The sequence below is a fragment of the Perca fluviatilis genome, chromosome 3, assembly GCF_010015445.1.
Source record: "Perca fluviatilis chromosome 3, GENO_Pfluv_1.0, whole genome shotgun sequence".
Classification (NCBI taxonomy): domain Eukaryota; kingdom Metazoa; phylum Chordata; class Actinopteri; order Perciformes; family Percidae; genus Perca; species Perca fluviatilis.
Genome location: NC_053114.1, coordinates 30414900 through 30548078, shown reverse-complemented (window position 1 = coordinate 30548078; position 133179 = coordinate 30414900). Strand labels below are relative to the sequence as shown.

The 133179-nt window shown below is 40.0% G+C and overlaps 8 protein-coding genes across 13 annotated transcripts in view; 4 read left to right on the top strand and 4 right to left on the bottom strand.

Annotated features, from left to right (window-relative positions):
- Positions 1–8021, bottom strand: part of dld (deltaD) — an 8769-nt gene extending 748 nt beyond the window's left edge. Inside the window, exons 1-12 of the mRNA XM_039794017.1 lie at positions 7477–8021; positions 6988–7293; positions 6151–6211; positions 4961–5218; positions 3382–3442; positions 3138–3268; positions 2851–3020; positions 2535–2751; positions 2250–2423; positions 1423–2146; positions 1016–1271; positions 1–905 (exon numbers count right to left, since the gene is read on the bottom strand). The exon at positions 1–905 is cut by the window's left edge and continues 748 nt beyond it. Of these exons, the coding sequence (XP_039649951.1) occupies positions 900–905; positions 1016–1271; positions 1423–2146; positions 2250–2423; positions 2535–2751; positions 2851–3020; positions 3138–3268; positions 3382–3442; positions 4961–5218; positions 6151–6211; positions 6988–7293; positions 7477–7530 (2418 nt within the window). The 5' untranslated portion in view covers positions 7531–8021 and the 3' untranslated portion in view covers positions 1–899. The remainder of the gene's footprint in view (positions 906–1015; positions 1272–1422; positions 2147–2249; positions 2424–2534; positions 2752–2850; positions 3021–3137; positions 3269–3381; positions 3443–4960; positions 5219–6150; positions 6212–6987; positions 7294–7476) is intronic.
- Positions 8022–15936: 7915 nt separating this feature from the next.
- Positions 15937–32824, top strand: fam120b (family with sequence similarity 120B). The gene is made up of 16 exons (XM_039795670.1): positions 15937–16029; positions 16386–16523; positions 17219–17366; positions 17413–17431; positions 17662–17795; positions 18004–18126; positions 18403–18594; positions 18851–19115; positions 19206–19332; positions 19592–19693; positions 21163–21335; positions 23499–23591; positions 26822–27028; positions 27296–27416; positions 31905–32178; positions 32270–32824. Exons 2-16 carry the CDS (start codon positions 16388–16390, stop codon positions 32298–32300), a joined length of 2145 nt encoding a protein of 714 aa, XP_039651604.1. The 5' UTR covers positions 15937–16029; positions 16386–16387; the 3' UTR covers positions 32301–32824.
- A 23780-nt stretch (positions 32825–56604) lies between these two features.
- On the top strand, positions 56605–58756 carry LOC120556254. Its single transcript, XM_039795715.1, has 2 exons — positions 56605–57038; positions 58258–58756. Exons 1-2 carry the CDS (start codon positions 56697–56699, stop codon positions 58585–58587), a joined length of 672 nt encoding a protein of 223 aa, XP_039651649.1. The 5' UTR covers positions 56605–56696; the 3' UTR covers positions 58588–58756.
- Positions 58757–60094: 1338 nt separating this feature from the next.
- Positions 60095–90839, top strand: rufy2 (RUN and FYVE domain containing 2). Of its 4 annotated transcripts, none has more exons than XM_039795707.1 (20): positions 60095–60607; positions 62676–62989; positions 71980–72153; positions 72271–72388; positions 73328–73429; positions 73886–74009; positions 75834–75898; positions 76003–76068; positions 76875–76944; positions 77203–77304; positions 77503–77619; positions 77717–77809; positions 79314–79388; positions 79487–79584; positions 84809–84928; positions 85274–85403; positions 85548–85642; positions 86104–86152; positions 87070–87150; positions 88538–90839. In XM_039795707.1, the coding sequence occupies exons 2-20, from the start codon at positions 62914–62916 to the stop codon at positions 88679–88681; spliced, it is 1899 nt and encodes a 632-aa protein (XP_039651641.1). In that variant the 5' UTR covers positions 60095–60607; positions 62676–62913; the 3' UTR covers positions 88682–90839. The 4 variants fall into 4 exon arrangements, with proteins under 4 accessions (XP_039651641.1, XP_039651642.1, XP_039651640.1 ...); XM_039795708.1 differs by lacking the exon at positions 60095–60607 and adding an exon at positions 61436–62045; XM_039795706.1 differs by lacking the exons at positions 60095–60607; positions 62676–62989 and adding an exon at positions 67246–68024.
- A 195-nt stretch (positions 90840–91034) lies between these two features.
- Positions 91035–101046, bottom strand: hnrnph3 (heterogeneous nuclear ribonucleoprotein H3 (2H9)). 3 transcript variants are annotated; one of them, XM_039795710.1, is made up of 11 exons: positions 100660–101046; positions 99719–99811; positions 99029–99184; positions 98556–98699; positions 96189–96327; positions 95178–95377; positions 94750–94845; positions 94153–94268; positions 93389–93524; positions 92959–93015; positions 91035–92105 (listed from the first exon to the last, which is right to left on the bottom strand). In XM_039795710.1, exons 2-11 carry the CDS (start codon positions 99804–99806, stop codon positions 92026–92028), a joined length of 1212 nt encoding a protein of 403 aa, XP_039651644.1. In that variant the 5' UTR covers positions 99807–99811; positions 100660–101046; the 3' UTR covers positions 91035–92025. The 3 variants fall into 3 exon arrangements, with proteins under 3 accessions (XP_039651644.1, XP_039651645.1, XP_039651646.1); XM_039795711.1 differs by having other exon boundaries at positions 100850–101046; XM_039795712.1 differs by having other exon boundaries at positions 100970–101042.
- Positions 101047–101418: 372 nt separating this feature from the next.
- Positions 101419–105832, top strand: LOC120556252 (phenazine biosynthesis-like domain-containing protein 1). The gene is made up of 10 exons (XM_039795713.1): positions 101419–101886; positions 102124–102223; positions 103400–103498; positions 103782–103891; positions 104170–104199; positions 104351–104439; positions 104593–104684; positions 104991–105074; positions 105328–105390; positions 105587–105832. The coding sequence occupies exons 1-10, from the start codon at positions 101803–101805 to the stop codon at positions 105697–105699; spliced, it is 864 nt and encodes a 287-aa protein (XP_039651647.1). The 5' UTR covers positions 101419–101802; the 3' UTR covers positions 105700–105832.
- Positions 105833–105918: 86 nt separating this feature from the next.
- Positions 105919–121992, bottom strand: dna2 (DNA replication helicase/nuclease 2). The gene is made up of 24 exons (XM_039796143.1): positions 121554–121992; positions 120597–120653; positions 118065–118989; positions 116730–116841; positions 116344–116527; positions 116017–116165; positions 115659–115781; positions 115156–115396; positions 114910–115024; positions 114427–114583; positions 113785–113976; positions 113403–113645; positions 113131–113244; positions 112881–112990; positions 111650–111759; positions 111340–111468; positions 110860–110952; positions 110508–110701; positions 109957–110046; positions 109435–109648; positions 108529–108618; positions 108148–108333; positions 107870–108016; positions 105919–107615 (listed from the first exon to the last, which is right to left on the bottom strand). The coding sequence occupies exons 1-24, from the start codon at positions 121581–121583 to the stop codon at positions 107562–107564; spliced, it is 4059 nt and encodes a 1352-aa protein (XP_039652077.1). The 5' UTR covers positions 121584–121992; the 3' UTR covers positions 105919–107561.
- A 1763-nt stretch (positions 121993–123755) lies between these two features.
- LOC120556579 (histone-lysine N-methyltransferase PRDM9-like) lies at positions 123756–126320 on the bottom strand. Its single transcript, XM_039796268.1, has 2 exons — positions 126071–126320; positions 123756–124894 (listed from the first exon to the last, which is right to left on the bottom strand). Exons 1-2 carry the CDS (start codon positions 126234–126236, stop codon positions 123984–123986), a joined length of 1077 nt encoding a protein of 358 aa, XP_039652202.1. The 5' UTR covers positions 126237–126320; the 3' UTR covers positions 123756–123983.
- Positions 126321–133179: the final 6859 nt, after the last annotated feature.

The following is a 133179-nucleotide window of genomic DNA, read 5'->3' as shown; positions in this document are numbered from 1 at the left end:
TCAACCTTCAGGGGTCAGGGGGCCAGTATGGCCCAACAGGATCCATGTTGGATCGATCTGCAGTCACTACTGGAGTCTTCAGTTCTCTATTTTCTGCTGAGAACCAGCTCAGCCAACACCGTCTCTGTCAGTGCTGCAGGGTTAAAGATGTACAGCTGCTGTAGAAGTCCCACTGTTTTTAATTTAGTTTTGTCAGGAAAGCTACAATTGTGATTTGAATGAATTTTTCAACATCATTTTTTAACCAACTGTAAATACAGTACAGCAGTACTAAAAATGAAGTACAGGGACTACTACTATTACTTCATCCTTTACTCTGCAGCACTGCACAGAACATGAACTGTCCAATATCCACGACAGCTTTTACACTGCATTGTAAAACCACAGCACATAACAGTACTACAACTGTACTTAAAAAGTTCTCAGTACTCCGAAGGTACTACACTGTTCATTTAACCAGTACTCTATGGTACTACAATATCATCGGTCAATATTAAAGTCAATACTCCATTGTTCCTCCTGGTACAAGCAGTAAATCTTCCACAGCTGCATGAGTACTCATTCAGCACTGTTTCTGTACAAAGTTCGTACGAGTGCTAGCACTGTCTTCTGGTACTTCATCCATAGCACTGAGTCAGCATTAGACCTAACATCAATCGCAGGTCAAAAAAGTATTCACCACTAGTACTACTGTAGTACTAAGTCCTTGCCAAGTCGGTACTGACTCCGCGCTGGCTCAGCAGCACCTTGGCTCAAAGTCCTCCGGTTAATCCCAGGGAACAGCAGCAAACAGCAGGAGTAAAACCTCCTGGAGACAAGCTGAGCTCTACTGCTCAGGGCTGGTGTGTGTGGACCGCCATCAACCACAGGAAACTGGTCTAATCTGGTCTGGACTGGTATCATACCTGGAATACAAAAAGTCAGTGTTTAGTGTGTTTTTACATGTGTGCTGGGGGAAAAGTTACAATTATTTGGTATATTTGCCGGGCAAATTATTCTATTTTTGTGTACTCACCTCTGTAGCGATGATACATTCATCTTTTTGGTCCGACATGACGTAGACGGACTGGTATTTGGTGTCGTTGGTACACTGGTACCTGCTGTCACTGGGACTGTGGTATTCAACATCACTGGTTGACTGGTATTTGACGTCACTGGTTGAGTGGCATTTAAGATCGCTTGCTGCGTGATAGTTCAACTCGCTTGATGACTGATATTTTACTTCGGTGCAGCCTGGTGACTCTTCTTCTTGTTTCGTTTCTGATGCATCACTGTGGGACGAACAAAACAAACAGATTCAGAAATGCCTTCTTTCACACAACACATGCTCTCATTGCATTTAGGCTGACACGTGTACATTTTTATAATGTACAATACCAAATTTTCAAGCAGTCTACCTGCCCAAGTATTTTTTTTATGTACCTGCTTTGTCTCTTCCTGTATCTTTCCTCCGAGTCGGACTCATCCTGCATTTCACAATTAACCACTGGCTCATCACGCTCCTCTTCTTTACACAGCGGCAGCTCCTCAGGCCGGAGCTCATGGACCAGGTTGTACTCCACACTGGGGTAGCGAGTCTTAAAGCCGTTCTTCTCTGATCCGTTGAGACCGCTGATTCCACTCAGACCACCCAGTGATCCAGAGAGGTCCGAATGGTAATCCACCTTCTTGTTGGTGTTTTTTATGGACGTTGTCATCACAGTTCCCAGTTCCTTGTCACTGCGGAGACAATTGTTGGTGGTCGTCAGGTTGTTCATGGTCTCGTGGCTTTCGCTGTGGACACTGTCGCCGTGGTGACTGTGACTCTCCTGCAGTTTGACCCGAATGTAGACCACCAGTACTGAGCAGCCGATCAGGATCACAAGAACGAGGAAGACGCCGGCACACACGGCCGTCCAGGGGAATCCACTGTCGTCCTCCTCCTCAACATTTTCACTTCCTGACGAAGAATATCGTCGATCCGGTCCATCCACCACTGGCTGACCCCTGGGAGCCTCTGGTAAGAGGAACTGGCAGTTGTGACCGCCGTAGCCGGGCACACAGGCGCACACATAACGACCACCACGCTCATGGCAGGTTGCCCCATTGTGGCAGGGGTTGTGATGGCAGCGGGAGATAGGGGTGCTGCAGTTTTCACCAGTATATCCTTTGGAAGAAGCAGAGTTTAAGAGTCTGGAAACAAACTAGATACATATAACAGATAATGTAAACGTAATCCCACAAGGCACATCAGTTGAGTGCTGTCATACCTGGAGGGCAGGTACAGGTGTAGCTGTTCACTCCCTCCTGACACGTCCCACCGTTCTGACAAGGGAAGGACAGACAGTATCCAGAGACACTGCTGCTGTCCTCACAGTTAGGACCTGAAAATCCTTCAGGACACTGACAGAGGTAGGAGTTCACCAGATCCACACATTCTGCACCTGCAGGAGGGAGAGCGATTGAGTCAAAGGCCGAGGATTAGTCTCCAGATATTTTAATTCTAGGTTTAGGTTTAATAGTAGGTAAACTTACAAACACAGAGGACAACGTACCGTTTAAACAGGGGTTGGAGGAGCAGTGGTCAATTTTCTTCTCGCAGTTGAAGCCAGCGTATCCCATCGGGCACTGACAGAAGTAGCCACCTTCAGGGTTGTCTGCGCAACGCCCGTCATTGAAGCAAGGCCCATCTGCACAGGTATTGGCACTTAACTCACAGTTGTTGCCATAGAAACCAGGTGGGCAAGTGCACTTATAGCCGTTATCGTTGTCCTATATTTGAGATAATGCAAACAGTGGTTACACACATGCTTGTTTCCATGAAAATACTTGTTTTTATCAACACAGATCTTCTCTTCAATTGATACTCACAGTGCAGCTGCCTCCGTTGCGACAGGGGTTTCCAGAACACTCGTTGACCTGGATCTCACAGCTGGCACCTGTGTATCCAGGCAGACAGGAGCAAGTGTAGCTGCCCTGACCTGTGTTGGTACAGGTGGCTCCATTAAGACAGGGCTTATGGTGGGTACAATAGTTCAGATCTGGAGACAGAAACAAGAAGCAACAATTAAAAACAATACAGTTTAAATATGACACAAAGAGGGATGACGGAGCGCCACAGGGTCCCAAAAAAGTAGTAAATCTCTCAGTAAACTCACCCTGGTTGCAGAAGAGACCACCCCATCCCTCTTGACAGTTACATTGCCAGGGCTGTTGGCAGGTGCCATGGAGGCAGCCTGGGTAACGGATACAGTCATCACAGTAACGCCCACTGAAGCCCACACGACACCTGGGAATACAACATTTAGTAAATACTGTGTTAATAACAATCTATCAATACATTTATGATTCAAGCCACTCCCGGAAACAAAGACTTGAACGTTCATTGTCTGCGTGACTTACTTGCACTCTCCAGGTTTTTCACAAAAGCCGTGTTCTTCATCACAGCCAGGAAGACAGATTGCTGCAGGGAGGAAACAGATAGTGACAGGTGAATCATGGGAAATCCAGTGTTGGAAACATGTCTGCCCTTGCATCAGTCTCCCATTCACAAAGGGCTTTTTCAAACGGCTACATGCTTGCCTGCCTGTCTGGTTGGCGCCTCAACCTTCTTCTCTGTTTGTCTGTCTATCAGTCTGTCTGGTGGCCTGTCGGCCTTTCCAATTTGTTTACAGGCTCACCTGTCTGTCTGTCTGTCTGTCTGTCTGTCTGTCTGTCTGTCTGTCTGTCTGCCGTCTCTTTCATTCTCCCTGTCATAGAGGCCTAATAAACCAGAAAGAGGCTTGCGGCTCATGTTTGGTTAGCTGCCTATCTAGAAAGGGATAAAACCTTGAGGTCATCAGGTCATCTCTGACCACCGGCTGAAATGTGTTGATCTCTTTAATGCTGCAAAAGTTGCTGAAAATGTTATCGTCTAGCTTTAACAGCCCACAGGGAGCTTTGGTCACCAAATGGAGGAACCAGCCAACAAGCCCTCTCCTTTAACATGGTTTCTCTGTAACACAAAAGCATCCCACACAAAGCCGCCTTTCTCCCCTTGACTGTGTGGGTCAGAAGTCCCTTTTCTCACCCTTGGCCCCTCTCTCCCCTCCTACTTCAGATCCTCATCTCCTCCCTTCCTCTTCCATCAACCTATCCCCTCTCTTCTACTCCTCTCTTCTTCCTCTCCTCTTCTACATTCATCCTTTCCCTCGTCCGCTCCTCCCGTCTCTCCTCACTCCCCTCCACCTCCCCCTAGGGCCAGCTGGTCTGTGTGGAGCTAACCACCAGACAGCTGCTCCATTGTCTCCTCTCACCGTGCAGCTGCCCCCTCCACAACAATACACAACTCCGCTCGGCCAATCACCAGCCCGAGGCACAACAATACAGGACCCCTACTTGGCCAATCGGGGAGGAGGTTTGGGGCGAGGAGGCCCCAGTGGTCTAATGGAAGGCACGCGGCGTGTGAATTACTGAGGAGCCACTGCGGCTGATTAGAATGGAGGCCTCTGGTGCTATGGGATAACTAACTGACGCCTGTTGCACACGGGCCCCGCATTAGGAGGTGGAAAAAGTCTCTCAACAATAAAGATAGGCAAGTGATTAAAAAAGTAATAAACTTTTCAGAAAGCCTTTGACTCATCAGTGTTTATAGCTCCTTAGTTCTGAGAGTTAAATAATACATTCTTGAGCTGATAGTGATTCCTCTCTAAGCCATAACTTACGTAAAGCATGCAGTATTTTAGCTCATGTTTTGAGGCAGTATTTTGGGATCAGAAGCTCAATGTAAACATCAGCACCTCCTACTAATGACTTGTGCTGCTCCTTCAGCTTATCTATCCCACACGCAGCTGCCAGAGAATTTAAATATTAACTAGTGCAATACTAAAAAGACGAACAACTGTTTTCTTTGCCCATTTTATCCCCCATTTATGGCATGTCCTCATGTTTCTCCACACAGCCTGAATGGTTGCATGTTGGTTAAATAAACAAATCCACTTACGTTCAGTGCAGTAATGTCCCTTCCAGCCAGAGTTGCATATGATCTCCCCGCGCTCGCCGCAGGTGAAGTGGCCAAAAGCATCGTCTCTGGGCCGGCAAAAGACAGAGCAACCGTCGCCATAGTAGTGCTCATCACACAGGAAGCGGTAGGAGTAACGGAGCTCAGTTCTGCCGCTTGTCTGCATATCCTTGTACCACTCTTCTCCCACAGTGAGGTGACGCTGAGTGGTGATCCTACTGATCAGACGCTCTGGGTTGTCTGCAAAAGTCAATGACGAGGCTTGTTATTGGTCATATGTTATTACTGTTAGTGTTATGATTGAATACTTGCAGCATGATGTTTTACAAAACAGGCGCTATGAAAGCAGAGGGAATGACACGCTGTAATTGTCATAAATTATTACTGTTATTATTTTCATCTCATTGGTTTATTCAATTTAAGATATTTGTATTATTTTTATAAAGAAGATTTCTTTGTTTAGCCTTTCCACATACATTAATATTTTTGTTTTGGGAAGATGGTTTACTGCCAGAAATAAAATACTTTTTAATGGTTTTAACATAGTAAAGTGGGGGATGCTGCTACCTAAAAAAAACTTTTTATTCAAATTGTGCACTCTCCTGTTAAGAAAATAGAGTGTAGGTTACACCTGGTGACTGCCAACGTTTTTATTATCTCCACAACCACCACCAACAGAGACACACACACTCTGCCATGTTGTGGTCAGTTAGTCATCATTAGTGCAGTGATAAGAGCAGGACATAAAGATAACAACAGTGAATATAACAATGTAGAGGCAAATCTCAACTGGCACCTGCAAAAACTGTGGGTGGTCTTTATCTCAAGTAATGTTAAATAAACCTCCAACTGTAGAGACATTTGACACATAGACTGTCTTTTAATCAAGTTATTTATCATCACATTTAAAAGTTTATATGCCCCAGAAATCAAATAATAAGTCATCTACTTGGGGAAAGCCCTATATGTAGGAAAGAAATGTATATAAACTTGCTCTTAATAAATGTGTCAGCATACTGCTGGAGAACATTCATCAAACGTTTTGTTGCCCTCTTTAGCACTAATGACTGAGCACTAAGTGAAAAACATGCTACTGAGAGAAAAACAAGGTCACTATAAGCCTTCTGGCCTGTCTTTGAGTTACACTGTTGCCTTCTCTGGCTGTCACCCACCTGTTGTCAGGTCGTCCAGGGAGTCAGTGTGCAGAGCTTCAATGATCAGTGAAAACGTCCCCTGAGGAGAGACAGAGAGAGTCAACAGCTGCTCAGCCTGGAGGCCTCCCTCCCTCCGCAGAGCAGCAGAGGGCCATTAGGAGGCCTCCCAATAAACTTCACAGCCTAATTCCCGTGTTGATTAGGGGCCTAATAAGGGCTACTACCTGCTCCTTTTTCACACCCCTGCTACTATCACACTCTGACACCGCCGTAAAACCAAACGAGGCGGAATTTCACGCTGCGCTGCCAATGATGTGCCAACTCAGAGGATGTTAAATTTCCCACCACGCCTGGTCGGAGGAGAGGAGCGTTTGGTGAAAACACCCCCCTCCCCCTTCGACACACACACACACACACACACACACACACACACACACACACACACACACACACACACACACACACACACACACACACGCCCTCCTCCCCTCCCCGTTTTATCCTACCAAAGAGCACAGAAATACTACAATAGCCCCTCTCACACAGTGCTGACAAAGACCCTCACAAGTGTTGAGCATGGGAGCATCTGTTGCGTTTTGCACTCTTCAAAGCTAATATGCCCCAATGGAATAACACTACAATAACTTCACAGTCTCACAGTTTCCATTGCTCCTTAAAAATGTGACATCAATCGTGATAATAGACCACAAATAGTCTATCAAACCAAAACTATAAATGAAATGCATACAGAGTGAATATTCTACAGCAATAATGCAGGACGAGTTGTAGTGGCCCTAGGGGCAGAGATACAGTATTGCACATAATAACTGTCAGAAGATGTCTATAAACACTTACCGGCCATGTGAAGCCGAAGGGGAAGCGGATTGGGTTGGTGAAGCTTTCCGCGTTGGTCTCCGGCACCTGGAAGGAGTTGGAGCCGAGGACGGGAGTCACAGCACCGCCGTAGGTGCAGGGGGGCTCGGGGGAGACGTTAGCCTGGTAATGCTTCAGACAAACCCGAAAGAAAGTCTTGCACTCACACTGCTGGTGTTGGCCCTGCGGATGAGCAGAGCCACCGGGGCAGCAGTTGGAGTTCCCCGGTATCCCTTTCTTGTTGAGAAACTCCTGCAGCTTCAGCTCAAACATTCCGGAGCACAAAACCTAAAAACACACATACAACCAGCCCAGTGTGTTTGAGACAGGTAACTTCAGGATGTATTTGGAAATATTAGCAAATTCCATAAAGTACTTTTACAACGTTTTACTAGCCACAATCGTCTGCAGACACACCGCGTGCGTTTTAATATTTTTTTTAATATTAGCCTATCATCTTATTGAGCCTACCTGGCAGGTGAGTAGGGAGAGAGTGACAACCAGGAGCAGACACAGGCGTCCCATTGTGTTGACAGCCCTTCAACAAGCAGTGAAAGCTCTACAGGTCCGTGTAGCCCGGCTCAAACAATCATGAAGAAAGTAAAAAAAATATAAATAAATAAATAAAAAAAGGCTTTCCGGTATGTCACAGTCAAGGTGAACTCTTGAAGCGCAGGAGGGAAGATCAAGTGAAACTTTTCCTTTGGTGCGTCTGCCTTCTGCCCCTCTATTTTTCCATACGAGGAACAAGTTTTTGACAGAGAGAGAGAGAAAAAAAAAAGAAAAAAGTTTTACGGTGTAAAGTAATCCTCAGCAGAAGGATCCCCTTGGAGAAGCGTGAATGAAATCCCGGGTGGAAATGTAAGATAGTTAATTCCAGTCAATCGTTGAAGGAGAAAGAGGTAGCTCTCGACGGCCTTGTTTATTTTCCCACTTGATTGATAATGATATGCTGATGCTAAGTCTCTGTCTCTCTGTGCCTCTCTCGGAATAACAGTGCGTATGTCTGATGGGTCTCCTGCCCTGCACAGGGTTTTATACCGGGCCAGCAGGCGAAGGGTAATAAGATGCAAATGAGCCCCTCTGCTCCTCTTCTTCCCCTCCCTCCACCACCACCACAAGTCCGCCCCGGGGCCATCACAAAGAAAGAGAAGGGGGGAGGAAGGTGGGGGGTGCAACTTTTCCAAAACCCGCCCCTCTACCCCCCTCCCCCCTTTCTCTCTAAAGGACAGACCAAATGGCTAGTGAGCTGTTAAATGTGCAACAACCCCTTGCTTCCCCTGATGCCTCCCTCTTCTACAACACAGCACACAGGGCCCATTTACATTCCGACAAATTATTTAACCTCTGCACAGAATCCTCTACATCTCAGCAACAAGTGATTTATAGGCTACACGCAGCGGCCGGTCCGACGGTGGCTTCTCATATTTGGGGTTATGGTAAAGCCTTGGCATGGCCAGTTCCATGCATGGCCAGCCGACAGCCAGCCGTCCCAACTGTGTTACAGCGACCATCTGCTCCGCCACATTCCTATGGTGTTACCCCTGCCGTGGTTTTCACATGTTCATACCCCCAAAACAAGTCGATTTGTTCCTATTACCTTATCTTCATTTCTTGGTTGCATGTCCTACACCATACCTCTCCAAGTCCGGCTCTACCTTATGTAATCTAACGTAATGTGCAATTGCTTTAAATGCTGGTATTCTGATTTACTGATTTAATGGTTAATAAAAAATGTCAGACAGGGCATTTGATCGATCTATTCGGCTGATTCCCTTAAAAACTAGACTATAGGCTATTATAACATTTATGCCAAGAATATATTTGACATACATTTATGCCAAATATATATATATTTCATGTCGAAGACTTCCCAAATTCCCATTGACTTTCTGTATTTAAACTCCTAAATTATATTTTATATTTCGAATGGATAAAGAACAGCTTTATATATATGTAAGAAAATCTAAACCAAGTGCGCAAAGACACACCAGAATACGCACGCAGTGGCTGCAGGCCAACATACCTAAACCTTTTCCCCCGCATGCCTCTGTATTTCCCGTACTTGCTCTTTGGTAGAGGCAGTAAAAAAAGACTTGGTGGTGTGTCACTCGCGTGGCTGTCATTAAGGGACTTTGTGAGGAGAAGGAGGCGGAGGAGGGGAGGCATGGATGGAGTAAAGTTTTTTTTCTTTGTGCTTTCAGCTGTATGGTAATTGGGTCGGCAGCACCTGCTCTCCCACAATAATACAACACCAGAGAGAGAGAGAGAGAGAGAGAGACAGGGAGAGAGAGAGTGTGAGAGAGAGCATGGCCAGTTGCATAAACAGTAATAATATGCTTGATAACAAAATATCACCTTTTCTTGCATACAATCAAGAGATAAAAGATTTTAGACTACAGCTTTCAAGGTTACAATGTAAGTCCCTGAAAGCCTATGTAGCCTTCTCTATGTGGGCTAATATGGGAACATAACACTGACTCCACACATGGAACCACTGTCTAATTTGCATACATGTATTTGTGTGTATCCGCAAAAAATGTTGGGAAGAATTCACACTTGTTGGCATGATGTTATTATGAGCTTATCTCTGGCTGTGAAGTAACTGAAGATGTAGTCCTATATCATGAATCATGAATCTTTCATTAACCCTAACAAACACAATAAGAAAATCCCCCAAACTGCTCTGCTGTTTTGAGTCATTATTATTACCTTATGAGGTTATAATTTTTAAGGCAAGAAATATAGCAATTAATCATAGATTATACATTATTATTATTATTATTAATAATAATAATAATAATAATAATAATACATCTAAGCAAAAGGTGGAATTTCTATGACACAAAGTTATTTATAAACCACCACTGAATATACTGTGACACTGAAATTTCTCTCTGGGGATTAATAAAGTACTCTATCTATCTATCTATCTATCTATCTATCTATCTATCTATCTATCTATCTATCTATCTATCTATCTATCTATCTATCTATCTATTTATCTATCTATCTATATATCTATCTATCTATCTACATAATATGATGGAAGAAATACACAATGAATGCAATGAATCAGACTAATGAAATAACATAGCCGCACAGGCATTTAAAACACATGTCTAATTGAATACTGGTCTCTATTCAGCCGTCTTTAAACCCTTTCAGCCCGGCACAAATTAAATATCTCAGTCAGCACAACGGCTAATTAAAAACCAGTATTCTGTCTTGCTGGTGGGAACCCAGGCAGCATGGTCGGAGTTACATTTGTTCTGGCTCAAATTGAATGATCCAGAGTTCCTAGTGAACTTTGATTTCTATAACTGACCAGACGGGCTGCCATGCTATGTGCAACAGTGTGTGGGTGTGTGTTCACGTATGTGTGTGTGTGATGGCAAAATTGTGGAGGATCCCACAACAATGTCTATCTATCTATCTATCTATCTATCTATCTATCTATCTATCTATCTATCTATCTATCTATCTATCTATCTATCTATCTATCTATCTATCTATCTATCTATCAGTTAGCTTCTACATCTGTCAATCAACTGAACCTCTTCACAATCACAAAACAGTGTAACAAAGATCCAGAGAGGCCTCCTATCTGAATGATTTCTTTATTAATGTGTTGGGCAGGCAGTGAGAATTATACTGCAGAGTACACCACTTTTATTGTTTACAAGGACACACACAGAGGGAGGGGGCCTTAATTACTGTAACAACTCTAATTGAAGCTGCTCTCTGCACAGCATCACTGTTTTGGTTTGCTGCTGTCCCCAAACAAGGCCCTCAATCTCATCTTATCACTATGGACATTTCAGTCTAGTATGTCAACACACACACACACACACACACACACACACACACACACACACACACACACACACACACAGTGCTGATGCATTGTGCAGAGCTGGTGGTGTCCTTTAATTGCATACGTTTGAAGACCCTGCTGGCTATAACTCCCTCTGGGTCATACATAAATGAGAAGCCTATGTCTAATGTGGTTGGTGTCCATGATGTGCTCTTTACACCCCTTGAGGCTGATTGAAGGGCCTTTAACCTTAAACTTTAACACTATTATCTTTGCCTGCCATAGTTTTTCCAGATACCCGTATGTGTGTTTAGCTATAGGACGCTGCTCCGAGCTGCTCATTTCATTTAACCAGTTGATTTCAGCCCCCTTCTCAATAGCATACAATGCTCCTATGTGGCGTGGCGTAAAATCCCTCTCTTGAAGCCTTTTATTTACACTCATCCCGACTTTCAGAGGTCCCCGGTGCTCTTTCTCTCCCTCTCTGTATTAGGCCAATATACTATCAGTCATTCATCACCATGACGTGGCACACATTTTCCGATTACGCCAGCAAAGCATGACTGAAAGGCATGGTGAGATGGAGAGTGACCTCCCTCGTTCATCAGCATCAAGGCGACATTTTCCCCTAAAACACAATTTATGGCAGTAGATTCTCTAATTGTGTCTTAAGGAAACAGAAGAAAGTTGAAACTCCTCCCATCTGATCCCTGTGTGTGTGTGTGTGTGTGTGCGCGCGCGTGTGCGTGCACGCGCGTGTGTGAGGTTAAAAAATTGTTTAACTTGAGGTCGATTGTTTAACTGAAGTGCTTTCCTATTGTCTATGTGTGTATGTGTAACTGCGTGTATGTGGGCGCGCCCGCGCGCCGCCTGTTATGTGTGTGTGTGACCAGGAGCTCTGTGACACGCAGGGGGACAACAAAGGAAGAGGTCTCGCGCCCCGCCGCCCATTCATCCCTTTCTCTTGCGAAGTAATTCCCATTGATTCTTATTGAACGGCGAGTCGCGAGCCCCTCGGGGGAGAAACCGTGTGATTTGTGAAGGGTCGCGAGGACAAGACACGCCCCTCCTCGAGCCCCAGCCATCTGCTCACCAAACACCACAACTAACTACCAAATGGCTTCCCTCATCTCTATCCCTCTATAAAGTCTCTTAGGTAATTTCTCATGTTATATCCCCTTCTTCTTCCTCCTCACTCTTCTCCCATCTACCAGTCCTTTCTCTGTCTATACCTTCTTTATTTCTCTCTCCATCTTCTGATTTACAGGCCAAATGCCTTTGTAGGTGAAGCTGCTTTGCTTGATGGGTCTGTGGGCCAGATCACAGTGGAGGCATGCAAGGGGTATGAGGTGGCCATATGGCCTGTGTGTGTGTGTGTGTGTGTGTGTGTGTGTGTGTGTGTGTGTGTGTGTGTGTGTGTGTGTGTCTGCGTGCCAAGAAATGGATGGATGGCTGTGTGGGAACCTCCACAATATTGCCATCACACCAACTACCCACACACACACACATACGTGAACACACACCCACACACTGTTGCACATAGCATGGCAGCCCGTCTGGTCAGTTATAGAAATCAAAGTTCACTAGGGACTCTGGATCATTCAATTTGAGCCAGAACAAATGTAACTCCGACCATGCTGCCTGGGTTCCCACCAGCAAGACAGAATACTGGTTTTTAATTAGCCGTTGTGCTGACTGAGATATTTAATTTGTGCCGGGCTGAAAGGGTTTAAAGACGGCTGAATAGAGACCAGTATTCAATTAGACATGTGTTTTAAATGCCTGTGCTGCTATGTTATTTCATTAGTCTGATTCATTGCATTCATTGTGTATTTGTTCCATCATATTACATAGATAGATAGATAGATAGATAGATAGATAGATAGATAGATAGATAGATAGATAGACAGATAGACAGATAGACAGATGCTGATGCGATGAGCATCATTCCAGTGCTGATTATAATGATAAAGGAAGAGTCGTGTGGCGGGGCCGCTGACATAATGGATAAGACTCCCCCAGCAACAACAACACTGTGATGTCAGAAACTCGAGACTCACATGTTCCCTCCCCATCTGAGCCACAAAGACCTGAGGCTGCCCACCTACCATCCCAGTCAGGAATGTAACAACTTACACCACCTGTTAGCCTCAGTGTGTGACACAAACTTGTAGTATACCTGTGTTACAGTAGGCTATATGACAAAGTGTAAGATATATAAAAGATAGACAGTCAATTTAGTGAAAAAACATGTGTCAACATTCCTCTTAAATGTCAACTTCAAAAGCTTCAACGTTAGATACAAATATTTTTTTCATCTCATATTCTGCATGTTTCACACATCTGCTTGTTCCTGTTGAGTAAAGCTGAAACAATTTGTCAATTAATCAAGTATTTTGATCATTGATTAATTGATCATGTCAATTTGCAAGCAAAATTGCCAAACATTACATGCCTCTCTAATGTGAGGATTTGCAGTTTTGTCTTTTGTGATGAATCATATTTGTAATGATGATGACCTGGCTTTTAAATGCCCACTTCATTGTTGTCACATTTAAAGTCTTGCTACACCATGCCATTTTATGTTTAATGGACTTAAAACAAGCAAACAAACAAACAAAAAAAATTCAGTTTTGAACAAATCACACACTCCATGCTCCCCGAGATCCCTGCCCTGTGGCCCCCTGGGGGTCCTTGGCCTTTAGTTTGAGAACCAGTGGCCTCCAACAGCAGGATTAGCCAAGCCAGCTGCCCAGAGAGTCCCTGGGCCCTGGACGCTGACACCAGGCATGACCTCAGGGTGGCTACTATCAGGGGCACTGAGGGGATTTGGACAGCACTTGGTGTGCTGTTCATTCAATTGGACAACTGTTGAGCCAGTGCAGATTTGTGCAGCGGTGTTCTTTGTATGTGTGTGTGTGTGTGTGTGTGTGTGTGTGTGTGTGTGTGTGTGTGTGTGTGTGTGTGTGTGTGTGTGTGTGTGTGTGTGCGAGTGCTTGTATGGACAATTCTTTCCGGGGGTTAACTACTGATCCAGTACAAATGGGAGGGGTTGGGGGGTAGGGCTGAGGGCAGTCGTGTGCTCCTGGAACATCTGCCTCTGTTTCTCCTGAGTCAAGCTTTGGTCAGGAGTGGGGGGAGGAGGGGGGAGGCAACAGGGGGCAGAGACTCAAAAGGGGAGGAGATGGAAGAGGAGAAGGAAGAGTCAGTGTAGGATGAGGAAGAAGTTCAAAAGATCCAACATGAATGGGCACAGACCCAAACACTGACTGCTGAAAATGGGATGCAGGATTATGTAAACCCCTTCCCACCTTTGGTCTTTTGTGTTCACATATAGAGGAGATACACAGGGGCATGAATAGAGCATGTGTATATGTGTGTGCACATCCAGGTACATTGTGGGCATTGTGTGTGTGTTTTTCATGTGTGAACACCTGCAGGTGGTGAAAACTATTTTTTCTCTGGGACAATAACTTTGAGCCTGGTCCTGATCAAGTCAGTGTGTGAGTTTGATGGGACACATACTATATCATAGACTGTAAGGTATCAACTTTAAAAGATAATAAAAGCACATTTTTATTTTGACATACAAAACATCATCCTGATTCCAGACTTCTTGCCACCCACATCTTTTCAGCGATTCAAATAAGGGGAAAATTGCCCAGTCAGCATAAATTGGCACAATATATGCAACAACCTAACTTACTATGACTTTCAATTCCAAAACAAGTTCCCATATAAAGCTAATAAAACAATTAACAAACTGAAGTGAATGGGAAACCCAGATTAATATTTTCTCACTGTCCACTTGCAATTTATGCATATTGTCATGCCTTCTGGCTCTGTACACCAGTTTAATAATTTCTTCTATGCCAGATCTTTTGCCTCAGCAGCTCCCTTTTGTCCAACTATCTCACTGCTGGGTGACATTCTGCACTTCATCCCATACAAAACCATTATTAATAGTATTAATGGTGGATAAGAACAATAAATATGTAAAGATAAATTATCCTTTAAGCACTTAATCTGTTGACAGGTCACTCCACTCTAGAAAAAACTCACATCAACTTTACAGGACTACTTCCAACTGTAGTATATATATAACACTATATGCTTGTATATGTTATTAAGCTAGTCATCTGTTCTGTTCTCCCAGTGCCCCATTTTGTTTAATACACTTTTTTGAATGTTATGTTGATGTTGTGCTTTGTACATCATTGTGTCTTGTTTACTCGCAAATAAAAATAGCAATTTGGTCTGATTATCAGGCTATCAACATGGACCTAAACCTGAGAAATTACCTGAAGCTATGCAGCATAACAGTTTTTGAACCTATAACTTTAAGACACAATTGCCAAGAGAAGACGAGGTAAAGCAGCTGGTTATTCAACATCTGCACATGTCTCGAGCCCTGTTTCCTAAAAGCCTCCTCAAGGCTGAGGTGATCCTAACATTTAGACTCTCAAGTCTTTTTGGAACCAAGGCACAAACCATTGACCGAGTTATATCTAAAACCAAAATGCCTATGTGTTCTTCATGAGTCCATTGGTCATAACTCTCCAGTGCAATCATTTTGGGCATATTTACAACATAGCTCCTCCCTCTTTAAGATCAGTTGACTGGGAGGGGTGGATTGTCCTCCCAGTCCACAGAGCATCTGGCTGTGGAACGACAGATGCTGACAGCTGGACTGACATTCAGCATATGTCCCTTTCTTTATTCGTGTTCCAACCGGACAATGGAGTGGAAGAGACGGGGGTGCTTTGTGTTGAGAAGGTAGACCTAATAGCTTGTGACTTTAGAAAAGAGCCCCCATTCTCCAGGAGAGCTTGGAGAGCAATTAGCCCCTCTCTGATCCTAGCCTGGGGAGTTATTATGAGAGGACTGAGCCCACAAAAAACACATTAAGATGTTTATTTTGTTTTCATTACAACATCATCACAATGATGATCTAAGTTATTTGTCCAAACTGTGTTTAAGGGATGCATTTTATTTTTAGGCATGCATAGTCTTTTATATTCATATATTTGGATTAATCACACAGATAACACTGTGGCTACTACTGCGTTGCTGTCTCCGTGCGCCGAGCACGTATGCTTTGTTTTGCAGCGTGATGACGCCACGCGTAGATAATAGGAAGTCATTTGAATTTACATCAAGTAAACATTACACGGATATAAACTGCTCATGTACACCACAATTTTAAAGTAAGTCTTTGCTATGTGAAGGAATACTATGGGGTGAAAGCATTTACAGACATAACTTAGTATATGACGAGTTGGTTTGTAAGGACAGGAAACGCGACAGTCGCAATAAATGAGTTTAGTGGCTAGAAGCAAAGCTATCTGTTAGCATTCAGGTCTATTCTCACTAACGTTAAACACCGACAACAACCGAATAACCTGGCAAGCTGTCACATAGTGTTCATCGTCCTGCAGCGATGTGAAACCTTTTTTAATACTTACAATATAAGATGTTACGAACAGGGCATAATTTAGCATATTGCTAATATAACCTTACACGTTTCCAATTAATTTCCTGTCTCTCTGTTTCTTCTCTGTAGAAATGGGTGTAAAAGGTCTTCAGTACTTTATGGACCGCTGCTGTCCAGAAGCCTGTGTGACTGTGAACCTGAGAGAAATGGCCAGACAACATGTTGCCAAAAACCAGCAAGGCTGCACAATCACAGATAACACTACCAGTTGAGTTCATGTCAGTGTGCAAATGGTATAACAGTGTGTATCCACTGAGCTTGTTTTAGCAAGACATTTTGAGATATTTAGATAATGCAATTGGTGTGAAAACATGTAGGCCTATCTATCTTGTCTGGGTGATGAGCCACAAACTGTAACTGAATTCTAAGGAGTTCTATTTGGGCTCAAAACATTTGACCTTTTTTGTGTAATAAACAAAATTTTTTAATGGGAGCAGATAACCGGGTAGATAGTCCTTTGGGCGATATGTTGTAATGTTGTAATGATCAAAAGCACTTCCATATAATTCATAATGTAATTGTTTATAGCACAATATCAGTGAAAGCATTTAAATGTTTGTCCAGTATTTCTAATTTTAAACCTGGTGGTTACACAACAATACCAACACTGCTGTATAACAAGATCACAACAAGATATAGCTAGTAGTTTGAAAGAGAACAGTAGTGCTAACAGGGATATAGAAAAAATGAAATCAGTGACAGCCAAGGCTAGCAGTCTGAATGACTGGCAGCAATGAGGAGAAAATGTTTTGATGATCTAATAGCTGTAGGCTTTGTAAACCAAAAGATACAAAACAGGAAACTACACATGTCTTGACTATTACTGGGGATGTGTCCTTTCTTAGAGTGGGTTAACATGCAGGCCTGCTCTCTATTACATTTCTGTTTTCACTCTGATTTAGGCCCCACACTCGTTGTGGATGGTATGGCCTGCCTGCGTCACTGGTACTCATGTAAGGACTGGGTGTGTGGGGGGCAGTGGAGGGAGTACATGGATGTGCTAAAGAGCTGGTGGGGGGGCAGCATGCCACTTGTTTTTTTTGTGGAGTTGTGGAAGCGCCGAAGCAGTTTGGTGAGACTCTGATGGAAGTGTGAGGCAGAATTGTGAGGAGTGGGTTTGTTGGTGTTGTGGTGTTAAATATATTTGATATATGTTGAAAGTCAATCCACTACTGTGTTTAGTTGCAAAGTTTATTGACATATTGTTTTCTGTCACACTAAAGTGTAGATGATATTAATGCCACAGTATTTAGAACATATAAACATGATTTAGTGAACTCCCATATTGAACTCTGAACTTGCAGAGCCTGGAGTTTACTCAACCGATCAACTCTTCTGTCCACAGGTGAAGAGGAGACGCAGAGTGAATGGGGAGGTTTCTAAAATGTTTCGTCACATGAAGGCACATGGAGAGCAGCCTGGTAAAGAGCTATTTTGTCTGCCTTCTGGTCTGGCATCATTCACACCCTTTGCTCTCAGGTCAGCATACAAGACAGATTACAATGCAGTAGCCCTCTTGTGCATAATGTATACACTGTGATAATGAAGTTAATAATGTATTTAAAAGACTATACATCATTAGATGGGGTTAGATCTAATATCCGATGATGGTTCTTGTTATTTCTGTTTATGGTGGAATAATTGTCTCTGTTGTTGTTGGCTACTATGTTCTTATTGCTGTTTACAGGTCATTAGGCCAGGAAGTGTTTTGCTCAGTGCGGGAGGCTGACTACGAGATTGCCAGCTATGCTCGTCAGCATGGCAGTATGGGAATTCTAGGACAGGATTCAGACTTCATCATATATGACAGGTTTGTTAAAATGATCATGCGGTTATACTTTGGGACTTTATTGGATTTTTTGCAGATAGACTTGCACTACAGTACCTACTGGTCAGTTAAAATTTCTGATGAATCATGCACAAATCGAAGGAGCTGATGGGATTACATTTCACTGGAATTGTACCTCGTACGATCTCATGTGACAAATAAAATGGATAGATCGATTGATTGATTGATAGATTCATAGATTATATGGGACATGTGGATAACCTGCCTGATCTGAACATGTACTTTTATCTCTTAAAGTGCCCTCTACTTGTCTGTGGCAAAGCTGCGGATAGACAGCCTCACTACTGTCATGTACCACCGACAAAGGCTCTGCCAAACAATCGGATTGACTGTTACCCAGCTACCACTGCTGGCTTGTCTCCTAGGTAACGATGTGGTGTCAGAGGAACAGATGCAGCACATCAGGAACAGCGCCATGGCAGCAAACAGGTGTCTGGGGTTTTGGTTTTGGGTTTGCTCTCTGTTGGTATTTGTTAAAATGTATGAATATTGAAATTAAATTTGTATTCTTATCCTCTTTGAGATAAATTTTACCTTTGTCATTGACTATATTTAGATATGAGAACATGAATATGGCATGCACTCATTCATAATATTTAAAAAGCCAGACTTATCTTGAAAAATCACTCCTCTTGTTAAAGTTAAGATGAGGACATTATATGACAACAATTTTATTGTTTCCCAGGATAAACAGTCCTGTACCTCACTCTGGTGCTCCTCAGGGGCAGATGGTGCTAGCTGTATCCCATCTTGTGAGCTCCTTGTGGGACAGAGAGGAGCAAGAGACTGGGCTTATCCCTCAGTCTCTGAATCTATCAGCTCCTCAAAGAGAGCTACTGAAGAGGGGGGTTCGCTCTTACTTACTGCCTGGACAGGAAGCTCTTCAGCAAGATGACATGTCTGCACTTCCCTCTGCCTTTGAGAAACATTTTAGTCCCAAAATATTAAAGGTATATTCTGTATCTCATTCTGTTTTTGAAGTTTTAAGAGTAACAAATGCCATTTTGGCTTATTATGTTTTACTTTGTGGTTTTCCCCAGGCCTGTAGAGAGAAGCATGTAGCAGCAGAGGGTTTCATGGTTTACTATTACAGGCAGTTTGTGCCGCACGCCTACAAGCCCTGCAGACAACGCATCTATGGGCTGCTGCTGCTGCACGGGCATGATGGTAGGACACACACACAGATACACATGCGCTCTGGCAACACCATGCACACGGTCAGAAAACCAAATATCTGATCATAAAGTCAGAAACAGACAAATGTAGGTCTGAAGGTAGACACCCACACATTTGCAGAGAAGAGGCATACAGTACTTGTACTGTACGCATACCTCAGTGTATACTGAAGTTTAAAAATACAGACAAGAATGTTTATACAAAAGTGCAAAGTCAATCTAAGTCTAACCTTGACTTTGCATGTTTTCAGGCAGCAGTGTTGACCTTCCAGCAATCAGGGAGTGGTTTGTCTACTCTGGAAACCCTCTGAAGGAACCTGACATGGTCCACCCTGTCCCACTTGGCTTCCCAGGTACTGTACCTGCTAGTTTAGAGTTGGTTAACATGCAGGCCTGCTCTCTATTTCTCTCACTTTGTGAACAACTGCATGAGCAAATAGTCCAACAGTTTAAGAACAACGTTTCTCAACATACAATTGCATGGAATTTAGGGATATCATCATCTACAGTCCATAATATCGTCAAAAGATCCAGAGAATCTGGAGAAATCTCTGCACGTTAAGCGGCAAGGCCGAAAACCAACATTGAATGCCTGTGACCGTCGATCCCTCAGGCGGCACTGCATTAAAACCGACATCATTATGTAAAGGATATTACCACGTGGGCTCAGGAACACTTCGGAAAACCATTGTCAGTTAATATAGTTCGTCGCTACATCTACAAGTACAAGCTAAAACGCTACCATGCAAAGCAGAAGCCATATATCAACAACACCCAGAAACGCCGCCAGCTTCTCTGAGCCCAAGCTCATCTGAAATGGAAAGTGTGCTGTGGTCTGATGAGTTCACATTTCAAATTTTTTTGGGAAATCATGGACGTCATGTCCTCCTGGCCAAAGAGGAAAAGGACCTGCAGATTGTTATCAGCACAAAGCTTGTGCTGATATCAGCATCTGTGACGGTATGGGAGTGTGTTAGTGCCCATGGCATGGGTAACTTGCACATCTGTGAAGGCATCATTAATGCTGAAAGGTAAATACAGGTTTTGGAGCAACATATGCTGCCATCCAAGCAATGTCTTTTTCAGAGATGTCCCTGCTTATTTCAGCAAGACAATGCCAAGCCACATTCTGCATGTGTTACAACAGCGTGGCTTCGTATTAATAGAGTGCGGGTACTAGACTGGCCTGCCTGCAGTCCAGAACTGTCTCCCATTGAAAATGTGGGACGCATTATAAGGCGCAAAATACGACAATGGAGACCCCGGACTGTTGAGTAACTGAAGTCGTACATTAAGCAAGAATGGGAAAGAATTTAACCTACAAAGCTTCAACAATTAGTGTCCTCAGTTCCCAAATACTTATTGAGTGTTGTTAAAAGGAAAGGTGATGGAACACAGCGGTAAACATGCCCCTCTCCCAGCTTTTTTGGAATGTATTGCAGGCATTAAATGGAAATGAGTGAACATTTGCAAAAAAACATTAAAGTTTGTTTGAACATTAAATAGCTTGTCTTTGTAGTGTATTCAATTAAATATAGGTTGACAAGCATTTGCAAATCATTGTATTGTTGTTTTTATTTACGTTTTACACAAGTCCCAACTTCATTGGAATTGGGGTTTGTAGTTACACCAGCTGATGCTAATTAAGAAGATGAGTAGATGAGGGTTTGTTTGTCATAGTTCTTGTTTTGTCTCGCTAGGATGATACACTGTGCCGGTCTAATGCACTTTAAGTTTACAAAGCTCCAAATCATCTCACATGTTGTGTGACAAATGTCTTTAAGCAAAGCCCCACAGTATTTTTCTCTTTCTGAATGTGTAGGTGATCAGCCCAGTCTGGACTTGTTATGGTTCGGCACCAGTCCTGAAGTTTCTGCTCTTCGCCTGACGTCCTTCCTTTCGATTTTTGACTGCCAGGAGTATAAGGAGTTATATGGAGCTATTGAAGATTCCCTCCTGGCTGCTCTCTGCTTGGTCACTTACATAGTCCTCCAGGTAATGCCAACTCTTTCTTGTTTCTTTGAGTTAGTTAGTTTCTTTTAGTTAGTTAGTGGTTAGTAAGTTCAATTAATTGAAAAGGAAAAGGTGGAAACATTTTGTCTAACTACATATAATCCTCCGGGGAAAAAGGGAAACTGAAAACCCCAATCAAAGATTTGTACAAGCAATCCAATGATTTGATTATGGGACTTATTTACTCTCATATCTCATGAATATTGTAAATGTATTAGCCAGTATTTATATCAGCCAGTACTTATATTAATAGAAGCAATGACAAATCAAAAGTAATTTATTTTTTAGTAGTTGATTTTCTCTGATCTTATTGTATTCCACTACAACTTTCTCTTGAGTCATGTTGGGTGTTCCAGTTGCAAAAAAAACGTTAGTCATTAGTGATGGGTACTTCACTGTGATTGATGTGACTGCATTGGTTTTCATTGGTCAGGCTGCATATTTGGCTTATCCTTTAATGAATAAGTTAAGCTGTTAAATGAAGCAGTTGAGCACAATGGCATCAGTGCCAATAATGTAAGTATTTGGGTAGTAAAGCTACACCTGGTGATTAATGTAAACAGAAAATGAAAGACCAAATGTATTTGGGGACAATTAAACACACAAGTCAGCTTTCTATTTGGGTTTTACATCTATAACATCAACAACAATTATTCTGCTCTTTTGTCAACTTGTGATTTGTAGTTAAACATCACTTGTTGACAGTCTTTTTGTGTTGTTTTGAATAGCTTAATGGTAGCCACTATCACCAACTGGGTGACCACTTTAGCCACAGACACTGGTTTCTGTAACCCCAGCTTTTGCGTCAACAACTGCTCTTATAACCACCCAGGGGCTTTGAATATCTTAAGAGCCATTTCTTAAATCACCTTATTACAATTGTGTGTATTATGGTTGTAAATCAAACGATAAACATGTGTGCTGTCTGTAATCGTATTGTAATGCCTTGTTTTTGATTTAAATTCCTCCAACACCGTGATCACTTTTCAAAGTATGTGAAAAAGCAGAGATTTGTCGTTTTGGTTTGTACATTTTGCATTGACGTCATCTGATTAAGCTTAACACAAAAGAGATCACATGATCACATCACCTGGATAAAGGTGCATGCGTCATTTTGCAGAAGCAAAACAACAATTATACTCTAGAATCATTTATCAACTTTGTAACAAACAGATCTTCAAAAATCTCAAATCTCAAATGGTTTCTTGAGTTTTCAGAAACTGCTTATAGTGGTCTGCTCACCCAACTTCTTTCTGACTCCACACCTCCACCTTGTTTTATTTTCAAACTTGTAGTCTTAAGCTCTAATCAAAATTGACTTAAGTGACATCAATTGAGGCAATTATTTGGACACAAAAGGATTTAGATAGCTTACACATAGTAGTACTCCCCAATACATGTAAAGTTAGACATGAGTTCCCCTTTAATGGCAAAAAACACCTCTATTTGCATTTGATTTAAAAACTGTAAAATGTCCTCTCCCACTGTACCCTAATGTCGAAATAGAAATGAATTTCACCCAATAAGTTCATAACATAATCATTACAATTGAGCTCTACAACTCTAGCTCTAGTTACCAATGAAACAAACGGATCAGCTTGCTATGAAGGAACTGTGTTGTTTTCACAGTTTAATTTGAACTCCAAAGGACAACTGAAAAGCATGAAGTGTTGCCAGGGTCAAACATACGATCAGTTTACCTAACAGAACTCCGAGACACAAAGATTAACAGGCAGCCTTCCAGACAGATGCAGATTTTGGGAAAGCAGACGGACAGTTGGAGCAAATCATTTAAATGGATGAAGGACCAACAGACAGACAGAAGCGCATCTCGTTAGACGGCCCGTTAGATGAGTAGTCTGGCTGACAGACAACAGTAGCTGTTGTTGTCTGATCACTGCCGCATTCACATGCCCTCGTCACTCTTCCATTTAAATAGCTCCAGGGTGTGTTTGTTTTGTACACACAACTGGGCAGCCTTGTTCTGCATTCAGCATTGTTTCTTTCTCTGTTGAACTGTGGCACAGAGAGTAGACAAAACATACTGACCCACACAGAAGACACACTGGGATGGGATTGAATTGGCTAACCATATATTGTCCTCTGTGTGTGTGTTTGTTTGTTTGTGTGTGTGTATGTTTACAGGTACAAACGTTGTCTCAAGAGGACATGGATGCTTACCTGAGTCAGGCTGTGTGTCTGAGACTAAAATCCCCTCAGGAGCTTCAACAGATCAAGGTTAGTTACAAACACAAACGCACACATACGTATTTTGTTTTCAGATTTTTCACTCCCTTTGTCCCAATGCACCCTAAAGTTGTTGAGTTTCATGCTGCAAGAAGACAATGGCCCCCGCAGTTGACAGTAAGAAGGGCCTCTTGTCGCAAACACAGCCCAGAAAATGTTTCCAGTAATAGAAAGTGAGGAGAAAACACAAATAAACTGCTGATTGTGTCTCCAGAAAAACAAACAAACAAACAAAACACCCAAACAATTATGGTTGAACTGCAGTGTGGTTGTATTGCAAATAGTGTTTTTGTATCATAGATTTTTACAAATCAGTTCACTGAGTTCAAAATAAAAAAACCACATGTTTCAAGATTTCTTTTTAAGTGTAATATAAATAAAAAAATTTTACAGACACAACCTGAACGCTGATGGTTTATTGTGACGTGCTGAAGCAGCTGTAGTTAAAGTTGATACTTTTTTCACTTGTTATATAGCTGATAATCAACTGTTAGGAAGTATAGCTCTCCTTTATCTAGGAGACGAGAGCCAAATAAGACTTCCAGCTTCACTGTGATCATCTTGTTAGGTTGCAGTATTTATTTTAATTTTTTTTGGGGCTTTTCCGCCTTTTTTAATTTGACAGGACAGCTAGGTGAGAAAGGGGAGAGAGAGAGGGGGAAGACATGCAGGAAATCGTCACAGGTCGGATTCGAACCCTGGACCTCTGCGTCGAGGCATAAACCTCTCGGTATATGTGCGCCTGCTCTACCCACTGAGCCAACCTGGCCACAGGTTGCAGTATTTTAAGTGATTACTCGTGCTGTATTAGAGTACAAACAAAGTAAAACTGCCTACAGATGTAGGCTTAACATGTTAACATCATCATCAACAATTTTTACTAAATTGATTGGATTGTAAACAGTAGTTCATAGATTAATCGATAATGGTGATACTCAATTACTCAGTTGCAGCCTCAATCTTGACAGAAGTGCCCCTGAAATCAGCGAGGCAGCATCACTACTTGTCTTCAGTGAGCTCGGTGGATCTGACTTGTGAGCTCTTACAGATACGAGAATCGGAGAGTCAGCTATGCTTTTCCATTCTCTGGGAAAACGGCTGCGCTGTTTGCTGCCTTGTTGTAGCCCCATTTATTTTTACTGCTTAATTACCATACTTATGTCAAGTAATTTGTATTTTTGCTGCTCGTCTGTTTTCTACACAATAATTAGGGCTGGGCGTTGATTTGAATATGCTCTCTGGGAGAAGTTCAGAGCTTGGTGAGGGGGGTTAACTGAGTGACTAGTGTATGGATTAACTACACACACACTAGCTAAACGTATGAATATACTCGCATATACTCCCAGAGGTGGGTTAACACACAATCAATATTGATTTTGTGTGTGTGTGTGTGTGTGTGTGTGCATGTGTGTGTGCGTGCATGTGTGCAGAGTAACATGCTTCATTTAGCACATCACAGCACAATACAAACAAATTTCCCTTCGTGGACAATAAAGTATCTTAATATCAAAACCAGCATAATTTTTCCACAAACACAGCAAAAACAAAGATTAAAAACAAATTAGAATAGCGCGTGTGTTCAACTGAGTGAAAATGAGTCACACCATTTGTGTGTGTGTTTAGGGGAAAGGGGTTGTGGATAGGTTTTGGGATGCGTCGGTTTCATTGCAACATTCCTCCCCGTGTGTGTGTGTGTGTGTGTGTGTGTGTGTGTGTGTGTGTGTGTGTGTGTGTGTGTGTGTGTGTGTGTGTGTGTGTGTGTGTGTGTGTGTGTGTGTGTGTGTGTGTGTGTGTGTGTGTGTGTGTGTGTGTGTGTGTGAGTGACAGAGAGAGTGTTGCTGCTGGCGACAGTCGCCTGTCTGACGCTCACCACATGGAGCTATTTACACCAAGCACACTCCGCCCCGCTGGACACACACATACCCGTTTCTGTCTTTGTTCTTATTTTATTCTACTTTATACTCTCGACCACTTTCTCTTTTTCTGTCTCTCTTCATGTTGCTCTTTATCTCTTTTTTTCTTCCTCTCTTTTTTGTGTTGGTGTTTGTGTGCTCCTTCAGGCTTTTGTGTCTGTGTGTCCAGTGATTCATTGTTTTCAGAAGATGAAGTTGTGTTTGACTGGAAGAAGGCAGGCAGGCAGGCAGGCAGGCAGGCAGGCAGGCAGGCAGGCAGGCAGGCAGGCAGGCAGGCAGGCGGGTGTGTGTGTGTGTGTGTGTGTGTGTGTGTGTGTGTGTGTGTGTGTGTGTGTGTGTGTGTGTGTGTGTGTGTGTGTGTGTGTGTGTGTGTGTGTGTGTGTGTGTGTGTGTGTGTGTGTGTGTGTGTGTGTGTGTGTGTGTGTGTGTGTGTGTGTGTGACACAATCACTGTTATCAGTGCTATCTGCCAGAGGACAGGTGAGAGCAGAAAGCACACACAGAGAACATCTGCCTCCTGTTATCAACTGCTGTCGTCACAGTTAACTCGCTCTCCGCTTCTTCATCATCTTCATTTTTTTTTTTTTTATTGTCCTCCTCCAGTTTCGTCTTTCTTCTCGCTCTCTGTTGCTACCTTTTATGGTCTTTTTCAGCAAACAACATAACCTTCATCCTGTTTTTCCTTTAATGGCTCAACTCAAACTATCGTAAAAAAAATCTATCGTAAAAAGAAATCTTTACACAAGCATTTATTTTGTAGAAACATAAACTCTCTGTGGAACATATTGTATCTGTATTTCTCTTATAATACATTTAGCCAGTTACTGAGTTTGAGATAAGATTTAAAGAGTTCTTTATCAAAATGTGGGTTGAATTGGATATTTAATGGCTTGCTGACTCACTATTTACATCATTAATTGTGGATTGGAACACTTGACTTTATAAAAGGGTTGGGGGGAAAAAAAACTATTATTTTAGTGAGTGAAATCTTAAGAATTCTTTTCCGTATGGTGACACTAAGCATATTGAAGAAACAGATGGCTCTTTACAGCAAGACTGTTTAAATGATGCTATGCTACGACTACATGAAGATATTTGTAGTGTTTTGATTGAAGCTACAGTTATTATTATTATTATTATTATTTTCACCTGTGTTGAAGTTAAGTATGATCTATCAAAAGAGAGTCACTGTCGCTGCAGTCATCGTCGTCTCATCTTTAAAGTAGATATTCCAAAGTATCAAGCCACATGATGAAGATGTACTACCAACCAATTGTAAAACCAAAATTTGTTCCTCCTCCATTCTCAGCTGCCTTTCCTCTCCAGTCGTGCAGTGCAGCTGGGATCCCTCTACGTCCGAGGACTGAGCCACCTGCTGGGTGCTAACTGTGCCAGCGGCTGCCCGCTGCCCAGCGCTGCCCTGATGCCTTGGCATAGCTTCGATGGGCGACTGTTCCACTCAAAGTACCTCCTGGCACATAGCGGCACAGAGAAGACTGTGTTGCTGGACAGCAATGTAAGTGGAGACGGAAAAACTGTGTGTGTGTGTGTGTGTGTGTGTGTGTGTATGTGTGTGTGTGTGTGTGTGTGAGTGTGAGTGTGAGTGTTTGTGTGAGTGAGTGTGTGGCAAGATTTTGAGAAAAGGAAAAAAAATGATAAAGTTGTATTCTGTTGCAACTGCTTGTTTCATTGTATGAATCTTTTTTTTACCATATATGAACACTAACAGCATGATTTTGAGATGTGTAATCCAAAGGGTGTTATTGTCTGCCTTTCTCTGCAGTCGTCCTGTTTGTCTCGATTTCTCTGCCTGAGAGAGAAACTTACAGAAACCTGCAGTAAGCGAGGCAGAGTCCTGCAGTCCAGACCCAATGCTCCAGAACATAGTCATAAAACCACACCAGGTAAGCCATAAGACTGATTCACATGTCTTTATCTATGCTCCTTATAGATACCTGCCTTTCAAAGATTTTCAGTTCATGTGAACACTTTCTTTTCACTTGCGACCAGTGTTGTTTGTGAAGGATTGTCGTCATGTCAGGGCAGGGCCATGACCAGCGCCGTTTGTCTACTGTGGATCACTGTGAACAAAGTTTTGTCTGTTAAGATGTTGCTGTATATATCTAAAACATTTATAAATGACACAGTTACCCACAGACTTAATCAAAAACATAAGAATGGTCACGATTAAAGTATGGCAAATCTGTCTTTAAATTTGCCACATTTTCTACTGTTTCAAATTAATCTTTCATCAGTAACATTTCTTTTTACAACTAACACTTGAAATGATGAAGGTACTTTCAAATGACATGGTAGTTCAACATGTAAACCATACTTTGGTGTTAGTCATTTTTACCTCTGCACTTCATCTCTTTGTTGAGATGCTGTGTGTGTGTGTGTGTGTGTGTGTGTGTGTGTTCATAAGTGATTAAAGCCATAAGTGATGTTTTCTCCTTCCTTACTCTTACTCTAACTCAACACTCACTCTGTCTGTGAATGTTGGTTCTGTGTTGTTTTGTTTAACATAATTATGTTGCTATTTTGGCCAGGACTCTTTGGAAAAAGTGTTTTTGATCTTGTGCTTGTGACTATCCTGGTTAAATAAAGGTCAGAGACAGAAAAACGTTTTGACCTGAATTAAGAAATGTTATGGTGTTTCTAGGGCGCCCTGGTGGCCTATGGTTAAGATGCATACCATAAAACCACAACGTCCTTGGTGCAAATCTGGCTGGGGAACTATGTCGCATGTCACATCCCTCTTTTTTTGTCTTCCCATGCTTCTTTTGTATACTGTAAAACCTCCAATAAATTGGCAAAAATGCCCCCAAAAACATTATAAAAGTGATGTTATGATGTCTTATTATTTTAAGTAGCTCGAGTAGTTCAGTTTTTATGTTTTGGAGCTAGTCTTTGTTTCTAATCACTGTCCAAAGTAAATAGCCCACTAAGGCTTATATGAAAAACTGCTGGAAATACTGGAGCCAAACAGAGAAGCAGCATTTTAATCTGACAGTTCATCTGTGGTTGTAGTTCTCTGGTGCCCCTCACCGAACCACATTACCCAGAGGGCCGCGCTGTAACGAGCTCCATGTGTGCTGCGGCCTTAATGCATATACCTCCATGTGTGTGTGTGCACACGCACACATGCACGTTTGGATTCGAGACTTGCTTTGTCAGTGCACTACTAATAGTAGGTTTCTGTTTATAGGCTGAGAGAGCTCTATTTTAAGACACACAACAAGACTAACTGATTACAGACCTCTCTATTCTGTCTCTCCTCTCTTTGTGCTCCCCTTCCCCTCAGTCATTCCCCTCTGTCTAAGTCCTCATCCTTTGTCTTTACTTTTTACGTTTCTCTTCTTCATTTCTTACTGTTGTTCTCTTCTGGTGCTGCGTGCAGAGCCTTGATACTCTCCAGACGCCTTTCCAGCTTATTATACACAGATTTTCGAACATATTTACCCTCTTACACACCTACTACTTTGTTTTGTGTTAATGTGGCCTGTCTGTGTGATGCCCTTCACTGTAGTGTTAGGCTAAGTTGAGCTCCATGTTGGTACAAGACTCGTCCAGCTCAGTGGTCAATCTCAGAAGACGACTCAGCAGTAGCTTATGAAATGTGAACCCGTAGTTTCTGTTTAACCCTGTGACTTGTAAACCTTTTGTGACCGTTTCTCTGCGTGCCATGCTGGCGCAGAGTCTCCAAATTGCGCCGAACTGTCTGCGTTTTGCCCAAGTCAACCCTTGTGGGTCTCACAAGGATGTTTCTGGTTTTATAGATGGAAGGTTATACACTCTTTATACCTCAGTGTTTCATTTCTGCCAGACGCAGACACCAATCATTACTACAGAACTGTGGGGATACCAAGTGTGTGTGTGTGTGTGTGAGAGAGAGAGAGAGAGAGAGAGAGAGAGAGAGAGAGAGAGAGAATGTGTGTGCGTGAGAGTAGTGGTGGCGCTATGTGGTATCGTTGAGGGTTTGGTTTTTGTTTGGAATCAGGCCCGATGTTTAGTCTCCTCAGCAAATATCTCCTCTGCCCGCCTGCCCTTACAATTACTCTCCCACGTTTATTTCTGTCCAAAATGACAAAAAGTAAATGAAAACAACCTCATTTTCAGATTGGCTCCCATTTGTACATTTTACTTTGGCTGAGAGAAGTGATGTACCTCTCTCCTCCAGTCTATCCTCTGATAGTGTTTAATTTTCCTTTAACTCTCGTCTGACATAGGAAGAACATATTATAATCTAATTTTATTTGTCTCCCTATTTTGGTTTAATTTCAATTCCCAGTCTGAGAAGCTGAAACTTTTTCAGAAGACATTCCAACCTCAGAAACGGACCTTAAAAACGTTTTGGTGCTTGTGGACTGCCTGACACAATGACTTCTGCATGGCATGCTTTCATGTGCTTTTTTTCTGTACTTTCACACTCAGTGAGTGGATTAATGGTAGGATGGCGGCCTGATTTGGCCTAGCAGGCTACAGCTCCATTTTGGAAAAGTCTAAAGTTGGATTTGGTGTTTTTATTTCAAGCACTTTGTAATTGTCTTGAAATCTGCCACATCTGTCAAAGTTCCTTATGTGAAAAGTACGCCACGAGCTTTCCTAAAAGAGAGGATAGATTTAATGGTCGCTAAACAGGAGTAGAAAAACGTTAACTTTTTGTGTCTGTTGATCGATTTTGTTACCAATAGTAGAGCAACAGACCATAAATACAAAACATATGTTTCATCTTAGTTGGAGTTTTTTATTTGTTCGCTGGCAGTTGACATTTAAGAAAAGGAGATCTGTATGCATTCAGTTTCATGAAACCTTTTTTTCTCTGAATAATTCGGCTTTCGACACTGGCAGTGACTTGATGAGTGTTCATGTCCTATGCGATATGGCATTTGTGATTTTTGGGCTGTTCTGTGGGTAGCCTTGAAATAATTGTGGACAGACTTTAAAGATGTGTGTGTGTGTGTGTGTGTGTGTGTGTGTGTGTGTGTGTGTGTGTGTGTGTGTGTGTGTGTGTGTGTGTGTGTGTGTGTGTGTGTGTGTGTGTGTGTGTGTGTGTGTGTGTGTGTGTGTGTGTGTGTGTGTGTTTAAAAAACAAAGAGAAACAATTGTTGATGCTTTTTGTACATAGTTGTAGCCTAAAAATCTAGACAAACCCTGGCGGCAGTAAATGTAATTTGCAGCCAGGGTCAACATCTTGATGTGGGTCTGGCTTGTCAGGCTAACATAGTGGGGCATTTAACTTCAACAAAAAGTCAGACTTAACTTACTGGTTCCATTACTCCATGCCCAGACTCTTAAAATAATTAAGGCTAGTGTTGGCCCATAATTCAGCAGAAAAAATAAAATCCATTGTTTGTTTTTTTCCTTGCCACAGCTTTACTGTTTTATTTCACTCTCCCCGCTCTCATCAGCATCAGTTTTGGCTGATGAGCACCTTGTTTATAACGACGACATTTCATTTTCGGGATTGTTCAGGTGCCGCCGGAAATATAAATAGGTAAATCCAGACAGCTAGCTAGACTATCTGTCAAATTTTGCTTTTTAGCGTTCGTCCGCCACTGACCTACATTACGTGTGAATTTTCGCCGTAGCGAGTAGGATGAAAGGAAGGAAGTTTTCAGATGGGTAAAACACAGGACTTTCACCCAGGAGAGCCGGGATTGCGTCCTGCATGTGGCGTTTGTCAACCGTTTTTTTTTTTTTTTTTAAAGCCTTCCCCAATGTTTCTTTCCTAAACCCAACCGTTTATGGTTTTCCTAAGCGTGTGACATTGGTCACCGTCGTGTTTTTGTCGTTTTTTTGTCGTTTTTTTGTGTTACTAAAGCCTTTCCCAATGTTCTTTCCTTAACCCAACCTTTTTTTTTTTTTTTTTTTACACGGGTGACGTTCTCGCGATAGTACGGCACGTTCTCGCGATAAGACGCCACGTGGCGACGTGGTGTATGTTTACATCCGCTGTATATAGCGTAGACATACACGTGGAAAGCTCAAAATGCTTACAGATAACACGCCATTTGGCTTTAGGAAAGTGGCGTGTATGTTCACGCAAAGTCATGATGCCATGTTGCTGTAACGTAACATTTTTCAAGACTAAATAAGCAACAAATTAAAGGTAAAAGTTTAACACCCAATAACTTAAGAAACTGCTTAATCTTGGTGTCGTTTAATCACATTTGACTGCCAGTTGCCTCAAAACTGGCAACTGGCAATCAAATCTGATCGGCACAGAAATATTATTGTATTATATATATTAGAGCCTGGTGCACTTCAAACCATTTCTTATGTGAAATTACTGAAATTGTTATTATAGTTCATGTAGGTCTTATCGCTCATTGTAAGAAAATACAGTATGTTTTCCTGTACTTTTTAAATATTACCTTTCTCACTTTTAGGTGGTGTTCAAAACTGGAGGGAAAGAGGAGAGATGACAGGAGGCCATCGGCATGGAGGAGGATGGAGGGAGAGAGGGGAGGCAAGACGATACCCAAGAGAATATGAAAACGGAGAGAGACTATGGGAGAGAAGAGGAGGGATGAGAGGAGGCCATTTTCATCCTCCTCCTCATCCAAACTGCCACGATGGAGAACCCCAGAACATGAGCCGTCCTCCAAATCGTTCCAGAGGTCCATCATACCGGAACAGAGGCAGATACCAGCTGTCTCCGAGGTAACACCAGTGTGGAACAAGATGTTCCTCTTCTCTAATGTTTCTTCTGTTCTTATCTGCTCTATAGTCACGTTTCATCCTGTCCTCTCAGATGGTCGCAACCTCCTGCACCAGGAACATGACTCTACCCCAGACGAAGAGAAGAGAAGAGAAGAGAAGAGAAGAGAAGAGAAGAGAAGAGAAGAGAAGAGGAGGATTAGAGGGGAGGATTTAAGAGGATAGGAAAGACATGATGAAAGGAGCGAAGGAATCAAATTTCTCTGAACAAACTGATTAGTGAATTACCCGTTAGGAATGTTTGTCTAAAAGATGCAGTAGGTCGAAAAAATGGGGATTAGGACGAGGCATATTGAAGAGATTAGGAATACATCATTTAAATTGCCAGTTTAAACTGAATTTGTCTTTTTGTGTGTCTCGAAATAATCCTATTGACATAATAGGTAGTAAAGACTTTTAAAGTCAATCATCTCAGGGCATCTTACCTGTCTCACTGTTACAGAAAATGAACAGTACGCATGAGCACTCACCAAACAAACACAGAAATGAGACACTTCAAACATAAACTGAGAAGTGGATTAATGGTTGATCCTCAAGCCTGTTATCACCTCTTATCTTTTGACAATAAAAGGACAAAGATCTTAAAAGCTGTGTGTGTCCAGCGGCTTAATCCTTTTAAAGGAATGTTTTAACTAGAGAAACAGTGATGCTGCTATCAAATATCGGCTGAAATAGGGCATCAGTACAGCAGATTTATACACTTCTGTAAACTGATACCAAGAGCCGTTTGTGACATGTCAAAAACAAAGTGAGGCAACTTGAGTTTCTACTTTTTTCATACACAGAAGAATGTGCATTGTCTGTAATGGATACCAACCTGTATTTTAAAGTGTGTGTGTGTGTGGAATGTATAGCCTTTACAGTCAGGCTGACTGATTTCCTGTAGCACCGTGATAAGTCGTAAAATCCACCAGAGGAAAAGGATGCAGAGAAAGTTCCACAGCCTAAGTGCTCTCATTCCTGTGTGTTTGTGTGTGTGTGTGTGTGTGTGTGTGTGCGGGCGCTATACGCAGAGCAGTAAAGAAATGTGAGAGTGAATTTCTCAACAAATAAGAGGAAATCAGATTGTTGATACAGTGATGGTGAGACTGTGTTTTGCGTGACAGAGCTGAGGGTTACATCGGTTTATCCTCCTGTAGTTTAATGATACACTTATTACACAGGGCCAGATACAGGCTGCTACAAGCAATATGTTTTTCATGTACTGAAGATACATACTTATCATTATCAATCCCCCCCCCCCGCTTGCCTAGATGTACTTTGTTGCGTGAGGCTTCGTTTCACTGATTTTGTTCAACAGAGATGGGGATTGCAAAGTTAGCATGACCCATAGACTTACAATGTCCACATCTATGGGAAATACCCCTAAATTAAACCAAATTTGTCATTTAATGTGACTGCATTAAATTCACATTGAGTTGCTGAGGAAGAGTTACAGTTATGCTGCATATAGGCAGGTTGCCAGAGCGATGTGTTGTTTTCACACGTGACGTTTAAAACTGCCAGTGTATTCACAGTCAGTGCATGAGTGAAAGGGGCTGTTGATTCTTTGCTGAGGGTGACTTACGAAAAGTTTAATCTTCATGCTGAAGATTTGAAGGGTTAGAGGGACGAGGAATTGAACAGCTCAGTGATTATTAGAGCTTTCTAAGTGGATGTGACCAAAGCGTCCACTCCCTGTCTTTCCTCTCAGTCCAGACGCAGCAGAAGAAAACACAGAGCGTGTGTGTGTGGTTTTAGGTCAGTAACTGTGGTGGGTAGAGTGGGTGTGGGTGTGTGCATGAGGAGGGGTGACACGGGTGGGGCACGCAACACACATACTCGAGTCCAGTTGCCCCTTCAACATAATAATAACAGGAGGAGTAATGCTTTCTGTGGTGAAGAGGAAGCAAAGGACGGAAGCTTAAAAAGAGAGGAAGAGGGGGGAAAACAAAGTGGAAGACGGAAATGAAGAAGTGTAAAGTAGAGAGGAGAAGTAAACATTGAGAAGAGGAAAACGAACAAGAGGAAACACACCAGAGGAGTGATGGAGAGGTGGAAGACTAAGAATAGAGAAAACTACAGAAAACAGGATGAGAGTGGAGAAAAGAGAGGAGATGAATTTAAAGAAGAGAAAAGGGTGAGACAGAAGAGTTGAGAACACAAGCAATCTGAGTCACTAGTCTTGCCTCAACCACAGGAAACCCTGTTGACTGCCCGACAAATCAGCTTCCTGCGTGTGTGTGTGTGTGTGTGTGTGTGTGTGTGTGTGTGTGGAGGAGGTCTGGGCGTGGTCCCTCCAGCAGCAGGGAGGCAAACAGTCAAACCCCCTTTCGAGGCCTCCTCCCTGGGATAGACTCAGGCCTCTTTCCTCATTCAACAGACTGTCTACTCTATTTTGTCTAACACTCTCTCTATCTTATCTAAACTTTCTGAGGCTTTTTTTTCCTGCCAAAGTCATCAAACTATGCACCGAATTGTGTAACCCAGCTGGACCAAGTGGATTTGATTTAAACCCTTGTGGTGTCCAGAGGTGGCCGCAATGGGTGGCAACTAAATGGATCCCATGTGACCACAAAACCACTTCAGCAAACTAAACCCGAGGCAAAGAAGCCCTCTGAGGCGGAGTTACTCTTTCATGGTTCTACACATTTACCTCTGGAAAGGTGTTACATGGTTATACTGTAGTATTTGTCAGAGGTGCAGTGGTGGAAGAAGTATTTAGATCGTTTACTTAAGTCAAAGTACTAATACCACACTGTATACTCTGTCACAAGTAAAAGTCCTGCATTGAAAATGTTACGTGTTAAGTCAAAGTACTTAAGTAAAAGTATGTTAGTATCATCAGGAAAGTAAAATTTTAGAAACTGGAAAAGTGTTTAATCAGCTAATCATTCAGCTGTAGGCCTACTTGTAGGCCTATTCTTGTTGGGTAGTTTAATTTATAATAAAACAATGTATTTTATAAACTACATGTGTTTTGCAAAAATCTTAATTTGTAAAGCTGTGTAATGTAGTGGCGTTCAAAAGTACAATATTTCCCTCTGAAATGTAGCGGAGTGGAAGTAGAAAGTGGCATGAAAAGAAAAGAATCAAGTCAAGTACAAGTACCTCAAATTTGTAAATGTACTTAGTTACATTCCACCACTGCAGAGGTGTTCATGATATTTCCCAGCCTCTGAAGTATAATGGTGTGCTCTGATTAAAGTCAAAGTCCTACTGACTTGGGTGATCCGCTGACTTCACCCATGAGGTTTACATTTGTGGTTTTAACTAAATGTCTCAACAACTATTGGATGCATTGCCATGAAATTTGGTTCAGACATTTATGTTCCCCTCAGGATGAATTGTAATAACTTTAGCTTTTCATCTAAAGGCCAATTCATGGTTTCCGGATCTGTGTGGCTGTGGACTGTCTGCACTACAAGCGCACCGACTGAGCATGTGCTAGAGAAGTAAACTGACTCGTTCTGCACACTGTATAAATGTACTGCATTCCCCATCCTGTGTCCTATCCCGGTCACACTGTTTTTAAACATGTATTTACAACCAAATAGGTGAATAAAGTGACATTCCCATCAGCCTCAGTTGTACTTTTAGTTTTGTGCTAATTAGCAAATGGTTGTTGCTAAGTAAAGTAAGGTGAATGAGGCTCCCTTGTTTGTTCTAATTCTGAGAAGCATCCAGTTACAGCATTTTGGAAGAAAACGTGAGAGGAGACATCAATTTACCTCAACCACAACACCACTTGTTATCACACTGCGACCTGCCATCAAACCAGCTTGTTATACAGGGTAATTGTTGTTATTATTATATGGTGAATAACATATGTTCTTGTAAGTTAACAAGTACCTTCAGATTAAAGTGTTGTTATGTAAAAACCTCCCAATTGGTGTTTTCTCATTCTTAGATACAGGGTGAGCATTAGGATCACAACTAAACACATTTAGAAATACTGTGTGTGTGTGTGTGTGTGTGTGTGTGTGTGTGTGTGTGTGTGTGTGTGTGTGTGTGTGTGTGTGTGTGTGTGTGTGTGTGTGTGTGTGTGTGTGTGTGTGTGTGTGTGAGAGAAAGAATCTTGGCGACAGAAATGGCTCTGTTATTCTTTTTTTTGTTTACAAAGGCCCAAAGTAAACAGTATCCTATGCTTACAAAAAAAAAAAGAGGCATTAAGCCAATAGTGACCAAATATAACCCTTCTGTATTTACAGCAGAGTCTATAAATATAAACTGCTTTCTGCTGAGGCCAAAACAGAGGGAACAACTCCCAGACTTGCCTTGTGTGTGTGTGTGTGTGTGTGTGTGTTTGTGAGAGAGAGAGAGAGAGAGAGAGAGAGAGAGAGAGAGAGAAGTAAAACTAGCACACTCTAGACTGCTGCCTAATGTCTAATGTAGTGGAATTGGACAGAGGGAGAAGAGGTAACGGAAAAGGAGAGAAAAACTGAGCAAACAAACTGAAGAGAGAGCAGATAACAGAAACTTCACTGACTTTTATCAACCTAAAATGTGGTGTTTCTCTTGTTTGATCTCTTCTCTTCTCTCCCCTCTCATATAAACTACCAACCAAGTCTGAAGCTGCATGAAGGTTTAACTTTCAACATTTTGTTCTTGAAAGGGTTTATAATCACTGATTGAATTTATCAGATCTGGAAAAACAAATGCAACAGTATGAACACAAAACTCACATGTCATTATGGACATTGAAATGTATTTTTTTATTCGCTGTAATCATAAACCGTAAAGCAACTCCTCCCTGGGGTAGACTTAGGCCTCTTTCCTCTCCGGTGACCAAAATCTCTTTCAACGTACATATGGCATGTGAGTATTTTATTAAACAAATAGTTTAACAATTTGGAAAACACTCTTTTTTTTTTTTTTTGCTCTTTTGAGAGGATTGATACCATACCACTCTCACATCCATGCATTAAAGGAATACTTTGCCGATATTCAACCAACGTATCATATAATGTGTAACGTATAATGTGTTGGTAGAATGTGTAAATCACTTGGAGGTTTGCTGCTGGCCCTTGAACTACAGTCTTCTTTTTTTTTTACTGCAAAGACTCCAGTGTTATGAAAAGACCCTCTCTCCTGCAGTAAAATACTTCTTTAGGAATGGAGCTGGAGTCAAGAGGCTTCTAGCTTAGCTTAGCATTAAGACTGGAAACAGGGGGAAACAACTACACTCTGTCCAAAGTTAAACAAAATCCGCCTGCCAGAACACTCATTTACATGTCATATCATGTGTTTAATCCATACAAAAAGATGAGAGGGAGTTTTGTGCTTCAACTTTACAAACAACAGCTGGCCGCAGTGACTTCATTGTCGTCACAGTGAAGTTGCCAGGCAACCAGGAGAGACATCCACAGTAGTACCAGGTTGATGATAAACTGTTGTTTGTCAAGAAACACTATGGCTGAGTGTATATCCCCAAATGTTGAACTTTACCTTTACAATAGACTTATAAAATGTACTGTACTGTACTATACTCATACTGCAATAAACTGTTGGTGACAAATGCTCATTGCAGCTCAATATTTATATAATATAAGTTTTCTTGTGATGGGAGTGCTGGAGCGTGTAAACAGGAAGCTGTTCCTGATTATTTAGTAAGCTGTCATTGTGGGATTGATCAGCCAGGTTGGATTTATACAAAAAGAGCAATTTGGCCTCTAGAGACACAGCTGCTATCAAGCGAACACTAAAGGAATTTGTTTGAATTTGTTCCTCGAATGGACCATCTGTAATGAAATCAAAAACCTGCAGGGTAACCCTTTTTTGTCTGGGTGCGTACTTTCCTAACCATTTCCTTGGAAGTTTCCTAGGAATGACTACACCAATTGACACAAACAATAATGAAAAACAGGAATTTCCTTCTCAGTTTAAACCAAGTAAATAATTCACTGTTTATTTTTGTATTGTATTGCAAAAATGCTACCCGACCTTTGTGCTTTGAGGTTTTTACTCAACAGCAAAAGACCAAGGTGTGGACTCTCTCTTCACCACCATGTCAACATCAGCTCACAGAGCCAGTGTGTTCGGTTCCAGTGGTGAGGCGGAGATCTCTGTCCCACCCTCCTTCTTCTCCTCCAATCAGCTCCCTCCCTCCTGTCTCTCATCCTTATTTATCTCTTTCCACCTCCACCCATCCCTCCCTTGCTCTTTTGCCTTTCGCGTATCTCCATCTCTCGCCTCCACAGCCCCCTCCTCCTCTCCTCTCTCTCTGTCTGTCCTTGAATGAATGCTCTCTGACTAGTGGAACATATGCTGCTGGTTGTTCAATACCCTCCCTCTGAGCGGGGGCGCATCCATGCTTGTGTGCGTGTGTGTGTGTGTGTGTGTGTGTGTGTGTGTGTGTTCATTGAAACATATGCCTCCTGTTGCACATCGGCCATCTGTTCCTTGAATGGACTGATGGAGTGCTGCTGTAACCATGGCGATAGGCCATTCAGTCAAATAGCCTGTCGAACAACCCATGGCTCTGTTTGTGTGGGTATGTGTGTGTGTGTGTGTGTGTGTGTGTGTGTGTGTGTGTGTGTGTGTGTGTGTGTGTGTGTGTGTGTGTGTGTGTGTGTGTGGGTGTGTGTGTGGGTGTTTGTATGTGTTTATGTTTAGGAATTGACTGGCAGAGTGGAGGAATTCCCACATGTTGATGAAATGAGGTTGACCCTCCAAGACGACCTGCTCCTACATTATCCCATTTCTCCTTTGCTCTCCACATTCACACTGGATTTTTTTTATACTGTAGCTGGCTGAGGACATTGTCACCATGAGACCTACTACCCCAGCCAGACCATTTACACACTAGGAAGAAAACATTGTATAATTGAATCGACATAGATGGCTATATAAGCAGTTTTCAAGGTTTTAAGGGAGAGAGGTAAGGAGACAAAATATACAACTTGGGGAACTGGAATTGTTTTGTAGTTTTTTTGTTTGTGGTAAAATCAGTTGGTCGTTAGATTTTCACGTGAAGAATGCCTCCTGTAGCTCTCACAGAAAGGTTTTAGTTTAGTTTTAGTTTGTTTAGTTTTTTTGGTCATGTTGGTCTGAAAGAAGCTTCAGAAACAAAATATCATCGTTTCAACCTTTTTAGATACTTGAAAAGATTAAGAACAATGTATGGGATGTTGGAAATTAATTATTCATATGTATTCATTCATATGTAATTCAAATGAATTACACACACACACACACACACACACACACACACACACAAACAACACACACCAGGCCAACATTGAAAATGAATATTGAGTTTCAACTGTCTCTAACCACTGGTCTATTCATCTGCACCCTCAGTCAGAGCATTCAACAGTAACCCCACCCTCACACACACACACACACACACACACACACACACACACACACACACACACACACACACACACACACACACACACACACACACACACACACACACACACACACACACACACACACACACACACAGAGCTCCACCCAGTGCAGTGGTCTGCTGGCCATATGTCAGCCCATCTTCTCAAAAAGACCTCTCCTGGGATCCCCCACTTCTTTTGTGTGTGTGTGTGTGTGCGTGCGTGTGGTGTGTGTGTGTTCTCTAATGTATAGCTCTCCTGTGACAAGGATTGAGTCTACGCCATAGATAAAAACAATTGTAATTCATGTAACTAAGGTTAACACAAAACAAACAATAGTATAGTGAATAGTTCAGTTTTGAAAGCAGTACATGGATGTGAGGGTGATGTGCTGTGGACATGGTGAAGGTGCAAGTGATGCAGGGTGGGTGTTGGAACAGAGAGGCAGGAGGATACTCATGGGCCAGTTTAAATAGCCCAAGAGCCCAGGTGACTGACAACCAGCCTATGTCACTCTTTCTTCTCTGAGTGTGGGGAAAGGTAGGGGGGTCTTGTGTAAGGTTTATCGGATGTTTATTGAACACATGTGGATGAGATAATGAATGCTTATGTTTTATATATTTTTTATTGTGTTTATGTACGATGCGTTGTCATTTTTTGTTATCTCGACTGCCCAAGACACATTTCTCCTATAGGAGACAATAAAGGCTTATCTTATCTTATCATATCTTATCTTAACTAACTGTCTACTGAGTTTTCCAAGGACAGCCTCCGAGACAACGGACGAAGCGTCCCATCCCTTAACATCTGAAACACAAAAAGTCAATGTACCAAAACCAAATCAAAGACAAAACAATAAGGCAACATAAAAACAAAGTGTTTCACATTCCCTCAATTTAAACGTGTAGTCTTTCCCAAAGAGCCTCATTACACTATAATGGCTGTCGCCCAAACATACTACGACGAACAATGACCTACACCCCAAACCACTGCCACCCATCCTGCCAGATCCAATCCCCCACCCAGAAACCTTGAATCCTTCCAGGATTAGCAATTTAAGGGTCAGAAAAATTTCAGAAAAAAGTGAATTGGTGTTTTAATAGTCACATGGCAAAACTAATTGGTGCAATACAGTGTCCGAGCTCTTATGAATGATATCCAAATACGTGACATCAATACCCACCTCAAATCAACTGTATTTGCTTCTGTAGGAATACTGAAAAGTGAGTACTTTTATTCACATATTTTATCTCTCAGTTCTTTGGGGTTCTAGTTAGCTCAATTAATAGAATTGAATTTATGATTATTCCAGTGACATGACAGAGACAGGCTGTGGACTGTCAACAAAGTTAGTTTGATAACTAACAAAAGGGTCTGAAGACCAAAACAATTACAATTGAACAGAAATAGTCTGAGAAACTATTAAATTAAGAATAAAATAGTCTACGAAACTAGCACGTTTCCTGACTATTAGAGACGGTCTGAAGACCGTTCCGGGTTTTGCAAGGTTTGCCGAAGAAAAGAACTAAGCCTTGTGGTGACGACTGCATTGAAAAAAAAACTAAAGCTTCTGTAACTATGGGGAATGTATCCTCTATGTGAAGCATCTGGACCCATTGTTGGTGAGATGAACCAGAGATATGGACCGAACTGCGAGCAGTAACGGACATATTTCTGATTATTTCTTTGATACGGGTGTGACAATAGATTACAGAAGAGACAGGCTGTGGACTTTCAACAAAGTTAGTTTGATAACTAAGAAAAGGGTCTGAAGACCAAAACAATTACAATTGAACAGAAATAGTCTGAGAAACTATTAAATTAAGAATAAAATAAATAGTCTACGAAACTAGCACATTTCCTGACTATTGGAGACGGTCTGAAGGCCATTCCGGGCTTTGCAAGGTTTGCCGAAGAAAAGAACTAAGCCTTGTGGTGATGACTGCATTGAAATTGACTAAAGCTTCTGTAACTATGGGGAATGTATCCTCCATGTGAAGCATCTGGACCCATTGTTGGTGAGATGAACCAGAGATATGGACCGAACTGCTTGAGATGTCTGACTTATTGGTCCTTTCTTTAATTAATCTATTTTATCTGCTTTTACATGTTTAACTGTTTTAACTGTTCTTTATTCGCGTATTTTTTCTCTCAGTTCATTAAATTCTTATACTGCACTGTAAAATGTATTCTTGTCTTTTAAATAGTTTTTAATTGTTTTATAACTGCTCTTTCATGTTTTATGTAAAGCACTTTGAATTGCCCTGTTGCTGAAATGTGCTATATAAATAAAGCTGCCTTGCCTTGCCTTGCCTACTGTGGTCAGCAGGAAATGAGGTACAGTGATCAAAATGTTAAAATCAAAATGAGCATCAAGGCTCATCACAAGTGTCCTGCAGCTAGACAAAACAACACATCACAATGCCTTCACAAAATTCCGGCAACCAAATAAACATCAAACTGGAATGACCACGTTGGCACCAAACCAAAGTAGCACACCAATAGGTTCCTCTAAACAGAGGCTCAATAGCCAACCAAAATGCCCAAAGACACAAAACACAAAGAAGAAAAAATCAAATGCTACAACAAAGCTTACACAAACAAAACCGATCAAACCTTGAGCTGTAGCGCTTACTACCAAAACTGCTCGCCAGGTGTCTTTCTCTAGCACTCTGTGCTCGGCCAAGCTGACACGTTGCAGACACGAAACATAACATTCAGGTTACATTTTACCAATCGTTAACAACTTCCTTACTGCCACTATTCTAGTTCCCTAATTTACCAAACCAAATCCTACCATAAACCTAAGGACTGTAGGGCATACCATATTCGAGTCAATTCAGCACTACATCACACTATCAGGAATTGACAAAAATGCACCTTATTTACATTATTTAGCCATTATGTTTAAGGTTACAAACCCACAAGACAAAAACACATGTACTGGAACATGTGCAACTTTGAAATGAATGAGCCACCACAGCCTTAACTAACTAATTCAGTGTGCCGATGTGCTGCAATAGCAGCAATTGGCACAATGACTATTGTTTCTCATACTTATTAATATTATTCCGTCCGTTTTTTGTCCCGCTAAGGCTCACAAAGCGTTGCCAACACGCGCACACAAATGACATCATCACGTGTGTAACACTCAGGAATGGTGTGCTATGACTTTTCTAAGAGATTTGCCGCACGGTTTTCACGAAATCGACAAAAAACGGCGCAAAATTGTCCAATATACTTGAATGGGAAATCGTCGGGAAATCGCTTAACATCGCTCAAAACAAGCCCCCTTTGGGACCATGCTGTATCGCCATACTTTAATGTAGAAAAAAGATTAAAAGTTTAAACCGAAGACAAGACTTTGGTCTTTATTGGCTGAATGGGCATATCAAGCACAGTTTCTACGAAATCACAGTTTACGTATCGTCCTCATTTCAGACCGTTTCAGATTTTCCAATGTGTGTGTATGTGGCCGGAATGTTGAGAGTTAGAGTGGGAGTCAGAGTGGGGAGCTGCAGTACGATTCTCGGAAATTTTTCCAAACAAATTGCTCTCTACCGTACAGTTTTCACTTTTCATACATCATAGTTGGTCAAAATGTAGGAAATCTTGTGGTGGTCGCAGACACGTGACTATGGAATCCACCGGACGTAAACTTTTTGCTCTAGACACACCAACTGCCAATAGAAACAATGGAGTTACAGTACGATTCACTGAAATGTTTTTCAAACAAATTGCTCTCTCCCGTACAATTTTCACTCTACATACATCATAGTTGGTCAAAATGTAGGAAATCTTGTCCCAGTCGCAGGCATGTGACTATAAAATCAACCGGACCTAAATTTTTTGTTATTTTGAAACCAACTGCCGATAGAAACTGTAACAAAAATGAAGCTGCAGTACTTCTTTGGACCGGTTGAGATTTTCCAATGTGTGTGTATGGGGCACAGAATGTTGAAGGGTGAGGGGGTGAAGCTGCATTATGATTCTCTGAAAGTTTTCCAAACAAATTACTCTTGCTCCTACAGTTTTCACTCTTCATACATCATTGTTGGTCAAAATGTAGGAAATTTTGTGACGGTTGCAGTCATGTAACTATGGAATCCAATGGATGTAAACTTTTGACTCTCTACACACCAACTGCCGATAGAAACTGAAAAAAAGTATCTGAAGGATGCAGATGGTTCCCTGTTTGTTACCTGCTCTGTGTCCCATATATTTCATACCACAAACATAAAAACCACATCAATGGGTTCGCCAGACTTTTATCTCTCTGGTGATCATAATATTTTTCCTTTTGGACCCACGGTTTTTGAATTACAGAACATACTTAAGAGGATTAATTATCATTACATGGATATGTGTGACCCATGGAAGACACTGTCTCCCCCTCCATACTCCCACACTGTCGAAATCACCATAGCAACAAGTTCTGACACACACACATCCGATCATGAAGACGTCTGGAAGGAAGGAAGGAAGGAAGGAAGGAAGGAAGGAAGGAAGGAAGGAAGGAAAGGAGGGAGGGAGGGAGGAATGGAGGGAGAGAGAGAGAGAGGGAGAGAGAGAAGGAGAGAGAGGGATTATGGGTAGTGTAGTACTTTAACACACACACACACACACACTCACACACACACACAACCACACATTCTCTCTCACACACACACTCACACTCACACGCACACACAAACACACACACACACACACACACACACACACACACAAACACACATGCTCTCTCACATACACACACACACACACACATACACACACACACACACACACACACACACACACACACACACACACACACACACACACACACTCACCGTCGCTAAACCCACCAGACTCCATGTAAATAATCAGTTATTTAAGCATCGTAAAACACACTACATTAAAAGTCGACAGACACCAAATAAAGCTATGAAAAGTCGTTATTGGTCTTCCCTACACTTTTCCAACCATCACAACTCTACTCTTGGTTGAAATAAACACATAGTTTACTGATTTACATGTGAAAATATATGTTGTCTCTATACTCGCTAAAAGTACTATTTTTTAAATGGAGTCTGGTGTGTTTAGCGCTAGCTACTTCATAGCTGTTTCTGGTAAACAGAAAGGTCTTAAATAGGTTTTAAAAAGGTATAGCTCTAAAAGGTTAAGACAATTAACACTTCGCCATTAAAACAACACTGTAAGTATTTAAAATTTAAGCAAATTCTATATATATTGAATTGCTGAGGCTTGTGTCGCTAAACCCACCAGACTCCATGTAAATAATCAGTACTTTAAGCATCGTAAACCACACTACATTAAAAGTCGACAGAAACAAAATAAAACTATGAAAAGCCGTTTTTGGTCTCCTCTACACTTTTCCCACCATCACAACTCTAGTGTTGGTTGAAATAAACACATAGTAATCAGAACTTCAAGCATCCTGAACCCACCAGACTCCATGTAAATAATCAGTAACTTAAGCATCCTAAACTCACCAGACTACATGTAAATAGTCAGTACTTTAAGCATCCTAAACCCACCAGACTCCATGTAAATAATCAGTAATTTAAGCATCCTAAACCCACCAGACTCCATGTAAATAATCAGTACTTTAAGCATCGTAAATCCATCAGACTCGTATTCGTATTCTCTCTCTCTCTCTCTCTCTCTCTCTCTCTCTCTCTCTCTCTCTCTCTCTCAGTGACAGTGTGACCTATGTATCTACTTAGCTAGTGTTATTTGGATGTGCACCACGCAGTAGGCACATTGTCAAAATTTCTTCCGGAATTTTCTAGTTCCACTTACTGTATCTAACTAGCCTCAACCATATAGTCTTCAGACAGATACTGGTGGTGGATACTTATGCAGTGATTCCACCAGAACCAAAAGGCAACCAGAAACTGACGACCCTCTACAAACCAGGGGAAATGCTCCCAAAATATTGTCCTCACCCACATTCTCCACCACAACAGATTGGTTGGTCTCCTGTTGAGATCAACCTCAAAGGGAATGTTTGCTCCTACAAACTGAATCACATACCTTTAATCCTAAACGTAGGGTTTTGTAAACCAAACAATTATGCTGTTCCCTTTTAACATCCACCAAAATAAACTTCACAAAAGTAACCAAATAAGCCATCCTAAATAACAGTATAGTTTTAAAGACTTTTTTTCTGGTGAATACTATTTTCTGCTGAGTTTCAGAAAAACAGTAAAACAGTAGATGTGTTTTGATTTGATCCTGCTGCCCCAATGTCGGGCCCCTGGTGCTTGTTTTCCTGCAGGGCAAAACTGACATTGATTTTCTGAGACATGACAGTAAACTCAGAATTTTAAACAGAATTTGGGTTGTCATAATGGCGTGTGTGTGTGTTTGTGTGTGTGTGTGTGTGTCTGTGTGTGTGTGTATACCTACATTAATGGCAACACAGCAACTCTGGATACTAAAGTCCGTTTTATGCTTCTACGTCTAATCGACGGCGTACCCCAGCAGACCCCTCTGCGTCTACGCCAGACCCTACGCCGTAGCCTGACGTGCACCTCTTGAAAAATGTAACTACACGTCGCAGCAACGCACCCTGCTCGGCCGTGGCTCCGAAGCTAATCGCCGTCACTCTCTCACTTCTCCCTCGCTCTATCATCCACTCCCTACACACACACATGCCGGCTCAAAGCACACACCAGCGCACAAGTATAAACATCAGGCCCCTTACGTAGGCTACGGTGAAAGCTCTGTGGAGAACCATAAAATGGCCTTAAGACCACGCAGTAAATTGATGGATGGTACATACATCAGCTCAGTAGATGAACATAAGATGATCAGTGTAATTCATGTTTAATATATCAAGATCATGGTGGAATAATAGGAAGCTCAGGTACTATACATGTTGTTAGTTACAGGCTTTTTTTTTTTTTTTTTTTAATGCCGGGAGATGTTTTACAGACATACCTGTATCAAAGCATAAAAACTGGACAGACATTTCAAGTTAACAGTCAGTGTTAACTTGAAATGTCAATGTGTAGTACAGCATTAAGACACACACACACACACACACACACACACACACACACACACACACACACACACACACACACACACACACACACACACACACACACACACACACACACACAGGGATCCCTCTAACAGTATGGGACTAACTGCAGCGTCCTGGTTGTTAGGCAGCTGAGACTCATTCCATATTGTGGTGTTTTGTGTTTGAGCCCAAATTGTGATCTTGGTTTAATGTCAACCACCTAAATTCTTTCCCATTTTGTTGGTCTCTCATCACTGTCTCCACTAACAGACATGCCTTGAATATACTGTTACATTTTCCATAAGTAATACTTTTGTTGTTATTAGTATTAATGCTGATTTGTTTTCTTTGAGAATAGCCATGCCACGTATTGCTCATCCCAAGACAAGAAACCATTGTTTCCTGATTTATGAGACTAAATACTAAGAGAAAGACTGCATTTACAGTGTCACACATCAACAACAAAAATATGTTTAAAATCTAAGACATGTTTAATGCCTATCTTGGTTGACAGATACAGAAAAACATGAACGCAGACATCATAAACACATGTATCTCTGTGTATGCGGGGGTTATAATATTGTACAAAAACAATTGAATCATAGAAGATATTCAGCGTTACTGACCACAGTATTGTCAACTAGTTATGGCTAGCCAAGACATCTCTCTGCATTCTGTATAAGCATGCAAACTACAGTGTGTAGCACATCTGGTTTTGTGTGTTTGTGAGCGTTTTAGCTGCAAACTCTTGTAGCCTCAGACCACTTTCTGACTGTTGTTGATTTCTTTCTTTGTCTCTTCATGTGAGAAATCAGTCTTACCACTTTCTCTCTTTTCTCCTCATCTCCTTTCCACTTTTTTGTCTTTTATGTCTTTATTAAACATATCTATGTGGGGTTTTGTGGGATTTAGTGCAATTGTACTTTCCTCACAACTATGCAGAGACATCCATCCTTCCTCCCTACAACTATAAATATAAGTCTTTAGTTCTGGTTAGAGCACAAAGGTTTAGATAATTCATTCTCCACTGGGTCAAGAAAGGAATTTTGTCTCTGTACCTGTCTGTCTGTTAGTATATTGTTGGTTTCACATCCATAAAAACCCAGGTCTTAGACACACACACACACGCATGCATGCACACACACAGACACACACACACACACACACACACACACACACACACACACACACACACACACACACACACACACACACACACACACACACACACACACACACATTTAGGTCAGCAGTTCTACCTGTGCTTACATTGTTTTTGTGAAATTCTTTAAACAGTGAGCCGCAGTGTGTGTGTGTGTGTGTGTGTGTGTGTGTTGACGCAGTGACTGCTTCCATCTGCAGCTATTTTGTGTTCACCCTAATGATGTACAAAAAAATCTATTGTTTTGTCTCTTACTGTGAGACAGTCATCTTCACAGATGTCTGTGGGTTTTTGCTATTGTGTAATCCACATTATACAGCATGTAAGTGAGTATACCCACCAGTATTTTTTCACAGTGGTTGAAAAATAACTCAGATCTGTAACTTAGCATCTAATATTAGGTCCCCAATTTCACATTTTACTTACAGTTACCTTATAGCAGTATTAGCAGGAAATGTGCTCAAGTAACAAACTGAAGAATATGTATTGAAGAACAGGCTCTTAGAGAGTGTTAAAGCTACTATAATCAATGTTTTATATACATAATGGATCCCACAGAGCATCCTCAAGCTTCATTGTTTTGGATTTCCGGCCCGCAACTTCTCTATTTTGGCTCACTCTCACCTCTGTTATATCGATTTTGGCCACAGCAGGCAGCTGTTTTCAGCACAAAAGCTCTTACAACCCACTGTACGCTAACTGCTCAGCAACAAACAGCAGACCGACACAGTTAGCGACTAGCTGGTGAACACAGTGGAGCATTTAGCAGCTAAAGAGCCATATATTTCCCTCAGGAGTTGTTAAAGACCACAAACAGAGTTAAAAGAGAGTGAATATTGAACACATATTTGCCAGGTGGATGCAAATACGACTCCAAAGGAATGATAATGTTGGTCTGGATCTGCTGGATGTGTAAATATCAACTTTAGTGGGGATATTATGTCAGTGCTGTAACTCACAACATTTTAGATAAATGATTAAATGCACTATTTTTTAAATATCATAGAAATATCAAGTCCGACAAATGGAAATACCCATAAGCACCAGTATATCAAAATAGTTTAAAATTAAACAGTTAACAGGTTTTTTTTTTTTGTGATCCAGTGACTGCTGCAGTAAATGTCTGAATTGGACGAATTGGAAGCATCACTAGTCAACGAATACAGTGCTGCATCCAAAAATGTTCTCAACTGTACTGTAGCAGAACATAACACGAACTTCAGTTTCCACAAGTGAATTACTGCAGTCATCGATGGTTAACGTTGGATCCACACAAATAATGTCTTGGTGCCCATAAACTGATATTTTAAAAAAATTCATGAGACCCCGTCCGCATTTGAATTGTGGGGTGTGAAAACACTCTAGTGATGAATGTTTTCAGAATTGAATTTTAACTTTATTAGTATTTGTAGCATAGACATAGACATACTGCAGTTTAGAAATATTCAGTTTAAATTGTCGGTGCTCTACAAGATCAGAGGAACAACAGCTGGACACATGGATTTTGTTTTGCTGTGGATTCTCCCTTTAACTAGATCATCAGTTGCATGCTCATGCTGTCCTGTAGCCCCCCACCCCCGCCCCACCCACCGTGCCTGTTCCACTTCTCAATGGCATTCCTGTGTTAATGCATGAATCATGACACTTTGACTTTGTGCTTCTCTTTCTTCCTTTCCCTCATTCTCATTCATATCGTTCTCTCTCACTCTCTTCCTCTCGGTAACGGTTTAACCCTCCACAGATGACTTTGTGTTGGGACTTCCTCTGAAGTGCTGATGGGTCACAAGCATGACGGCCAGGTTAACAAACAGGCAGGTTTGGGAGGTAGGTAGGGGGTCATGGTCAAAGGTCAGGATGACAGGGAAATCCTCAGTGTAGGGCCGCTCATCCTTCTGTGGAATGATTACTTCAGAAATTTGCTTTGAGGAAATTTGCTTCTTCAACAGGTGACAAAGAACTGTTGTTACATAATTCTGCTACCTTGTCATTGTTTTATCTGTGGTGCTCCTTGCTACTTGGCTGTTTTCTCTGCTGTGATCATTTCTTTTTAACTTAGACATACAGTATTTGCAACTAGCATATGGCTGGTTTCCATCCTGTTTGTGCCATGAGCAACAGGTGATTTTCTATCCAACAGGAGCGTCTATACAACTCTCCTTTCTTATGTCTTATATATTTTCAAAGTAAGTTTAAAATGTGTCTGTTAATTATTTCAGAGAGAATCCATCATCTGTTAACAGTGCTGTCTTATTTATGTTGCCAGTCAGTCCAAATGGCAGCAATGCAAGCCAGCTGTGTTGTGAAGTGAACACAGTGCTCAATGAAACAAGCCACAAAAAAATGGCAAGCATAATCTTAATTAGTCATCACAGTTGCCTCCAAAATCTACTTTGAAAATGCATCGTTGTCGGAGAGACAAAATGGAAAAGCAGCAGTTTAACTGACCTTTTAAAGTCTGTCACACCACGGTGGCGTCTTCCTCTGTGTAAATCACAAGGCATGGCTGTAAATGCCTGACTGGAAACTCTTTGATCACAGTGAAAAAACTGAGAGATGAGAGAGAGGATGTCAACATTTTCGAGGCGCACCCCAGTTATTACCAGGTCATCTTTTTCCAACTAGACACATGGGCAGCTTTAGAAGACAACATTAAGGCTAGTTTAAAAATCATAAATAATAAATGTTTCCACCTGGTTTTAAAATCCGCCCTGAGTGATCTGATCACAAGTGGATAGCTCTAGTACGTTGGTCCACACCTGGCATTAGAATGTGTCTCTACATGCCTCTTGAGTGATCACTTCTGATCGGATCTCACTTGCCCGCTGTATATGCAAATAAATACGTACATCATTTCCGATTGCACATAGGCTGGTTGTGTGTGTGTGTGTGTGTGTGTGTGTGTGTATAAAGTTCCGTTGTTACTCTCACATAAATTATATATAGAAACATGCAATGACTAATGAAAAAGCGATGCCTACAGTCTTTGTCTGTGTGCTGAAGGACGTAACTTTTTCTGCACGACGGCGTTATGTGTTTTTTTGCTGCTACTACAACACTCTATACTTTAGGTTTAAATTATGGCACCCATGCCAGGGAAAGAGACTTCCAGCCATGGTGAGAGCAGACGCCACTTGTAAGTTATCCAAAATAAAAGGCAAACATGGTGATATACTAAAACTTGCATACATTTATGGAAGAAAACCAAAAATACAGCAAAAACCAACCCCAAAACACTGCAGACTACTTCCAGGTGATGGTTGAGATTCAACCGGCTGTCAACCTGTGGACAAAGACAACAGAAGACAACATCAAATCCAAATAAATGTTTTAATATGGAAACATATTTCTGCAGGGTCTGATGACTGCCGGTCTCAACGTCCCAAATCGTTTCCACAAACTCACTCTCTCTCTCAGCCACACACACACACACACACACACACACACACACACACACACACACACGCACTCACGCACGCGCGCGCACACACACACACACACACATACACACACACACACACACACACACATTGTCTCTGTGTGGTTGGGGGTAACAGCACAGTAAAAGAGCTGATAGCTCTTCAGCAGGTACATGTCACCTCATCGTGCTCTTTGATAAGCACAGACACTTCCCTTTAACATGGGACTGACAAACACACACACTCGACCACCTTCTCTTCGTCCTGTCACACAGTTATCTTTTATGGCTGTGTCCAAATCAAGCTTCATCTGCTTAGTCTTCAGTCCACATTTAGCTGCTGTTTTTCACTCACAGAAGTAGAGCATTTCAGAAAGCTCTTTCTATTTCCTCAACCTCTTTCTGCAAACATTCATTTTGAATGTCACTATAGCCAAATCACTCGTTTCTTGTCATTTACTTGATGTCAGAAATAGAAAGAACTGTATTGTGGAGAAATTCATTGTGAGTTCTGCTGTACTGACACAAGATATAAGTGATCATTGATGTAAGAGGTGACAAAATTAGCAGAGCTCAAACTTGTGAGAGGGAAAGCAGCACACTGTATGCACATCCAGAACATGAGTATGATACATAGCAAGGCTCAAGAACAAACTCACAAAAGCCTTAAATAGTACAAATGAGTCAGAAGGAACAGAAGTGTGTGTGTGTGTGTGTGTGTGTGTGTGTGTGTGTGTGTGTGTGTGTGTGTGGTTGTGTGTGCGTGCGCACGTGAGAGAGAGAGAGAGAAAGAGAGAGAGAGAGAGGCAGTAAGTACATGATTGGTACGCTGGCACTATGGAGCCTTGTCATTTAGCTTTAGAGAACCTGAAGAACATCAACTCTTAACTGGTGCACACAGTGGCATGTCCTACTGTGATGATGCTGCCATTAGCTGTCCGGTGTGTGATGATCAAACCTTTCCAAGAGAAAGATTTCAGTAAAACAATGCGACTATAAACCACTCCACTGAAAACACGGGCACATTTTTTACACCACTGTAAAATAACCATTGAACATGTCGGCATGTTTGTGAGAAAAGGTCACATTTCCAGAGCAGGAATTCAGTTTGACAAATATAATGCCTGTCATGACAGTGAAAAGATCATTCCTGTGGTTATCTCATGTAATTTACATGAGTGCCAAACATTTTCCAAAGCCTGTCATGAGTTTCAGACTGATTTCTTACCTTCCAGGCAGCCATTAGTTTCCATTTAGCTCGCTCAGTAAGAAAATCAACTTGAATTATGTTTGAACTGGGTATTCCATTGTCCTGTTTATTTGTTTTATTTATTTATTTGTAAAAGTTACACTATCATGGCATGGTGATGCAGTTGTAAGCAGGGCTTCTTTGCCAGTGCATTCAAGGACACTGACATCCAAGATAGGTGAATGTAGTCAAATAGCAACCTTTTTAATGCAAGAAAGGATCACATTTACACACATTATCCTCTAAATAAAACAACAATATAAACATGATTAACATTTGTTTCGGTTTGTCCTCCAGGTTTGATTTGTCAACAACATAGGTTGAGCAACACTTTTTGGCGGTCTGCAGAGTTCAAATGGTGGAACTTTCATGAATGCTTCACTAGAAAGTTTTTAAAAACCCTGCTCACAACTGCATTTCTATGGAAATACAATGAAGGTATAATAAATACAATAGAAATACAATAATAATACAATAAAGTGGAATGAAGGTTTATGTAATGTATCACCAATGAATGTAAACTAGTTACTGCAGATCAGAAAATGTATGATGTAATCTGGAAAATGATAGGGATTAATACATTATTGGGCTAAAACTTGCAAAGCTGGCGGTATGTTCCTTTAATGTGCAACATGGATTTCTAGTACGAGTGTCTGTGTGTATTAGGAGGGTTAGTTACAGGATCATCTCCTATCGTCAAAGAGGTGTGAACCCCAGACTTCTCACGTCCCCCAACCCCCCTTTACACCAGCCCAGGTGTCAAAGCCCCCACTGAGGTGGCACTTATCACTGGTCTGGGAAAGAGCTGCTCTGCGACAACACACACACACACACACACACACACACACACACACAAATACGCTCAGATACCAGAGGATGACTCGGGATGGAAAATGTCTTTCCCATCACCAGATACTAAGGTCTGTGGATTATCAGGTCTAGACAAGAATGATAAAATTACTGAGTTTCATTGACAACACAGAACCTTAGAAGCCATGAGATTGCCAATTCTCTTTTAGATCTTCCAACTGTGTCAATTAAACTTCCCATTCAAAGTTTTTGGCTCCACTACTATACACTACATTATCTGGCTCACTAGCTGGCTCAGCTTGTCTCAGATACTACCATCGACACACAGATTTATCTATGACTACCTGCCTGGTGTCTGTTTTTAGGCTGTGTATCTTGCTCTGTTCTCCCTCCTCCTTTCCTCTGAAGATAAATATGTCACTCACACTGCTGTGTGTGTGTGTGTGTGTGTGTGTGTGTGTGTGTGTGTGTGTGGCTGAGAAAGAGAGTGAGTTTGTGGAGACAATTTGGGACGTTGAGTCACTCACAGGTCAGATAACACAGCAGACAGACACACACAGTAGTATTAAAAAACCCAAACCATTCATTTTTGTCATATTTATGGCACGCCTAATAAATACAGGTACCGTTCTGTTATTATAATCTCAATAGCAACTTTATTTTGAGTTGTAGGCCTACAGGTTCAATGTGCAACAAAATACTTCAGCAGGAAATAGAGGACATATACAAGATAAACATTTGTGGAGGACAGTAGCCAAATGGTTGCAGAAGTGACCTCATGACCAGAGGGTCAGCGGTTCAAATTCCTGTACCGCCTGGTAGCAAAAGTGGCCGAAACACAACAACTGCCATCAAAACGCACTGCATGGCACTGCAGTAGATCAATGGCATTGGATTATACTGTACTTGGCAGGTGCTAAAATTGATATTATAATATAATATTTAATCCCGATACAATTTGTTTCTATTCACCTGACAAACAGAAATCATGCAGCTTTCATTTGCGGTTACTGGCTTTTCTGATGAGCTCTTATAAGTGGAAAACTTGCTGCTGAAGCACATGAAGAAAGATAAAGGCTCCGCTGCTCTCTTGTGGTTACTGTCTGCTGACAGGCAGTCTCCAACAATCACTGCAGGAGTAAAATGCTCTGGACTGCTGAAAATGTTAATGCATTAGTGGGATTAGTTACCTGATATGCCAAAAGTCTCAATCAAAGAGGAAAAGCACATTAGTGCAAATTATGTATTTATTTATTTATTTAGATTGCCCTTTGTCTGAAAGCCAGACTGGTGTAGTCTCTGGAGTTTCACTGTTCAACTCAACATTCACATTTTTTATTCTCCCTGTGTTTTTCCACATTTTCCAATAAAGGTTTTGTGACCTATTATTGCCGGATTCTTAAACCTCTTCTGCACAATCATCATTCCACTTTTATTTCTTAAAATTCTTGTGAACCCAGCAGTTAAAGAGCTGTCATTTTGTAGGACATGGCAACACACTGCATTAAAACAAATCAAACAAATATAAATACATCAACAGAGATCTCCCAAGACCCATAAAGCATGTAAAAGGTAAGCCATGATGAAGCTTCATGTGTATTTGATATGTGACTGTCTTGAGTTCTGTCTCAGTCAGCAACAAGAACTTTCCATATTTATCAGACCAAATGGAATACAACTGTTAACCATCACTTGTGCTGTCTATATAATTTGTGTTTTCTCTTTAAATGAAGGTGTCTTGACTTTATGGATCCCAATAATAACAGGTTGCCCCCTGGACCCTGTGTAAGTAGTCTAGTCAGTTGTACTGTAATTGTCACTGTGACTGGGTGTGCCATCACTTGTAACATCCCTGTGATAATAGCTGATGTCCTCATAATTGGTGTTATCCATTGTGCTGTCCCTGTAATCTTTACTGTCTCACATGAGGACTTCCAGGTGACACTTAGACTGCCTCCAACAGAGACGATGTTTGATCTGTCACGACTCTCCCTTGTGGCCTTCAGATGTAAATGAAATTTGATGTTGTGATGTGAGTATTCATCACACCTGCCTGGAGTCTTCATGTGGTTACCATTTAAAAACTATTTAAATTAGCCTTCATTTAAATTGTGGCCTTTGATAATTAAGCGTTACCCCAAACTGAAAGATCCAGACCTCAGTGTAAGGGACTGCATAAATATCTAAATACAAATATGACTACACAAATAAACAACACAAATATAAATCTACATAAAATAAGTAATGACATAAAAGCAATTCCATTTATATGTTTCATGAGAGAGGGACACTCTTGACAGCAGCTTACACATAGAATAAACCAGAAAATTGCACACCAAATGATTTATTATGATGTTTTGGCGAACAATTGGATTTTTCAAGGATATTTTCTTTATATATACAAAACATGCACTTAAAAAGCCATCTACCACCTGATAGCAATTATGTTAATTATGAAGTTTATACCATAACCAGCACTTCTGGCATTTGCTTACCACTACTATGTTTCAGTAGCATAGATAAAAATATTTTTAAACCCAAAAGACACACATAAGGAGGAAAAGAAAGAATAAAATACTATAATCTCAAAACATTATGGACAATGACAACCCAACACACTTAGCCACATGATTTCTAGTCCCTTTAAAGTGTCTTCAAAGGAGAAGCCCATTAAAATTATTTTTATGTCTATGACAGTATTGTGTGTCCTTGAAGCTACCCCAGATCTGCGTTTATTGAACTGTTCACTGAGTCAACACAGTGAAAATAAAAGACTAAGTAGAGTAGAAAAGAAAAGAAAAGAAAAGAGAAAATACGCCATCTAGTGCAGGCAGGCAGGAAGCACAGTGCACTCCGGAATAAAAGCCAGTGCTGGGATACATAGGTCTAGAATTTAAATTGGATTGATGCTTCTAATTCTTACGACTACCTTGACATATAGATTCTGATATTACTTTGAATTTGAACATTTTCAAACAGACAGTGTAGACTGATTAAATGTCGACCGTTTACATAGGACAGGTAGAACAAGTATGCAATAATGTATTGTTAATTACATGAGTTTAAATGGTTAACAGACAGGCTTTCAAGCCGTTTCTGTGTTTGAATTGTACGTTTGCATTTTCAGTTGTGTGCTTCCATTTGGGGCTATAAAGCCAACTGGCACTGTATCACCATGTTTGGTTCTGTAGGATAAATTGCAGGCCCTGATTTATGTGCAATCTGCTGTTGCTTTAATCATATGGAAGCTCTATCTATTCTAATTTAATATAAGACAATGTGATATACGTAAAATCATTTTTTTTATTTTAATTTCTTGTATTCAATGATAGCCTGTCAAAAAAATACGTCAATGGCAAAACCTTTATTTTGAATTAATGGATATTCGCACTTCCTTCTGCCAGGAGAACGAACCTCAATCGTTGTCTGCCGACGAAAGGACTTCGCGATGAAGTAAATAAACAGAAAATAAAATGAATACTATTGAGAAGAAGCTAGCGGACTTGATACGTGAACACCCGAATTTATATGACCAATCACGTCGGGACTACAAAGACAATCTGAAGGGACATTTGTCGTGGAGAGACATCGCAGACGACATGGGAAAGTCGGAGGAGGAGGTGAAATTGAAATGGAAAAATCTACGCGACAAGTTCTGTAAGGCGAAGAAGCGAATGGCCAAGAGAAGCTTCCCTCTGCTGACAGGCGACGAGAACCTGGTGGAGAGGCCCGTCCCGGTGCTGTACCACCAGCTAGCCTGGCTCAGCGCCTACGTCAAACCCAGAGTAGAAACTGGCAAGGGAGAGACCGACGAGGTTTGTGTCTGTCATCCATTGATTGTAAATGTATTCACGTCATTTTTTAATTTAGTTTTTTTACTTGGGCCTATGGAAACATAGCCACCACCACTGCTAACAATAGGCTGTAATAATCATATTTACACTCTGCTGTAGTCTCATCTATATATAATATGGATTTATACCTATACATCCCTAACGCAAACTAAATTGATTTTTGTACAAACTAATCGCATGACAACATCCAGAGAGAGGATGTTGCTAACAGCTACGTATGACGTCTGCCTCTCAGAATATCCGGGTTTACTTTTCAAAATAAAAGCACATCGTGGAAACCCGATAATCTTGAAAATAATACTTAAAAACAACTTCTCTTGATGGACTAGCACTGTGTTAATTCAGTCATGATACAGTGTATGAACAGTGCAAATATATGTTATTGTAATAACTGTTTTTTAGTTATTTATTTTCCCCCTTGATTATAATCTGCAGTAGGCTACCCCCTTTTTTATCTTGTCTTTACTTTAGATATTTTAAAAATATTTATGTTAATTTGTAAATTGGTGGCAAGCATGTCAGCTGTCTTTTTTATTTTAGTGTTAGGGTTTCTTTTACAAGCCCTTGGGTTTTTTTTCCGTCCCACCTGTTCTTTTTTTAATGTGCTTTTTTTAATGTTATTGTATATTTCTTCTTTTTTTATATGCACAAATAAAAAACATACAGAGATCAACAACCAATTTAGGTGGGACATGGCAAAAAGAAGTAAAAGCTGACTGCAGTGCCATTGACTAATTGTGTGTATCAAAGCAAAAGAGCAAAAGACTTTAAGTAACCAATATTATTTTTGCTTTCACAAAATAAAAGAGGATGAATATCGGATTTTTGAGGTTGAACGAGATATTGATACTTTTTTTTTATGTAGGCCAATATTCTTTTTTTATTGTTAATTATTCAGCCAGGCCCTACTGAATTGTATGTATATAAAATAGCTTATTTTTTAAAAATGTATTCATTTTTTATATTTAAAATAGTTTCTTTTTATCTGCAGACTTACAAGAAAGTAGAAACCCATTCAAACCTGGAAGTGTGTTTTGTTCCCAGTAGGAGGTATAGGTTGTATAAGGGACTTTTTTTTATATGTATGGCTGTGATTGCCAAATACATTTTAAGCTTGTTTTCAAAGATGTTGTCTGTGTTAACCAGTAATGCTAATATTTCTTGTTGACATGCCACACAGGTAGCTGTAAGTGGTGAGGATGTGGAGAAAGAGCGAGATAAAGATGAGAAGGAGCAACAATGTCCCCTGCCTGTCGTTAGTACTAGCTTTTCTCTTGTGGAGTCCTGTCCAAACAATCATCAGGAGATGGGAGTCTCTCTTAAACGTAAAAGGCAAACCACCACAGAAACTGAGATAAGCTCTGCAGATGCCCTGACCAACCTCAGAGATGAAGATGAACTGTTTCTGCTCAGCCTTCTGCCTTCACTGAAGAGGCTTACCATTAAAAAAAGAATGGAGGTACGGATGAAATTCCAGCAAGTGCTTTATGCTGCAGAGTTTGAGGACTAAAGGACTCATTAAAAGGCAATACAAATTGTATGATCAGTGTTAGTTGCTTTTGGAATAATTCTTCAAGCATTCAATCCTGTAAACAGATTTTTTAAAAACCATTATAACTTTAATATTTATTTTTGGATCGCCACTGCTATTAAAAATATCAATATGTAGATGTCTCTAATTCAGTGTTGTCAGAGTTGTCCGTGTATCAAAAGCTTAATCTATTGGTTTGAAAACAGAGAACAGAAAAATATCTCTCATTTTGAATGTAGGCGATGGAGCCACCCTTTTGTTACTAGTTAATAAATTAAATAAGTGAACAAATTAGGTACATGTGTGCAGTAAAATCTAATGAAATCAAATACCACAGCCCATTTTGCACCACAAATGCCACAATTACACAATATTATAACTACTTACCCAGGTAAACCCTGTTAAACAGTACCAGCTCACATTACCATACAGTATATATAATAACAAAATAAATTCCAGACATTTTGAAATAACTGCAAATATAGTTATTATATTTAACCTCGTAGCTACAATGGTGAAAGTGAGGAAACAGTCGTCGGCGCTGCCTGCTTCTCTTCAAATGATTTTTGTAGATAAGACATAGCTCTCTAACTGTACGTAAATATATCTCCTTTCTCTTTCTGAAATAAGTCATTTCTACTGTATTTTTTTTTACAAATAAATATTTTCTTGCTTCGGAAAAACAGTTTTTTGCTTCCTGTTATTTTTGCTAGTTTATAGATTTCAAAAAGGCACTCTGTAATCAAATCTAAAGGTAATTGCTACTAAAATGTGTTGGTGTTTTACAATAGAGACAGTCTGTAATCCAGATGTACACGAATGGTCGCCCTATGTCCACAATTCTTAAAACAAATCATAACCTGCTAGTTTTTCAATTTAAAAACACACTTTTTTTTATTATAAATAGTGCAAACTTTACAATTATATATGATGGTACAGATCTTATTGTATTTATTGTATTTTCATCTACCCAAGTGTACAATACTCTCTTTTATCTTTCATTTTGCTGATCATTCTTTGTGTTGGTTTATAGGAAAGCATTAGCAGAATAAGCGTTATCTTATTTCACTGAGAGTATATTCTAGCTGCAGTGATACTATTTCATTCTCTTAGCTGCAAAGTCATTCACACACACACACACACACACACACCAATTTCTGGTCTGTCTCAACAAGGACCTCCCTTTCTGTTCAGGGATTGGTTGGTAACAGCAGTCTTGACCCTCCTCTATTGCAGAAAGCGCTGTTCACCAATATGTGTATGTTTTCATTCATATTTTCATGTATCCCATTCATATGAGCAGTGTATTATGCGTAGGTGGGGTGTATTTAGGAGTACAAGTCAGTGCCCCTCTCTCTCCTCTCCTCCTCACTGTATATATCCCTCTACAAGCCTCCTCTGGACTATTTCTCCCCTCTTTGCTGTGTTACTCCCATACCCCACCCCCTCTCTCTGGCTTCCTGCTCTATTGTCATTGGGTGCTGTGTGGGGTGATGGTTATGGTTTCTGTTGGTGATGTCTCCAGAGCTTGTTCCGGCTTACTGCTTCAGACCTGTAGAAGCTCATTTTGATTTAACAGCTTTGCAGCACCTCTAGATTTGATTGAATAAGATACATAGATAGATAGATAGATAGATAGATAGATAGATAGATAGATAGATAGAGTGTTTTGAAAGAATATGTAAAAGAACATATATCTGTTCATCATCTCTGTGGCAGTAATGGTACCATCTGAAGTTTCCACCATGGGACATCTAGGAGCCACTCACTGCTGCCTGTAGCTGCCACAACTGGCCTGGGATTGACACCCTGAAGCTTGGAATGTACATTCTGCCAGGAAGTCGAGGAATCAAGCCCATCTTGACCAGTTTCCACAGAGTCATTGCCTCACGCTCCATATACTGGACCAGAGCATAGACTTATCCTTTTTGGGACTGGACTACTGAGTGCTGATAAGCTGCAGAGATAAGGATCAACTCTCTGCTTTCTACTGCCTGAGGTGAGATGCAACAATCGCATGATAACATATGTACATGTTCATACGGGACGATGGCGTAAAACATATATATATATATGTGTGTGTGTGTGTGTGTGTGTGTGTGTGTGTGTGTGTGTATATATATATATATATATATATATATATATATATATATATATATATATATATATATATATAGTTGGTATAATTACAGTATCTCTTCTGCTATTGTAGGACAGTATACTCACTGTTTCTTGTTTTCTGCGAATCAAAATATTAATAAATCACAGTATTGGAATCTGTGAGCGTAGCACCACTCCAGCACTGCTGCAGAATGAAAGGCTTGCTACTACGACGAAACAGCATCTCTTCCTCCTATTGGTGGAAATGGGTACCACTAAAGGCTACTGATTTGTTGATCCGGCTGTCTGTCATGTGGAAGGGTGTGTTCCTACAATGATGGACATGGTCATATGGTACAAACATACCACCCTGCAAGTAGTGTTTGTTAAGGTGTGGTTCTGAGATGATGGGAGAGGAGAGAGACAAGACAGAGTGAAGGAGGAAAGTGGATGCAGGGCGGAAGGAGAGAGATGTAAAAATGAAAAACTGAAAAAGAGACTGTCATGTGTACTTTTGATGTGCAGAAAAAAAAACTGCCATGCAGGCTGCATGCATGCAGATTGAGAATGCAAGATATTGACATTGTTATGCTTTTTTATCTTGCATCTTGATGAAAATATTAAATCAATTGCATTCAATTAAAAAAACATTTAAGCCCAAATTCTTATAGTATAACTATATAGTTTTATAGTTGTTGTTGTCCCTATTGGTGAATTCTTACATGTGACACAGTGTTATAGGTACTCACAAACAGGCAGAAAATGTATGAACAGCCTCACAAAAGCACATGCAAACAAAAAGATTAAGAGGCTTACACATTTTTTTAGATAATGAAAATTGTGATGTTGATAGGGCAGCACACAGGGGAGGCAGAAAACAGGTATAGGAGAATGAAAAAAACAAATGGACATCAACATCAAGGCAGCAGCGGTCTGAATTATGAATTCTCTGCTAAATGCAGCTATTTAGAGAATTAACACAGGCAGTATAGAGTCAGCTGAGGGGTGCAAGAGACCAGTCATATGATCCCTGGTCAGCCCTCAGTTATTAGAGAGAGAGAGAGAGAGAGAGAGAGAGAGAGAGAGAGAGAGAGTATGTCAAGCAGAGCAAGAGAGGCAGAACAAGAGGAAACAACAAAAAAGGGAAAGACACCAGTGGTCCTTGTAATGTAGTTTACTGTAGCCTCCATGCTACGACAGTTTCTCTTGCTGTCTGTTGTAATGGAGCTAACATTCGTCAGTTGGTGAGGTCGGAGGCTTTTACCTCCCCCTCTTACATCATGGTAAGGTGGAGGCCCACTGGATGCATTCCTCATAAGCTACCACTCGAAGAAAAGGTAAAACCTCCTCCTTCTATATTCTGTTTTAGAATGTCAGTTTTGGTAGTTACTATACAATTTGTGCATTAAATCAAGATTTAAGAAGAGTTTAGCAGAATATCTGAGGGAATATATTATTTATGACAGTGAAAGGTCTCATCCTGTGGTGTATGTGTTTACAGTGTTTATTTGAATCAGTGAGGATAAATGGGAGGCAAAGATGCAACTAATCATTGAGTCTAATTACACAAGTACAATTTGGGGCAATATAGTAGCCTGATAACTGATGATAACGGATGACTGAATAGCCATTTTGTCTTATCTTATTCTTTAATGATATGCCTGGAATCAGGCTTAAAATGCAAATGGTTAGTTGTTTTTCAAAACAGCAATTCTTGTCCATCTGAAAATTGTATGCATCCTACTGGGCCAGCGGCTACATACCACCTGTACCTGGCAGGGATGTTTGGGCATTTAACAAAGTTGGGTTGTGCAATGTAATGTTTGGCGGTATCCTTGTTTTGTGTAGGCTACACCAGACAGGAGCAATTATGGTAAAAGCATTTGTATTCCCTGGATCGTTTGATATACTCTTCTCTAATCTTCCTGCTTCTAAGATCTTATTCTGTCTCCACTGTTTTTTTCTAGGCTGTCTTGCACAGCTCAGCAGAAGCCCAGCACATCCTGAGACTGTGACCAAACAGGAAAACACCATATTTGAGGGTCATCTGGTTCCAGGGAATCAGAAAAATCCAAATAAACTTGAAAGTGCTGCAGCAGCTTAACAGGAAACAGACCAGAGGGAGCCACTTCAGGACTCAGGGATCTGCTTGATTTACTATCCTCTTTGCAACAATACAGTGGGCAAAGGAGAGTACCACTCACCATGTACTCCCCTCAGAGTCTCCACCGCTGGGGCATCACTCATAGTGAGAGTATGGAGCGGTTAGCCTACAGCCAGGGTAGGTTATTTGTGTTATTTGAATTAATAACCCTATCTATTATATGATGATAACTCCTGTCAACTCCTACTGCAATCTGGTCTCATACAATGTTCTGTAATGACTTGAACAACAGTTCCATACCAATCAGTGTTCATATTACTGCACTGAAACAAAGCATCGATCCTGTCTGCAGTTCACTCCTGTCTTTTGTAATACATTAAAGCAAAAAAATATCCAATTTAAATTGTTTTCACTCTGACCCTAACACTTATAATTTAAGGTATCCATAGGCCTAATGTCAGTGAAAGTTAATTAAGAGCGCATATGATTAAATGAAGCATCATCCTAGTTCTGCCGTGGGCACTGAAGTCCTACAGGTGATCAGGATCAGCTGGCTTTTACATTTAAACAAGTCACTAACAAATCAAGACAGTGAGGCAGCCTTTATAGACTGACAAGCTTTAGTATAATCCAAAACATTAAAGGTTGTGAATTATTCATGTGTTGCTAAGTTCTTGATACTAATAACATTTTCAAGCACTAACAATCAAACTCACACATTTTCCTGGTTCCAGCTTTGACAAATGTAAATATTGGCTTGTTGTCTTAGTCCTCTATGCTAGTAAACAGAATATCTTTGGGTTTTAGACTGCTGGTCAGACAAATCAAGCATTTAAAGATGTCAACTTGGCCTTTGGGAAATGATGATGGGAATGTTTTCACAATTCTATGACATTTTATAGAAGAAAATAATAAGCCGAATCATCAAGGAAATAATCAACAGATTGATTTTGATAACTGATAATGGAAATAATAATTAGTTGCAGCCATACATAGTAGCATGCTTGTTTTACTTGAAACCTTAAACAGGTTTCCAAACGCTGACTCAGCCTGACTCCCTTCATGTACTTCTTCCTCATCTTTACTGGTGCCTGTGTGGGTGTTTATTGTTTCCACTGTTGTGCTTCTAAATTCTACTGAATTCAGTTTTGCATTGCTATTAAAGGAATTTCCTCTGTGGGTTCAACATACTAAATTAAAATGAGGGCAGTAGCCAGGATGTTGGAAATATTGAGATCCCCATGAGTCCAAATTCCCCAAGCAGAACCCTGCCCACATAAGAAATTATGGACAAGCCAATTAAACAGTGTAAATTTCTTTGAGAATTTAAAGAAATCACAAAATGCTATTCATTAATGAAACTGTTTAATTATATTATCTGTATTTGGTATTTATTATTAATGTATTTAAAAAATAAAGATAAAGACATTTTGCCTAAAATTTTAGACTTGAAAAAAATCAACATATGTAATAGGTTTTTGCCATAAAATATTACTACTAAGTTGAATGTTATTACCAAAATGACCAAACATACAGTGGTGGAGGAAGTATTCAGATCCTTTTCTTATAAAAGTGCATAAATATTAATAGGGAAACGTAGTAAAGTATCACGAGTAAAAGTAGCCTACGCAGAGCAAAAAATGCACCCTGTGACAATTATATTTTTGTATTAAAGTGACTATATGTAACTTTCAGTTTGTGGTGATTCTAGCGGCCCCTTTGGACAAAAGCGGTAGTGTTTTTACCACACCTGCTGTTGTATTGTTCACTGTAGATTACTGAGTTAGCTTTACGGGGAGGTATAGTCGCAATGAATATTTTGCTCAACCAGAAAATCATTCATTTACAATAAGAGAATACATTAAAGATGCATCGTTGCATTTCAAGTGTTGCATACGGTAACTTAGTCTACTTTGGATGTATCGTAAGCTTAACCGGGTATCGCTGTTACTGTGTCACGAGCCAAAGCATTAAGAGTTTTTTGTAGCAATGAATGTAGTAATAACTTATATACCGCATTACATGAAACCCAAGGACGCTTTACAAGTAAGTTAAGTTTTAAGTACAGGGGGACAAGGGAAAAGAAAATAGTAGGCCAACACAAACACGGACTGAAAATAAATGAGCGCTAAATGGAAGGGGGGCGCAATTTAATCTAGGCTACTGGCGTACAACCACATCCCGCATTGTAAAGTTATTTTATGAATGAAATAGACATTGAACATAGGCCTACCTGAGGGCCAATTCGGGGACATTTTTGAATCATTTGCAATCCCATAATTGTCTCCATCTGTTGAAAGTCCCACCGAGATTGACTTGGTTTTGCCCGTTGTCTTTCACTTTCCCTTTTAGCTTTTAGTTGTTCTTCATTTAATTTCCTTTTTTCTGTGATGGTCCTGCCCCAGTATTAGCTATAACTACAACAGATAACTTTTAAAATAAAACTAAAATACAATTAGGCTTATATGAAGAAATCTGCTATCTTTTACCTGGCTGGATACAATAACGGGCTTTTCCGGTGTTATGCCGAAATCTGTGACCCTTCAGAATGTGTGCGCTGTAGCGCCGTCTACCTGCCGTAAATAATTTTAGGACTTCATGGGAAAAAATCTAGCCTGGTCCTACCCAAGGGGGTAAGCTTTGCTTCAGAACTCGAACCTCCTGGGGCCATTTTGATGCTACAACAATATCACCTCTCGTTAGCATTCCATTGACTACCATTCATTTTGACTTCACTTTGACTGCGAATAACTTTACATCTGAAGCGTTTAAAGACTCTATTTGTCCATTGTTTATTTCTAAAGAAACACGACAATGTATAAAAGGCTCCATTACCTTGTATCTCACGTTATGGCTCCGTAGCAGGCGCTTTTTGCAAAATTAGGCTAACGATTTGTTAAACAGTAGAGGAATTACCGTATAGTACAGGAGAAGCTCGCAGGCAGTTTCGACTTACATTAGCTGTTTAGGTTTAATTACTAATGTTAACTAGCATGTTAGTTAGCAATAATTAGCCTGTGCTTATGTTATCTCCTTACATATACCTACGCTCTCCGTCTCTGCAAGATTGGGAATGATTGAGATTTCTCTTTGCACAGCTACCAGAACACTTACAACTTTCAGACACGTTGCTCACGTCACATTTACGTTGTCTCTCTCAGTTGGAGGCTGCGCAGTAATGCTCAGCGCTCACCGGAAAAGTGCTTCTAATAGCCTTCACTGGTCTCCGTCCAGAGCAACGGGATCTGTTGGTTTCATTTGTGCAGAGAGTCTGGCCACTCTCCATTGACAAGTGTTACTATCCAAACTATTGAATCTGCCCAGAGCCACTCTGGATCTGCCATAACCAATCGCTAACGTTTGGTCGTGACGTATGTCATGCGCATGTGCAACAAGAGGGGAGACTGACAACTATCGGCTTATATTTAGCATTAGCATTGCTAGCCTTAGCCAACTCCTTTACCACTAACGGAGCGAGCTGGAAAATCTAACTTTTCCCAAACCCCGTGGGGAGGAGGGCCACAACATCATGGCCACCAACACAACTCAGCAAATATTGTTCTTGCTCGGGCTTTAACTTCTGGATATTCGGCAGCGTTGCCACAATGGACCGAATGGCTTCGCTTGCATCTTTCTAGTGCACGTCCTCAACGTCATCATTCTCAGCCACTCCCTCTGTTCGCTGATTGGACCGCCAAGAAAACCCAAGAATATACCACAAACCCAGATGGAGTAGCCTACTGAAGGGAAATGAAAATTGAGCGGAAGTACATAGGAGGGCGGAGCCAGGCTAGGAAAAATCAACCCGGGCAGTTCTCTTAATACATCCATGAGGCAGAGACAATAATAAATACTATATAAAAATAGCATTCTTTTCTTTAGTCTCGTTTGCTGTTACAGGTCATTTATGACCATCAGATGAAAAGTTACACAGTTTCAGAAACATTTCAAAGTTACATATAGTAACTTTAATATGAAAGTAGCATTTTCACCGTTTTAGTTGTTCGAGGTGGAGATAATTAACTATTTCACAGGCTACTGTTTATTTCAATCTATAACAACGTTATCATATTTTATAACCTCATCATATGTTTTATAGGCTATGTAGGGTTAAGTAGCCTAACTATAATTCTCAAAATAAGTGATAAAAAGTATCTACAATATTAATGGAAGCACTCAAGTAAAGTACAAAGAAATACCTCAAATGAATGTAAAGTAAATGTATTAGTTACATTCCAAAGAATGAATAAAAACATTACCCACCTTAGTGGGAGCTACAGCTATTCAATGCTGGACTTTCTATTTTTATTCACATATCTTAAGCTGCCTGGGCCCACCACTTGTCTCCAAGTCCCTCTGTCCCTGACACACAGTACCATACTCTAACCGCAGCCATGCAGTTCTTACTTCCAGCAGCAGGGGGCGGCACGTCTACAACGCAGCAGCTACTGAAATCATTACGTAGTGCTGCCTTTTGTGTCTTGTGAGCCTGTTGACACCGCCCCTCCGGAGGGTGCAGCGGGACTATCAGAAGCCAACTGTCGGTTAGGTCTGCTGGCTGTAAACAAATATCTACAACACCACGATGTACGGAATAGACTTGTATCCCAAGCAGCAGCTGTCCGCGCTGTCGCCGCCGTTGCCAACGTTCACCATGTAGACCGACGCCTACAGTTTACAATCCGGTAACGTTACCACGGGTGCTTGTTAATTCTAGCCAGACCTGTCATTGATTTGGCCGGTGGTATCACAGGTATATTCATGCTACGGTTGTCATAATGGTCGCCGAGTGAATTGTACATCCGAGCTAGTTTGCTAACGGTTAGCAAACCGTATGAATCTGGCTATTTTCGTGCCGACCAGCACCAGCTATAATAATTTCAGAGGTACATGAACATGGCATCGCCCGCAGAGCACGACCTGGCTCTGTCTGAAGCGGACAGCAGCAAGGAGAAAGTTCAGGTGTTTGGGATTTTGAGGCTGCAGGAGGAGAAATCTGGTGTTGTGGATAAAGCTAACAGTAGCAGCACGATGAGAGGAGGAGGCGGTGGTGGTGGTGGTGGTGGAGGTGGAGGTGGAGGAGACGGGCGATGGCAGGCTCCTATCTTCGCGTTGGCCAGGAAAGCATCCGAGACCATTTCAGGAAGCATTCACGTCCTGCCCAAAGTGTCGGAGCACAGGACGTCTCTGCCCGGGGACTGGACAGTGCAAGGTAGAGTATTATCAGCATTAGGGGTCGTGAGGCTTATGAAGGGAGTGTCTGGTTAAATAATAACAGTCTGAAGACACTCAGTAACTGATTGTTTTAGGGACACATGAGGAAATGTGAACTAACCTAACTGTGCTTATCAGTCTGTTTACACAAAACAGTCCTCATGTCTTCAGGAACAATCAATCATTCAGTCAGCTGCTAATGGAGCACAGTTAATAGTTCCAGCTGGTGTGCAGATGTACCAGTGTGACAATCCTAGCTGGTACATCTCCTCCTTTCTCTTTCATATCTGACATTACCTCATCATCACCCTCTGTGTGGCCAATTGATTTTTCATAGATCAGTGCTGCTCTCATGCTTTGATGGTACATTGTCATTCGTTAGTGTTAGCAGTGGTACTGTAGCTGTGCACAACTTAACTGCCCAAAGCATCACATGCTGCTCTGGTGCAAATGGAAAAAATGTTCTGTCTTTATTTTTTCCTTGATGGGGTTATTGCCATGCTTAGTGCATGCACTATTTGTGGATTTTGAGTTATATATGTATATTTCTGCTGCCTTGACAGTACTACAAGGCCAGAAACTTTGTAGAATATGATTATTTTCCCGTTTAATCAATTAATTTGTCTGTAAAATGTATATCACAATTTTACATATATATATATATATCTATATATCTATCTCCTTTATTTTCATGACTATTTACATTGTAGATTCTCACTGAAGGCATCAAGACTATGAATGAACACATATGGAATTATGTACTTAACAAAAAAGTGTGAAATAACTGAAAACATTTCTTATATTCTAGTTTCTTCAAAGTAGCCACCCTTTGCTCTGATTACTGCTTTGCACACTCTTGGCATTCTCTTGATGAGCTTCAAGATGTAGTCACCTGAAATGGTTTTCCAACAGTCTTGAAGGAGTTCCCAGAGATGCTTAGCACTTGTTGGCTCTTTTGCCTTCACTCTGCAGTCCAGCTCACCCCAAACCATCTCGATTGGGTTCGGGTTCAGGTCTGGTGACTGTGGAGGCCAGGTAGCACGAAGCCACTCCATCACTCTCCTTCTTGGTCAAATAACCCTTACACAGCCTGGAGGTGTGTTTGGGGTCATTGTCCTGTTGAAAAATAAATGATGGTCCAACTAAACGCAAACCGGATGGGATGGCATGTCGCTGCAGGATGCTGTGGTAGCCATGATGGTTCACTATGCCTTCAATTTTGAATAAATCCCCAACAGTGTCACCAGCAAAGCACCCCCACACCATCACACCTCCTCCTCCATGCTTCACGGTGGGAACCAGGCACGTAGAATCCATCCGTTCACCTTTTCTGTGTCGCACAAAGACACAGCGGTTGGAACCAAAGGTCTCAAATTTGGACTCATCAGACCAAAGCACAGATTTCCACTGGTCTAATGTCCATTCCTTGTGTTTCTTGGCCCAAACAAATCTCTTCGGCTTGTTGCCTCTCCTTAGCAGTGGTTTCCTAGCAGCTATTTGACCATGAAGGCCTGATTCGCGCAGTGTCCTCTTAACAGTTGTTCTAGAGATGTGTCTGCTGCTAGAACTCTGTGTGGCATTCATCTGGTCTCTAATCTGAGCTGCTGTTAACTTGAGATTTCTGAGGCTGGTGACTCGGATGAACTTATCCTCAGCAGCAGAGGTGACTCTTGGTCTTCCTTTCCTGGAGCGGTCCTCATGTGAGCCAGTTTCGTTGTAGCGCTTGATGGTTTTTGCGACTGCACTTGGGGACACATTCAAAGTTTTCGCAATTTTCCGGACTGACTGACCTTCATTTGTTAAAGTAATGATGGCCACTCGTTTCTCTTTACTGCTGATTGGTTCTTGCCATAATATGAATTCTAACAGTTGTCCAATAGGGCTGTCGGCTGTGTATCAACCTGACTTCTGCACAACACAACTGATGGTCCCAACCCCATTAATAAGGGAAACAATTCCACTAATTAACCCTGACAAGGCACACCTGTGAAGTGAAAACCATTTCAGGTGACTACCTCATGAAGCTCATTGAGAGAACACCAAGGGTTTGCAGCGCTATTAAAAAAGCAAAATGTGGCTACTTTGAGGAATCTAAAATATAAGACATATTTTCAGTTATTTCACACTTTTTTGTTAGGTACATAATTCCATATGTGTTCATTCATAGTTTTGATGCCTTCAGTGAGAATCTACAATGTAAATAGTCATGAAAATAAAGGAAACCCATATAATGAGAAGGTGTGTCCAAACTTTTCGCCTGTACTGTATATATATTTTTTTACAATTACATTAAACACAGAAAAGCAGCAAATAATCACATTTAGGAAGCTGGAACCTGCAAATGCATGCATTTTTGCTTGACAAGTGAATCATACTATTAAATCGGTTCATAATATTTGCTGCCTAATTTTCTGTCGAGCACATTTTCTCTCGTTTTAGCAGATTTCTGGGCTCTATTTTTCTCTGTCAGTGTGCCCATCAGCCAGTGTCTCTGTCAGTAGAAGTCTCCACACACTCACAATATATACTACTTACTACTACTAATAAACTATATTTAGTTTGTGACACATTTCAGGTGTCCATACAGATGTGTATTTGAATTATGTATAAAATAATTTGAAACAACTGAACAGTCTTTTCAGGCATTCGGTGCAACATGACTTCCTGATTGTTCAACTGTTAGTTTTTCTTTTCTTTTAACCCAAACACTGGAAATTAATTTAGGAGAATGACCTTCAAGGACAATTTTAAATCTCCATTAATTGCATTAAATCTTAAATCATCACTAAAACATCCAGACACATTAGTGTTGTATTTTTTTTTTATATCAGCGATTGATGCACTTTAGAAGAAGCCACATGGTGAGACAGGCAGTCAAAGGGTTACTGTTTTTTCCTCAGTATCCTCAGGGCTCACAAGTCTCGCTGCTCCCAAGAAATCATCTGTTGATTTGTCAGCATCTCTGCCTCTGGGCCAACCTGCTGGGGCAATTAAAGCTCTTTTACATTGCTAAGCAACATCTGTGCACTTTTTCACCTGACATTATTCTGTCATGCTCTGGTGTTTGGCTACACATTAACCCAGAGGTCCATGTGTAGAGCATTTAAAAGCATAGCTCCGTGGGAGGTTATAGTCTCAGGTTTTGGAGTTTGTCTATAATGGAAATGTTTAATACCATGTATTTTTGTGTCTAAAAAAAACATTTCCAAGCTAAATAATAATTATCGGGTTTGAAAGAGTGATTATACTTTGTTCGCATACATTCAGATCTTTTAGGGTGGACTCTTCTTCCACTTGTTTTTTATCTGATGATTTGTGTGGCTGCACTGACCTGACACAAAATGCAAATGAGCATTCTGTTTTTAGGGTGGATTCTGCCTTCAAACCACTTAGGTTACATTTACTGTACATCCCTAGTGAGCATGTTTCTGGTAATGACAAGTTGTAAGACATTAACCTGGCTGACCCAGTTGTATCCCTCAGATAAAAACCCTACAGTCCTACTTAGTGTCCTGAATATGTGTGCAAGGTATAATAACTGGGTTGGATATATAATTTGTATATGCATTCTATATGTAAATAAAGGAATAATGTATTGATGTTCTGTTAAATATTGTGTTTTTTATTATGCAGCTGTTGCAGTTGTATTGTCACTGTAAAACATTTGAATTGCAATTGTTTTACACTCTACAAATTAACCCACTCTACCCAAATTAAACTCCACATAGTATTCTTATGATGACCAAATTATTACACATCACTAATTTGAATAATGTTATCGAGTCAACACCAATTTTACTCAACTTTTCTGTATAATAAAAAAAAAGTATACGTTTATACCATGTAGAGATAATGATTATTTGTAGACATTGTGTGACCATCCTTTAAATCCTGACGGGAGTATTTTAAGCATATTTTAAGTTAAGTGTTTGTGTGTGGCTTCTGTCCTGCAGCTGTGCGAGACCCCATGGCCATGGAGCGAGCCAACCTGCTGAACATGGCCAAGCTGAGTATTAAAGGACTGATCGAGTCGGCTCTGAGCTTTGGACGAACTCTGGACTCTGACTACCCACCCCTCCAGCAGTTCTTTGTTGTCATGGAGCACTGCCTTAAACATGGCCTCAGAGGTAACTTATTGAAATGCGATGCCGCTGCGCAATTGTGTTTATGTTTGCCTCCCTCATAAAATATGTCCTTCTTAGATTTTCATAGTGTTTCATGGTCTCTTTCTCTCTTGTGTACAGTGAAGAAGTCCTTTCTGGGCTTTAACAAGTCACTGTGGGGCCCTCTGGAGCTGGTGGAGAAACTGTGTCCTGAAGCAGCAGAGATCTCCGCCTCTGTACGAGACCTGCCTGGACTTAAGTAAGGAATACATTTATGTATGCACACCTGCGCTCACGCACAACTTAACCTAACATCATGCTGGAGGAACATGAGCCACAACACAACAACACACTTAACGTATACCAGGAACAATAGAATGTGACGTGAGCCAGAGCAGGGAAATACCTGACTATGATTTACTTTCACTTCACCTTTCCTCTCCCTGCTGCCTCACTTCTCCCTATTTCTCTATGTCTTTATTATTCTTTTGTCTAGAAACATTTTCCTAATTAAGTCAGACTCAGAGTTAAAACTGAGTTTGAAGTAGTCATTATGCTGTCAGTTTTTGGCAATAGATAAGCAATGGTGCAGTAGTATATTTGCTGCCAGTGTCTGGCTTATTATGTAATCAGCATTTTTTTGTTGTTTTCTCATTCATGCACATTATTTCCATGTCATGCTTTACTTTGTTATTCAGTTATCAGTCATTACATACCAGAGCTTCTAGCCTAAAATCAAGTAATATTCAGATCTCATCGGATCCAGCAAAATGGGGAACAGTTGTGTTGTTTCAGATGGAGAACAGAGTGTGTTTCCTTTGGTGGTGCTGAGTCAGACCAACAGACATGTAGCAGAGCAGCGTTTTTTGCAACACCAACTAGGACAGTGCAAACTGTCTTTTCTCTAGAATAATGTTACGCATTAAAAACACAGTTTTAGTCAGTAGGATGACACAGATGCAAAATGAAACATGGTTGTCTAGTCAGATTGAAGTCTTGAAAAGAGGGAACAGTTTATTAGATGAGCCCATGTTAAATGTAAACTGCAATAAACACATCACATAGAATAAACTAATTAGATCCAAACAATAAAACAAGATGAAGCCAAAGATCAATATAACAATTTCCAGCACCACTGGCCTTAGATCTTCAAAACTATAATGTAAGTGGTGTGTGTATGTGGTGTGTGTTTTTCCAGGACTCCATTAGGCAGGGCCAGAGCTTGGTTGCGTCTGGCTCTCATGCAGAAACGGCTGGCCGACTACCTACGACTCCTCATCACGAGAAAAGACCTGCTCAGGTACACACACATATGTATAGATAGCAATAGGTAAACTTAATTTTAAATAACTAATATAACTACGAACACTAAATCCTAACCATTCTTGATTTAGGGCAATTTTCTAGATATATTATTATTAACAAAAAATGTTTCAGATAATAACGATATATGTTTGGCTACATATTTTTGAAATATATTGTATTTTATTTACTAATAAAATTATATTTAAATTAATAAATTATATTCAGCAATTAATGAGATTCCTGTGCACAAATCCAGCAGTTAACATTGCTCTTAATTCCTTGAAAATAATTTGAATAAAAAATTACAGCTTGCCTTGTACTTACACCAAATATATTTCACATCCACAGTAATAAAACTACATAGCTAAAACGTTAAAATAAAGCCTCTCCCTTTTTGCTTTTAACAGATCTCCCTTAAGTGTTTGTGAATCTCTTGTATCTTCCTCCACAGTGATTTCTATGAGAATTCAGCCCTGATGCTGGAGGAGGAGGGAGCCGTGATAGTGGGCCTGCTGGTGGGCCTGAACGTCATCGATGCTAACCTGTGTGTCAAAGGCGAGGACCTGGACTCTCAGGTAACCACTGCTCTGCGACAGTAGCCCCTTTCACAAAGCCTGTTCAAGGCAGGATTTGTTGCACCATTATTCCGCCTATATAGCCTCGCTGTTTTGTATAAAAGGTACGAACACGGAATGGGAGGACAGAGTTGTTCCGCTGTTAGGTTGGCAGCTGAGGTAGAGCTGGGTCAACGTCTGTGTAAAAGGGACAGCCAGCATGGTGGGACTACACACACACACACATACACACACACACACACTAGACGCCGTCTGTGTTGTGTTACAGGATATTCCTCTTTTGCATCCGGAATTGCAGCATGCTATCTAAAATCACACAATTGGGTGGAATTATGCTGCAGTTCTTTGGTTCAGTGTGAAAATAGCAAAGCTGGCATAATGGTGGATCTTGTTTACAGCAATATTGTGGAAAATCTGTGTTAAAGAGCCTAATATTTAGACCATTTGACAAACAAAAACACATTTGCACCAGACATCGATTTGTCTTAGTGTGGGTATAAAAAACATCTGATGACCTGCCTCAGCCTGCATTACAGCCGGTGTACAGCTGGTATGCGTTGTACTCTCCTTTCTGTTCTCTCTAAAATTGGATCTAATTTTCTGCTTGCAGTATAATAAGCAAAAAATAAATAGGTAACACTTTCCTTGAAGGTATAAATGTGACATGACACAGTCATGACACATGAACCCTAACTCTAACCCTAACCATAACCATAACTTGTCATGACAAAAACCGAATGACACTTACTAAAAGAAGCGTTATGTCATGAACGTTTATGACTTATTTATAATGTTTATGACATGTTCATGACAGTGTCATGTTACTCTTATGTAGATACCTTCAAGTAAAGAGTAACCAATAAATGCATGTCTTATGTCAACAAAAAATAAGACAAGAAATGTTTTGTCACGTTATCTTGGTATCAGGCAGATGGAGAGCAGACTGTGGTGTCATGTTTCTACTCCGTGAGTGGTGACTTTGTCCTGAGTGCAAACACCTTTTCTCACTAATGCATACACCCTGTTCAGACTGTGTTCACACCTGACTGAACTTGGCCGAGATACTTGTAACATGAATTGATCTGGAATGGTTGGTTGTTGTTTTAGGTTGTTCCATTCCTGAAGCCAATATAATAAAATTAATTCAAGATTAAAAAGTATTTGGTTTCTACTTTCAAAGGCTGCAACCAACGATTATTTTCATTGTTGATTAAACAATAATGGGGCGATTATTTTTTCAATCATTAGACTATACAATGTCAACAAATAGTGACATTCCCAGAGCACAGAGTCCAAAACACAAAGATATTAGTTTACAATTATAACATAAAACAGAGCAAAGCACGAAATCCAAATATTTGAGAGGCTGGAACCAAATTATTTTTTTTAAACAATATTGGTTATCAAAATAGTTGCTAAATATTTATTTTTCTGTCGATTGACTAAGTGTTTAAACTACTATGTTCCAGCTCTGCTGCTTTTTAATGATGTATTGACACTTGAAGGTTTCTTTAGACTGCAACTTAATGGTGGACTGTGGTAGTTTCTATGTGTGTGGTTAACAGACAAATTAGCGCTATTAGTAAACACATTGGATATAAACTGCATACTATCACTTTTACACTAAGCATTTTGTTTGTCTTGTGTGAGTTTTAATTAACCACATAATTGTAAACATCCTTAATTCTTGTGGATGTTCTGGTGGCATGCAACTACTTAAGGCATGACTCATCTCATCTCATCAAATCTATGTCTGTGCACTCATTTCTTTTCAGAATATGCTTCCTTTTGAGTGATGCTAGTTTATTTATTGTCTTATTTGAGGTTGGGGTGATCGACTTCTCCATGTACTTGAAGAATGACATTGATGATTACAGGAGTGAAGAGAGGTATGATCTTTTATTGTCTCTCAACTGTATTTAATACACTGGGTCTCTTAGGCCCCCCAAATGTGATGCAGAGCTTTGTTTTATATCTGTTTCCGGTGCACCAGGAATAGCCAGATAGCATCCATCTTGGATCAGAAGAACTACGTAGAGGAACTGAACCGACAACTCAAGTAAGACAAATAACAGAATAAAGAATTGTGTTTTATTGGAAACAGTGTCTGCAGCATCTTCCACAGAATTCCTGGAGATGATGGTTTTATGAACTTCAAGGAAGTTCAAGGAAATTCTGTGTATTTTTTGTACCTGAACAGTGATTGTCATTCTACCTGATTTCTAGCTCACATTTTGTTTTACATCTTTTGATTATCTGATGTTTGAGCATTGTTATAATACATGAATCAAAAGCAGAAGACAGATTGCACGTTAGATAGATCCAGCATTCAGTCAGTTTCAGTTCAAAGCAGTCTGGTTGTTTCAGAAGTGCAACTCCGTCCATCTGTTCCTACAGACAGACTTGTTAAAGCACAGTCACGCTTCCTCTTTCAGTGTTTTCTTTTTCCTACAAACTCAGTATCTCATCTAAATTAAGATGGGTTGATCTGCTGTCTTAAATGGAATTATAGGTTTTGTTTTCTTCAAATTTTGCAGCTGTTAAAGAGCTAATTATAGGGCTATTAAAGGTCAAATTCAAGTCTGTCAATCTGTGATAAGACACTTCAGTCCACTAAACCTGTAAATGCCATTAAACCTAATAAACATGATGACAGCTCTCACAGGTCACAGTTGTATCTAATAAAAATAAGAAAAACCTCCTGTTTAAGTTACACATTTTACCACATCAGTTCTGAATTGTAACACAACTTCTACAATCCCATTCTGATAGTCTGAGAAAATGTTGCCACGATTAAATCAGTGATACTCAAAATGAACAGAAGTTGATTATACTTTCTGTGTTTGTGTGTGTTTGTATGTCTAGCTCCACAGTTCATGGTCTTCAGGGCAGAGTGGACTCTCTAGAGAAGTCCAACTCTAAACTCATAGAGGAGGTGAGACCCACACTCAAAATATCTGCATATTAGATTTCAACTAAAGGTGAAAGTCAGCACTTTAACCTGCACGTCTCTACATCATGACTGGATCTACCGGCTTTGTCGGTTACATGTTGAGTAATCTTAGAATCTGATATGATTTAGCCAAATAGGTTTTGATGAAATCACATTGTCAGTGTAAGCAATATTGTCAAACTGTTCTTGTTGACCAACTGAATTATTCTGTGTCTTACATGCCCACGTTTGTGTGTGCAGTTAGCCATAGCCAAGAACAACATCATCAAACTGCAGGAAGAAAACCAGCAGCTGAGGAGTGAAAACAGCCTTATTCTGATGAAGACACAACAACATTTAGAGGTACACAGTCACACAAACTGAAAAATATATTGCTGTCTTAAAACACATGGAAACATTGATTTGGTTTTCGCTGCAGCCAAAACCAAAAACAAAACTGTAGATCTAGCCCTCAGTGTTCCAACAATTATTACCAGTTCTGACTTCAAATTGTTGCATAATATGGCTGACATGTTCATCCCATTGATGTTATTTATTTAGGTAACCCAAGGTGATGCGTCAGTGGAGAGAGATACATACAAACAGTCACGTCAGGGTTTGGATGAGATGTACAGCGAGGCTCAAAGGCAACTGAAGGAGGAGTGTCAGCTCAGACAGGTCAGCCTCTGACTGCTTGTGTGTGTATAAAATCTGTAAAATATACAAGCTAACAGCATAATAACAAATTATATACATGTATGTGGTTTATGTTCAGGATGTGGAAACTGAGCTGTTAGTCCAGGTGTCGATGAAACAGGAAATGGAGATGGCCATGAAACTTCTGGAAAAAGATATTCATGAAAAACAGGTAAGCATACATTTTCCTTTTGTGTGTATCACATCACTCTGTCTTCCTTTTTGCGCACTGATTCATTTACAAAATATCTCGAGCTGAAAGTAGAAAAAAGTTACACCGAAGAAAAGACTTTAGAATAAAAGACTATTTAATTGTATTCAATATTATCCAGAATGACTTACAATGAATACACAAATGCAAATAGAAAAATCACAAGACATGAAGATTAAACAATGTAAAAAGAGACATGGGTTAATGTATGTCTTGCATATAATGGGATTTGTCAATGGTGAGATTTAATCAATGCAAACACCGGAAATTGATGAAAAAAGTTCAATCAGTAATATTTGAGATATATATTCAGACTCAAATAGTTAAACAATGATCCGAAGAACGACGTGGTTGCTCTTCAGACATAGTTTTATCACAATGAGAGAGAGAGAGAACATGATAACAAGCCTTTGGAAGCACAAACTAAAAATCTAGCACCAGCCTGTAATTGCTCACATGGAGCAGTAACATCTTGCCAGCTCCTGTGCCCGTTTCTCTCTGGCAGCCCTGCCAGCGTCGGGCCTTTCACCACCAACGTGTGAACTCGGCCATATAAACACCACCAGCTGACATTTGTAACCAAGCTGCGACATACAGTAGCTGCCATGGCAGCAGCATCATCACCACAGCTTTGTAAGGAGGCTGCTGGGATCATTAAAAACAACATGAGGTGAATCTGCTGTCAGACTGGAGAGTATGCTCAGCACCACCACAAGACCATGGGGCCATGTGACATGGGAATATTTGTATATTGCCCTAAATATATTTACACATGAATATGATAGGGGTTGGAATAACCAGAATGATACGATATCATAACGATACGATACTATTGCGATTTTAAACATATTGCAATATTCTGTGATTTATTGCAATTTATTAGCTTTTTTCCAACTTCAAATTTTTCCCAATTTCAAATTATGTCCCCAAAAGGAAACGTTGTCAACATCTGTTTTATCTAAAAAGATACATTTCTCTATTTGTTCGTCTCGCTTCAATTTTATTGCTGCAAAATGGGATTGTCAAGCAGACAAACTGACCAACACATACAGTATATAAGAATAGACCTATACTTGGCCTCTGTGTATCCATATAGTATTGGCACGGAAAATATTGCGATCCTATGCTGTATTGATTTTTTTCCCCCACCCCTAGAATATGACAAAGCTCCAAAAATGTCCAGTAGTTTTTTTTACTACGTATGTATGTATGTATGTATGTATGTATGTAGTCCTGAGTATAATTTTGTATAGATCCCCAGTGAATAAATCGTTTGAGAGGATGAATAGATACACACACACATAAAAAAACATGACTGAATGAAAGGATGAATGAAAATGTAATGAAAGAAGAGCATGCTAAATTGCTACTGCTGTAGGAAACTAGAAACAGTCTTTTGACCGCGTGACCAGGACAGTCAATACAGGATGCGAACACAACTGAAGTCTTTGTTTTTCATCAACAGGACACACTGATCGGACTGAGACATCAACTGGATGAAGTCAAAGTTATCAATGTAGAGATGTACCAGAAGATGCAGGTACAAACACGCACATCCTCAACTGGTTGTACTTGTTCTCTAATCACACACCGCACACATACTGTAATTATTACTTAAGACTCATTCTCATTTGTTAGTCGTCTGATGAGGAGATGAAGAAGAAGAATGACGTGATCACTCGTCTCGAGGAGAAGACCAATCAGATCACTGCCACCATGAAGCAGCTGGAGCAAAGGTAAGATATGCTGCCTGTAAAGGAACAGCACGCACTAATCAAAACCGGAAAATCACTTTGTCCCATGTGTCGCCTCAGTCCCTCCTTCAATCTTCTCTGCTGTTCTGTTAAAACCTTTGAACTGCAGTCTTTCTTTGCTTTACCAAAACTTCCATAATCCTACTTTAGCTAAGTAAGTTTGACGTCCCTGTGACCCTTTTAACAGCTTTGACTCTTAACAGTGAACTAAAATAAAATAAGGACTCACAAACAAAGAACTAGTTCCCAGTCCACAGTTGCCGTCATTTTTCTAGACCAGTTGATGATGTCGTTTTTATTGATTACTAAAAAGCTCATAGCATAGTTATTAATAGTTCTGCATGGTGTAGTTTGAAGCTATGTGGAAGAGAACTGGGGGAAAACATGGGAAAAATTGAGTCTGCTTCCTCATCACTGTTTCAGGGTTTCTCATAGGCAGTTGTTTAGGAGGTTGTAATCCTTGTCTCCTCCAAACTGGCTTATTTCTCTTCTGTGTGTCCTGCAAACACAAAATGTTCCGCAGTACAAAACCTTATAAAAGGAAGTGATCTGATCAGGGTTTTACCTGACATTACGACATATGATGGGATTGATAAGTCTTTGTCATCGGTTGAGCTGAGTTCCACTTTTGTGATGTAATTGGTGACTAGGTGACAGTCTAAACAACCATCAAATACATGATCTTTGTTATGTGAAGTAGCTCCATTTTCTCTTTGCCCTGAAGATGTATAAGGTTTTATTTGATAGGTGTATTAATTCATTTTTATGTTAGTGAAGGTGGTCTCAATTCAGTGAAGGCGGCCCACAACCTTTTCATGAAATGGCAAATGGATACACTAAAAAGTGTTTGCATGTTAAATTTATTCAGCATAAACACACTGTCAAAAGTTGAATCAAAATAGCACATTGCTATTGTCCAGTGAATGTCATACATTTTGGGAAACGTCATGTTTTAAGTGTGATTTTTGCATTATCCAAGTTTTGTTCTTCGTACAAAAGTTGCTTAAATTTGAGATGCAAAGCTTTTACTTGCCCTAGAGATTCAATTTTTATTAATTTTACTAAAGATTACCAGGAAATATGCTTGAAGTCGCCGTCCCAATGCAGGGTTTCAGGGCACCTGAAATAAAGACAACCTTCACTTACATCAAAACATCATACAAATTTAACACGTCTATGAAATGAAACATTAACCTTCAGGAGAAAAGAGCAGAATCACAATTTCATACAACAAATGCCATAGTGTGTATTGAATGCTATTGTTTAGGTCATCACCTGCTAACTTAACTGATTACAAGACAAGATACTGTACGTCAGGATCTGCCAAACTATTTCCTTAGGGAAACCCTGCAGTCCTCTTGGTCTCCAGTGCACCACATTGTATAATGCTCCTTAATTCCATATCAGTCATCATGAGACCTGCTGGTTCCTTATGATCCCTCCTCACCTCATTGTCTACCAGGCAACACGGTCCATCCCTCCCCTCCCCTCTCCCATTGGTTTAAATCTGTTCCATCCTATTTGTGATTTGTTGTGAATGTTTTTTGCTGCTCTAAAGGTGTATGGGCAGTATGCTGGCAGGACACAGACCCCAGTTACACTTGTTATTTTCAGTGGGAGTTTTGTGTTGTAGGTGGAAATCGAATGAAAAAGTTAAGATAAATAAACCTCCCCCTCAGAATTTAACATGGTGTCTACCTAAGAGACATCAGGCTTACGTCGCTCATGTTGATAGTATACTTCTGTGCACACTGCACCTAAAACACTACACTTTTTGTCTGATCTAGTTACTGTATATTCATCTATCCGTCCACATTATCTTTCCGTGTTTCTCCTTCCCACCTTTTTTCATTACTCATACGCTTACTGTGGAGGTAAATATATCAAGACTGAAGAAATCTGATGACAGTGGCAGTCTGAAATCAGATGTCTGTGTTTTAATGCCTTTTATTTACTCTTACTGCTGTGCTTGTGATGTTAAAAGTCACTTGAAGTGTTTATTGTAACCAGGGCCACTTAGAATACTGATGTATTGACATCCTTTCTTCCTTCCTTCCTTACTTTATTCCCTCCTTCTTTCCTCCCTTCTGTTCGTCTCTTTTTACCATCCATCCAATCATCCGTCCATGCGTTTTGCTCCCTTAAAACCATGTTTCATTGTTTTTCTTGATTTTATCCCTGCGCCTCTGTGCAGTGATAAGGATCTGCTAAGTCAGACCAGAACGCTTGCTATGTCATTTGTTAAGTGTGCCAGCACAGACACAGAGCACCAGTACAAGCTAGTCAAGGACATCTCCTTCTGAGGACAAACCTGCACATGCACCGCACATGCAGACACACAATTGCTTATGACTGAATGAATAAACAGATTTAACTTGTGTTTTTTTGCACACAATATTCAGATGGTTTAAAGGCCTGAGAGCAGCCACAGAATCAGGTGGAACTGGAGTTCATGGTTTGGTCCTTTTTTAGTTACTAAAACCTCATCGTCACCGGCTGGGATTCATAGAGGCCAATGCAACATGTTTCGGGATCTTTAGTTAAATTCTCCTCAGACAACTTTGCCGGGTTTGTGCTGAACGTGTTTCCTCTGAATGTCCTGGTCAGAGAACTGTCTGAATATTACGTCAGTTATACTTTGAATTAATCATACACTACTTTATCTATTCACTCACATGCTCAGGCATGTACACACTCACACATACAAATGCTACACATTCTCCCTGTCTCCAGTAGTCAGTTTATATGCAGTAACACTGACAGTAAGACAGTTGACTCTGAGATGTTTAGGGTCGTTGTTGTTGTTGTTCACGTTGAGTTAGAATGAGTGTAGTGGACATTCCCGCTCGTATCACAACTACTTTTTTTCTGGCAACACCTAGAGCCACTGGTTAGTGTTATTAATCATTTCTTTGGACCCCTCCCTTGATCAAGAGAAAAATGCATACACCCTCGCCACAAAATCTAGTAATATTTGATTACTCTAATTAATTTTGCCATTAATAACTAAAATTGCACAAAGAATGTAAGCTGGTGTACTCCCTTAATATGTTAACGGGGTAATACTTTTCACATAGCTACCAAATTGCACAGTAGACGTGGAATGAGCATTTGCCAAAAGTATGGCAAACATATCAAAATGATGTGTCCTGATTAGCGAATATTTCAGCCGTTGAACCAAAAGCTGTCACTTTATACAGTATGACACTTTAATATTTTTTGACACATTTTAATTTACTGCACTTCTGCTTTCTGTTAAGATGCAGGATAAAGTGATGTGACAAACTACATGCTCTCTGGAGAGATAACATTCGGTCACTAAAGACACTTCCACCACTCTCTCAAAAAGTTTAGACTGCTGTCCCCTAAAGGAAAAAAAAGTGTTTCTGAACTCCCCTCTAATAAGTTCCGTACTGTCCCGTAGCGGTGTCCACGTTGGCTTTGTAGAGGTTGTTGAGTAACTTGTGATTCTGTGCTTGGCTGTCTTATTTTAACCTTATTGCAGCCAAAACTGTTTAGCTCTAAAGCATGAGCAGGAACACGACAACTACCGTACAACATAGACAGTGTGTCTACAGCTGCCTGCATTTTAATCACAGTCAGTCAGTAGTGTTCACTACAGATGTTTAGTCGGACAGGAGTTTGCATGTGCAGCCTCCTGCTTTTAATTTGTTGCCAGTTTGCTCTGCATGTGTTGCACCTCCTGACCTGCTTCTGACTGGCTGTGATGACCCTCGCTGTGTCTGAAATCAATCCTCTCTTTATAATACACACGCAGTAGTTTATTCCATAGTTAGCAGTAAATTAGGATTTCGGACACTAATGAACCATTGTCATTTTTGCATCATCGCTGACAGGTGATGTTATAAAATGTAACAAATTGCATTGTGGGATTGTTAGTAGAAAGTAGTCTGTATGTCATGGATGCTACTTTTTTCCTTCCATTGTTGGATTTTTTGAGGCCGCTATATAAAGGATAATGTATTTCACACTCAGACTTCAGACACAATTTCAAATAGCAGAGGGTAAATACTCTGCAGTAAAAAGGGAGTGATTTCAGACGCAGCCCGTCTCCTTCCTGCATAGATTTACCTAAACTGTAAATTGTAAGGTTGAGTCAAGTTTTGCAGATGTATACTGCTCAGTGGGACCAGCAGCTTTAGCTCAATGTCCTTTGCTTTGTTTCTGCAGAACAGACAGAATTGAGCCAAGTGTAAAGTATTGTAGATACACAGCTGTAAACCTCTGGAGCTTCTCTCAAGGGAACATGAATGTGTTGTTGTGTCTCGTCTTGGCATATTTATTGACTTTTGTGATAGATCAGGAAGTAATCATTCTACCTATTCTAACTCCATGTTCATAGTACTGTAACTCCTCTCAATTTGTAGATGAATAAAAACTCAGTACAACTGATTGATTAAAACTCAAAACTACTGTCTTTTACCACCATGACCAATAAAGTTGGATGTTTTGAAAGTGTTGGTTGTGGTTTGAGTTTTTGGCCACTTTCATAGTGCTGTTAACATATAGACATAGGAACATGTGCTTTTAAGGCGTAATCCAGCTCTAAATCAACAGTTGCTGTGAGTCAGGGTGTTGTGGGATTGTCCTCCTCATTGTCCAAGTGTCTGAGACGTACAAATTATTAAAATCCTGAAACCAAAATCCCAAACCCGAAAATGCGCTACAAAACATTCCTCCCGTATGCAATATCGGGTGAAAAAAAAGACTCCAAATGCTGTGAATATATAAGGTATCATTGAAAAAGAACACTGTCTGAGAGCATTCACATAATGCATTTAGTTAGCTATCCTCTTCTTCTTTTTTCATTTAGTTGCTTTAAGGCCTCCCCCCCCTCCTCATTGTTTCATCAAGCGTCTTTATTTGGACTCATCACCCCTTTGTGTTCCTTTACTGTTCTGTACCCCTCATTACAACTCTGCATCCCTGGTTGCACTCTTTCTGAGTTACCTCTCTGGTGCTGTAACAGAAAATTACAACGCCATCCTTCACCCCAACCTTCTTCATTTATCCTCCGCCATCTCTCCTTCATGGTTCCATCCAGAAACCTCAGACCCTAATCTCCTTCCTTACCCTCATCCTCCTTCCCGTCTTCCTCGTTTATTTTCTCCTTCTCCCTCCATACCAACCCCCCCAGTTTTTTCTCTCCATGGTCCTGAGTGTGTCCCTGGTTATAATGGTGCAGATTACAGGAGGCAGAGAGGCACCGCACCTCAGCCGAGGAGGGAACCAGACGCTTCAAGTTGGACTTTGCCAACAAGGCCGACAGCCTGCAGCGGCAGATCGAACACCGAGAAAAGCAACTGTAAGCAAAACGCCTCCAAAGACGGACTGATTGTTAGACTCATGCGCACATGTTCATGAACACTTAATCTACAGAATCTGTGGTGCTCAGAGAGAGACACAACATAGTCAGTAAACCATAAACTGTGTAGCATGGTAAGCCAGCTGTTGGTGATAAAGCTTTTCTTCCTTGAACTGTCATAGCCCTAATTCATGAACCTAGGACCAGTAGATCACAATTAAAACAAACATTATACAAACCAGTGTGCCCTAATATAATTTGTTACTCATTATGTCCCTATCTCTGTCTCGTTATCTTTATTCTTGTTATTGGTGTTGTATATACATGTTCGTGGTGCTCCTGTAGCCAGCAGCTGGAGACGGACCTGAAGATAGAGAGGGAGTGGAGGCAGACGTTACAAAATGACCTAGAGAGAGAGAGGGATACGGTGGCTCAGCTCAGCACAGAGGCGCTGCAGATCAACGGACTAAAGAAGGTAAAAAGGAGAGAAAGAAATGTACCATTTATGTGATATTGTATAGTAGGTTTTATTACACGTGCATAACTTTGAGCATTTGCAGAATATGATCTGATTTGATCTGATGCATGTCCTCTGTTGTTTTGTGTTTATTTTCCCCAGGAGTTCCATCGTCTCCAGGATGAAAACATTCAGCTGAAGACCGTCTGTGAGGACCAAGAACAAGCTCTCGAGGAACTAGGCTCCAAACTGAGCGAGTGTGTATGCTTTAATTAAACAATCTGCACCATAATCAAGCTGTCTTTACAGATAGTTAAATGTTCTAACCCCAAATGTCCTCAGTAAGATTTTAAAATCTTATGTTATGTTGTGTCTTTTAGAGGACAAAAATAGCCTTTTAAAAACATGTATTCTAATAGATGTTCAGTTTTTGTGTTCATCATCATATAAATTTCAGGTAAAAAAATTAATTAAATTAATTTTTCTTTTATTAAATTCTTTAGATCATAGAGGACCATACCAGAGCTTTGAAGGTTTTAGCTAATTTACAACAAATCACATGCAATTTACATTCTTGGAAAGAAGTAAAGTTTACAATTCTTTAGAAAGCAAAACAAGCTTTCCTGAATGAAACAAAAAAAGAGAACCTCTTGCTAATATTGTTTACTTTTTTTTTTTTTATAATTTGTTTCCATTTTTCTGTATTTCTTGTCATCAGATCCAAACTGAAGATTGAGGACATCAAAGAAGCCAACAAAGCTCTTCAGGTAAAGTAAAATGGCAGGAAAAAATGTATTTAAAGCGCCCATATTATGCTCATTTTCAGGTTCATAACTGTATTTTAAGGTTGTACCAGAATAGGTTTACATGGTTTAATTTTCAAAAAACACCATATTTTTGTTGTACTGCACAGCTCTCTCTCACTGCTGCAGATCCTTTTTTCACCTGGTTTCTGTTTTAGCTACAGAGTGAGACCTCTTTTCATCTTCTTCTTCTGTACTATCTTTGATTGCACTCCCACATGCTCAGTAGCTCAGATGTAGAGCATGTCAGCTAGCTAACTCTAGAGACAGTAAAAGAAAGCCTGTTTCTCCAACTTTGGTCAGTTACAAGGCAGGATTAGCTGGGAGACTTCTAAATGAGGGCACACATGTAAGTAGTTCTTTTGTAGATTATGGTGAACTTGTGTGTGTTGTAGCAGATTTTGCTATTGAGAACGACGTAGCATGCTAGCGTTAGCATTAGCGTTAGCATGCTAATAAGCTAACGGTTGTGGTTAGCTAGCTCATTTCGGACTGTGACGTCACAGTCCGAGCCGATTTTGAACAGCTCACTAGGAGACTGAAGGCAGGACACATTCAGAAACCGTATCTCACTCAAAACAGCATGGATGGATTTTTTTCAAAGTTTGTATGTGTGTGGAAGCACCAGAGACACAAAAGAACACCCCAAATCCCAGAAAATGTTATTTTTTCATAATATGGGCACTTTAATCTAAACTCTCTCCATCACAAAGATGATAAGTTAGATAAGATATTAGTAAAAGAGCAGGGAGGAACCAGAGAAAAACTAGAAACAAATCTAGTTCTGCTGATTTGGAGTTGTAAAGTGTGTTGTGTGCTGTTCTGTAACATTTATAATGTAAAGTTAGGGTAAAAGAGAGATTTTTGTTGTATTGTTGCAGGGGGGTCAAGTTTGGTTGAAGGACAAAGAAGCCAGCCACTGCAAGCTGTGTGAGAAAGAGTTCTCCATCTCAAGACGAAAGGTCAGTCAACAAATGACCACAAATAGGAAATGGAGATTTTCCAATCCTGTGTGTTCCCACATCCAATCCAGACATGGTCAGAAACAGCACTGGGAATCATCTGAGGGCCCCTGATCTCTTTATATAGTCTTTGCCTCTGATATGTTGGTGAGGAAGTTGGTAATCCACATCCTTTTTGCATAAATAAATGTCAAGTTATATGACAATTTGAACTAGAAAATGCATTTCCTGCAGAAAATGCTTGTAATTGCTGAAAAGCTAAATTGCCAAAGCTAAACTGGATTGCTGGCATAATTGCGCAAGAAGAAGATTGGAATAGTGAGAATGGTTTTAATTGGTATGAATTTAATTGAAATGTTGAATTATAATGTATTAAACAAAAGTAGAATATTTTAAGTTTTTTTTTAAAAGAAAAGTCATAGTATAGGTATGTTGAAAAAAGTCATACTATTATAGTATGTCAAAAAAAGTCACTGTATAGTTAATCGAAAAAGTGATAGTATAGTATGTTGTAAAAAGTCATGGGATAACCTGTCTATAAAAAGTGATAGTATAGTATGTCAAAAAAGTCATAGTATAGTATGTTGAAAAGTCATAGTATAGCATGTTAAAAAAATTATAATTTAGTACCGTATATCGAAAAAAGTCATAGTATGTTGAATAAAGCAATAAAAAGTAATAGTATATATAGTACGTCTAGTACGTATAGTATGTCAAAAGTCATAATAGAATGTCGATAAGTCATTGTATAGTATGTAAAAAAAGTCATAGTACAGTATGACGGAAAAAAGTCATAGTATAGTTTGTTGAAAAAAGTCATACTGTGAATCGAACCTGGGTCTGAGTCTGCAGTTTCTACTTGCTGGTGCTGTTTGGATGGTGTTAACCACTGAGCCACTGTTATACCAAATAGAGAATGTTGAAAACAGTGTTGGCATAGAATGTAGAAAAAAGCCATCAAAAAGTCATAGTATGGTATGTCAAAAAAGTCATATTATAGTATGTCAAAGAGTGAAAAAAAGTCTATAGTATGTCAATATTAGTCATAGTATAGTATGTCCAATGCGAAATGTACATACATAAACACACAAAACAAACATATTAAACATTAATATAAAAAACAATAAATGCAGAAAAAACTAATATGCATACAAATCTACATCACATGCAGGAATTCCTTTATTTCCAGCAGAAACAGCATTTTATATGAAAAAAAAACCCATAAAGTAACTTATAGTTAGTGTCAGCATTGACCCCCACCATGGATGAAGAGACAACTTGCAGAAACTCAACAAGACATTTGGTCCTCTTAAAAGCTCATTTGCACCGATAAGCCCAACACAACTAAATGGATAGTTATTGTGGTTCTCTCTGTCTGTGTCTTCAGCACCATTGTAGGAACTGTGGGGAGATTTTCTGTAACAGCTGCTCTGACAATGAGCTCCCTCTGCCCGCGTCACCAAAACCAGTCCGAGTCTGTGACACCTGCCACGCCCTCCTCCTCCAGCGATGCTCCTCCAATCCAACGTGAAGGAGCCCCACACTGCTGCCGTGACTGCTTCAAACAATCAGAGATCCGATCAGCACCCTCCGGTCCTCTGTAAGAAGCATCTCCCAACTTCTCTAAACACAGTTTGCTGCTAGAAATGGACTGTGTGCATAAACACAACAAGAACATTTAATTTGTCTTCATTTACAGGTTGAAAAGGTCCCTCATAGATAAAATGCGGGGCTTCTGCATCATTGTAACCCGTCTTTGTTTGACGTCACTACTTTCTTTGCAGATGTTTTGCGGTATACATAAAAAAACATCTCATGTAATCAGGAGGCAATCGCCCACTACAACATAGGCTGACATGTCTTACATCGAAATCGAAGGAGTTAGAATCTTTGGTCTGCTTTAATATCATAAACAATCATTATCTATCCTAAATATACATCAGTTATACAGATTAAATCATTTACAGTACATTGACAGAGAGTCATGCAAAACAGAACTGTCTGAGGACAGAGCTCTGCTATGAAAGGAGGAACCACTTTACTATGAACTGAAAGTGAAACGGCACTGACTGTGACGAGCACTGCTGCAGCTAAATGCAGATCTTCAACCAAACCTTCAAGTCTTATGTAGTAATGCATCATTATAATGTATGTATCAAGCATCAAACTGTATACATTAAGTGTATAGCCAAACACGAGATTATATAATTTATTCACACAGTATCGTGGTCTTGTAAGTGAGTCAGACTGCAAAGCACCTCCTTTTGAGGTGGAGTGACATTAACACAAACATAAAGGCACTATTTACACAGGCACAAAAGACTAGTCCAACTTTACTAGATACTAAACTGAAATATAAACTGGATACATTTCTGTTTAGTTTGCTGTGAGGAGATCAGAACCGTTTTAATTGCAGTCGTTTCACAGGAGCAACATGGGAATATATTTTGTGACAAAGACCTTTCTACAAACTAATTCCAGGAACGCTCACAGCTCCAAGCAGGTTTTGCTCTGCTGACACTATGACCAGACTAGTTCCTCTTCGGCCTGTGGCTTTCAAAGGAACCGAAAGTTGTTGTTGTTTTTTAACAATGTTGGCCCTGTTTGTACCTGTATAAATGCAGTGAATATTACTTACTTGTGCTTCTCACATTGCCAAAATGAGCGCTAGATTTCTAGAGAGTTTCTGTAGAGAAAATCTAAAATATTTCAAAGCAACACTAGCCTATACTAGCCAAGCAAAAGTCTAGATTAAAGACATTTCACTTTGTTTGAGACACTAATGCAGTGGATGCTGCTGTAAGGACCAAGAAGAGCAACCGATGACGTCGTGATCTCTGGCGACAGATTGAAATCAGACCAACTGGCTCTTTAGCTGATGAACCACTGACAGCTAGCTTACAGCAGGACCACTTCACTGACTACTTAGTGAACAGACTTAGTGTTACACACTTCTGACACCATAGCCACAAAGTATGTTTGAACAGTTGCCAATCCTATATTACGTGTAATATAGACGAATTTCAGAGTATTTATATTTGATTTGGCGCATTCGTTTTTATTTTCAAAAGTCCAGGGAACTAGTTTGAGCTTTTCCCTGTTCACTTGAAGTTAGTTGTAATCTGTGCAGATGGAGACGTTATAGAAGGACCACACTTTACTGCTGCTCCATTCCTGAGAGGGAAAGTTTGAAACTCTAAACCATTTTTTTTCCTTTTTTTTTGTATTTGTGTTGTTAAACTAATGCTGATGATTGTAAAGTAGTCTTTAGTCACGGGTTCCACTGCACACTCTGGTTTTGTACCTAAACACGTTTACAGCCTGTGACTTTTTAAGAACTGGAAGTATTCATTCCCATGAATAGATAAAACAGGCCTGGGTTCATTTCAATAAGGGTTTTTATGGTTTCAAATATAAAAAAACTCATTAATCATCATTAAGTACTATAGGCAAATGTTTCTGAATTGCACCCAGGCCTAAACCCTTTTTGTACAGTGTCACTCTTATAAATCTCCCAGCTTTCAATGGGACTTGTACAGTGTTAATACCACTGTATGTACATAGTGTTGATAAAAATCACTGTGGCCCTTTAGCTTACTAAATCCTGCCAGTTTAATATTAACTTTATTGCCAACAGTGTGTTGCCTTGACTGTGTAGCAGTTTCTGATTAAATCAAAATACAATCGTTTGTACATGTTTTCTGTCATTTTAATGTACATTATTGAAATTTCTTCTGTGAACATTTACTCCTGTTGCACTGTTGGGTCTTTTTCCTGTGTTCCACTGAAATCCACTAACTTGTTTCTCCATTATATTTTTTAATTCCGATGTACATTAACACAAATACCTCTTCAAAAGTGATGCTAGAGTCAGGGAAAAAGAAATAATTAAATATAAAATTTATTAGGCAAAATGTACAGCTCAAATATAGAGACTTTATTTCACTCTCACTCTTTGAGAGTGGAATATATATTCAACTTAGTTTTAAATTCTGTAATGAAAACATTCATAAAAAACACAATGGCTCACATTTATCAAACTTTTCAAACCAGAAAAGCTGATCTGAAATCCAGTTTGAATTAGTATATTACAGCTTGGTCAAATGTACTGCTGAAAATAAGTTTAAACCAGAATAAACAAAGGTTTTATAAACTACTTTTTTTCCCCCTCTTTTTTTTCTTTTTTAAAATCAGAATTTCTTAGAGATGGAATGTTTTGACGTTTCTTCTTACTGCTCCACCTCCTAAAGAGCATCATTCACCCCAGACCGTCATCCAATCCAAAGCAAAGTTCACATCAACTTATTAGATTCAAAGTGACCATGCTCAAAATGATCCTTTTCTACTTATTAAATCCCTCAGCTGTTCATCGGTCTCCTCTGCACTGACTAACATCTCCTGCCAACAGTGAGATGTGAAACAAGACAAATTAAAGTGCATCCCTTTCAATGCCATTCAAAACTCTGGCAAAATAATTGGTGTTTGATTAAAAAAAAGTAGTACTTTTCATGTAAATCATGAAAAACTATTACTATAACCAATTGTTTAAAAAAAATAATAATGTAAGAAACAAGAAATGCTCTATATGTCCCATTAACCACATTTAGCACAACATCTCCAACATCTTAATATTGACAAGTTACGTTCTTCATATGCGTTGAGGAATGGTATAATAATAGTGCTTGTTGAGGTCATATCTGATCTGTTCTAGTATCTGAAATAAGATTTTAGTACAACCACCATAAAAAGAACAGCGGTTACAAAACAAATGACTGACTTCAGATCAGCTCTTCTGCTTAGAAAAAGTAATCGAGTGAATGTGGCCTGAAGAGACGCGAGACAAACGCCAGGATGGATTGGAAGCGTGGGATGACATCAGTATGAACCTCGCAGCCCGCTGCTCCGTGAGCCTCCGCCCCCTCCTGAGTTACCATAGTAACCACCACCGCCACGACCTGAGATGGTTTTGAAAAGATAGATCAGTGTGAAAAAGATGAAGTGATTTCTTATGACCGTAATGACTAGAGCTATGTTTCCATCCACTTGTCAATCGAATTATCTGAAGTTCACTAGAAACATTCACGCGAATAAAGGCAGTGAAAGCGTTTCCATCCAACGGCTTGAAAGCAAATAAAAACCTGTGCGTAATGCCATTTTGTGGTCAAATTGGTATATTGAATATATTTGAGACGTTTTAAGTTGTTTCCATTCATTTTTGCACTGAATCCCACAACATTCAAACTAACATTTGCGAACAAAGTTTTGAAATGGATCGCACCGTCTACCTACTAATGATTAATATTGCTAATAAGTTTTGATTAATAAGTTGTAATAGTGCTTATGTGCCAACTGATAGCGACATATAGCCGTTATATTTTGCTTGTTAATTACATTCTCAAAGTCTCGTCTCCTTGTTCGTCCGCCTATCGGTCATTGTTGACACCCAAAGAAAGCGGAAATCTGTGGCAGAAATGACCTAAAACAACTTCTTCTTCGTTTTATGGCATGTTGCAACCATAAAATGACCTAAAACGTAATCGCAATTCATTATTTATTCTGCAAATAACGTTTGCATCAGCATTTATCGCATAAGCCGTTCACCGATTAAGAGAAAATCCAAAAGAGATGGAACGTACAAACCTTGTGTTGATGTTTTACGGTTTCCATAAGGTATTTTTCATTCGATATTACTTAATTCGCATCAAAACGTGTGGATGGAAACATGGCTAGTGCGAGTTAAACAATTAAGATAAAAGAACTAACACCCAACTTTTATTTATATTATCATAAAAGATATGGAAAACTCACTCATTTCAGCTGCTCCACTAGCTGTTGAGTTAAGAAACAGCTCAATATAGCGATGCTCTGTGGAGAAAACATCAATCCGTTATACATATTGAAGAACTTGTATTTATTCTACTGTTTAATGTAAATTAAATTCACCTGCTTTATGTCCAAGTTTAAGTACAATCTGAAATATCTCAAATAATGTCATGAGAAATACCAGGATTATATATTCATAATGCTCTTTAAAAAGAAATTCCAACATTAAGACCTGCCCCACTCAGTAAACCATCTAAAACCCTTATTAATAGCTTATCTGTTGAGCTTGTTGATTTATGCCATTATTCTGGTTCTGCTATAGCTACAGCTGATCCTCTCATGTAGCGTGAAAAAAGGTGTCACACGAACCAACAAAAGACAAAGAAAGGCTGAAGAAGAAAACGGGAGGACATACGCATGTGGTTCTTGTCTTTAGACATGGCTGCCACAGCGTCTTCATGGGAGCGAAACTCCACATCTGCTTCTCCAGTCGACTTCCCGTTGGGAGCCACATCAACGTGGACCCTCAGGGGATTCAAGGGAGAGAAGAACTACACGAACAAGACAGATACATACATACATGAGCAGGCAGACATAGATAATGTCCAACTGTCAAAGTTTTTTCATGACTATCAACATTCAGCATTTATTTAAATGTAGTAGCTTGTTAGGCTTCCTGACCAACACCATTATACAGTATGAACACAACATTAACAGAAAACAGCCTTACAGATTCGTGACAGAAAATGTATGGGTGGATTCACCAAAATGATTGAATGTTTTGATGGAAGATTTAGCTAAAATCAACACTTGGATAGGCTTCCTAGCTGCTGCAGCTGGCAGTAGTGACAGTGTTTGCTACAGATCTGATAGAGCTAACTGAACTGGATTGAACAGCCTCCTGCAGCACAATCCACTTTACCAATAATGCCACTATAAGTGTACAACCTCTCCTGATACAAAAACAGTTTATAACTAACATCACTGCGTGAAGCAGTAAACAGAAAACAATCTATGACTTCGGTTAGTTAAATGTAAGGCTTTTGGAAGGGCTTTGAGGAAACTGAATTCAGTGCTTTTAAAGACTTTTCAAGACCTGAACATGCCCTGCATATTGTTAGAAAGAATCTTTAAGAGAAATAATAAAATCAACTGGCCTCAGTGTGTGTGTGTTCTTACTTTAGCGATGTCTCCCTCTGTGGCACGGAAAGGTAAACCCCTCATATGGACAAAATGACCGCTGTGGAGGCTCGAACAAACATCATTTTGACCACCGTAACCGTGGCCTCCTATCCCTGAGCCAAAACACAAATGCATCCACAGATTACCAATCCAACCTTTATTGATGTAGAAAAGAGAAGTAATCTGATACATACCAACTTTTCTTTACTTAATAAGAAAAACAACAGATTAGAAGAAAAACATACGTATGTGTGTTTAGGTTATTAATGGGTCTTGTTAAACGTGTGATGTATTTATATAGCCTCCTATGAGGGACTACAAGCCAGGAAGATCAAAATATGCTGCTTTACAAATCCAACAATCCTAATTTTATTTATTCACATAATCAATATAAAACTTAAAAATGTTTTTATTTTTTATTTTAGATTTGTGTCAAACTGTCATTCATTTGAAAGAGAAAAAATGTAAACAAATCAATTACTGGAAGCCATTTTAGCCTTTTGGCAGGGATGCCGAAGTCTTTATAAATTGAGGCTTACAAACATGGATTTCTGAATGGCAGACTCTAGATGGTAAAACATTTTTGGACTTTACCTCTTGCTACCCTTTCTCCTCTCACTCGCTCATCAAACATGCCGTTGCCAAAACAGTAGTTGTTGAAGCCATTGTAGCTGTCAAAATCACCGTAACCTGGACACAAACATAACACAATTGAAGCGGAGCTCATTCTTTCACATCACCAACGGCTCCACAACACAGATGATAAAACCTAATAACAAGCCGACTGGATAATAAAACTTTGTTTTCTGCTGGCTCGGAAAAAGGAAATAATGAAATTTAGTGTGGGCCAGGGAGCCCATTAGTCACCCTTTCCACCATAAAAGTAGAAGCGTAAACTGAAGTTATAAATCACAATAAAAGGTTGCTAAAAGATATCAAAAATGTCTGATCATCTACACTGACCAATTACACTTTTGCAGCCACAAATATTCCTTTATGCAGAAACACAGAACACTGCTTACCTCCTCCATAGCCCCCTCCACCCCTCATGGTGTCCATCAGAGCCCCACCACGGCCAGGCCCGGGCCCAAAAAACCCTCCCCTGGGTGCCCCCATCATGGGTCTATCGTAGGGCCCCGGTCTCTGGCCTCCCATCCCCCGCCGGGGCAGCTCGTAGTAGGCTTTGATCTCATTGCGACTGCTCTTAAAAATCTCTATATACCTGCAATATAAGAGGCCCATGGGGTGGATTGGGGCAGAGGAGAGGGTTAAGGCATAGAAATTGCTTCGCTCAAGCCACATACATACATAAACACACAAAAAAACAAATATTCTAAATAGTGGTCTAAGTAGTTTTAACCTGGAGCTGAGTGTCTGAACAACCTCAACAAAATCTCATTATTAGCTGGGATAAGGGCTGTAGTAAAGGATTTTCTATGCCAACCTCCACTTGTTACTTACAGTAAAGAAAATCCTTACAGGGCTTTTAGGTGTTGCATTGATCATTTTAATGATTAAGAAATGCCAAAAGAGATGCTTTAATGGTAGAGGCTGCCTTGGCTAACCCTAATCCCCTCATCTACAGTAAATTATCTGTAAAATACATGTATAAAACGATATGAATGGTCAATAAAATGATCCAATGTACCAAAATGTTGCTCTAATACTAATAAATAGATCTCCCAGGTCCTAGACGACCAACAGCAAAACTGTCTATGGCATAAAATACTCACACCACCTTAAATTTACAGATTAGAGCTTTCATCTCATTATTCAACATGTCACCATTGTTACAATATATAAACCCATTAAAACCCATCCCCTTATCATTTTATTAAACATGATCCACCCAATTCATTTACCCATGTTATTATTGTTAACCATAATTATTCTAGCACACCAACCCATGCTTATCATTCAACCATAACAGAACCCATACCATTAATACCATAATTACTCGAATATGACCACCCATTAAACACTGCAATAGAAGCCCAACCCAGTCCAGCCCGTCCCTTTCCCCTCTGTCCCACCTGTGCCCTATTCTTTCCTTGTGTTTCCCCAGAGCCTTTTCTGCTATCTCCTTTGAGGCAAACTGCACGAAGGCTTCCCCTGTGCTCCTCCCCTGGTAGTCCACTGGCAGAGTAATCCCATTTGGCACGATTCTCAACCCTTCAACCCAAGCACACATAAATACATAGGTCGGTAGGTAGACTGATAGATGTGTAGAATAGAAAGAACAACACCCACTGCATCACTGGAGCTTTCAGGATTAATAAATAGCAGCTGTAGTATCTGATAAGACTGCATTAAAAAGGGACCTCTGAATGAATGTATGAAATGTATTTACACAAGGTGCCCAGCAAGGCGATTAAACAAATACTGGCCTGGAGTCAGCAGCTATAAAATTAAAGTGGACGCATACCAAAAATGTTCTTACACTTAACTGAATTTAGTTCAACATCATTAATTATTAGTGTTGATCCACACTGTCCCATCATCATTCTTAAGTGTTGATTATCTTAGATAAAGGCTGCCAGTGAGCATAATCACAATACTGACCCCAGATCAGCATCATGGGACTGCCTCCTCTCAGCCAAACTAGCCCAGCCTATCTTTGAACCCCCTTTAAGAGGCATGATATTAAGATCATATAAAATATGCATGCTAAATAAATTGTTAGCTTTACACAAACATGGTATGAGGCATACTAACATTTCATAACAAGGACAAATTGGTAAACACAGTATAACTATACTACAAGAACATACATACATACAGTACATTAGGCCTTTAGGCCATGACACACAGACATGTTGACTGACTATAAGTCAAATTAATACCATTTTATAATATGAGAGAAATCCAAAATGTGAAAAGATAGTGTGTTGGCAACTCTGAAAATGTACTTTGGATGTTCGTGTTTTTTCGTATCCTTATGTCGTGGTGTGTAGTTCTGGTCTGATCAGTAAAGTGGAAAGCACTGTTCAAAGTGCAGTTGGCAGTATTTTGAATTTGTCGTGATACAATCAAAGACACATTTCCTAATTCCAAAGTACTCTTTAAAAAAAAAAAATTGTAAATGTAAAGTTGGCCATTGTTCCACTTTTGTACAAATATGAACTAACCACCAGAATAATGTTAAAGACGCTATAATCAGATAGAAATTCTACGTATTGTGGCTTTATATTCTACTTGGGCCTTTAGACTTGGAACAATGTAAGAAACAGATAGTAGACTTTTTCTTAAGACTTTTAATTACAAGTATTTGTTGGCCTTATTTAATGAAGCAGGGCTCCAGACTAACTTTTTACATTGGTTGCACTGGTACGCCTTACTTTTTCATTTAGGTGCAGCAGCACATCACTTAGGTGCACCCAAAAGATTTCACAGCGCCTTTTGCTGCAGCAGTAATACATTTTAAGTGTTATTAGATTATATCTAAAATGTTATTACCATATTTGTGATTGTTATATATGTGCATAATGCTACCAGGTTAGATTATTACCGTATACAGAACCACATCTCAACTTAGTGTGTGGCAGTTATAAATAAAGCGTTCAGAACATTCAGTGGGAAATCATGTCTAACCACTTTTGAGAGATAGTGACGATCTCCTTAAGCCACTTCAACAGTTTTAATGTTAACATCCACAGGAAAATATGGCTTTAAAACAGAAAATGATGATGAAAAAATAAAACAGAACTAATAAATAACGCAGATTCCATTGTTAAGGCACTATAAATCCTGATTGAATCATATCATATTATTCATATCTGAATAATAGCTATTTAAATTTGTTGCATGTTTTATATTTCCTTAAACTAGACCTATTGGATTCCACTGGGCGCAGCTGATTGCAACCACTCTAGACAATGCTTGTGATTCCACCAGCGTTTTAGAAGGGTCCCAGAAGGGGCTATCCGCTCTGCTCCGCTAAAAATACATGCCGTGTCTATTTTTGATGGAGCCCTGGCACGTTGCAAAGAGCAGATCGAGCCGGGCAATAGACAGGAGGCGGGAGCACCACAAAACGCCACAGAGCACCGCAAAGTGCATTTCTCTGCGCCAGTCAACAAGCGATTCTACTCCTCTAATCACACATAGAGCTGTCTGTCAGGCAGTGTTTCACGCTGCTTCCGTCCCCTCTCTGAACACATTCATATTAACCAAGAGATGAGTGAAATGTATGCAGAGCTTTTAGTGGTTTTGTCTCATTTGATTGTCTTGCACTGCATGCTAAGAAAGCTAGCTGCAGTTCTGTCTGCACCCTTACACTATGGTGTTTTACAGTCAAGAAAATTACAAAACTACAGCGTGTCTGTAAAAACTATTCCTCAGATTAACTTAAATGGTGTAATAGTAGTACAATTCAATAATAGTTACAAAAGTGTATGTACCTGAGAAGAACTGAACAATCTCCTCCTTGCTGCAGCCAAAGGGAAGGCCTCTAAGTCGCAACATGGAGCCGCTGCAGCTGTCATAGTCAGCAGGGCCGCTACGTTTAAGCACCCAGTCCATCTCACTACGGTTCGACTTGAACACTGATTCAGACATACACACGCACACAAACATGTCAAAGTCAAGATCTGAAAGGACAATTAAACTTAGAAAATTACAATTTCTTCATTAGTTTGGTTTAAAGCCACACACACACACACTTATATTTGTATGGGGAATTCAATACAGGTGAGCTAAAACAAACTTTTGTATGCATGGCAAACACGGAGACAGAGTAAATAAAAGAGTATGTTGCGCTTTGACTGTGTTATATCAGTAATGTCATATAATGCGGCAATTGTTCAAAGACAAAGTCAACACAGGTAAACACACACTGGTCCATTAGTCCGTCGTGATTGGTTATATTGCTTACCCTCTATGTATCGGTGTCCCATGTATTTACGGTCCTTGGCGAGGGCATTCTTGAAATCCTCAGACATTTTCAGCTCAATAAAAGCCTCTCCACTAGGACGTCCTTCTTTGGAGTAGGTAAAGCACACTCCGTTTACTTTCCCAACGATGTCACAGTCTGTAAATAAGTAGCATTGATTGACATTTCCTTAAAAGGATGCCTACACAAACATTTCCTGTCATAAAGAAGAAGAAGAAAAAAAAAGAATAAAGGGTACAACTAGAGCCAATCTAATTTGAGCCATTTGGAGCTCAAGCAAGTAGAATCTAACAATATACCATTATCTGATCCACCTGAGATCCTGACCGCTTTCTAACGGCTGGAGTCGTGAGAAATTTGAAATATTAAGACGAGGTTGGGAAACCCATGTTGTTTCTGTGCGTAACAAGACAGGTTGTAGGAGAGAGAGAGAGAGAGAGAGAGAGAAGACTCTTGGACAGTCACATATAAAATGTCTATGATGCCAGTTAGATTCCACTTATGCAAACAATAAAAAAAGTTTTTGTAGCAGATTTCAATTGCATAGCTAAGCTGAGCAGACTGGTTTTGCAGTGCAGCCCTGAAATCACAAAGCAAAATAGTTGTGTTTATTATTCTAGATGTCAATCACACTTTTCATGCCTCAAGCTGTTAAGATATGTGTATTCTCACCAGAGAAAAAACTGGCAACCTCTTCCTGCGTGCAGGACCAGGGTAGTCCTCTGATCCGAACCACATAACCCTCTTCATTCAAAGACATCCTCACTGCCAAAGAGAGAACAGCATAGCAGCAACACATTACATTACTGTGTCAATAATTATTTCACTGAACACAGACACTTGGCAAAGACCATGTCACACAGTCATCATTAAATAACGCTGTGCTTCCAGTATCCGCTGACCTCCTAACAATCCTCAGTGTGTGCAGTCCCTGGGCGCAAGGTCTAAATTAAGGACAGTACAATTCTGAGTATTATCTGTGCAGATTGCTTTAATAAATAAATGCGTTAAACAAACTGCTTTAAAATGTCTTTATAGATTATTAAAGCCACATGTTACTTCTACTTCTATTTGTACAGTACATTATAACCAGAACAGAAGTATTCAACTGTGAAATATGTGCATATCCTTTCTACAGGAAGCTGGTGTATTAAACAAGTTTGTAATCTGTATAAAACTAAACAATTGCCAGAGACGAAAACCGTGTACCCGGAATTATAAACAGTATGCAATAACAAATACCCGGTAGGAAATCTATTCATTTAGCACCATAACGCACGTTACTGTAGCTGTCACAACAGTTAAACTAACGTTTATTACTTCCTCCTTCCAACTGTCTCATAGTGTAAAACCAAGAGCCTTGCTAGCTAACGTAACGCTAACCACAGTTCAACTTACTAAGACCTTTCCAAACATATCCTAACGTGACGTTATTTATCCTGTAGTAAAGTTACTTCTTTCAAGGTCGCTACAGTATAATATTTGTCAGCCTGGATTCTCTAGCTAGCTAATGATACAAACGTCCCTCTGCTGTCAGGCTGACGTGCTAATGTTAGCTTGATAACATTAACGTTAGCAAGCTGGTTTCACACCACCGCGGAGCAACCGCCTACCTGCAAGATCGTTCCCCAAAAAGAAAGCGTTTTTTTTCTTGCCCTCATTCAAATGACTGGAGGCGGTGAGATACCGTGCGGCGGTGACGTTTCCTTTACAGCTAACGTTAAGGCTAACAGCTAAGGGCTAACGTTAACAGCTAGCTAAGGCTAACGTTAACTGTAGGACACCGACAGCGGTCAAACGTACAGGGCAGACTAGTTCAATTCCCAACGGTCGTACGCTGTCAGTGGTCATCAAAATATATCCCCAGTCGAAAATAAGTCAGACGCCAGTGACAAGTGTCTGAAAATGATCAAATTATCTCACAGTCGCCTCCCGTCCCCGGTATCCTGCTCCTGTCCCGAGCCTCAGGTGTCACTAACCTTACCAGCAAACCCGATCAGGTACGTTGTCGCGAGACTTGGACACGTTAAAAACAATATATAAATATATTATATATTATTATTATTATTATTATTATTATTATTATTATTAATAGTATTGCTATTGTTAATAACAATACATAAAATAAATATATTATAGGATGAGGGGTTGTTATTTCTGAAATTAATATCAATATTGTTTGTTAACAGGTTGCGTGCGTTTATAAACCCCGAGGGAGTAATGAAATGTATTTAATTTGTTTATGCCCGTTCAGCAATTCATTTATTGATAGGCCTATCTTGTTGTCGCACTCAGGCAGGCAGAACACTGTGGATGCCTGCACTGTGAAAAAACTAAGATCAGCATGCTGATTATTTAGGTATGATCATCTACAAAAGCATAAATCACACATTGTAAGGAAAACGTATCCCCCAAACAGTAGGCTAGATTTTTTCATCGAAAGGCACATTTTAACTGTTATGACCGCAGTTTATTCATTAAATGTTTGTAACCGAGTGAGCAGAGATTATAGGTCTATTAGCCTACATGACAATAACTAACTCGTTTCCGAGTTCCGACACTAGACAAAGAGTCTAAACATGCTGCTGGAAACATAGGTTGAAAATCTGGCAACCAGAAGGGACACTGAGGAGCGTCTGCTGAAACCAAACCGACGGGGTATAAAGTCCATCAACAGCAGCGGATCGACTGTGTACAACTTCACCGCACTGTGGCCGTTTTAGTTTCAAGCCATTTTCATATTTCGTCAAATCATAATGGAGATTCCAGTATTTACTCTAGACGCCTTTACAAATTTACCGTTCAAGGGAAACCCTGCGGCTATTTGTCCACTTATGCATGTGAGTAAAAGACACTTCCAATTGTGTATTTGGTTTGTTCAAGGATCACGACTGCTCTTTGTAACATTTATTGATCAATTGGACATTTTCAGTCAGCAAAATCACGAGTTTTAGTTGTTCACAAGTTACATAATTACACAATTTGTTATAAAATATAGTTAGTTTTTTTTTTTTTCAATCTATCCATGTATGTGCATTTCTCAGTGTCACAACTAAATATTTATGTGTTTTAAAAAGGAACTGAGTGATGATTTGTACCAGAAGATATCAGCAGAGATGAACCTGTCAGAAACAGCTTTCATCACCAGGATCAATCCCTCTGACAGTTTTACCACAGGTAATATCAGATCATAGATTACCATTACGTAATTTATTATTGATCATAGCTATCAGTTTCTTGTCAAAAGAACTGAACAGAAATGCACCGGTCTGGGACAGGTTAGCATTTCATTACAATAATTACCCCAATGTTTAAAACAATCCCTGCCCAATGTACAACCTTGTTATTGAGGCTGTTGCAAGCAATAAAGACGTAAATACCCACTAGTGGCCAATGGGATGGATCCTCAACGTTAATCATATTGTGCAAAGTTAATTTCATGGGAATGTGCTCGTTCCAACTGGCTTGATAATATAATGTATAAAATATGCTAAATGGGCACTACGTAGCTGTGAGTACAATACATGAATCACAACAAACACAGAACTCATGGAATAAAAAAGCACAAGCAATTTTACCTTTAGAGGAAAGTGCAGATTTTAATTGCAAGTATGGACAACCCTCACTTAACGATTATGCCTTCACGGTTTAGGATCTGTTTAAAAAATCCAGGCGCACTGAAGAGAAACAAACAGATTTATGGATTAAATTGATATACCACTGACTTAAGCAGATGTTTTGATAAAGTCATAATGGACATGTTAATCATTGCAGAAAATTAAGTGGCTATAAAGAACAAAGATAGAATGACAAGTCAGACCTTGTTTAAGACATTTTGGTTTCAGATAAAAAGACAACTGTGAACCTCTGGGCGTGTAACTGAGCTAATTTTTCTTCTTTGTGTTCAATAAAAAAACACCTGTCCTCAGCAGTCTGACAGGCAACAACACACAGCTAAGACTTGCATTGTTGGGAAGGGGAAGAACAATGCAATGCGCGGCCAGTTAAAAATGCAGCATGTAGTTACTCAGCTTCACAACTGGTACAACTGCACAGAAAGGAATGCACAGCTTAAAAATCTCTTGAATGAATGTAAATATTTCCACTAAAGTAACCATACATAACCATAGTAGAACTCCAAATAGGTCTCAGACTTTTAGAAGAAATTAACTAATACTGTATATGCAAGTAGATTTGTTTTTAGATTTATTTTCCCAGAGGGATATTTGTTTCTTCCCTCAATGTTTTAGATAATTTGCTGTGTTAAATGGTAGACTCTGTGGATGATTATGTGTAGGCTTCATGTTAAAGTTCTGTGTGTTAAAGCACCTTTCCGACAATGTGATTTAAAAGGATCAAGGTTCCGACTTCGATGGTTTACACCAACCAATGAAGTGAATCTGTGTGGTCATGCCACTCTGGCCTCTGCAGCAGTGCTGTTCAAACATAAGCGTAAGTTACAATACAAACACACAGACACGAACTGCTTTGGAACTAAAGAAAAGAAACACAGAAATCCATAAAGTTTAACTGGGAGGCATTTTGAAATACTTTTGTAATGATTTACCTGACAATAACAAAGCTGTCCATATTGTAACGCTGTTCCATGTAAATTCACAGTGCAGCTAAATACAAGAAAGGGCAAAGTATTGTTAGCCAACAAACCCACATCTGTCAGTAACCCGAGTTTATCAGCTTGCCTGTGAGTATAATGTTCTGTGTGTAATATTCACAGAGAATGAGAATCCCAAACTGGTGTTTGAGACCTTGAGTGGAGATCTGGCTGTCACCCAGCAGGGGGAAGGGTACATCATGGACTTTCCTCTCAACCCACCAACCAAGGAGGTACAGTATGTGGTCAGATAAACACAAGGATAATACAATTACAGGTTGAATTATGTCTAAAAAAACATGAAATAAAACAGTTAAGTGAAACCCAGAAACTGTGACCACCCTACAATAATTTAAGATTCAGCTGTAGCTGGATTAGCAGAACTCAAACATCCTGCATTAGCATTGCAAGGTTTTCCAAAAGAAAGTTGTTTACTAACTTTGCAAAGTATTTGAAAAGACAACACAATGCTATTCTTCTAACGGTTTGTTTTCTAAAATGTGTTTTTCAGGATGCCAATGAGTTCAGAGACATCATCAAGGTCAGTAAGACACCTGTCAGTAAGACACCATGTTTTACAGTACACTCCTGCTTCACTGTCTATATGTGTAGTAGTATGCAAGTGTGATTGCATTCCTGTGTTTGTGTGTGGATGATTTAAATGTGTCTCTGCTTCTGCATGTGGGATACAGGCTGCGGTTGGAAACCACCCGATCCAGGATGTGTATCTGAGCTCCAACACAAAGAAACTGCTGGTTCGACTGGCTGACAGCTGTGACAGGTTACAATCAAAACACACATATGCACACGCACATACACAGTATAATAGTTATTCATATTCACAAACGGGCAGTGTGTCTTAAATCTCTCACTTGTGTCTCACCATGTTTGTTTGTGACCCTGCTTATGTGCTGCATGTGTATCTTTTCTGCAGGTCAGTGCTAACCAGTCTGAAAGTTGACCCTGTTGCTCTTCAGAGCAGTGAGACGAGCGGAAGAGTCAAAGGAGTAATCATCACCATGAAAGGTAACAGGAGCTTAACAATGATTTCCTTTGGTTAGACCAGGGGAATATTGTTGGACAGTTTTATGACTTGTTGGGCCGGACCACATGCAGTAATTTCAAATTTACAGCGGTACCAAAGTTAAGACATGCAGAGTCTTTTAAGTAATAAGTAACAATTGTTTGTTACATACATTGCAATGCTAAAACCTTTATTAGTTAGACTTTATTAGTGTGTATATAGGTTGCATTTAAATGCCCATTGGAGGTTTTTGCCTATTAGCCAACAAATATGACACGTTAATCAAATTGTCGTTTATCTACCAATAGGATCCCCAGACTGCCAGCCAGGATACGACTTCTACTCAAGATTCTTTTCTCCATGGAATGGCATCCCTGAGGATCCCGTCACTGGTAGACTACTTCTACTAGCCCTACTAACACAGACAGTCTTTGTTGGGTTACAGTGTGTAACATTATGTTGCAAAAATCTACTTTCTGATAATCAAGTAATCCTACACATTTGTATACAAGCAGCAAATACTGGCAAAAATACAAAATCTTGCAATGTACAATGTCAGATGTCTAGCACCCACGCAGTATAGTTGGTAAACGTTAAGTGTGTCTTGTGAAATGTAAATTTCTTATGCCTTTTGTGTCCCTGCAGGTTCTGCCCACACTGTGCTAGGTAGCTACTGGTCTAAGAAACTAGGAAAGAAGAAAATGCTGGGTAATTAATTTAACCAACTCCACATTAACATTTGATTAGCAACTTGTCAAACTCTAAACCAGTGCAATTTTTACAGTCTTTTACAATGTGCCATTAACTTGATAACAGGTGTCATTTTCCAACTATAAACAGTCCATTACTACTGAGCTGAACCATACTGACACTCCTATATTATCCCCTCCGTGTGTTTGTGTAGCTTACCAGTGCTCCAGTCGAGGCGGGGAGCTGGAACTAGAAGTGAGAGACGACGGAAGAATCAACATATCTGGACAGGCCGTCACTGTGCTGCAGGGAACAATCACACTATAGCCACATGCAAACTAAGAGGGTTGGGGATGATAGGACAGTCATTACGTACCTGCACAGAGAAGCAGACATAGGCTTTGTACCATTTGATAACACACATAAAAACTAGATGGTTTAAATAAAGAGCTAAACTGATTATTGTCCAGACTGGTCAATCTAATATTGAAACATCACTCAGCACGCTAACATACTACAGGATGGAAAGAACAGCTCACGCTTTGATAGTATTTGTATTATTTATTCACAAAACTGATGCAAAAATCACTTAATTAAAAACTAAATACAGAGACAAGACATGAATAATTAGAGGTTGTGTTGGAGGTCATACAGATCAAAGGTGGAATCACAGTTAGCTTGGTGACGTTATACAACCTGCTCTAATCACAGTAATGAAAAACTAAATCATTAGTTAAATTATCACAGTTCAATAATTGTGGTTTCCTACAAATTCCTAGAGTTTTAACTGGTTCTCATTATACCAAGTAGTTTCCTTTGTAAGCATACTGTCTCCGTACAGCTTTAGCTTTGCTCGTATTCTGTTGTATGCAAAGGAATTGACCCAAATACTTGGTTTTGTTTGAGCTTTTTGTGCTACCGACACTAACTTTATGTACAGTATATACCAGTATGCTGTTTCCATTTCTTTACCGTTGTAGTCCATTCACAGATTAAAACCAAGTACTGTCGATGCCATATTATTCATCAAGTATGTATGAACTTCAGTGATGTATAGTTGATCCACAAAATAAGGTATTACAGTACACACTACAGCCGTCACCTCATCCTTTATAAAACATGTACTTCAGGTTTTATCTGGAAAAATATTGATTTAGTAATTTAGGACTACAAATAATTCTGGTTATTTTAATATTGTATTGTAGCATCACTTTTCTGTTTTTAGTTCAAGAGTTTTCATCGTACAATTCAACTGCAGTTCAGTTGACTGAGACATTTCTGAGCTTATCTGACTGTTCCAGCTGAGTGACATAAACTTTAAATAACTCGGTATGGTCTCCATATTCACATAGGAATGACTTGTCTGTTATGTGCGTGTGTGTAAATGCTTAGAGAAAGTACCAACAGTCAAGTCTAAAATATTGTCAGCGTATCAATAGAGTCCTAGTTGAGGTTTGACACACAGTACCATAATCGAGCAGCTAAGCTTGTTGAGGTTCAGTCTGGTGATTACGTTTTTGGGGCCGCTCTACTCCACTTGTTTCAGTATGAAAAGCCCAAAAAAGCAAAAGATGTGGCAATAGGAAAAGACACTGAATGGTGCATTTAATATTTGCATTTTTCACAACAACGATACGTCTGTTTCCAAGGGCTTTGAAAATAAAGACTAATTTAAAAGTCATTCTATTATAAAACTTATGTTTAACTAGTGTGGTGCAGATCAGAGACAGTGTCCCCTCAAAATGCTACAGGTTCCTCAGGTGTCATTCCTAGTGTGTTGATTAGTGTAATCTGTATCTCCAGTTACAAGCCATCAAATGCTTGTTAGGAGGGACAAAAGATAATCAAAGGTAGGAATGTAACGTAAGACAGGCAGTGGCTCACGGCGGCACGCTTCAGAGAATTAATAGGGGAAACACTGGAATGGATATTTGGCGTTTCTTTTGAACGGGAAACACTGCCAGTTAAATTAGTTTGCTGGAACACTGTTCCAAGTCGTACTTTAACTGTTGATTTTCTTTTCCAAAGATGGACAGGACAGCAATGGCTAGGTTTTAAATTGTTGTCAACTAATCACAGCCTCCAGATCATTCAGTGGGTTTGCAGACTGTGCCCTATTGAGGTGATCCACAGCCACTGGCTGCTCCACTAAGAGACTGGAAACACCACCACGGCGTCAAAGACTTCTATCAAAAGGACATGCTTGGTAAGGCCTCGTGGGCAGCTGGTGGGAGCTGGATAATGTGAAGTAAGGGTTCAGGAAAAAAACTTTTTAGAAATACATAGAAAAGAAAAAGAAGACAAAAACTGCATAGAAGCAGTCTTATAGCCTCAATGACTTGTTGACTGTTCAACACACTTCAAATTTCTGTAACATGTAAAGCTTAATTCTGCTGTACAGAAGTATTTACTAACACCAGATTTTGCAACAAATGACTAGCATTAATGCTAACGTTACTCCCATGAAAGAGTAATGTAAGATGTAATTAAAGGATATCATGTTCTCTTGCTGGAGATGGTTGAGTAGTTTCTCCACAGGAGCGTAGCGTCGTAGCGTTGTGATAGAGCCCACCATCAGCAGCTTGTGTTTAGCCCTGGTAATGGCTACGTTCAGACGACGCCAGTCCTTCAACAGCTCTCCCAACTACGAAAGGAGAAAGAGCAGAGAATCAGGTCAGGTTCCCACTCACCTGTTGATTTGCATGTTCACCAATGCAGAGATTGAGGCACAGAGTAGAGAAAATGAAAGGGAGATTGTAATAGAGAAACACTTACGTTTCCTTCGTCTGTAGTGCTCCTCACAAAAGAAAAAATGATCAGACTTTTGTCCCGTCCTTGGTATCTGTCCACTGTATTCACCTCCACACCGGTGAAAGCAGAGGACTGCAGCAGAGCAGAGATACTCTTTAACTGCTGTCTGTAGGGGGCGATAACACCTATATCACTGGGCTTACACCCTGCCTGAAGAAAATCAAACAAGCCGGTGTTAGTACAACAACTAGCTATGCTGATTATTTCTCTGTTTTCCCACTTTTATTCACTCTAAAAAAAAAAACTAAAAAAACGCGTCATTACCTAACAATTAAGCCACGACTTTAAAAACCCCCACTGCATTTTGCCATATTTACTTGAGGATCAATTGGGCAACTGATGTACCTTTATCAGCAGTGAAAGGATCTTGTGTATGAGAGCAGCCTCGGTGCGATTGCTTACGCCCCCCTGCTCCACAGACTCTAGTGCTGGCACCTAAAGGAAGCAGTGGAGAGAAACAAGATGTTGACCAGCACATCTCCATTGTCTTACTCCCAACAGCAGCTAAATGAAAAACAATCGTATTTCACATAAATCACTTTCTTCAACAGTGGAAGCAGCGGACTTAATTCCTTGACCTTTCACCAGAAAGCAGACCTAATAAAGCCTGTATCAACCATCTACGCTAAAAATGTGGCTAGTAAAACATTTTTAAAGGACATCCAAACTCAAACAACTATAACTCAAAAGTGACTAGGAGGATGTTGGAATAATGTAACAGAACTAAACTGAAGTTAAAGGTGCTCTAAGCGATGTTGGGGGACGTTACTTCTTGTTGACGTTCAAAGTATTTTCAAACAAAACGAAGACTAGCTCGCTCCTCCCTCCTCATCCCGTTCCCTCCCTTCTGTGCTTCAGCGCACTAACCCCCCCCCCAAAATCCTTCTTGTCCGTTATTGGCTGAACACTGGAACACGGTTTGTGTATGTTTGCGTGGTCCAGGTTGGACCACTTTGTTTTTGTTGGCGTGTGTGGAACCTAGGCTGTCTACAGACACCAGTTTTTTTTTTTTTTTACAGTGTGTTTAGGGGACAGGCAGCTCGCGGATAGTGAGGAGATGTTTGCTGTATGTGACAAATAATGTTGTAGCCTAAAAAACATGTGACATCGCTTAGAGTACCTTTAACCAGCAAATTCATTGAGAATATAAATTTTCCAGTCAAATGTCAACATCTTCTCTCTTGGCTCAGTTCCACCTCAACACAACACATCAAAAACTACTGCTTGACATGCACTGTATATTTTACCAACCATGGAGCAATCTATGAAGCAAACAGGGTTGCTGGGCAACAATGTGGGCTGTAGCCAAGCCAGGTCGTGCTGTGGGTGAGTCTTAGAGTAGGAACTAAGCTCTGACTGGACAGAGAGCAGGAAGGGCAGGGTGAGCAGGGCTGTGGCTGTCCTCTCTGATCCACACTCCAGGCGGCCCTCATACATCAGGGAGTTACTGAGAGACATTATCTGCCTAAAAACACAGAGCACACACTGTTTATTATAGAGTGGGAATCTTTTGTTTGTCCTAATGACTTTTGCCATACGGTTTTGTAGTTGCCATGTGAATAGAATAAGTTTTCTCTGCAATGCTAAAGCAAGACCGTGCAGAAATAACAGTTTCTCTTTAAGATCAAAGCAAATTCAGATTTTATTCATTACATATAATAATGTTTGTGCACAAGTTTGTGCCATTGTATGGTTAGTAGTTAAGAGTGAAAATGCCATTTGAGCTCATAATAAATGAGACAAAATTACTGAAGCATACAGTGTTCAGTGTACCTATTCATCCGGTACTGTACATTGAGTTGGACCACTGCTTCACTATGGAGCTCTAGTCGCTTAAAGAGACTTTCATCCATCCCAAGTGACCTGGAGAAAGAAAGAAATTGATAACTGACATTTCTGTTGACATTATCTTAACTTTGCATTAATTACCAAATTAACCATTCCCTAACCAGTCACATTCCCTACATACTGAAACTTGACCTTCACCATAACTTAATGTGAAAACTAGAGCTGCAACTAACGATCATTTTCACAGTCAATTAATCTATTGATAATTTTCTCGATTATTCAATTAGATGTTTGGTCTATAAAATGTCAGAAAATGGTGAAAAATGTGTTTCCAAAAAGCCCAAGATGACATCCTCAAATGTCTTGTTTTGTCCACAACTCAAAGATATTCAGTTTACGGTCACAGAGGAGAGAAGAAACTAGAAAATATTCACATTTAAGAAGCAGGAATCAAAGAATTTTTACTTTTGTCTTTAATTTTTTTTACTTAAACCGACTAATCGATTATCAAAATAGTTGGCAATTAATTCACTTACCTCGCCTCCTGATTTTGTACTATTGGTGGCAGCTGTTGGTGATCTCCAACCAGGACAAACCTCTTGGCATAGAACAGGGGTCCCAGACAGATGGGCTGGCTGATCTGTGAAGCTTCATCTACGATGCAGAAATCGAACCGGCGACGTGTGAAAATGGGATGCTTGATGCCCATACAGGTGGTTGCCACTACCAGCTAGACAGAGAGAGGATCGGTATTGAATGGTAACACATTTACTCATTTTATTTAAATGTTGTAAGGTACAATATCAACACGTGACCTGTCTTGATGCAGGAGAAACACTGAGATAAATCAGTCAACGTTGTTGCAATTATAACAAAGTAACTCTTCACCTCTTTGTTATAAAGCTGCTCCAACTCTGACAGACTATGAACTCCCTTCTTCCTTGCACTTTCCTCTGTGTAAGGCAGGATGTCTGGATGAACCTGGAGAGGGAGGCAGAAAACAAGAAAGAAATCAGAGCAAGCCAGAGAGGAAACAACAAGCCTTCTGAGTTTTTAAAATGTAATTGTTTTGGTTGAACGGCTGACTTAAAAAAAAATATATATATAAAATACAATACAATATATATATATATATATATATATATATATATATATATATATATATATATATATATATATATATATAAATAAAATGATGATTTGTGATTTAATGGAAATTGCCTCAGAATGGAATAGCTTTTTTGTAAACAACAGATAGTTTATCTACAAAGTGTTTATATTGACTGTTATAAAACAAATGTGGGAAGTGTAGACTTATTTTCTGTACTGTAGTTCACACTGAATAACAGACGTCAAAATATAGCGCACCTTCTGCCCCTGCCCAAGACGCAGAAACCCAACCCTGAAGCGCTTTAGCTTCAGCAGGATGTTGTCAACAGCAGAGTGTGTGTAGCTGGTCAGCAACACACTGAACCCACATGCGTGAAGGATGCGAACCTGAAAGAAAAAGTGAGGATAAGACCAAGAGCAAGAAGGAAAGAGAGAACGCTGGAGGGTGCCACACGAGAGAAGTAAGGTGGTGGGGAGGGGGTTAGAGTTCTGGGCTCACTAGGGACTAGATCATGTTAATTTCTGTTTCAGGCAAGGTGAAGTTTATAGATTACGGTTAGGAGTTTACCAGGGTGCAGATGGTTGTGGTTTTGCCTGTGCCTGGCATCCCAACAATCAGTGTGTAGTCTTTAGATAACAACACCTTCTTCATGGCCTGCTTCTGTGGTTTGTTGAGACCTACACACACAAACACGCACAAATGAAATGAAACTTTAAAGCTCCATTGTGTAATTTTTTGAGTTGATTCTTAGCCCAAAAAAAAAAAAAAAAAAACCTTGTTCTTTCACAAATATGTGCTCATTCATGTGTAATTACTTCCACCAACTAATCAAAGTATTCTCGTACGCGTAGAATCTGCCAGTCACAATACATACGAGTGACTTGCTCGAATGACGGCCGCCATGTTGCCCCTCCATCTTTAAAATACATCAGCCAAAGAGAGACATACCTCCGCTTTTCACGCTTTTGACAGTGACAGGCAAAGCAACAAGACCAAAGTTAATATTAGAGTGGCTTTTCCAAGATGGAAAGAGCTCATAAGGAGCAAGGATTTTAAAAAGTGACGCCAAAGTTGCCTGCTTTATTCTCAAAAGGTAATTCTGCCTATTTTTGTAAATTCAAAGTTTTATAGTTGCTACTTGCTTGACTAACATGGTAGCATGGTTGTACATAACGCTAGAACGACGACTAGGATGGAGTTGCAACACAGACTAGCTACAGCTAGAACAGCTGCGTGTAAACGATGGATACTAAGAGCTAATTTCGGTTTCATACTGCTCAGAGAAATATATTAAAAACACCAGCCTCCGTTGCTTCTCTCCTACGCTGTAAACATTGCCTTACACTATTAATCTCGTACAATATACAGAATAATGATAGCACTGATACTTTACTAACATTAGCTTGCCTATGTTTGGGAACCTGATTATAAAATAACGTAAAACTATTATTTCACTGGAAGGAACACTCACGGACGAAGTCGTACTTCTTGGAATAATACGGCCACCGTAGGCGTTAAAATGCACTCTGAATGGGAAGGGCTAGGAAGTAATATCCAGTTGGCGGTCATATACAATTTCACCGCTAGATCGGAGAAATTCTTACACAATGTAGCTTTAACTCTGGCAACTGAACAACATTTCTGGGGAAGTGCATATCATGTCTTCCAATTTTAAGTTGCTTATCTATAGCATTGTCCCCCACAGTAATGGGAAGTAGAACACATTAATAATGGAAAGGACAAAAGAAAGTAAATGAGACAGGCAGAGTAGAAGAACAGAGCAGGGTAGCTTTGTCACCTTTGAGGATGTTGGCCACAGTGTCCTTGGCCTCTCTTGGCAGAACAGAACTGAGGTTGGAAATAAACTCTGGAGGACGAAGGTCAACAACCAGCTCCCTCAGACGATCACTGCGGAAAAAATTAAATCTGTGAGACTATTTTTTTTAACTGTAACCTATTTAATTCTTAGGGATACGTTGGTTTTGCCATTACACACATACATACATTGCGGTCATAACTTTGCATTATTGCATTTCATTTTACTGTACCTGCCCTGACAGTTTTCCATCAGCCTGGAGAGATTGGTGAGGTGAGTGCTGAGGCCCACCACACCTTCATCACCATCCAATCGAAACAATACACCACTGAACTTAGACAGGTCTCTATAAAACACATTAAACGACAAAACAGGTGTAAATCTTGTTAGTGACTTCAACTGAGCAGCTGGTGAAAGAGAAGTCCAAACAATTCACAGTCCTGTAGTCGTCGTTTGGTTGAAATACTTCAGCCGGCAGGTAGGTATATGCGGGTTCCTTCTCACCTGTCCAGAGTGCAGCTGATCGATGTCATGCTGACCTCAGACAGGTACCCTGTTGCCAAACCAACCAGGCGACCTTCCTGGTCACTAACAACAATGCGATCCCCGCTGGCCAAACCACTGCTGGCCAAACCCTTCTGTGGCACCACACTGCTTCGCTGGAAACGATGGAGAAAAACCCCTTCAGACTGCACGGTCACTGGGCCACTGAGCTGCACATTCCCCACACAGCTCCCATTCTTCTCACTAGAATCGCAGTTCAGAGTAAGCAAATACTGTGCATTAAGTGTTTTGTACAGTATAAACAGCTTTATAAACAAGTTTGTGTATACAATATTGGATTTGACTTAGCTGGGAGTGTAAATGTGAGAGGCCAGCTTTTTACCTCTCTTCAGCCGTCTGAAGCCACACACGCTTTCGGCCATTCTTGGCCTCCATGGTGGCAGCCTCTAGGAAACAGAGCAGCAGCCAATGGGAAAAATAGCTTAGATGTGGTGGGATCAGGTGACCTGTCTCCTGCTCTAGGAAGTCACGCACAACATCCTCGCGGACGTCTGCAGAGCTACCATCGACCACCCTGGAGGAAGGTGAGGACAGGTGTTGAGAAAGAGAAAGAGGGGCGATAAGAGAGGAAGTGGTGAAAAAAACAAACAGACAAATGGTCTCATTAAGCTCTCTAACTACTTATTAAACTCACCATCTCAATACTTTAATAAAATAATAATGCTATGATGTATAATGCTTGACATTTCCATGGCTGCAAAATAGGGGTGTGCAAAAAAAAAGAAAAATCCTATTCGAATCGCGATTCAAGCTCTACCGATTCAAAATTGATCAATATCTTTTTTCTTTATTTTTTTTATTGTATGTCTACTGCAATCACATGGGAAAAGTAACTATATTTACATACTGTGAATTTTTTTTTTTAAATCGAGAATCGTTTTTGAATCGAAAATTGTTTTTGAATCGAATCGTGACATTTTCTGAATCGTGCACCCCTACCGCAAAATGAGTTTATAAAGTGTACCTCTCATATAAAGCACAGTTTCTCTTCTGAGGACAATACTGGCAGGTTTGTCTGTCTGTCAAGATTTCAGGAAGTCTAGACAAACGGCTCCGCTTCGCCTCTTTCTCCACACAGTTGTGAATGTGATGAACCAAGGTGTTCCTCAGCTTCAGCAGCTCTGAGATAAACAGAGTTTTGCAATTAAGCTGACACAGGACATGCTGCTGTAAAAGAGTGTAATAAGACAAGGCTCTTCTTTTTTGTTTTTACTGTATCATGGTGTTGTGGTTCAAGCACACACAATTTAGTTAAAAGGGGACTGTGTGTGTGTGTGTGTGTAAAAAAATTAATATTACATTTATATAAGATTTTACAATTATTCATTATTTGAGTATTTTTCCAGTTTGGGATTAATAAAGTCCATCTATATAAAAGAATATTTTGATACAATTGTTCAAAACTGGTGTTGAGCATGTTGGTTAAGCCCATGTGGATATACTGTACCTCTGCGGTCCATGTGGCCGGCCACTACAGGGTGCAGGTTGCCAGTCTTGAGGTAAAGCAGGAAGCCAGCTTCAGAATTGTATCTCTCCAAGCTCATCAGAGTGTAAAGAATCACCTACACACAGAAAAACAATGGTACATGGACATCTTGAAACTATAGTTGGGGGAGTCAGTCGACCTGATTAAATGTGCGTATATCAGTGTAAACCTGCCTTTTGACCTAACCACACCAGTCTGCCCACCAACCTGACTGCGATGCTCTATCGAGTTTGACTCCTTCCCAGTTTTCAGCTCCAGGGGGATAGTCCTCTCTTCCGGGGTACTGTGACTACCGCTTCGTGGTCTTTGAATTCGAACCCGTGCCGTCACATCGATTTTCCCCTTCAGACCAAATCTCGGTGACCACACATTCTCTTCTATATCTGCCAGCTCTGCTACCGTGACAACAGTTGCCGAGTCCTGACATCTGCTCCGAGCCCTGCTGTTGCTGGGGGTGAGGTCATCGAGACAGAGACAGACATAAATAAATAACAAAACCCTATTCAAAACAAAACCTTATTCACACTGGTTTTAGTTAATTACGCTTTTCATATTCATTACACTGATTTATGCAAGATATGGACACAAAACAAAACAAGGCAGAGCTAATGAAGTTCTGTTAGCAAATCTGTTTCTGTTTCTGTGTGTGTGTGTGTGTGTGTGTGTGTGTGTGTGTGTGTGTGTGTGTGTGTGTGTGTGTGTGTGTGTACATTTTGAGGCTGATGGCTTTTGGTGTTGGGGAGCTGAGGTATTCCTTTGCCCAATGTTCCAGTGAGGGCAGATAGTCATGCAGTTCCTGCTTCATCTCTTCCTGGCTTACACCCAAACTGTACCTAGAGACAAATGGGCAAAACACAAACGTAACTGAAGAAGCCAGGTGTGGAAAACGTGATACATCAAATGCAACACATTAAATTAAATCGACAGGGAACATTCACAGATAAATGTTCAGGGCCTCTCTGCCGTTTATTCTGGATTCAAGTGCTCGGTTATGAACAACTGCGAATAGTATCATTACAAACATGAAAAGGTCTGCAGCACCCCGTAGGGTATAATCTAACCACTTACATGTCTCCCAGGTACTGAGGACTGCACAGGGCTTGGTTAGCCAGCTTAGACAGCGTTTCCAGAGAAAAATCTTTGGCTGTAGCTGCTCTCTGGAATACCTCATGGACCATGGTGCCGTTTAGCATTTGCTTGGAGCCACCGTCAAAACTCTGCATCACGACACACAGAAAGAACAAGAAATTGTAAAGAGTAAAGCATTGTGTTATTGTGTATGTAAGTGTACTGTCCACTTCCAGATACAATTGGAAGTTTAGGAAACGTACACAATAATCAGCCAACATAAAAAACAGGAACTGAACAATGAAGTGTATTAGTAAAGGCTTTCACCTTGAACATGTCTCCGAGTACTGCACGCCTCATGCAGCGAATGGAGCTAGAGATACTGGTTCCTGAGATAAGGCTATCAGGTAGTAAAACCAGGAAGCCCTGCTCCCTGTCCACTACCCATGATCCAGCATCAGAGCAGCCCTCTAGATGCACCACATCACCATGACAAACAGGCGTCATCTCCCTGGAAATACACAAGGAATGATCATTTTAGACACATAAAAACTGACACACACACATAATGAAGACTGTACATATTCAACATATTGAAGTTGAAAAGTCAGTGCTACTCTGGGCTGGATCTGGTCATTGTAGGGAAAAAGGCGCTGAACATTATGATGAAAATGAGGAAGTGAATTACAGAAGAGCCTAACACAAGGAGTTACCATCCATCTTTCAGCAGACACGTCTCAGTTGGATGTAGAGATTTGGAGCAAGAGATGGTGAGTGTTTTGTGGCCAGGCCTCTCCTCCACATCTAAAACCAATGGCTTCTTGTCTTTCTTGTTTTTTTTTTTTTTTCTCCTTTCCTCTTTTTCTCTTCTTCTCTTTTTCTTCCTTCTTCTTCTTATAAACCCCCCCTCCCTTTCCTTTTTTCCTCTCCCCCCTCCCTTTCTTCTCTTCTTCTCTTCTTTTTCCTTTTCCTCTCCTTACCTTATATCTACCTTCTATCCCTCTTTTTTCTCCACCCTTCCTTTATCTTCTCTCCTCTATCTCCCTCTCCTCTCTCCATTCCTCTCCTTCTTCTTGCTCCCTCTTTCCTTTTTTCCTCTTCCATCCTTCTCCTATTATTCCTTCCTTTCATCTCCTCCTCCTTCTCTTCTTTTCATATTTTTCTTTTCCTCCTTATCCTCTCTTTCTCCTTTTATTCCTCTCTCTTTTCTCTCTCTCTCTCTCTCCTTCTTTTTCTTTTCTTTTCCACTCTCTCTCTTCCCCTTATACCTTTATATACATACTACATATATCCACTCCCATACCTCTCTCCCCTATATACTTATATACATATATACCATATCTTTCTCCCTCTTATATATACCACCTACTCTCCTCTTTCCTCCTCCTTTCTATTCTTACTCTACTCTCTCTATCTCTCTTTTATATGTGTGTGTGTCTTTCCTCTCTATATATTCTCTCTCCTCTTCTCTCTCCCTCTCTTTTCTTTCTCTTCTCTCTTCTCTTTTTTTTTTTTTTTTTTTTTTTTTTTTTTTCTCTGTCTCACCTGTTTCTGTGTCTCTGTCTCTCTATTCTGTGTTGTCTGTCTGTTTGTCTCTTTTTGTGTTCTTTGTTGTCTTGTGTTTGTTGTGTTTGTGTTGTTGTTCTCTTCTTGTCTGTTCTGTCTTTTGTTTTTGTTTTTTTGTTTTGTCTGTGTGTGTGTTTGTCTGTCTTCTTCTGTTTCTGTTTTGTCTCTGTCTTTTCTCTTCTCTTTTTTTTTTTTTTTTTTTGTTCTTGTTTGTGTGTGTGGTGTTTTTGTGATGCTCGGATCGTACAGGTCATCTGTTTTTCTTTTCCTGTTTGGATGTTGCTTATGTTTTTACAGATGTCATCCTGGGACACTAAGGGAGAGACACACTTTGGACTCTTGCGGATGCGTTTAAGGGTTCAGAGGGTTCTGTGCATGCTGCTTTTCGGTCGTGGACAAAGATGGTCATTTTGATCAATAACATGCAGTTTTATATACAAAACATGTAGTAGGTGGCAATCAAAAATTCCAACTCTGTGTACCTCCAGCTCGCCCCTGATCCGATGATGTCACATTGTCTCCATCTCCATTCGATGATGTCATTGCTGTTCTTGTAGCGCCTAACTTGATAAGGTCAATCTCTCCCTCCTTCGCACTTCTTTGTGTTGTAGGTGTGATAGCTTGAACACTAGGTTTGTGCATGTGAGCAGTAAGAGTGTGGGTATCCTTATCCAGACAAGTGTGTGGGTTTCCATTGGCTTTGACCCCTGTTGCTTTCTGCTCTGTTATCACAGTAAAACCAGAATCTTCCTCCTCTTCATCTCTTCGTCTTCTCTGTTCCACAAAAGAGTTTTTGTTTTCATTAAAGACCACTTCAGTACCTCTGGTGTGACCCTCTGACCTCTCAGACTGGTCACTGGAGAAATAAGGTGTCTTTAAAAGGCTAATCAAAGGCCTTGTTACTTTCAGGTTGCTACCTGTAGGGCTGAGCACAGTTCTTTGTGCCGGTGGATTGGCATTTCTTGGTCTCTTGGCCTTGTGAGACTCTTGAGGAGGGCTGATGAGTCTTTTTACTGAGCCAGAACATCCTTCTTCCCTCTTGGTTTTCCCTCCCTCCTCAGTCATAAGCCTCCGTGCACTATGCCCTTTGGAGCGGGGACTACGACAGATGGGAGACAATTGGCCGAGCTTCTCCAGGCTCACCACCTCTCTGCTGGGCTGGGGGCTCCGTCGACCTGGATTTCTGGAGGAAGAAGATGAAGCAAGCCTGATCTGACTGTTGGGGGTCTCAGGCACAGAGAGGAGAAGATCTGGTGAGGAGGGCAGGAGGTTTTCAAGGTCCCCAAGGATACTCCTCTTTATGGGGGAATAGGGTCTGAATGTCGAGGTTTCACCATCTATGACCTGAGGTTCAGTCCTGGCTAGTGCAGTGCCAATGACAGGCAATTTTGTGGAAGATGACAAGTCCTAAAAGCAACACAGTCACATGAGTATTTTAATATATAACCTTAAAATTATTAGTGGTTCATTTCTTATGAAAATCAGTGAGAAATGCAATAGTGAATTACATGAGATAAGAAAAAAGAAGCTAAATTAAAAGAAACTGAAAAAGTTAAAAAGAGAGACAAGCAGGGAAATAATAGAAAACAATATACATAATATAAAATACATTTATACATATAAATGTGTTAAATAAAAATAATAAAATGAGCAAGAAAGGAACATCCTGGGCAAAAAATCTACTTCAAGAGGCGTGTAATGAGTTCAAGAGTAAAGAACAATGTGCTGAAAAAACAAACAACAAAACACAGAGAAGTTAGATGTACAGTAGTAGAAACCATATTTATGTTATATTAATTGTCTGTGATTTTTTAAACCTAATGTGGTTATAGATGTTGTCTTTTCCTGCTCTTAAAGGCTGTATTATTGCAATTTGCAATTGCAGAGAAGATCAATGGAACTGTCCTTCCCTCCATCCAGGACCTGTACCGATCCAGGGTCAGGAAAAGGGCAGCAAAAATCTCTGCAGACTCTCACATCCTGGTCACAAACTGTTCAACCTCCTTCCCTCTGGTAGGCTATACAGGGCACTATTCACCAAAACCAGCCGACACAGAGACAGTTTCTTTCCCCAAGCGGTCACTCTGTTGACCAATCAGAAATAGCCCCCACCCTCACACTGAACAAAGTCAATCAACACTGTTCTGCTCATCTACCTCATGTCTATTTCAACCCTACAATTACAATAATGTTATTAATATATTACCATTGCACTGATTTGCCTTGCACTGTACTCATGTTTAAGTACGAAAATCTCAGACTATTGACCGATATTGCACTATTCCCTCCCTCTCTTATTGTATATTTTTTGTAAAATTGTAAATTCTATTGTATTGTTATACTGTACACGAACAGTATTTTTATATTCTTACTGTCATCTCTGTTTTTATTCTTAATATGTTAAGTGTTGTACTTTGAGAGCAAAGATTACCGGAGTCAAATACCTTGTTTGTCTATGCAAACCTGGCCAATAAAGCTGATTCTGATTTACTGCTATCATTCTTTGAATGTATATGCCTCTACATATTTGACTACTATATGCACATTACTAATAATTACCTCTCCAAATTTTCATAATGGCATTAAGTAATAAGGCTAAGTTTAAAACAATATAAAATCTCCGTTAGTTATACATTTGATAGTATCAAAAGTACAGAGGCTATACAAAAATCATATTTCAATCCAAGGCGCCACAGATGAAACAGGGAACAAAATCAACTGATCCTTAACCAAACTTTTTCTGTACCAGCAATGTGTGCAGGTCGTTAATAAAAGAATTATCCTATTTTGTGTGCCTAGGACTTTTTTTTTTCCCTTTTAGTCGTGGTTTCAAGTATCTTGTTTTATACTAGTATTGTATCAAAGTTTAAAATGATGGTATCATGACAACCTTATTAAGTAATAATATCAAGATGAGGTTTTGAAAGTCCTGTCAAGACTTGAAGAAAAAAAGACAAAAAGAGAAGGCAGCAAAGAGAGAAACTACTAACTAAAAGAAAATAAATACAATATACCTTGTGGTGATTTTGAGAGGAAAAGAAGGATGAGATGTTCTTTTGGCCCCCTGGTGCCTGACAGAAAGCACAAAGCAAACATTTACCAGCATTTTACGGTTTGTTTACTGTCCAGCAAAACAGAGCAGCTTTTTTTTTCAAATGGAAGCACTTTAACCTTTCAGACTGTAGAAAGTATCATCACCCACAAACACTTCACATCAAGTCATCAGTAACCAAGCATGCATCAGTAATATCCTGGTAACAGCAATAACTCAATGCTCATGTTCATTTAGACCTGGGGTCACCAACACGGTGCCCGCGGGCACCAGGCAGCCCCCAAGGACCACATGAGTAGCCCTCAGTCCTGTTCTAAAAATGAAAATTGAATATTGATATTATCTGTTTCCCACCTTGTTAAGTCATTGTTGATAATTATTGTGAGAAATCATTAACATGATCAGTGTCTTCACATAGATGAGTAGCATTAATCATTAATAATCATATATAACTAAAGGCAAACTGAGCACATTTGTTATTTCAGAAGAGTGTATCAAACTGGTAGCCCTTCGTATGACTCAATACCCATGAAGTAGCTCTCAGTTTTGAAAAGGTTGGTGACCCCTGATTTAGACAATACAGATTGGCAACACAGGCCCAAAATGTTACATATTTATCTGATATGCCATTTAAAAAGTCAGCTGTGTAAAACTTATCGTTGTTTGTATATGAATAAGGTGTTTTTTTGTTTCAGATAACCTACATGTTGTTGACCAGAAAAAAAGATGGCTGCACTAGAGGGATCAATAGAAATCAATCAAACCAGACAGAGACACAGCTGAGCTAATAAGATATTGCAAATATAACAAACGAAGACAGGTTACACATATAACCGTTGCACTAGAGGCTGGTTCGGTACTAATCCTCCAAATGTTCCTGTCATAGAAAAAAAACGCCAGCTGAACCTTCTGAACTTACCTTGGTCTTTTTCAGTTTGCTTCGGATCATGGCGACTCTGATGAAACCACAGGCAGGTGTATGTATTTATGTGCGTTTCTTCCCGACAGCCAGCTTGTCTACCATAGGTAAATGATCTGCATAGATATATGAATGAGCTGGATATCTTTTTAGCTAACAGACCAACGGCGTTGTCAACGGAGGGCTAACCTCACCGACATCAGCCATCCGAACAGAGCTTATTTTGCTTTGAACGACTTTGCATCGTCACAACCAGGAGGTTATTAACTAACGTTACCCTAACATCGTCAACTAACGTTACTAACGTTACTTTGCCGTGAAAACTACCGGACTGGCCCAATGTTTGTCTTCTTGGTGTTTACGATGTCTCTCCAGTGTTTTCAAGATGTTTAAAAGTCTGGGGCGCCAAAGTTTCAGCTTCGCGCAACGGAAATGACATCAAGTGCACTTCCGCTAAAACGGTTTTATTTTTTCTCGGTCCAACAGCGACAAGATAAAATAAAAACTCAGCAGGAATAAACTATAACGTTAACTGAAAAAATAAGTTGTACACTTAGCCGTGGCACTTATAGTTCCTATATTCTAGGTGGAACAATATTTTTTAAGGACAAAAAAGTCGTAACAGTGATATTGAGCATGCTGATGAAGGTGTGAATGGTAGGTGTTGCTCATAGCTACAGAAAAAAACTATTAAGTGGATAAGAATAATTTAAAAAAAGAATTCCTCTCTACTTCAATGTTTTCCAAGAAATAATGTTGTTTTAGGGATCGTTTGTTATAGTTTTTTAAACTAGAAACTATTTGTCAATTGGGAAAAGCAGTCATTAAATATTATTCCATCAAAGCCACTAAACAATTTTTTTTTATTAGTCAGAAAATGTAATGATGCAGTAATGCCTTTGATACCTTTCTGTTATTCTGTCATCAGTGCACCTTGATGTGGCCTCTACATATCTAAAATTAGATGCTACATCTGATGATGATGATGATGATGATGAAATACTACATATTTAAAGAGCGATTGTTTTAATACTGATAAAACAGTCTCTGGTGGTATCATCCTGGAGGGCTGAACCACTACGGCAGCTTTGTGTTTACCTGCAGCACAGATGAACTCTCAGGGGTCCGGTGGCCCGTAACTATGTCAGGAAATGCATTCTGCACCATAATAGAGCTACTGACAATATTTCTCACTGACCTCAATTTTGCCACAACGATCAACTCTCTCCAACAGTCATGTCAACATCTCATCTTTGAGGCATGATATCCAAAATAATGTGCAGCTGAGTCTACCTCGTTTTTTAATTTCTGACACTCAACTAAGGGCTCATTTGCCTTTTTTCAAGTGCATACTTTCATCTACAGCCTGTAAAATATTGCACAGTTTGGCCAGTGTTTACACAGTATATAAAACCTAAAGTGAGGCTCATCAACAGTTATTATTCTTTTCTTTAGGTTTTACCAAATAGCAACTATTTGCTATCACCTCAGTTAATATATGCAGAAATGAGCAGAGTATACAGAAAAGAGAATAAACCAAACATACTTAAACAGCCACACCCAGAGAAATGAAGACTAGTATTGTAGCAGAGGAGTAATGCTACTATGGCATGATAAGCATTAGGTAGTTATTGCTTCTTCATAACAGTGTTGTGCTGTTAAGGATTAAAATGCAGTGTTTACTTACCCTATTTTCTCAGGCAGGTTGCCGTTTACGTGAACATGTCTTTGTTTTATGTTAAAAAAGAAAAAAAAAATTATCTCACATGATGTAGGTAGGTTGGCCTTTTTCTGGAAAAGTTACAAAAGCACCCACATCAATCTGATAAAACTAGGTGCAGAACAGAAGAACATTTATCAGGCTGAAAAATAGAGTTTGCATTCAAGTTATGCTCCCATGAAATATTTATTTATTGCCACAAAGGGGAAGTTTCGAGTGTACTGTTCTGGTAGGAAGTTCAAGCTCACTATCTGTCTTCAATGTAGACTTTGATACGACGAGAATTAACTAATGTGCGAGTCATATGACTTGCAGTTGAACAGCTATCAGAACCTCCGGTGCTTTTATCGTTGGAAAGCCACAGACAAACTAAAACTGTTTTGTTGTGCTCTTTTTATAGGATTTGTTGACAATAACGAAAATATTTCATTTGTGAATACTAGAAAGGGCATCACTGGAGAAAAAAATACAAGTAGAATGACTTGTGATGATTTTTGAGGACATAATAATGCCCCCTTGCTTTATTTAATGTCACCTGGAGAAACATACACTATTACAACTTGCTGAGTATGATACAGCAAAACTATATAGCAACAACTCATAGAAAAAATGGCTTGTACAAAAAGTTTTTATTTTATACATTTTCTTTGTCCATTCTACCTAGGAATTTATCAAATAAATAACGGAGCGAATATAATAATTTCTGCAGTCTAGAGAGTCTCTGCGTGAGTCTTCATATGAATAATTAAATGGGAGCGCCGAATGAATCTTTTTCCACAAGCAGTGCAACTATATGGCCTCTCCCCTGAATGAGTCTTCATGTGGCGTGTTAAATTAGACTGCGCACTGAATTTCATATTACATACAATGCAAATGTATGGCTTCTCACCAGTGTGAATTATTGTATGCTTAATGAGATCCGCTTTCTCTCTAAAACTTTTTCCACAGTCAGTACAGACGTGAGGCTTCTCTCCCGTGTGGATTCGAATGTGGGCATTCATGTTTCCAACTTGTGTGAAACCTCTGCCACAGAAACTACATGTGTGCGGTTTCTGTCCGGAGTGAGAGTTCATGTGAGTCTGCAGATAGGAGCGCTGAATGAAGCTTTTACCGCAAACACCGCAACTGTAAGGTTTCTCTCCTGTGTGGGTCTTCATGTGGCGAGTCAGAATGGATTTAATTCTGAAATTCTTGTTGCATATGCTGCAGGTGTACGGCCTGTCTGCTGTCTCACCAGCTTGCTGTGGTTTCTTCCTGTTCACACCTGAGTGAAATCCTCCACTGTCTCTCCATTCACAGTCACTAACTTCACTCATCTGACAGTCACTGGTTGGCTCCGATGCACCACAGCCTTCTTCATCAGGTTCTGATTTCAACTGTTCACATGAGCTGCTGGGCAAATCTCCATCATTCCTTTGCACATAAATTATATTGAACATAGCGTCTTTGGTATCAACCTCTTCTTGCTGCTTTTCCCCTGCCTGAGTGGTCCACAGTTCCTCCTCCTGCTCTTCTTTAATCTGCAGGGGCTCCTGGTCATCCTCACATAAGCCAGTCTTCTTCTCACAGCGATACTGCTCTGAGGGAGCGTCCTCTTCCTGGACAGAAAGCTGCAGGGGGGCTTCACAGTATCACACATGAGAAAAGAAATGTAAGCCTTAGTTTCATCATATATTTTGATTTGCAAATATTTAGCAGAGAGCGAGACAAGGCAGGTAGAACATGAAAATGTGTCCCAGCATATACAAATCTCAGAATTTTGCATGGTTTTGTTATGATGGGTAGTCTGCTCATGAAAAGATGGGAACAGCACCAGTGTAACTAGTCTCTTTCACAATACAACACATACAATGGTGCTTATCTTTTAATGGCTTCCGGTTTGTGAAATGAAAAGGTATGCTTTGTAATGATCTCCTTGCAAACAAAAGTTTATACGAACAAAAATAAACAATGTCGATCGACTTACAAATGCAATGCATATCAAATAAGTCAGCTTCATTACAGCACTCATTTTGTTACAACAGTTTGTATTACGATATGTACAATTTAATAAATACAAGTTTTGGGGTCACATTTCATCATGTTTTTAATACTGTGAGGGAGATGATAGTGAAAATCACTGCCTTTTTCTTTTGCTGCCCATATTGTTAAGGTTTTTTTCATAGTGGGGGGTTTAACTCCACTGTGGTCTAGACCATAATATTATTAACACAATCTGAAATGACTATTAATGTGACTTACAATATAGCCACCATTAATTATAAATGAACAAGATAGGATCACAGGCAAAATATTGTGTACTGCTAATCTCATTTAGGCACTTATTATGATGCATTTTATGGATTTAGGACAGAATCACATATAATCATAATAAAAAAATATCTCTATTTGATAATAGAAAGCAAATACACTGTTCACAATGGCTTTTGTTTACCTTTTCAACTCCACCCATCCCTCTTTCTTCTCCCAACTGTTTGTGACAGGAGAGAGGTGAACGTGAGGTATTAGAGGACGGTAAGAGGTGAAAAGGCTTTGGGATCCATGTCTGTTGCCTATAGTACCTACCAACCTACCAACAAAACCATCGTGTGGCACATTTTGCCAGTGACAGCCATTTTGCATCCCCCTTCAGGGATGCAAAATGGCGCTACTTGCTGTCTCCTAACAAGTATTTAGGGAGTGGCCCAGCTGGTTGAAATACATCTTACCAAACGCTATTCTTTCTGATTTAACAGGAGACCTCCCAGTGTCAGCGCTGCTCAGAGGCTAAAGTTAACCTGTCGTCAACGTAACTTACCTTTCCACCCGGCCAGCCTTCTTCGTTGTTGGTAGACCTCCTTTTTTGAACGAAAAACTATCTCCTCATAGTCTTTAATAGTTGTTTCAAATATGCTGAATATGTCCTCAGCGGCGGCTTTCAGTCGCTCATTGACCAAAGCTTTTAGTTTCTCTGTTTTGAACATTTCCGCTGATAACAGAAGACCACCAGTCCGTCTGACTGTTCCCTGGATCCTCCTCACGGGCTGACAGAAGACTGGCTGCTCACTGGGTTGCCACATATCGCGAGAGAAACAAGCAATCTCAGATGATTCCTTAAACAATTATTTGTGTTAGCCAGACTCACAATGCTCACTCCCCATCTTCTGTCTTTGGAATAATACGGGTTTAAAATAAAGCTGATGAAGCACTGGATGAAGATGGACTTCACGTGTATGTTGTTACATTATAGGCTGACAATTAGGCTATTTCTATTATAACACCTTCATTTGTAACTAATAGAGTGTGCCAATTGATGTGCTTCATGCAGTAGGAAAGTAGCAGACAGTGAAGTGGACATTGTTTTTTTACACAATAATGTGCTAAACATGCCCAAGGAAACTGTCTATAAAGATAACAATTCAAACAATCCAAACACTTAAAAAAACATAATTAATGGACATGGCAACGCCATAGATTGTTAAATAATATACAGTCTATGGGCAATACAGGTGGGCACACAATGGACCCAGTCTATGATAGAGCTTTGCTGCCACCAACTGGCCATGAAACAAAACAACACCAGAGGGTTGAACAAGTTCAACCAATTATGGTGGTACAGTGGTATCAGCCAGTTAATATTAGGTTATGTTGATATTCACGTTGCAGTTTAATGTGAAAAGTTTAAAAGACTAAAACAGGAACAAATTTACTGTTTGGATTGACTGTTTTATTATGTAAAACCACCTACTTACACCTACAGTAAATGCCTACCTACCTACCTGCCTGCCTCATGGCCTGTCTTGGCTAGAATAAACCAGATTTGCAGTTACTGACCAGGAGATGGCAGCAGATATCTACCTGCAGTCTGTGAGTGAAACTCACAAAACATAGCCTGCCGTGTGAGAAAAGTTTAGGGTCAACTTTTTGAGACATTAGACTGCCTTTTAATGACTGCTGCACTTTCATTTGACACTTTAAAATGCCAACCTTGTTATCATTATGAATGACTCTATGAGATGTAAACCAAGGTAGGATAGGTTAACTGACACTTTCAGTAAACTTTGTTACAGGCATTTTATTTTGAGATGTTCTTCCTTTTTTTCTAAATGAAATTCTCTGCTCAAACCTGACCCAAATAGCCTGAGTCATCATCTTGTCACAGACAAATTGTTAATGATGAATTATTTATAAATTTACAATTTATTTATCCTTCCTTACTTTATCATTATTACATATGATATTTTATTTAATTCTATGTATATACTTTGTTTACTATTTTCTTCTCTCTTAGCTTGTTCCTTTGGGTCCCAGCCAGGCATTTGAAAAATACAAGAGATACCATTCATGGTATTGTTAGTTTAGACGTGAGGATTAAAGTCCTCTGTTTCAGTGTGTGGTCAGACAATAACATACCAGTGGGGGGCCCACACACACACACAAACACACACACACACACACACACACACACACACACACACACACACACACACACACACACACACACACACACACACACACACACACACACACACACACACACACACACACACACACACACACACACCAGAACAGATATCCTGTAAACTTTACATGTGCATCCATCCACAGCAATATAGAGTTTTGGCATCTGGTCTGTGTCTTCAGCTGCTAGTCAAATGGAAAAAATAGAAGAGTAAAATAAAGCTTTTAAAGTGGATATGCTCACAGGTGGCACTCTTGGTATGTGCACATCCTGACACTGTGTCCTTGTGTTTACACTTTACTGTGAACTGGTATAAACATGTGCAAAGAGTTTTCAGACAGACTAAAAATGAAGACAATAGTACTTCAGTGTTACATCATCTTTTAGCTAATGTATGTAAACTTTTGGGAAATAGAAATGAATACGTAATATGAAATTAATAGTGTTGTCTGTATGATTTTGGGACAGAGACCCCATTTCAAACAAAAATAAAGTAGGTCTACTAAAACAATAACTCTCTGTAATACCACCACGACCAATACACTGTGACGAAACATGTAAACCACTGTTACCAGAGCAATTTTAGTATTTACATTGCCTCTCTGTCCCCTTGTAGGTCTAGCTGTCAATCAAACATGCAGAGCAGTAACACCGTTTTTTTTTTTTTTTTTTAGAAAGAACACTTTCTAGTGTCATTTATAGCCATTCGAGTTTTTTTATCATCCTCACTCTGCACTTTAGAGAATCATGGGCGATACTCAGAGATACTACATACCACATACTAAGGACTGGTTTATCAGATTTCTTTCAGTTCAGTTCAGGAGTTTGATTACATATCAGAGCTTCCTCAATTATTCTGCCCCTGATAGCAGCTGTCACCCTCCTAAAACGTGATTCAGCCGTGGTCATTTTCTTCTGGACAGCTACAGTATATTAGATGTTTGTCAAAGAGCTGTAATTGTTCTCTCGTTGAACCACAGCGTATCAATTCTCCAAAACTTAGTACAAATATGACTGTATCACATCTAGTATCAGTTCATGCTAATTACAAAACTGTAAAAGAGTAGTGTTACTCCAAAAAAGACACAGGTCTAGTCAATTTACCAAGTTTTGTACAAGTAAAACTAAAAAGCTCCTTTTTTAAAATAATCGTCACGTTCTAAATATCAGAAGATCTTATTTCAACAGTTTAATTATTTTTCTTTTTTTGGGCATTTTAGCCTTTAATAGACAGGACAGCTGTAGACAGGAAAGGCGGGAGACATGCAGGAAATGGCCGCAGGTCGGACTTGTACCCTGAGCCGCTGTGTCGAGGACTGAGCCTCTGCATATGGGCGCTTCTCTACCAGGTGAGCTACCAGCTACCCTTATTGTTCATTTCTAACTGCAAAACAGTATGCAATAGAGATTAGTTTATAGAACATAGTGTATGATGTAATACACAACATGTCATTTACAGATAAGCTCTGATGAGTTCACTCAGCTGGCAATACTGAGAGTGACTTGGCAACAACAATAGAACAAGATAATGGTGCTAACATGCATGACACAGAAACAAACACTAATGATCAGATTGTTGTCTGGCTTTGTCTCAAATGATCCAAATTAGCCTAATTGTTTAATGAAGATTTAAAAGAAATGCTCATTGTCTTTTCCATGGCTTTCATTAAAAACACCCACAGAGAGTCATATCTATTTGCCTTTTGGAGTGTAATACAAAGAGAATGAAATGTTACAAGAAAGAAAAAGATCATAGTTTGACACAATCAAAATTCTAACTTTGATTCTAAATTGCAGCTTGCAGAAGTCACAGTGCTAATGTAGAGTTTGACTCAACTCTTCATCCAGTGCCCACATCTGAGTTTGACTTGACTCCTGTTGTACATTGGAAATCTATTGATATAAATTTGCTGAGCTGTCAGGTCACTGCTGCTTAAACTCTCTATATATCTTGTCATTGTTATCTTGTCAAATAGTGGGAGCAGCAGGATAAGTCTCTGCCACGAGCTGGCTGTGATCCTCCATGATCCATTTATCAAAAAGCTGCAGCCCTGTGAGGGGTGAAGACATGACAATCAGTGGTGTCAACTCTGGTGTCTTCTGCATATTTACACATTCAGTTTCTTTGCTGAGTCATTCAATCATTCACTCGTTTCCCTTGTTTGAACTGTTTCATCAAGTCAACTTTATTGTCAATTCTGCAATATGTGTCAGACATACAGAAGTGTGTGACTTACCCACGGTGCAATAAGGACATGGACAACAAGTATGATATAAAAGATAAGAAATATTTATATACATATATATATCTTTGTTACAAGCCCTGGATGTTTCCCTACCTCACCACCCCTTCTCACAAAGGTCAAAGCCACATTTAGAGAATTAAAGAAAGAAAAGTGAGAAAGGGACAGAGGACAGATTAGTCTTTGGTAGAGTCATTAGTAACATACATTTAACAAAGCACCCGAATGGCTGACTCGATTGACCTTTCCATCTCTTCCTGCATATTAATGATCAAGCTATTTAATTCGCACAGTCATGTGTCGCTCATTAAGCACTCAATCAAGTCTTTCAACAACTAGATTGCACATCTCTCTTCATATTTAGCTTGCAGCTTAATAACATTAATGATGGCCTTGTTCTATTCAAGTGTCCCAGTAAGTCATGACAGTGTGACAGTGAGCCAGCATGCACAGTACAAGGACCCTGAAACTGAAGCAGCTACATGGATTTCAACCATCATTTTTTATTATTATTTACACCTGTGCTTTTACTACTGTTACATGTCAAATGTGGTATGTGAAAAAGGTCTATGGTGTACTAGAAGGTGCATGTAAAATGTCCAATATATAAAGTCTAAGTATATGAGGAACTGGCCTTCATATCACCTCAGGATAATACCAAGATTAATTAACCTTACATTTAAACACAGGTGAAAGCACCTCACATATGCAGATTTAAGTGTTATCACCCAGAAATGCAATCATGGAATGAAAACAGGCTCAGTGCAGAACAGAGTCATGGGGGCCTCCACGCAGTGACACTTATTCAGCTGTGTGTGTGTGTTTGTGTGTGTGAGCGCACGTTGGTATGTAAGGCAGAGGTTAGGAATTAATTATGAATAATGAGTTGATTAGAATGTCATCGCACAGGCCTATATTACAAAAGGAGCCCATGCACATTTGAAACACACAACTCAGTGCACACATACAGCATGACAGCACACCCACAGGAATATTCAGACACCACAGCACACACTTCCAAGCTCAACCAGTACTGCCTACAGTCAGATATTGTGTTGCACAGATGCACATCTTCATCTGCACTGCTTTCCATATCTGCTTTCATATCTGTTTACGCTCTTTTGCACTATTCATTGTCATACAATTTTTGTACATCTACTGATCTACTTCACCATCAAGACCACAACCTGCACCAACTGTATACTGACTCTTTAATACATTTCAGCATTTATATAGTCTGCCTATTCATGTATATATGTTATTACTGATCTACATCACTATCTAGACCACACTCTGCACTACTTGTACATTGACTCTCTACTACATCTCAGCATTTATATAGACTGTCTATTCATATATATTGCGTTAAAATTGATCTTTATCACTATATAGACCATAATTTGCACTTACTGTATTTTTGACTCTTTACTACATCTCAGCAGTGATATAGACTGTATATTCATGTTTATTGTGTTATTAGCTTATCAATTTGGCATATCCATCGACTTAGTTACACCTCACTTTGCACCGGCTTTGTAATGCCTACTTATTCTGTACTTTTTCTGTACCCTATGTAGCCTATTGTATTCTGTATTCTTGTATTGTATTGTATGTGAAACTGTATGTTGTCTTGCACGCGTTTGCTTTTCTTGGCCAGGTTGCCGTTGAAAATGAGAACCTGTTCTCAACGGCCTACCTGGTTAAATAAAGGTTAAATAAAAAATAAAATCAAAGACTGGACTCTGCTAGTTTGGGCTGGCAACATGTCAGATTCTCACATTCACACTGCAGTTCCACCTTTACACGTTCAAGTTTATTTTCTATTATGGAATTATTAACACTTTGGTCCACACTATGCAAATTTGCAAAACTTAAATCAAAAGCTGTATGTTTCTACCACTCATCCATTACTTTGAGCTATTTCCAATTTTCTGCTTGCTCGCTAACCAGTTTTCCTGAGCTACGTGCATGTTCAGGTCAGGTTGGTGGGAGGTGTGTCTTGTGAAGTCAATTTACAGCTGCTAGGTTTTTATATTTATTTAGATATAATTGACAACTGGAATTCATCCAAATTTTGCAGATTTTTCAGTCAATTACCAACAAATTGGATTAGGAAAATGTGAACATGTGTTTCCCCCAACTAATTTAGACGTTTCTGTGGAGCATGCGTTTAATGGCCGCCTCCCACCTTAGCTGGTATTTATGTTACTTTAAAGAAATGACTCTGAGTCCTTTGTACATGCTGCCCCGTGTGGGCTGTCCTTTTAAATATTTTTTGTGGAGCTTTCTGGTAAAGTCGATGTATCATGGTTCGACCTTTGTTGCTACTTTGTATTGCAGACAAAAGGCTAAAAGAGGAAATACACTGGTAATTATTCTATTTTTCTATTAGTTATGTAATGTTTTGCTATGACCTCAGAGACAACAATTTTGCCTTTGCAGTCATATCAACGCAATATTTCCCCTTAAGTATATTACACCAGTGAGATGGTGTGTGAGAGATTTTTAGATCAACTTGTAAATTAAAAAGTAGCAGAAGTCAAAGAGGCAACTGGAGTACTCGAGCAGGCATATGTGTCATTATTAACTATGGTGGCCCAGAAGTACAAAGCACAGTAACATTTCATAAAACAAATGGATAAAACAAAAAACTATAACAAGTTAGATGAACAGTACTGCCTGTGTTAAAGAGTTTGATTGACTGTCAAACATTTGTGTAAAATGAACATACAAGGTGTAATGAATCCCACATTTCACTGCCCTTAAATCTCACACTTTATCATTTTCAATTTCATGCATTTTATTTATAGATCAATCCTGCAAAGATAATAGATAATTTGAACTGTTTCTCTTTTTGGTTTCGTATATCTACAGAACTATAGGCACAATTATTCTACATCCTCCTGCCATCAGAACTGCTTCCTTTCTAGTATAACTCTGCTGGTGGAGAATGTAGGCTAAAAGTGCACTTTTAGGTCTCAAAACAAGACAAAGCCAGCTAAAAATATCTGATGGTAATACCTATAAATATCTTTCAGCTCACAGTGATCAGTATTTATTATGTATGCAAATTTTTGGCGTGAAACATAAACGTGCATTCTGTTTCATGAAATGTGGTTTTCTTTTAGCCACGCTAACGGAAGTCTGTTGCTTTGTCCACCACTTTGGTCCAGACTGAAATATCTCAAAAAATATTGGATGGATTACCATGCTATTTTATAC

Coding starts and splice junctions, on each gene's coding strand:
- fam120b (XM_039795670.1), top strand. CDS start 16,388: ATGGGTGTAAAAGGTCTTCAGTACTTTATGGACCGCTGCTGTCCAGAA. Junction 19,694..21,162: donor TGTCCCACTTGGCTTCCCAG/GTACTGTACCTG, acceptor CTGAATGTGTAG/GTGATCAGCCCAGTCTGGAC. Junction 27,417..31,904: donor TAGTCATAAAACCACACCAG/GTAAGCCATAAG, acceptor TCTCACTTTTAG/GTGGTGTTCAAAACTGGAGG.
- LOC120556252 (XM_039795713.1), top strand. CDS start 101,803: ATGGAGATTCCAGTATTTACTCTAGACGCCTTTACAAATTTACCGTTC. Junction 102,224..103,399: donor CTCTGACAGTTTTACCACAG/GTAATATCAGAT, acceptor GTGATTTAAAAG/GATCAAGGTTCCGACTTCGA. Junction 104,440..104,592: donor CTGGCTGACAGCTGTGACAG/GTTACAATCAAA, acceptor TCTTTTCTGCAG/GTCAGTGCTAACCAGTCTGA.
- hnrnph3 (XM_039795710.1), bottom strand. CDS start 99,806: ATGTCTTTGAATGAAGAGGGTTATGTGGTTCGGATCAGAGGACTACCC. Junction 94,846..95,177: donor TGGAGGGGGCTATGGAGGAG/GTAAGCAGTGTT, acceptor GTTTGTGTCCAG/GTTACGGTGATTTTGACAGC. Junction 92,106..92,958: donor TAGTGGAGCAGCTGAAATGA/GTGAGTTTTCCA, acceptor AAACCATCTCAG/GTCGTGGCGGTGGTGGTTAC.
- LOC120556579 (XM_039796268.1), bottom strand. CDS start 126,236: ATGTTCAAAACAGAGAAACTAAAAGCTTTGGTCAATGAGCGACTGAAA. Junction 124,895..126,070: donor AAGGCTGGCCGGGTGGAAAG/GTAAGTTACGTT, acceptor GATACTGTGAAG/CCCCCCTGCAGCTTTCTGTC.
- dna2 (XM_039796143.1), bottom strand. CDS start 121,583: ATGATCCGAAGCAAACTGAAAAAGACCAAG. Junction 115,397..115,658: donor AAAGCCATCAGCCTCAAAAT/GTACACACACAC, acceptor CCTCACCCCCAG/CAACAGCAGGGCTCGGAGCA. Junction 108,017..108,147: donor GCACTACAGACGAAGGAAAC/GTAAGTGTTTCT, acceptor CTCCTTTCGTAG/TTGGGAGAGCTGTTGAAGGA.
- LOC120556254 (XM_039795715.1), top strand. CDS start 56,697: ATGAATACTATTGAGAAGAAGCTAGCGGACTTGATACGTGAACACCCG. Junction 57,039..58,257: donor GCAAGGGAGAGACCGACGAG/GTTTGTGTCTGT, acceptor CATGCCACACAG/GTAGCTGTAAGTGGTGAGGA.
- rufy2 (XM_039795706.1), top strand. CDS start 67,703: ATGAACATGGCATCGCCCGCAGAGCACGACCTGGCTCTGTCTGAAGCG. Junction 72,389..73,327: donor CGAGACCTGCCTGGACTTAA/GTAAGGAATACA, acceptor GTGTTTTTCCAG/GACTCCATTAGGCAGGGCCA. Junction 76,945..77,202: donor ACTCTAAACTCATAGAGGAG/GTGAGACCCACA, acceptor TTGTGTGTGCAG/TTAGCCATAGCCAAGAACAA.